The sequence below is a fragment of the Takifugu rubripes genome, chromosome 2, assembly GCF_901000725.2.
Source record: "Takifugu rubripes chromosome 2, fTakRub1.2, whole genome shotgun sequence".
Classification (NCBI taxonomy): domain Eukaryota; kingdom Metazoa; phylum Chordata; class Actinopteri; order Tetraodontiformes; family Tetraodontidae; genus Takifugu; species Takifugu rubripes.
Window position 1 is genome coordinate 4,613,506 of NC_042286.1, and position 121,896 is coordinate 4,735,401.

The window sequence follows — 121,896 nt, forward strand, 5'->3', positions numbered from 1 at the left end:
CCTGGATTCAACCTTTACCCAGCTCTGTGCTTGGGGACGAGCAGAACACCAATGTTCAAAGTAATCGTCTCTTTCATACGAATGCAGGCGAGTTCCGTAAGCTCCTGGCTGCGTTTGTGTCTGGAAGCACGGCCAAGAGCGGAGGCATCATCCGGAAGATCACCCCCACCTCCGCTGAGCTCAGGGACGCGTCGACTCCCAACCGGTCCCAGCAGAAACTGGAGGTGAGTCCGCAGCGGTGGTGGCGAAGGCCAGCGTGGAGCCGGCTGGCTGACTCTGCTGTGTGTGGTGACAGGTGGACCTGGAGCAGGCCTTCTTCCACAACCAGCCGCCGTCCCTGCGCAGAACTGTGGAGTTCGTGGCTGAGAGGGTCGGATCCAACGCTGTCAAGCACATGAAGTGAGTGACACGGAGCCACGGTGGCGTAAATGTCTCCTCGGGTGCAGCTGTCATTCATTTTCTCTCGCGTGTGTCACCAGGGCCACGTTAGTGAACGAGCTGGTGGGGCGAGGGGAGAAGATGCTGAGAGACGGGCTGGAGTCGGCCACCTCAAACCCTTCCAAACTGAACGAGAGCATCTGTGCTCAGCTGTGTGTGGAGGGGCTGGAGGCCCTGGACAGAGCCAGCAGGTACGCTCTGAAAACCCAAAAAGGTTCCAGTCACGTCTCCTGATGTGCTGTTTTCTGTCGACTTTTGCAGATTCTGCAGTGAGAAAAGCCCCCGGGCCATTCGGATTCTGCTTCCCGATGAGACCTCCTCCGCTGTGAGTCCTGCGAAAACCCCATCACGTGTGTCGCTTCACCGCCGTTTAGACTCTCGCCTCCTCCGCAGGTGCTGATCACATCTGAAAACATCACCAAACGTCTTGCAACAGAGAAAGCCTACAGCTGGCTCATGGCCAACATCACGGGTAGACGTCGCCTGCACGCTCTGCTCTCTTCTGCTCCGATTGCTTCCATCTGTCTGTTGCATCTTTTTTATTTGAGTGTTCTGTGCGCGTGTCCCCACCCCAGCCCTCATTAGACGAGAGTGGAAGAGCAGGTACGATCGTGTGATGAAGGAGGTGGGGGGCCCACCGGCTTTGGACCTCTGTGACGTGGTGAGAGAGGAGAGGGTGACCACTCCCAAGAGAAAACAAGGAAGCCAGAGGGCGGCGTCCTGTCCCCCAGACTGTCCCCACACTGCTCCTCTGCCCTCTGACGTCTTCATCGAGCTGAAGGTTTGCAGCTTTGTTGCTACAATGCGGCCTCAGCTTCTCGCCGAGGCTAAGGGGGACGCTGTCACCTCGTTGTGCAGGAGATGCTGAGCGTTGCGGTCGGCCCGAGGACTGAAGAGGAGCTTCCGGCGGCCTGTCAGGTTGAGGCGCTGCTGCAGAGACTGAGGGACACGCTCGTCTGCAGGAAGGTAGAGAAGACGGGTCCTCATCAGCTGATAACCTTCTGCTGTCCACGCTGTTCTCCACTCGCTCCTCTGTTTGTCTCTTTGCTCAGTTCTCCACTGTGGTGTCCGAGCAGATGCTGCTGAGCTCCACTGTCTTACTGGCCTGCAAACTGGGTAAGAGCACCAGCAGAGTTTGCCTGTGATGGTGCAACGCCTGGCTGCTTAGAACTTCTCGTGTCTGTCCAGTGTCGGCCGAGCTGCCGCTGGCGTCCGCGTTGGAGCGAGGCGATGGAGTCGTTGCGGGACCCGGTTCTGGGTCGGAGGTTCCTGTCAGAGCTCTACTGGTGCAGCTGGTGGAGCTGTGGGAAAAGGACTGCTGTTCTTCTGCCCCGCTCCACCTCCTCTTCACTCCTCTCACCGTCACAGCGGTCCTGAACGCCAGTGACACTGAGGTAATGTTCTCCCAAACTTCTTTACTTTTCGGCCCGTTGTTCCGCTGTAATGCTTCCCTTTGGTCCTTTTTAGTGGAATAACTACCTGTTCCTGGTGAGGAAACTAGTGGACCGAGGAGTCGTGGGCGAAGACGCCGTCGTCTCCCACTGGAGGACGTTGACAAACTCGGCTTTGCCAGAGGTGAGGGTGAGGGTCCGGGCTGGCGCCTGCAGTGAACCGTCAGTCTCACGCATTTTGTTCTGCTTTCAGAAGCTGATAAAACCCTTCCAGCTGCAGGCTCAGAGGGCCGCAGCTCCTCTGGCTGAGCTGCAGAGCCGCATGGATGTGCTGCAAGTCTCTCCGCAGACGGTAGAGGGCGCTACGTGACAGCAATCGCCGCCGCATCTTCACGCCAAAATCCAGCTCGTCCACATCTGAACGCTTGCTGTTGTCCTCCTTAAACGCATATTTAAGCCACGATTTGCAGATGGAAGTTAATTCTACCAACTAATTCTTGGGTTTTTTTGTTTTTTACTGGAGCACTTTGACACGCTGCCTTGCTATTTTCATTAATGCAGGACTGCGTTTGTGATTATTTGTTCACGTTGAACGCGATTTTGTAGCCCCCCCCCCCCCCCCCCCCCCCCGCGCTGCTTTTAAATGGAAATATTTCTATGTTGTCATGAAGTCAGAAATATAACAATAAAGTTATGAACTGGTTCAAGTCTTGCTGTGGTTCTAAATTACATTAAAAACCTCACCTGGCACCTTCATCAGCTGGATATTTAGACATAGATGTGAAGCAGAACCTCCGGCCTCCATACAGAGATTTAAATAATAACAGACTTGTTTAAAAAGAGGAGGAGCAGGGGAGTCTCCAGCAGCATCTCCTCCCTCCGTGTGTAGCAGGAAGTTTCGCTTCTCGTATCCAGAGTTGGAGAGAGACGCGGCGGGTGCGAGAGCCCGCGACCAGCCGGGGGAGGCGACTTGAGCTCCGGCTGACAGCACCGCCTCGACCCCTTCGAAAATGCCCCCAGACCGGATTCTGTCGCACGGGAAAGGTTATTTCACAGCCTCTCCGAATTGGCGAAGATAAACAGCGTGAAAAGCCATCATGGCAAACATTAAAGTAGCCGTTCGCGTCCGTCCTCCGAACGCAAGGTAAGTTCGGGTGTTTGGCTAATTAATGATCTGTTAGCTTCAAGTTCATTAATTAGAATTTTCAGGTTCTTTTTTCGGCTCCTCCTGTGGCTGCGTCGCTTCAGAACCTTTGGTCGTTGACTGCGAACTCTTACCTGTTTGTTGTATCAGGGAAGGATCTTTCTGTTTATCAGGATATAATGAGTGTTAATTTTGCCTTCTTAATAGAAACTTGAAGCTAGCTGATTAGCATGCTAATGCTGTGTTGCACAGGGGAATTATGACAACTGCTGTTGTCAGTGTTTGTCTAGTAATCATGTAAAACAGAATATAATCTGCATTTGTGGCTTTTTGAAATCCTGCATTCACTCCTCGCAACTGTGAAGTTATTCATTTTTAGACACTGAAGGTGCCACTTAACTGCATTAAATCAGCAGTTTTACTTTTTTGGTTCTTTTAATGAACACATGAACAGGGCCACGTGTTCTTTTTTGTGGCTCTATTTAAATAACCTGCGTCACTCTTTAATTGGATACCTCCATTGATGTTGGTGCGGTGGTCACATGATGCATGTAAATAACTTTTATGGTGGCATTAATTCCTCTGTTGAGTGAGGAGCACGTTTGAAAAAGTTCCCTCGTTTTACAATACCGTGAAATCTGCTGCCAAAGAAATGGAGGGAGGTTGTAAACCCACTCTGCTCCCCTGGACCGGTCCCACTAAAACTGGGAAAGTGCTCCGGCGTGTGGAAAAACAGGTCCCGTGGGTCCTCTGAGGTATATACATTAGCTTTGAGTCACTACAGTGGGAACTTAAAGGCCGCGACAGCAACACAACAACGAATTATTCAGGCCGGAACAATCGGCCTCCCTGGTGTTTAACATAACAAAAGGGATCTTAGACGTGATGGGCACAGCTATGCAAATCTGGGCTTCCTGCTTTTCTCTTCTTTCTTTTTAAAGTGAAAGATGTATTTCCTTGCTTCCATATTTGAATCAGCGCCTGCTGTGCAACACAGATAACGGTAACCCCGGCCCGGCCCGGCCCGGCCCAATTCTCATTCACCCCCTCCACAGAATTGCATTGCTCTTTGTTTTAGGTGGCCGGTGAGCTTCCATTGCCCCTACCCCTGAGTGTTTCCAGCTCTCCTCTGAGACTGAAGGTTATTGGTTTTGGGTCGTGCCACTTCTGGGGTTCCTGTGCGGTGAAACCCGATAACGGCAGCCCCTACCCCAGCAGAGCGGAGGGGGACCCGCAGCGATGACGCCGTCATCATTGTGATTGCCTCCGGTCCTGCGCACGTTGCGTCAGACGTGTTCGGTCCAGCTGCCGAGGCCGAGACGACGCGCGCCGCCACAGCCAGGGCTCGTGCACGCTCTCGCGGTCGAGCACGCTACTTTCATTTGAATTTGAAATCCCGGCTCCAGCGCAGCCACACTTTTATTGTAAATACGGGTCAGGCGCCACAAAACAAGAGGATTCTGAGCCCGTTTTCATCCTCCGCAGTCGACCGACTGCTGTCTGTCAGAAATGTGCCACAAGCATCTGATCTCGGTTCTGTTCGCAGGGAGGGTCCGGATGGAGGGAGGCTGGCGGTTCAGGTGGAGGACAAGCTGGTGAAGGTCCGAAACGTGAAGGTGAGGCCATCGCTCCAGCTCCTCTCACTTAGCAGGAGCCTGGAATCATAACAGGATGTTTATAACTTTGGATCAGCCATTTCACTGTTGTTTCTCCGAACACACACACACACACACACACACACACACACACACACACACACACACACACACACACACACACACAGATTGGGAGTCCACTGCTCTCTTGGCTGCAGCGCTAATAGATCTAAAAATAAAGCTTAACAAGGAAAAAGGACGAAGGTTTTAGGAAAGTTGGCTCCTCCGCTCGCTCATTTTCAAGGCGAGCGCGTTTTCAAAGAGCTTTTCGCACATTTGGAAATAATTATTGCAGCTACGGCGCCTCGCCAGTTGATATTTTAGGTTCCCGACCTGCAGTCAGTCTGGCAGGGTTCCAGGGCGTAACACCAGAGAACGTGTGCTTGATTACCCGAAGCTGAGATAGTGGGATGTGGCACAGTTACAGTATACCGGTGGTACGAGGAGAGACTCTGCGCCCCCACCCCCTCTGCTGGGGACGGATCCACTTCTCCTGCGGGTCCCGTGGGAATAATTATTTATGGAAAGTGGGAAAACTCTGGAGTTAGAGAGAAGGAAGGAGTATTAGAGTTGGGCTAACTCAAGGCTCTTCCCAGGCCTTTAGCTTCAGCAGATCATTACTCTAATGAATTAATCAGTGTCTCCCACTGACTCTAATGTTGTGGCTCAGTGGTGTAAAGAGGTCAGGCTGTTCATGTTCTTCAGAAGGACAAAGAGAACTTTCATCCTCCACCTGAAAGCACCCAGATGGATGCAGAGTTCTGGGTTTGCCTTCCTTGTTTTCCTTTGTTATTTCACCGTAAGCAGAAAGTGGTTGAGTGAAGCGAGGCGGCTAAAGAACTTTAGGAGAACCTGATAATGAATGGAAAAAGCTTACTGGCAGTTCCACGCCATCACAGTCCCATTAAGAGAAGCTCCAGTAGGCTTTTTAACACGCTGCCTTCTCATTCCAGCTCCTTTATTATCAGCAGAGGGGCGCTTTAGTCTTTAACGAATGGCTCTGTTTTTCTGTTTGAAGCTGGACGGACGCAGCGACGGTGCCGTGGATTCAAGAGAGAAGCTCCTCGAGTTCTGCTTCGACTACTGCTACTGGTCGGTGGACGCTGCAGACGCCCGCTACGCGTCCCAGGAGGAGGTAACTGCCTCTGCAGCCAAGCACTGATGGGGATTACCACCTGTTTTACCCCCCTGGTGGGCAGAGACACATGTTGCCTGTTGGGTAAATGTACGCCAGCACCAGGGTTGTGTGTGTTTTCACACAGATGGCCACAGGGATGTGATATCAGCTCCATCTGTTACCCACAAGCCTCTCTGCCTAGGACACGCTCCGACTCTTTTTCCTTTAATGTCCTGGCTCTGATAGGCCGATTAGGCATCTAAGCGTCGCTTTGATCGGGAGGGTGTCGCCTCGTTCCACCAGGAGAAAGTTTTCTGCTGCATTTAAACCTTCCCCTCCACTCCGCCATTGTTGTCCTCTGGTCAGCGCCGCCTTTCTTGGGTTTTAAAAAGACAGAACTGTCCTGGTCTCTGCGTTCTGCAGCCTAACACAACAGCTCTTCTTCTTCTTCTTCTCTCCCCCCACTTTCTGGCTCCGGTTGCTGTATCCTCAGCATAATTGCATTCAGTCACGGCGGTGCAGATGCCACTGGACATATTTCAGCTGACCCCTCGTGGGTGGAAGGACGGCTCTGACGGACAGAGGCTGATTTAAATCTGGCCCAGTTTTCCTTGAAGCAGAACTCTGGAACTTGTCTCTGTTGCAAAAGAACCTGGAGTTGGTTGTTTGTGGGTTCTGGAGCTAGTGAAAGTGTCTAAGCGGGTCCAGAAACCATGGCTCTTCCCTCCACACCCAGGAGCCTCCATCGGCTGGCTGCAGGGCCCTTTAATTGTGGGAGTGAGGGGGGGTATTGAGTTAATGGGATGAGTTCATTGCACTGGCTGAAAGTGGGGGAAAAATCAGCGGTCTGGGGCAGAAAATGGTGAGATAAACTGATTAGAGGCAGAGAAAATGTGGGATTGTGAATTCCTTGGCTTGAGAGGGAGGGGGGGGGGGTCTGCTGTGCCCCTCTGGCCCCAGCCAAACTCACAGCTGCCTCCAAGTGATTTTTCGCAGTTAAATTTCATGGCAGAGACGTCACCAGTGGAGGATTGGCCCTGAGCACAAAGCTGTTTTTATAGTCGGAGTTCTCTTGCTGGGGGTTCTCCCTCCCTCCCCCCCCGTCCCTCTGTCCACGTCCATCCTGTTTCTGGGTCTGTGTGTCAGGGCTGCAGAATAGTCTCTGTGTGCATCAGAAGGATCCTCCACATGTGAGCTCCCACTCCCCCTCCGCACTCCAGCCTGATTCCAATTATCTCCAAACTCCCATAAACCGCACGGTCTCTACGGAAACACCAGATCCATGCCATGTGGGTGCAGGGGGACTTAAGATAGCTTGGTCGCACAGACAGTGACTGGCTGCCACGGACTGTGGTGATGTCACCCCCCCCCCCCCCACCTCCAAATATGGTTGTGATGTGATATTTGAAGCCTCTGCGTTGGTGTCAGTCGCAGTGAAAATATCCAGAAACGGAACCCGCGGCTCCCCCGCGGTCCTGGTCTCGTTCTTTTCTGTCCTCGTCTCCTTCCATTCCCATGTGTTCAGAGGCCTGAATAATGAAGAGCAGCAGATCTGCCCGGCCTGCATATTTCTGTCCGTCTCTGCTCCGATGCACGTTTGACCTACAAACACGGCCCAAGCGTGACGAGAGGGGACGTTTTGGACCCTAGCCAAAGGTTCTTCCTCTCTGTCTTGTGATTCTGGGTCTCCGTCCACTCACAACTTCTGGCCCTTTCTGGAGCTGAAAGGTGCGTTCTTGATCGTAATCACAGTTCTTGCTGTGTCTCTGCGGCCCAGTTGGGCAGAAACCAGCGGACCTCTGCTCCTGCTGCAGCTGTTGCTGGTATGCAGAGTTCTTGTTTAGCTTTTTTTCCCTGTTTTGATTCAGGAGGAGGAGCATCTGTAGTGGGAAAGTGGAGTGGTGGAGTCCTTCCCTTTGCCTGTTTGGCCTACAGCCGTCGCCCCTGACAACATCTCAGATTTACTCACTTGTTCGCTGCACATAAATACTTTTCCAGGGTTTGGTGAAGTGGGTCACGTAAAGCCAGAAATTGGCCTTTTCTGCAGTGAGTGATTACAGGACAGGACTCATGAAAGAGGCATTACAGCATCACTCTTTCACTTCTGTCTGCAGAACCCCCTCTCACCCACTGAGCTGCCACCCCCTTCCTCCTTTTTTCTGCCTTCCATTTTTCCCTTCCTCCCATCTCTGTTATGAGCTGATTAATTTAACTCCTGTACTAAACTGCATCTATGTTCACCTTTTCCTGTTTCATTGTTAGTTTGGTCTTTTCCCTCCAGAGTGAAGGAAGTCAATTTTGAGTTTCTTTCCCCCCCTGTCATGGTTTCCTCTCAACCACAATCGCAGAAACACCCACACGCGTCTGCCTCCTGCGTTGCTGTAGATCTGCAGGTTTGGCTCTGGCTCAGTTGGGTTATGTTCAGGATTTTTCTGCTGCATTATTCCATCATTTGGAGCTCATCTTGCTCTGCTGATGCACCTCCCAGTGCACCCTCCTCCTGCATATAGCTGCAAACTGGAGGTTGTCTCAGAGCGTGGGTGCACCCACACACACACACACACGATCGAGTCTTGATCAAACTCGGTCTGATCGTTTTAATGTTGCATCTCCTTCTATTTCAACCCTCTCAGAGGTTAAACGGAGTTCATTCATCCTCCGGAGGTTCTGATAAGAGGTCATTCAAAGTGCTTCGCAAGGCTTTTGATGAAATAAACATGCAAAATGATGAACAAAGGAGGGAGACAAAGAGGCTGACATATAGAGAGGAGAAAAGAGGATGAAGTTCAGAGCTGGAGCACACGGTTGATGGGAAGTTCCTGCTCTTTGTACAAAGCCTGGAGGGACCTTCAGCTTTGCTGTAGCCACCAGAGAGTGAATTTCAGAGGGTCGACTTTAACAAGGCTGGCATTGATTCAATGTGTGAGGCGGGACGGAGCGTCTGTGTCTGTTTTTACACCATAGATGAAGACAAGACAGGGGTGGGGATGCTCTTTGTCTCGCTGTTGAGGCCTCCTTTTAGCTGAGAAGCAGGGGGCAACACGGGGAGGCCCAGAGTCACGAGGGGCTCACTTTCACACTTCATTAATGTCAGGATGAAGAGTCACTAAGAATTTTTGTGATGAATTGTTTTGATAAGATTAATTGCTAATTAAATTATTACACTCTTCAAATTAGAACGTCTTGGTTAGTGGATAAGTCACATATACACTGCAATGATGAGACCTTGGATGTTTCTTAGCAGTTGTTGTTAGCTAATTTATAAGGTCACAGAGTAAAACGGCCATTGTGGAAGCGCTTTAACTGGTTGCACGTGACTGTTCTCCACTTATGGTTGTCTGGACGGCAGAGAAATAACCTAATGTGGGATGTGATGGTTCAGAACAGCGTTCGTTTTAGGAGACTTTTTGAAGGTATTCTTTTTTGGAAAAGCCATGATCAGTCAAGTCAGAGTTGATGCTTTTACCTTCGTCAGAGAAACTCTGCAGCTGTAGCAGCCTAACACAGGCTCACACACTTCACATTCCCACCATTTGTAATTGAATCCACAGGCTCCGCTCCAGCTTCCTGCTTTGCTCCCAGACACGGGAGGTTTGTTGAAACGATCGAGTGTTTGAGCCATCCCAGCTCTCTCCTCTGGGCCAGGCCTGGGGGGGCACCTCGCTGATCTTTCGGGCGTGTTGTGGTTTGTGGAGAATGTGCTGCGTCTCAGGTCTGGTCCGGATCAGGTTGCTCCTTCCAAAGAAAGTTTTGCCTTTGGACTTAATGTTTGGATTAGTGAAGTCAGATATGCTTGAGAACTGGACTAAGGTGGGAACATGTAGGTAATAAAGGTATTTATTGTGCACATGCATGCAGGTTTCTTTCAAAAATGGTTTGACTCGGTCGTATGGTAATAATCTCCAGGCTCTGGGGCAAAGACTTTCAGATAGAAAAAACAAACAAGAGGCCTCAGCTGCTTGTTTTCAGTGGGAATCTCCTGGATCCCTGTCTAATCTAGGCACTTTAGGACAAGGATTATTTTTCCTGACTGTTTCTCTCTCTCACACACTCTGGAAAGCTGTTTAGAGCTGTTTTAGCTGACGGCCGCTTTCCTTACAAAAACAACAACACCTCCCCACCAAAGCACCCGCAGACTAATAGTGAAATCTGCACTCCTGCCAAAACACAGTGTGATTAAGATCAAGGATTGCTGCTTGCACTGTAAACCCCAAAGTGCACCTGTTTCCTATTATCAAACACACGTTCAATGAGTTCACCTGTACACCTGCGCTCAGGTCAGGTCAGTGCTCTACTCGCTCATCAGTGATGTAATCTTCATGCATTTTTCTCTGTGCATCTGGGATTTTAGGGTGTGTTTTCATGTGTCTCAGGTCTTCCAGGACCTGGGTGTGTCAGTGCTATCTGGAGCGTCCGAGGGCTACAACGTATGTCTGTTTGCCTACGGCCAAACTGGATCCGGCAAAACATACACCATGATGGGAACGCCAGTGAGGAAGACATTGGAAAAAAATATATAACACACCTGTCTGATCGAACCAACCACATCAGAGCTTAACTGTTCTGTTTTTATCCCTGTTTTCAGGATTCCATCGGCCTGACGCCTCGAATCTGTCAGGTACGTTGGCGGATTCCTGTGTTTACCATAGCGAGCGCGTCACGGGTGATATGCTGTGATTCTAATAGTTCAATCTTCTCACATAGGGTCTCTTTAGAGCTCAAGACACTTTTCCTGATGGACAGAACTCCAGCAGAGTAGAGATCAGGTACGGCGTTTTTGTGGCGTGTCACAGTTGCGACATCAGCACCAAACAATTCTGCTGCAGAGCTGCAGGCAGTACCTGCAGAACACAACAGGATTTTCTCGTCTTGTCCTCAGAACACCTGTTCAAAGCCAAAGGAATTGGAAATGCAAAGAATATAGACTAGACTAGCTTTTTTAGCTTTCAGAAAGCTGTCCTATGGAAAACAAAGCGGACGCCCTTAACAGAAGGTCTGAAAAAAGATCCGTCTCTCGTGGCCCCAGTGGTCAGGAACTGGACGGTTGAAATGAGCATTAAACCATCCTTCCTTGGCTTTAAAATGAAGCAGGACACTTTATCCTTTTATCCCTGCAGCTTTCTGGAGATCTATAATGAGCGCGTACGAGACCTGCTGAGCCGAGAGCAGAAGAAGAGAGTCTCTCTGAGAGTTAGAGAACACCCCGAGAAAGGGCCCTATGTGGAAGGTGAGTTTCTGCCTCAGCTGCTTCTGTACTCGCCTCATACTTAGTTAATAATGTAACAGATCAAACAGTATTTTAGATTTTTATTGAAGGATTTCTTTGGTCTCTGCAAACTGTGAAATTCCCACATTACTGATAGGGAAGTGAAACATTGTCAGCATTTAGTTCTCATAGTGATCTCTCAGGTGAAGGATTGGCTGTTGTGGCTGTTTCTAGCCTTGTGCCAGCGTCTCTTACTTTCCCCGATGTTTTCCCCCTCTTTCCTCAACCTCTGCATCTGTTTTTATCCTCCCCCTCTCATCCACACGCCGCTCCGTGTTTAAAGGGCCACATCCACTCATTGTCTGAATCAGGAGAAATCCCAGTTGACCAGAGGAAGTGAAGTCATTTCCTCGTGGTTCTAAGGGGACACACACACACATACGCGTCAGACGCACAATCTCACACACTTTGCCCGTCTTTGTCTCTGTCTTTGATTCTCACTCGACAAACATTTATCTTTAAAGGCGGGAGTGAATGAGGACATTGCACCACCAGGAGTTTGTGGGCTGGATGTATTTTACAGCCACCTCAGCCATGATTGATGTGTGGAAGTGGAGCATGGTTTGCTTCTAGGCTGCTAAAAGCTGTTGGGAAAATGAAACGGATCAAACACCAGCCGTTCTTCAGACATGTTTCCTGTTTGTGTTTTTCCTCATATCTCGGTCCCTGTGCTTGTTTTCCCCCTCTCCCCAAATCGTTTGCTTGTTTGCTAAAATGTGTAACCTGATGTTAACATTCTTCCACTTTATGGGATTTAGTTTCTTTCATCTTTAATTTAAGTGTGTTTTAAGGAGGATTCGGCAGAGTTATAGGGCCACTTCCTGAAATCCATGCTGTTGGGTATATATTGCTCAGTATTCTTAGCTTCTACGTCTGTTCCCCATCAGATTTGTCACAGCATGTGGTCACAGACTGCAAGCAGGCCATGGACCTACTGGAAGAAGGCATCACCAATCGAATCACCGCAGCAACCCACAACCACGATGCCAGCAGCAGGTCCCACGCCATCTTCAGCATCCAGTACTCGCAGGTCATCTGTCCCGGACCTGGGGTCGCATTACGCCTTCTGATCGCTCAGCATTCTGATTATTCCTTGTGATTGTTTTCACAGGCAATTCTGGAAAACAACCTTCCCTCTGAGATTGTGAGCAAGATAAATTTGGTGGACTTGGCTGGAAGGTAAAAGTCTTCAATCTTTGATTCAACAAACCTGCCCCCTGGTGGCGGAAGATGACCGTTTAATGACAGTGAAATTCCCCGTCACCGTGTGCCTGACAGTGAGCGTGCAGATCCCAACTACTGCAGGGACAGACTGACAGAAGGCTCCAATATCAACAAGTCCTTGGTCACCCTGGGTATCGTTATATCTGCGCTGGGTAGGCATCACCTTCTTCTCTGACATAAATACATAAATTCCTCAGATTAACGGGCCGTGCCTGTCACACTCGCAGCCCAGAACTCCCAGATGTCGAGCAGCTGTCAGAGCATCAACAGCGTGACCTCTGAGGGCGACGGCAGCACGTTGGGAAGCCACAGCAGTTCCCTGTCCGGAGGAGGCGGAGGGAGGAGACACTGCTTTGTCCCCTACAGAGATTCAGTCTTAACCTGGCTCCTGAAGGACAGCCTGGGTGGCAACTCAAAGACCATCATGATTGCAAGTGAGGCAGATATCAGCAGTAGGACGACGATGGCCTGGATGTGATTTGAGATATTTTTGATATCCTTATTAGGAAGTGCATTAGTGTTTTTAAGTTGTTGGCTGCTGGATTGCATTGAAATGAGCAGCTTATAAGTAATGAGATGGAAATGCTAATACATGTATTCATCTCCTCGTTCACTGACTGTTGGTAATTTTCTTCTTACTGGACTCTCGGTGTTCTCAGTATTTCTAAGCCCATTTCAAATTCTGCTGCTAGGCTCCAACTCCAACAGATAGTCACACATCTTGCTCATTTTAACCCTGTTGCACCAGCTTCGCATTAATTTTAAAATTCACTTTTGGAGCCCAGCTGTGGCTGTCTGTTCTGAGTCTCCTTCTTGCCCTCCGGACACAGAACCAAGATATCTGTTCTCTGCCGAGAAGCCTTTGTCTCTTCAGACAGGCTTTCCATTTGCTTCTTTGATTTATTTTTAATCCTGTGCTTTTCCCTTCTACCTCTTTTTCTCAGGTTTTATTTGTACATGTCTGTAAAGGGGTTTCTTCAGATGTGATCTGCATGGCAGTTTTAAACAGGTCACTCTGTCCTTTAAGTGCTATTGGGTTTGTGTTGCAGCGGTTTCACCAGCTACTAGCAGTTACAACGAGACCCTCAGCACCCTGCGGTACGCCGCCCATGCCAAGAATATAGTTAACAAGCCCCGCGTTAATGAGGTCAGTGGCTGTTTGCCGTTTGATGGCGAGAATTGATGTTTGATCCAGACGTAATAGAGCCTTTGATTTTCATGCAGGACGCCAACGTTCGGCTCATCAGGGAACTGAGAGAGGAGATTGACAGGCTGAAGAGCATGCTGCTGAGCTTTGAAATGGTATGTGAGCCCAGAGAAAGTCTCAGGCCCCAGCGAGTTTACCCTCATAGTGCAGTCAGTCCACGAATCAAAGCGATTTCTGTGTTGGAGGACTTTGTAGCAGAGGTTTAATACATGCTTGTCATGGTGACATTTTAATAATCCCTTGGATGGTAAAGATAATTCTGCATTGTGAAGACTGTGACATTTTCCATCTGCACAGCGCACTGACAGATCTTTTTCCCCCTTCTTGACTGACAGCAGCGAAATCTCAGCCCATCCCTGAGTGACGACAGGGATGGAAATCTTTCCGACATCGTGCTGCAGAACGAGCTGAAGGTAACAGCAGATGACACCTGCCCGAGAAACGCATCGAGCTGTCCTCATTCCATATTCATTAAATGCTTGTCTTTATTTGTAAAATAAACTGGGGGAGAAAATATGAGAAAATCAACCCCAGAGGTATATTGGGGCGAATTCAAAAAGGACTTTTTATTGTCTTCACTCACCTGGACCTCTTCAGGTGGAGCAGCTGACGAAGGACTGGTCAGAGAGCTGGAGAGAGAAGAAGGAGCTCCTGGAGAAGTACAGCGTGGACATTAACAGAGACCAGGCCGGGTTCCTCATCAACTCCCTCCAACCGTACCTGGTTACCATGGACAGAGATGTCCTCAGCACAGGAGTTGTTTTCTACCACCTGAGGGTATGCTGATGCTTCCACGTGTGTTCAGGAAAAGCAATATTTTAATGTTTTGCTGTATCCCAACACTTTTTCACATGGCGGAGTATTTGTAGGAGTAAATGTTAGACTCTACACATTTGTCTGTCCATAATGCTGCGCACTCACACAACCTGCTGTTCTCTGTATTTGCTCTTTTTTCCAGCTCTGCAGTTTCTGATTTGTCATCCCTCTTCACTGACAACCTCTTATGCATCCACTATATTCTTCCTCCTCCTCTCCCTTTTTTCCTCTCTGTTTGCTGCGAGCTCTCTTGAGAAAAGGTGCGTGCCTGCTGTCTTTTCTTTCCGAGCGCTCTCCAACTGTCCCGTCGATCTCCTGTCACTCTCCGTGCATGCGTGTCTCGCGCAGTGCTCAGTAGGAATGAGGCTCGTAGGTCTGAGGCCAGAACCCAGGGGAATCTGCACTGTTCTGATACTGACAATGACAAGTGTACCCCAAGGCCTGACGGTTGCCCCGTTTCCTGCATCTGAAGAGCAGAATACTGAATATTCTTCTCACCTCACAGGAAGGAATTACACACATTGGCCCTCAGAAACAGGTCCAAGAACCTCAAATAGGTATTTTTGTTTCCACATTTCTTCTTTTAATTACCAACAAACATTTTCTTTTCAGCTTTATTTAAAGATCTAAATTCACGTGTCCCATTCATGTGTTTTTAAATGCAGCACTGACACTTTTTAAGCAGTGAAGTGACTGCACTGATTGTGTTTCTGCATTCTGTTTTTAGTCCTGCAGGGTAACGCAAGCTGTGAGATTGAAAACCGCGGTGGCGTGGTAATGCTCAAGCCGTTGCCAGGCTGCATCTGCCTGCTAAACCACCGTGAGGTTACTGAGCCCTGCAGACTGGCTCAAGGTCAGTTGTCCTCTGACACGCTGTCTTTTCCTCTTCACAGCTTTAGGTACATTTATCACTAATTGGAATTTCGGGAGGTAAATGAAACTTCAAAAGAGGCTGTATCACATTCTTGTTATCTGATCTCTGCAGTAAAGTGAATATAAAAGCATGCTTTTTTTTTTTTTTTTGCTTGAAATGAGAGATCCGTCAATAACGACATCAGGAGACTAATGCAGTTACATTAATGTGCCTGGAGCTAGATTTTAGGCTTGCATGTGCAGTTTTCAGAGAAAATGAGGACATTAAATCGGAGCTGAGCAGCTCCCGACTCAGGTCATGTAATCGCTGCAGAAGTTAGAAATGAAATATAGGTTAATGTGCAATTATATGCATGAACCTGAATGTGCTGAGATCGTGGTTGATAACATACTGTATGTGGGTTAATGTACAATTTTATATGCATGCTCGGTGACAGGAGCACCAGACCTGCTCCATAATAAACACACGAGAGTCTATTTACACTCACACCACCCCAGTCATACTCTAGCATATTTTTGGGAATTCACATCTGCACTGACACTGAACGTAGACATGAAGTGTGACTAAAAGCCTGTTTTCTGTCCACAGGGATGGTGATTGCTTTGGGAGGAGTACACAAGTTCCGCTTCAACCACCCTGCAGAGGCCACAATCCTGCGGGAACGCAGACGGGTACATGACCCTCGAATGCGATTTATGCCTTTATTTTACATTATAGTGGCGATAATGTAAACACATGTTTTTAAACTAATAGTTTTCTCACTCTTCTCAGGCCAGTGAAGTTGGCATGAGTTGCACCTACATAGACCTTTGCCCGCTGACCCCTGATGACAGGTATATACAGCCCGTGAATGTCAGTGTGCTCACTCAACCTATATTTCACCCCAGGCCTAATTGTCTGTTCCACAGCATCAAAGAAGCAGAGATCCAAGGGCAGCGGGATGCCCCCATCTCACATGCTGAGGAGCCTTCTGTCAGGCAGCATGTGGAGGTGCAGCAGCGCTACGTGGAGAACCTGCGACAAGAGATCCAAAATGAACAGAGGCGAGCTGAAAGTGAGCTGCAAAGGGAGCAGGCGCATCTCCAGCAGCAACACAGCGAGAGTGAGTGCTCCTTTAACTCGTACAGAAATATGGTTAGGTCCATGAATACATGTAAAACTGTGTCAGTTTTAGAATACTGACACATTTTCTTGTTTTCCAACATTAGTCCAGCAGTGGATTTCACAGGAAAAACAGCGGCTGGAGGCAGTAGAGCTTAAAACCCCCCTCCAGGACTGTGGAGTTCAAACAGAACTGATCCCTGCAGCTCTGCTGACAAGTCATTCATCTGAGGTTCCATCAGGTCAGACGATGGTTCTCCCCTCCTTGGTGGTAAGGGCCAGGAAGAACTTGGTTCAGGAGGAGCTGTTAAAGTATCACGCACTCTGCCGCGCAGAGAGCCGCATCCATCGGAAGAGATTACACTATCAGCTGGAGCGGATCGCTCGCAAACGCCACCTTTTGGAAGCTAAGAGGGAGCTGCAGCGGTTGGAAAAAACCTTGTCCACAGGGTCGGAGAGCCCAGAATATCCTGAGCTGGAGTCCAGCTCAAAGCTGAGAGGAAGAACATCTGTTTCTCGTAGACACTCGTTCTCAGCAGAACTTTTGTCCCGCCTCTATCCACAGAAAACTCCACTTTTCAGGTAAGCATCTCGAGCCGTGAGCCAAAACCAGTACAGTGCAGTTTATATGTGGTTTTCATGAATGCTATTTTCCTGTCTTTGTCAGACACTTTCTGAAAAAGAACCGGTCTATTGAGCGGTGGCCGGACTCTTCCACAGACTCTGGTTCTTCTGCCTGCAGAAAGTGGGTTTCCGATGAGTGCCTTCCTCGACAAAGAACCCAAAGTTGTTCTGACGCAGGTGTCCTGGGACACAGTCAGGGTGAAGTAACAACCTCTGAAAGAGGGGAGCACTCAGCTCAGCCTTACAGGGAACGTCCAGAGCGCAAACCCCTGCTGCCAAACAGAGAGCTTTTATTCAAGAAGCAAGATCAGAGTTCAGTTGTCCTTAAGTCACCTGTGGGAATTTTCCCCAGAAAAGAAAATATCCAAGGACCCCCACCCCACAAACCTAATTCGCAGTTTGAACTTCAAACAGATGCAGAAGACAGGAAACCCGAAATCACCAGAAAGACTCTGCCTCATTCTATAGGACCCAAATTAAAAAACGCCTTTGCCAAAGTTTTGAAAAAGCCCTCAGCAGGTGTAAATGGACCACGAGGCACCAAGAATTTGGGAAGGTTGTCTAATAAATTCCAGTGGAGACAGAGAAGAGACCGGTCCCTTAATGATGCCAGGATGAGCCGCAGCAAGTGTACAGTTAAAACCGCTGTATCATGTGAGGAACTTGACCAGAGGGATCCATTTGAGCATGTCAAACAGAGACGGTGGCACAGCACCGAGGCTTTGATGATTAAGACCAACAGGTGGGTTGAGAGACAGCAGGGACTGTCCAGATGGGAAGAAGAGCCAGAAGACAAGAATGAGGCAACATCGGACTGCGAGAGCCTCTTCTCTCTGGATTCTTTGTCATCTGCCTATGCAACAGCTCTGGCAGAGCAGCTGAGACATGAGGAGGCAGCTTACAGCGACGCAGAAAGTGAGGACAGTCAGATGTCTGAAGACTCCCTGACTGTGGGCAGTGTCAGAGACTGTTCGAAGACAAAGAGGCCGGGTCCAAAAATGGCGCGATCGTGCGCTCCGCTAACAGGCGGATCCTACTTATCTAGGCAACATGGATTGAAGGAGATCGGGTTAGACTGGGAAAGTGGCCAGAAACCTCCACTCATCTCAGCTGAGGTGTACCGGAGCCAGCAAGGCTCGTCAAAAGTACAAAGACCCGGAGGTACAGTATCAAATTCTGCTTCCCAAACTACACTCGTGGTCTGTGAATTGACCGAGGAGATGGGAACTGTGCAGACTACATCAGCGGTCATTCCCTCTCCTGAGAGTAAAAAGAGAGTAAACGAGCCAGAAAGTGTCACGGTGCTGACTGATGAATGGTCCTCTACCGATGCAGCAGACAGTGCCAGGATTCACAGGAATTCTCGGACTCTCCCACAACAAATTATGTGCAAGGATGTAGGCGGCAACAGCAGTTCTAGTTCAACCAGTACAAGCCTGCCAGACTCTAAAGGCAGACCAAGAAGCTGTAGCCCAACGTCTAGCCGCGGTGAGGACGTAGATGTGGAAGGGCAGGAAGACAGTGTTGAGGATGCAAAGAACACACCAGTAACATTTGATTTTCAAGATTGTGAGATTATAACTCCAAATGCTGACCCGAAGGATGTGGTATGCCAAGTAGGGCATGCGGAGAGTCACAAAGAAAATGTTAGTAGAGCTTCCATGGCAGTTGGCAACATTCGTCTAGTAACCTTAGTGACCTTGGATAGAACAGATTTATCATCTGAGTTTCACCTCACTGAAAATACATCACCAGAAAAATCGATTCCTGTTTCCTGTAACACACAGGATGTGATCTCTGATGTGGTTCCATCATCTAATAGTGTCAACTGTATGTTGAGGCCGTCGGTGAAGGCTTGCTCCACCAGTCCTGCTGATCAGGAACTGCTGGACAAAATGTCTGATGCCAATATTCCCTTAAAATCTTCAGCTGAAGCAGATGGTGCAGAAGGATTTAAAAATGTTCAGCCATGTGGCTTTAGTAATATGAAATATGTATTATTTTTAGGGAAAAATGCATCAGATGTGATTGAATGTAAAGAGTTTGAGCAGCACATGGAGCTACAGCAGGAGTCTGTTAGATCAACTTCCAGAAAGAGGAACAAAAAGCAGCAGGATGTTCCTGTAAGCGGTCTAAAAATGCCAAAAAGGAGCAACAGCAGTGAGTCCTGCTCTGCACCTGAGAGTCAGGAAGGTATTTGGCAAAATAACAATAATAATTTGAGTGATTTGAAGGAGGACGAGTCCTCTTGTGTTGACTGTGGTTCTGATTCGATGAGAAAGGAACAGGATTGTCAGATCATCGATACTTCTAAATGCAGGGACATTAGCTCTCAGAGTGATACTGCTACTAGCCACAAGAATGTATCTAATGGACAAAATGCAACACTGAAGGTATGTGGAGAGCAGGGATTCCAGAGTGACAACCACATAGAAAATCAGCAGTTTATACAACACATCTGCAAGTCAGATGCTATTTGTAGTGCTATTGACCTGAGAATCTCACAAATGGTGAAGGAGCATCAGAGACAGTCGCTGTCTGTTAATGACGACGCCAAGAAAAGCAGGAGTCACAGCACGGATGTTTTATCATCATCTGCATGTGGATGTGACAAACACAAGAAAGCAAAGCTCACAGATGATGATGATGACAAAGAGACTCCTGTCGCTGATCAGCAGCACTCACAGACGAGGATAATGAGCGAGAACACGTCTGTCAAAAGTGAGCGCTTTACATCCGACTCGCCGGTTATAATGAAGGTTGGCCACAAGAGTGACATGCTGAAATCTCCTGAAGTAGCACAGATGTTGGATCTCACTCAGATTTCTTCAGTTCTGATGTCGGACTCCACCGAAGGCAATCAAAACAATGAGACCAAAAACCTCCAGTCAGATCCCTCTTTCCATGAAGGGTCCGACCCCTCTGGAACAACTGCAGGTAGTGACTCATCTTCAGCAGCGAGAAAATGCTTTGATTCTGACAGCAGCACTGTGGAAAAGGACACTCTATTTCAGGAAGTGAAGGATTTTCAACAACAAAAAGCAACTCAAACATGCTTGAACAAAGAGGACCCTCAGATCCAGTTTCACCCTGCATGTGTGAACACTAATTGCTCAGACATCCATCAAAAATTCAGCACCCGCTTCAGTGATACCAGAGCAGATTGTGGGTGTAAGCATGTCTGTATGGATGCTGCATCCCGCTTTGAAGATAAACACTGTTCATTAACATTGAGGATGATTCAACAACATTTCCAAAACAGCCCTGGATCACGTCCCTGCGCAGCCGTATCAACGTTATCTAGCGGCGCAAATCCCAGAGAACACCAGCAGAACACTCCAGTTAAGGAGAATTTACCCGTAGATGGCTTCATACTTGTTTCTGATTGTAATCAGAGTTGTGGATTGGACCAAGCAGCAACATGGAAACCAGCGCAGAACCAGTTCAGCTGTCTAAAGACCCATTCCAGTAACTCTGCTGAGACTCACGTGCACGGCACGAAATATGGCAGGAAGGGTTACAAATATGTATCGGATGGCTGCAACGAAGCATCCGCCTGTCATTCTGTAGAGGAGAATGCAAAGCATGAAGGACGGGCTTCTGACTCTATCCAGGCGCAGCAGAAACCCCCCCCAGGAAACCCTCCCCAAAATACAAGAGAACCTGTGATGTCTGGACAGTTTCAGCTCAGTCTGTCCGATGATGAACGGAACATTCTCGCTGTTGGCTCTAAAAAGGTGAAAAGATTCAGGCGATCTCACATCCAGACTCACCCCCCCTCTTCCACTGAGTCATCCCTGAAATCATCCGACGAGGATGACGGAGGCACCAGGGTGCACCCCAACAGACTCCCGACTAAGTGCGTCATCTCCCAGTGTGGAAAACAACAAAAGAGGCAGTTTAGAAATGCCGATAATTCTGCCCCAGTTTCACCGACTCAATCTGAAATGAAAGCATGTAACAGCGACAAAAATAGCATCCAAAAAAGACATTCTTTACCCCCTCAAGCAATGTCACAAAAGGCAACTGTAGATCAAAACATCCTCTGTGCAAAGAAAGCTGAAGATCAGCATGCACTCAAGTCTCAGGACTCGCTCATGCGTTTCGCCTCCAGCGACATCAACCCTTTTGTTCATCAGTGGCGAGACGGCGTCACAAATCAACACTGCTGCAGGAACCAGGCGTTCGGCAGCGCCGCTGACCTGACCTGCAAATCTCCTCTGCTGAACAGCGCCGAGAAGCGCATAACCAGGTGCTGCAGCGTGGACAACGGCCTGAACGGGCAGAACTCGCCCTTCAATTCTCATCTGAGCACCTATGCCACCAAGAAGGGGCTGTCCAGTACACTCAGCAGTGTGGAGGATTATAGGGACAAAGCAGCTGACCTCAGACAGGCTCCTGTCGATGCCCGCAGTCAGCTGACCGTCGCCTGTAAGTCTTCCAGCAACGAGATAATGTTTATGTACTCATCCGAGCAGGAGTCTGCTGAAAATAACAACCAACCTAAGGCAACGTGTGAACACGCAACTCAGACGGAGCGCTGCCTGCCTGGTAACGGGGGAAAGGCTTCAACGGGCCGAGAGCGGCACAGGAGGAGTAAGACTGATTTACCCGCAAGGCAGAAAACCAAATGTGATGTCAGAGAATCTCCGACATGGGCCAGCATGGAAAGCATGTCTGTCCACCTCTCAAAGCTGATCGACAGCACCTCGGATCTGCTGGGGGACGTGCAAGGAATGAGGTCGGGGGAAGCCATCAAGGGTAGAGCGAGGAGGAGCGGAGGCCTGTGGAAAATCTGCGAATTTAACAGGAGAGATGGCTCAACTCAAACCCCCATGGATGTTGGGATCCAGACTCAGGAGCCTACAGAGCCAGGACAGAAGATGGTGTCCACTGAAAAACCCAAATCTCATCAAATCAGCTTGGTCGTCAAGGTGATTGGCTCCCAGGCCGTCAGCGTGTCTCTAGACGAACAGGTGGAGCAGGTGACCTCTGTGGTGAGTTCTGTCACGACCGGTCCTGTAAAAGCACCTATTCAGAAGGTCTCGGCTGAAGGAACATTAAAATCTCCATCAAAGCAAAACCTGCGCCATGAATCGCGGTCCAAAAACGTTACAATACCTCAAAATCCATCGCTTTGTTCAAAGCAGCAAACCACGTACACAGACCGCGCATCGTCTCCGATACAGACTGTTGGACCAAGAACACACCTGAGGCGTAAAGAAAGCCCAACGCTTCCTTTGAAACATCAGGAGAGGACGAAGGAAAGTGTCGCCGAGGCGTCTGATAAACACTCGTGCACTTTCTCAGTGGCCGATCCGATGCCCAAACAGGACGCCGATGTCTCCTTGTCCAAATCAACCTCAGTATCACTTGAAAGGGTCAGCGAGATAACTGCAAATAATTCTGACAAGTGTTCTTTAGGCTTCGGCTTATCAGACGACAGATGTACGGACGCTGAGCCGGGCAGCGCGGCAGAAAAACACACGTACAATCATATCTCTCCCATTCTAAGATCCACTGACGTTAAAGAGCAGAGAAAGGCAGGTCACGATGTGGGATATGTCAGTTATTGCTTTGATTCCTACCATCCATCCCCAGGCAGTAATGGGCAGCTTCAGGAGGATGACGTGTTCTCACTGGCACCCAGTGAGTGCAACACGGAGGTTCTCGTGAACCTTAAACCCACCGTCGGCGTGTCCCTCTGTCGGGACCACCAGGTGGTTCCAGAAGATCTGCCGTTGCACAACAAGTTCACCAACTGGTCTGGTATCAACCACCAGGAATCCCAGCAACCTGTTAGACTAACCAAAGTTCTCACCAAAGACCCTAATGGCGACAGCTCTCCCGCGGAGCCTTTAGCACGGGCTGATCGGACAAAAGAGATCGAGCGGCTGCGGCAGGAGAGGGAGCAGGTCATGGCGACGGTCAACCTCGGTCTGAACCCAACGCCCTTGACTGTGGAGCTCACAGAGGCCAAGCTGCACTATGGCCTTGGAGAGACCGATGCCCTTTTAAAGGCTCTGACGCCGAGATCCACAGGAGAGCTGGAGGCTCCAACCAAACAACAGCTGTATGAGAAGTGAGGATACATTTGAATGGAACCTTTGATTTATTAATATAAATGATTGCATTGGTTGCATTGTCTCCTCAATTTTTGCAAGGCACCGCAGGAGCATCGAGGGGTCGAGGCAGGAGAGGGGAGAACATCTCCAGTCGTGTCACAGAGCACGTAGCTTGAGTCCCGGCAAACATCCACGGGCCATTTCACAAGAGGCCACTTCCTCCTCCAAGGCCGGGACGCCCAGTCGACGTAAAGAATACCTGCAGCAGCTCCGGCAAGAAGTGATCGACAGCAGCAGGTACGGAACCGATGCCAGGCTCATTTACTGGCCACGTTAATAACCAGCGATTGAAGTCAACGTTGTGATTAATCTCCGTCGCAGAGTTCCAGACCCCCCACGGGCGGGCGGCCACTGTCCCTCTGACATCGAGCAGCTTTTGAGGGACTACGGCCGAGCCCGGGAGGAGGCCAGGACCGAGATCGCCAAAGCCCGAGAGCGACTGCGGGAGAGGACCGAGCAGGAGAAGAGGAGGCTTCAGCAGCAGGCGGCGTCTCGGGAAGCCAAGGAGGAAGTGAGGCATCGGACCAGAATCAGCAACAGCACCTTGTGCACAGGATCCAGCTTGAGCCTGTCCTCCGGACCCACATCAGGGTACAACAGCGGCAACAATACTCACCTGCAGCAGAATAACGGCTCACTTCTGACTGGACAGGTGTGCGCAGCACCAGAACAAGCAGCTGCACGTAGTTGTAGCTGCAGTTTGGTCACCATGTTGCTGCTTCTGTAGGTCGGTGGGTTGCAGGACGCAGAGCTGAAGGTCAGGACGCAACCTCCCGCAGGTGTGACGAAACGAAGAGCCTGGCTGTCAGCTCACGGTGAGGATTGAGCTCTACAATTGTTTTAGGCTAATAATTTCCCACTGAAATGGAATCTGCGTGTTGTTAGATCTTCATTTTGAGCCCCCCGTCCCAATCTTTGAGCCCCTCATGACCTCATCTCCATCGCTGGCCTGTACACGCCGCCGCACGGCCTCCTTTGGCTCCTCCTCTTCTATATCCACAACCTACCAGGATATCTCATCCGGTCTCCTCACTCAAGCATTGACGGAGGTAAAAACAGCCGATTTTATAAAATCCAAAAACCCAGTTTACCCTCTCAGACAGCTGAATAGGTGCTCCACCCACAGGTGCGCCTGGCTTCCTCAGGGGATTTGAACAACCTGCTCATGGGCAAGGCAGCAGCAGGCTGGAGGTGCGCTCACTCCCTTTTATGGACCTTATCTGTATCTTTCTATGTGTTTGTAACCAGTTGGCCTGTGTGTGTTCAGGTACCAGGGAGAAGAACGAGGTGTCCACGCCTACCACAGGACTTCCTCCAGCACATCTGTCCACGGTTTTCTGGGGGCCGGGGAGCACGACAGACCCCTGGAGAGGGTGTGGAGGACAGTCTGCCAGCTGTCCAAGATCCACATGTTTAATCAGTCGGTCCGTTCTGTGTGGACACGACCACTAGATGACAGCACTCAGCTGGGTGAGCAAACATGTCTCTTTGGACCCACAAAACAGACTATTTAAAGTTCTAGGTATTGTTGGGATCTGCAAACGATGAGCAATGGAACTACTTTTCAAGAATTAGTGACTGAGCCTGAAGCAACTTTGCTCGTTCTGACACGTTTCCTCCTGTGTTCCTGTTCAGTTTACATCCTAACAGATCCGTCCAGCTGCCACCTCAGCCAGCCGAGGGACTTCTGCTGCCTCAGCACCCAGTCCAGACAGGTAAAAACAAGCAGGTGCTGCTGGTGCTCATGGGTGAAGCTGCTGTTTCCAGGGCTTTGGTGACATTTTTAACCTTTCCCTTAGGCCGGTATGTGCGTGCTGGCCATGCAGTCCGTGTTTGAGGAGTCTCTGCCTCGTCCCAGCGTGGACGCCATCCGAGGGGAGATGATGCCAAGCTGCTTCATCCTGCAGCCGGTTAGACGAGGTGGACGGGAAGCCACCAGGGTCATATACCTGCTCCAGGTGCGGTTTTGGGATCTGCATTAGTTGAGCAGATGACACTAGGCAGGAACTTTGGAAATTTAGGAATGTTACTAATTATCTGAGCAGGTTTGGGTTTTTGCAGTACAAAAGAGAAAGAAATCAGGACTCGAAGTCCCAAAATCACAGAGGAAACAATCATATGCATATTCTGGTGGAACTTTAGGGTTACGTCACAGGAAGTAAATAAACCCTGTGTCACCTTCAGTATGGACGTATCAATACAAAACCTGTCATTTGGCATTAAAAAGTGGTGTCTTTATAGTGGTTTGTTGTTTTCCAGGTGGATCTCGGAACTCCATCATTCCCCCCCCGACTGTTGGATACTGTTGTCAGGAGACAGGCGGCTGTTGTTGCCGATCTGGACGTCCTCCTGGCTTCATAAATCCAGGGGATGAAGTTAGCAGTGAGCACTTAAACTGTCTCCAGAATGGAGTCTTGAGAATTTGCACCTGTTGTTCCGTGTTATAAGCACTGTTGTTGACCAGTTACCAAGCTGACGCAGCTTTTTTTTCAAATGAAGTTATTTTTATAAGAAATGTTACAAATGTTTTTTTCTTTTTTTATATATATATAAATGCGCCACAATCTGCTATTTTACCAAAGATGGACGTGGTCTGTGTAGTGGAAACCAGTAGCACGTTTAGAAGATTTACAAGGACAGAATGTTTTGTTTCAAGGACAACGGAAAGAGAAAAAATAGCTAAAGTCAAAGCTAGTCAGAGAAGATCAAAGGCAGCATGTTTGCTTTTATTGGTTTGCTACTTGTCTATGCAAAGTGTGGACTTTTCTCCTGCTTTTATATGTGAAGGGATTTTCTCAGACAAAAAAACCGAAAAAAGCCATCTATGCTAAAAAAAAAAAGATATTTAAATTCAGCTTTATTTATGTGTCAGAATGTGTTTAAATGTATGAAGGTTTTCACAAACACTGTTTAGCCCTGAGTTGCTTACGTGTCTGTCGCATTAACCACTGGTTCATATGAAACTAAAGCTCACAATGTTGTTACGACTCTCTGAAACAAAAAAAAAAGGCACCAGCTGCAGCTGACCCTAATCCCCCCCCCCCCCAAAATACTGAGCTGCAGTGAAACACGGTACCCCAAATCACACCAGCTCAGGTTTGAGGGCCGTTGTTGCCTTCTGTTGTTGAATGTGTTGTTAGTGTATTTTTTTATATATTGATGAAGCGGTTGTTTTATTTTTGTTTACACACTTGAGAAAAAGCAGGACAAAGAGGTGAAGCCATAAAGTTTGTTGTGTGCAGCTGCAGCGCTCTTTAGGGACTGAAGATGATCTCTGCAGAACCAAAGACAGAATTAAAGAGCGCGTGGTAACGTCGCATTGTCTATATTTAAATCCTCCCGCTGTGTTTGTGTTTTTTGTAAATGTTCTCAGCCTCCTGTTGCGAATAAGAACAACATGTGGCCAGCTTGGCTATTTTTAAAAAGAAAAAAAAAAAAACAATTTAAAATAATTTGAAAGTCAATTGTCGCCATTATTTTGCGTGAAACAGCCATAAAACTCAAATGTTTCAAGATAAAAGCAACAATTAAATCTCCTTGTTCTTTTAAACAATTTAACTTAAAAATTGAATTAAATAATAAAGATGGCTTGCAAATAAAGTACACTGACTACTATTTAACTTATTCGTTTTTGTTTTTTTAGTTAACTGTTTTTAAAGTTTACTGTTGTGGATTGACGTCACCTTGTCCGCATGCGATGGAAAGACCTCCACGTGCCGATTCTACCTGACCCGCCCGCGTGACTTTGAGCGCGCGCGGGTCAGCGGCAGAGGTGGCATCTCTGAGGGGGCGGGTGGGTGTAGTGCGATTAGGAGCCCGGCTGGGCGGGGTGCGGGGGTGCGGGTGTTACCGGACATCAGAAGCACCTCTGCCATTTACAGTCACCGGCTCGTGTCAGGAATGTGCGCCCTCCGCGCGCGCACATCGTGTTCTGCATGCGCCCACTTTATTTTTAACCCGGCAGGGTGGGTCGCTCCGTCGGTCGCTGGCTGTCGGGAATGACCGTGGAGCGCGCGGCGCCTGCACGCCCTCGTCCCGCTTGTCCTCGCGCTGTGGAGACTTCCGTCCGCTCTGACCAGGACGCCGCCGCTTCAATGGGATTATAACCGATTTTTGACGAGATTAGACACCAAGTCCTTTGGATATTAAACACCAGGCAAGTGAGTGTGAACCCGATAACTTTGTCGCGACATTTTGAGGTTTTTTTTTTAAAAGTGCAAAGTTTGTTCCAAACACCTGTTGACGCAGGTCAACCGCTCTGAAACGACCGCGTCGTTTTGTTTTTGAAATAAACGACTTCCGTTTCTCATTAACCATTCAAACCACGTTTATTCGGGTTAACTGTCCGAGCCGAAAGTTCTGTTATCGGTTTATCTTCGGCTAAAATTGAATGTGCGCACAGTGACGTCACGTTTGCGCGTGGAGCACATCAAAAGTTGGTTATGACCAAAAAAGGCGGGATAGGTGGAAGATAAGCCAATGTGGAAGATAAGCCAACAATAAGCATGGTGTAACGGAATAAAGTTCCCCGCTGCCGGGGCGGCTCCTGGAGGGGCCCGTCAGGGGCCCCGAGCTGCAACTAACTATGGAGCCAACCAGTTTCTGGTTTTGTCTTGGTCCAGCCAGCAAAAAAATCATTTCGTTATCAAAGCCTTTTGTTGGATTGTTGATCTTATTGAAGTATTGACATCCGATTAGCGTGGCCAATCTTCCGTTTTCCCAATTTTAGGGCCGATGTGTTTGTATAAAACGGTGACGCTGACCAACATTTACTCAACATTCCTACTCGAGTAAATGTACTCGGATACAGTCCGACGTGACTGAAGTTAATCACAGAACTGGACCTTTTCTCTCGTCATCTCTTCTTTTTCTCACGATTCTCATTGCCTGAACAGCAGCGGCATTCTTCCTCCTCCTCCTCCTCGCTCCCCTTAAAAGGACAATTGTGAGTGTGCCGCCATGTCTGCAGGACCTTTGTGTAAACACACCCCAGGAATAGTTTCACTATCACTTCACTACAGAGGGCTCGAGGCTGCAGTCACGACGACCTCGACCAGTACATGAACATTAATTCACATCTTGGGTGATCAGCGCACGTGGTGGATCAGGAAGAAATGGCAGATTTTAGTGCTGGTGCTCATCGTCTTCCCTATTGATCTCTATCCACTTTGTGTTTCTGCCTCAGGTTTACTCTGAACCACGAGGCTCCCCGGTCCATCACACTCTGTAGATCACCACCGACTGCACCCATCTCTTGTTTCATCCTCTCACAATAATGTGCTAATGCGTTGCTGCTTCCTGTGCGCGTGTGCGCTGCAGTTTGGGTGCCGTGGCGGAGAAATATCACCGGGGAAACGTTAATCCCCGTCCCAGGAAGATGGGATATTTCTGCTCCTTTTTATCTGTCTGCTCCAAACAGATCTCAACATTATACATCTGTCAGAATAGGGTTATTTCAATGGCGCTCGAACTGTGTGTGTAGTTCTTTGTTGTGTTTGAGGTTGCGATGGAGCTATTCGGGTTGGTTTGTTTTAGGCGATATAGGTTTTTGACTTGTGCGAAGGTTAAAGATGACGGGGGCCGCCTGATGTGTGCGAGCAGGACACTGTTGGCAGTCGGTAAATCTGGCCTTGCAGCCTGTTTTTATATGAGACTGTATTTATATGTCTCACCAGTTTGTGCCCGAGGCGATAAGGGGGATCCCCAGCGGTGGGTGGAGCCTGCCTCGACTGGTATCAGCAGCCTGCACAGGGCTGATACTGGAGACCAGTAGGACCGTGGTGCATCACAGGGGGGCCCCCTCTGTCCCCTGGACTCCCCGTGTCAGATCGTGTCACCAGTGGCCTGATGTAGTGGTTTACTCAAGTACAAGTGTGAGACTGGTTATTTCTTTATCCGCCAGTCTTTGTTTTTGCGTTTATAATCCCAAAATTCCCTCTGAAGCTCACAAACTAACACTCGTATCATTTGAACTGAGGTGTCGCTGTCCTGAACTGCAGCACAGAGGTGCCCCCCCCCACTCCCCACTTGTTAGGCGTGATAAGAGAGCTATGCTGCCTCCAGATAGAGCTATCTGAGCGGTTCCCCTTCGACCCGCCATTCCACACATAGAACACGCAGATGCACCGCGGCCTGTCGGGCGAACCCACAAAATGGAGTTTGTGAGAGGACGCCATCAAACATGTGGAAGGTCTAGAGGTCAAGATGGGGGAGGATTAAATGTTTTATAGCACTGCAATAATTGAGACATTGATATTACCTTATTATCTTTCTGTGAGGTGAATATAGACGCGAGTCCCCCTCCTGTTGCTCTACTATCTTTCTACAGTAGCTCTGAAGGGACAAAAAGACTGACCAACCTGATCCCCCTGCTGTCTTGTGTCTCCAGGCCACCTTCACGAGCTGCACTCCGTCCCGCTATATTCGCCCCCCCCCCCTCGCCACCAGGCTTATTTCCTCTGACAGCGAGGACGCCGGACGCCGTCCCCTCCCCCGCCCGCCACGCTGGCCGCCGCCATGACTTCCACCACGGACTTCGACAATGCGGAGATCACGCAGCAGTACAGCCACATCAACACCCGCTTCAACCTGCTGGACGAGGAGCTGGACAACGACAACAGCTCCGCCCGGCTCTTTGAGCGCTCGCGCATCAAGGCCCTCGCAGGTGAGCACGACTACCACTCCTTTGGGGGGGGGGGGGGGGACATGTGACAGGTGCTTGAGACATCGGGCCGGTTTTCTGCCTGGTAGACACCCACTGGTCTGTTTACCGGCTGGAGGTTATGAGGCGAACTCGCTGTCATGGGCACACATGTTCGAGTTTCTTGTGAAGTCACATGACCCCGACAACTGGACCCTGACACACTTGCACATTCCCAGAATGCCCATCCTACACTCCCCCCCCCCCCCCATGTAACATGCATGTCTGCCATTTCTGGCTGAGCTGGAAGGCTGTGACCCACCTGCGGGGTTTTTAAATAGCCGTGGATCTGTGAGGGTGACAGCCGGCGTATTTCTGTAAAGTGGTCGACCCGAGGGGTCGCGCTCCAGAGGGTAAGACATTAAATCACCGGTCCAGAGGGTTCTGGTAGAACTGGTGTCTCCTGGTGCTGCTGGCATTAGCTGGTGCATATGTGCGTCTCCGTTGTTAACTCATTCATCGGTTGCTGGGCTACCGGCTGACTTGTTCAGCACCATCCACATGCACAAGAAAGCTTTTACAGCCAAAGCCGGGCTTTCAGCACCTTTTTTGTGGGTCCGATCCCGCGCCGTGGAGGTGAAAGTGTACCAATCAGCGTCCAGACTGTTTATCGACTCTCCACTTTCTGTCTCTTTAAGCGATCAAGGTTTCCGTGTGGGTGTCGGCGCGTGAGAGTGCTGCTTCTGCTGCTGATGTTTCTGTAATGCAATCAGTGTTTCCTGTCAAGAGGGGGGGGGGGGGGGGGGGGGGGCAGCAGGGAGGGGCTGCCAATGACACCCGCGCCAGAACTCGGGAATTAACACCCGTCAGTCTTCCAAAGCTGGGGGCCCGTTTGATACACACTCAGATGTGCCTTTAAATCATTTGGATGAGAGATAATCACATGGTAGCAGCGCGTACCTTCGTGATGTGGGATTGATAATTAACAAAGTGAAACCGCCACTCTGCCTGGCATCGCCGCCGCGGCTGTGCGGGAGCGTGTACGGAGATATATTGTATGCATGGCTGAGGCGGCGTTCGCTTTGAATGGAACGCCGCCCGAGCCCGGCGGAGGCACGGGATCAGCTAGAAGGAAAGGAAGGAGGGAGGGAGAGCAGGGCTGAGCACCAGAGGGATCTGGAAAGGAGGACAGAGAGCCACGAGACGGAGAGGAGGAGAGACGCGGCGTGCCAAGCTCCTCTGCCAGCACCAGGCTGCACGGCTTTGTTGTTCTGCTGGTCACGATGAGCAGCCCGTGCCTGCTGCGTGCTACCCCCATAAGCCAGCCGCGGCTCAGAGAGGTCAAGATCAGCCTCAAGTCCAGCGGCAGGGAGACCGGGACCCTCCGGAGCGGCGCCGGGGTGACCAAGGAGGTCACCGGCCGCATCTATGGTGTGCCGGATAAGGAGGCCCCTGTTAGGGGCGGCGTGAGCAGCAGCCGGAGCAAGAGCACGCCGCCCGTCCACCGGGCCCAGAGACCCGATGGCAGGAGGACCGCGAGGGGCAGCGGGGGTGGCGGAGGCAGCGGGAGGCAGCAGGAGCCCGAGCACCACCCGGAGAGAAACGGCACCGTCCTGCACATCCCGCTCTCCGTGGCCCCGGCAGGGATCGCCCAGATCTCCTCATCGTCGTCTTCGTCGTCCTCCTGCACCCCCAGACGTCAGCGGCCCTCTCACCTTCACCCTCCCCCTGTGCTCCTCTCCTCCTCCTCCTCCTCCTCCTCAGCTAAAAGTATGAAGCGGGCACGCTGGCTGAGTTACAGCACCTCAAACATCTACTTCAACTCCATCCTGGATGGACGTTTCAGGCAGCTGCAAGGTACCGGAGTCCTGATGGAAGCACCGTGTGTGTGAGCGTGTGTGTCCCTCTGTTGTTGCTGTCACCACGCTGGCATTTTTGTCAAACGTGTATCGCAGTAATCTATTTATTTTGGGCTAGCCGAGGCTGTGCCCCAATTGTTCACTGAGTTGGCTTTGAATTATTCATGGCCAAACTCCTAAAAAGGTTCAGATGTGTTCCCCCTCTAAAACCAGTCATTGCTAGCTTGTGCTAAAGCTAGCTCTATTACCTTGCTTTCTTTAATATTAAACTTAAACCATAATTCCCGTACGGCCTTCACTGCCCGCGCAAAACGGCTTTGATCTTTTCCACCTTTCTTCCTTGATGTTTGTGGTTTGAATCCACTGACGACTCCAGTTCTTCTCGCTCATGTTATTAAGGTTTTAAGAGAGCGGTTTGCCGTCACTGTGCATTTTTGTTAGCTTGTGCTGCCTGTTCGGCTCCCCAATGACAGGAGTGCATTAGCAAGGGGGGGGGGGGTGGAGGAGTCTCGGCAGGCAGCAGGAAGGGACACGTAGCAGCTGTAAATCGTGAGTTCAACTGCTTGTATTGTATTTACTGACAAGAGCAACTTTTAGCTGGACTCATGTGCTGACCTCTGACCTTTTAGCTCTGCTCACATCATCAGCCTTCCCTTTTAATCTGCTGAGTTCACTAGCATTAGAGAGCGCTTCACTTTTTGTTGTATTTTACCCACGTTGCATCGTTGCCTGCAGTGAGCCTCCAGGCCTGAAGGAGGGGGTCACGTACAGAGGCCACACTGCTGCGACCTCTGGCCTCATTTGCTCTCCAACACCTGCGACCACCTTTCCTCGGGGCTCTTTGGTAGTTTTCCACATACAACTCAGACTCAAAAACCAACCAGAGGAGGTGAAGCCAGATGCTGCCTCTCCTGTACGGCAGTCAGCACCGGTCGCGCCACGACTCGGACCTGTGCCGTAGAGTCGCTGGGTCCCGTCCAGCGAGAGCTGACTATGGGAAAAGACGGATTCCGGCATATACAGGGAAAATCCATCAGCATGAATAAGTGATGGGGCTCTCAGAGAGGGGATGGGAGATTATAGAGCGAGAGCATGTGAAACAAGGGGATGTTTAGTACGGCTTGTGCCGCGATGCTGCCGTCCGGCCGGCGCGGTGGCTTGGCGTAAACGCTGCACTTGTCCAAAGATATTTAATTCATGGAAAAGCAGGAGGGCAGCCTCAGCGCATCAAGGCTAAGCAGGACTTAGGGTGGGTTATGGACGTCCAGGACAGGAGACCCATGTGCACGCTGGGAGTTTTTATGTTCTTTGTGATGAGGAGGGATCCGGGTGGGGGCAGCGGGGCGGCGCCGGACGCTGCTCGGTGGTTGCATGCTTTATTCCCTGTCACGTTTCCTCTTTGACACCCCCCCCCCCGACGATGCTAAGAGTCAGGCTAACGCGGGTGTGTAGCTGGAGCAGGGTTCATCTAGCTCTCTCCTGTACCCCCAGATCTCTGTTCCAGCCCATTTTTATTCTCCTCTCTTCCTCTGGTTCTGTTCCCTGCGTTCCACCACGTCAGGGTCTGAATCATTTATGGCTCCGCTCATTCGGGATGCAGCCCTCTGCACTCATATTTGGGGTCTGTGTGTGTGGGTGTGTGTGGGTTCAGGAGGTCATCTTTCATACGGGCGGCCCTGAGGGAGCCGCAGAGTTAAGACCTGAAAATATATTCCACATCCTTGAAATTGAGCAGCGATCCAAACAGGAGACATTAACAAGATGTAGGAATCGTCCATAGTTTTGCCTCCCCGGCTCTGTTACTGGCTCCCCTCTCGCCAAGATTTCCAGGAACTTCAGTGTTCAGTGAAGGCGGCGCGGCTTCATCTGTGTCTGCCTCCTCACTCTGCCAGTAAAATGTGGATTCTTGGGCGCAGCGCTGTTACACCTGTGGGCAGTCGTTCACCTGTTGGTCGCCTGTGCAGTGGGAGCGGCTCTGAATCGAATTCACACGGTAAAATCGCTGTTTTTGAGGGTTTGAGTGAAACAGAGATCAATAGATCGTCAGTGCTCAGGTGTTTCCATGCAGATTTCCTCCCACGCCGCTGTAATCCTGAGCCGTTCGATGGATGTGAGGTGTTTTCGTTTCTCACGCCGCCCCTGTTCTTCCCCTCCTGTCAGATGAGCGTGAGGCGGTTCAGAAGAAGACCTTCACCAAATGGGTCAACTCCATCTTGTCCCGGGTCGGATGTCGCATCTCTGACCTTTACCTGGACCTGCGGGACGGGCGCATGCTCATCAAGCTGCTGGAAGTGCTGTCGGGTGAACGGCTGGTGAGCGTCCGGACCAGTTTAGATTCTACTTATTGATAATCTGATACTTCCTGTCGCCTTTTCAATACTTGGCCTCCTTTTTTAATTGTCTTTAGCCAAAGCCCACAAAAGGCAGAATGCGTATCCACTGTTTGGAGAATGTGGACAAGGCGCTGCAGTTCCTCAAAGAGCAGAGAGTCCATCTGGAGAACATGGGCTCCCACGACATCGTCGACGGCAACCATCGTCTCATCCTCGGGCTCATCTGGACCATCATCCTTCGCTTCCAGGTCCATTCAAATCTACAGCGTAAAACTTTAGACGCTCGTTTAGCGTTCAGTAATGTCCACCTCCGCTAGCGGGCTCATCCTTTCTAACGGGCTCATCCTTTCTCCTGGAATGTGCTGCCTTCAGGTTCCAGACACTGTTATCCGCTGTTCCAAACACACCTAGAACATCACAACATGCCTGTTTGACTCCTTTATTTCGTCGGTGGGCATAAATTTATCTTTAATTTGACAGCAACACTGTTATTTTTAGACACGGCGCTTCAAAGAGTATGGCCTCCTGTATTATTCAGACTTTTCAACAGAATAAAAGGAAAGAGGGAAAAAAGGAGCTGAGTCCTGTCTGGATCCGGAGAACCAAAGCTGACTAAATTTAGCCCTCTCTCAGGCTCTGTCTCCCATATCAAATCGCTGCTCTAATTACTGGCCCCACCGTGTGGGAAAATAAGCACTACAATAATTACTACCTCCTTTTATGACCAAATCAGCCAATCATGTCAACGGAATTTCAAATTAGGTTGAATTTGCTTCAAATTAAAAAAAAAAACCAACCCTCTTTTGCTTTCAGTAAATGTGTTTTTTAAATGGCTCATTTCTGCTGCCTTGAGGAGTCATGTTGTGTTTATTGAGTTTTCTTGTTGTTCCTCATCAGATCCAAGACATCATCGTGGAAACGGGTCAGGCGGACCAGAAGGAGACGCGCTCAGCAAAAGACGCTCTTCTTCTGTGGTGCCAGATGAAGACTGCAGGGTGAGTGGGAGGCTTCGCCATTCGCATCGTCATTTTTGTTCATCCTTTGGTACTTTAATCACCGATAATTCTATAATAAATGATTGATTACTGAAACCGATTCCCTGCCCCAGCTAACAAATGCTCGTAGCCTTGCTAAATCGTGACTTACCTTCTTTTTTTTCAGCTATCCCAATGTCAACATCACAAACTTCACCACCAGCTGGAAGGACGGCATGGCCTTTAACGCCCTCATACACAAACACCGGTAAGAAGAGAGGAGCGCTCTTCTGCTCTTTTCTCCACCAATTGTCTCTCACACTCTTCATTTTTATCTCCTTTAGGCCAGATCTGGTGGACTACAGCAGTCTGAAGAGGTCCAACCCGACTCACAACCTCCAGAACGCCTTTAACGCAGCGGAGCAGAACCTTGGTGTCACCAAACTGTTGGACCCAGAAGGTGAGACGATTCAGACGTCTTCATAAACTCCAATGAGCTTTTAAATGTGATGGGGGAAGGAAAAAAGCCTCAAAGTTGTCTCTTACTTTGTTGTTTTGTCTTTGTTGTTATGCAGACGTGTTCACAGAGAATCCGGATGAAAAGTCCATCATCACCTATGTTGTGGCATTTTATCACTATTTCTCCAAGATGAAGCAGCTTGCTGTCGAAGGGAAGAGAGTTGGGAAGGTAAGAAGCGAAGATGGCGCCCGCATCGGCGCCGCCGCGCTCTGGTCCTCATTGTTTCACCTGCTTCTTTAGGTCCTGGAACAGGCCATCGAGACCGAGAAGATGGTCGAGAAGTACGAGACTCTGGCGTCAGACCTGCTCATGTGGATCGAGCAGACCATCGCTGTGCTGAACAATCGGAAACTCACCAACTCGCTGACAGGAGTTCAGCAGCAGCTGCAGGCCTTCAACACCTACCGTACCGTGGAGAAGCCGCCAAAGTGAGTGGAGCCTAAAACACCTCTTACCAGCACACCTTAACTGGACCTGCACCTCAGAGATGCGGTCCAGTCTGCATGATCAAAGACTTAGACACTGCATTAATAAACAGTACTTCAAATGTAGCATATTTAGCATCATAAGACCAAGCAGAGAGGCAAATTCGCTGAACTCATTTATTTTTACCTTCAGGTTCCAGGAGAAGGGAAACCTTGAGGTTCTGCTGTTCACCATCCAGAGTCGCATGAGGGCCAACAATCAGAGGGTCTACACCCCCAAGGAGGGAGTCCTGGTCGCGGACATCAACAAGGTGACGTTGCACTGATGTCTCGCAGGGCAAACAGACTTGCAATGCAACGTATTGTACATAACCAGATTCTGGGGTTTGGGTTTGAAGGCCTGGAGTCGCCTGGAGAAGGCCGAGCACGACCGGGAGCGAGTCCTGAGGGACGAGCTCATTCGACAGGAGAAGCTGGAGCAGATGGCGAGGAGATTTGACAGAAAGGCCGCCATGAGGGAGACCTGGCTCCTGGAGAACCAAAGACTGGTGGCACAGGTGAGGATAAATTATGCATAGCTACATTACTACATGCCTGAAGTACTAACACCACGGCCTTTTTATCCGTCCTCTGCAGGATAATTTTGGCTATGACCTGTCAGCAGTGGAGGCAGCAAAGAAAAAACATGACGCAATTGAGACCGACATCGCCGCTTATGAGGAACGTGTGCAGGCCTTGGTGAACATCTCCAAGGAGCTTGAGTCCGAGCGATACCACGACGCCAAACGGATCGACGTGCGCAAAGACAACGTCCTGCGCCTGTGGGACTATTTGCAGGAGCTGCTGAAAGCCCGCAGGGGTCGCCTGGATAAAAACCTGACCCTGCAGCGGATCTTCCAGGAGATGTTGTACATTATTGGATGGATGGACGACATGAAGGTAGCAGCACAGGAGGCTAGCTCGCTAGCTCAGCAGCTAATAGTTTTCCTGACTCTAAACTTCTTTGCTACCATCTTTAGGCTCGGCTTATGTCTCCTGACTTTGGGAAACACTTGCTGGAAGTGGAAGACCTGTTGCAGAAACACACTCTTTTGGAGAACGACATCGCGCTGCAGGCGGAGAGAGTTCAGAACGCCAGTGCTGCGGCGCTCACGTTTGCCAACGGAGACAGTGAGTGCAGAGGCTGAAAGCATTATTCCCTTCTATTTCAGTTTTGCTTTGGTGTGAGCATAAAGACAAACGATTTATATAAAAAACGTTTTACTGCACTGAAACTTAGAAATAATGTTGACACTTTTTGTTTCCCAGCCTACAAACCGTGTGATCCTCAGGTGATCCACGACAGGGTGCAGCACCTAAACTTGTGCTACCAGGAGCTCTGCTCCCTGGCGGCCCAACGACGAGCTCGCCTGGAGCAGTCCCGTCGCTTCTGGAACTTCCTGTGGGAGGTGGTGGAGCTGGACGGCTGGATTAGAGAGAAGGAGCACATCTTCTCCTCCCTGGACTACGGCAAGGACCTGACGAGCGTGTTGGTGCTTCAGAGCAAACACAGCGCCTTTGAAGACGAGCTAGGAGCCCGCCGCGCCAACCTCGAGCAGGTCTTGGCTGAGGGAGAGAAGATGATCCAGAGCAAGCACTTTGGCTCCCCTAAAGTTCAGGAATGCATGGACAACATCCAGAGGCAGTGGCAGCAGCTGGAAGAGCTGGCTGCTTTTCGGAAACAGAACCTCCAGGACACTCAGAGGTTCTTCCAGTTTCAGGGAGACGCCGATGACCTCAAAGCCTGGCTGCTGGAGGCAAAGAGGCAGATGAGCAGCGATGATGTCGGCCATGACGAATACACCACCCAGAGGCTCCTGAAGAAGCACAACACCCTGAAGAATCAAGCAATCAAGAACGGAGCCACCATAGACGCGCTGACCAAACAAGCCAATGCGCTGCCAGAGGAGCTCCATAACACCCCCGATATCCAGAGACGTCTCAAAGACATCAAGGACCTTTACATGGAGCTCATGTCTCTGTCTGACCTGCGACAGAAGAAGCTAGACGACACGATGGCTCTATACACCATCTTCAGCGAGACCGATGCCTGCGAGCTCTGGATGGGCCAGAAGGAGACGTGGTTGGTGGACTTAGAGGTGCCCGAAAAGCTGGAGGACCTGGAAGTTGTACAGAACAGGTAATTGTTCAAGTAATCTTAGAGAGGAAAATGGAATTTTCTGGCCTTTTTTCCCCTTGTAAAATTCTGTTTTCCCCTGTTTTCAGGTTGAGCATTCTAGCGCAGGATATGGGGAATATGCAGGTGAGAGTGGAGGATGTGAATAAGGCTGTGAAGCAGCTGGAGGACAGCAGACATCCTCGCACCAAGGAGGTCAAAGAATGTCAGGCGCGACTGAATAAGAGGTGTGTTGCAACATGATTACTGTTTGCAGACCCGTCCTCAAAAAAAGTGTATGTATATAAATATATATGATATAAAGTGTGTATTTAATGTTCAAAAATCACTTGCCAGGTGGGAGGCCTTCAAGGCCATGGTGGAGGACAAGAAGAGAAAGGTGGACTCTGCTGTTAGTCTGAACAACTATGGGCTGGAGTGTGATGAGACAGACGCTTGGATCAGAGACAAAACGCGTGTGATCGAGTCCACGCAAGACCTGGGCAATGACCTGGCAGCCGTCATGACCATCCAGAGGAAACTGTTTGGCATGGAAAGGGACTTGGCTGCCATCGACGCAAAGCTAAACTTCCTGCGTAACGAGGCTGACCAGCTGGCTAAGGACCAACCTGAGAACGCCGGTGACATCTTGAAACACAGAGGAGAGCTGGAGAATTCCTGGGACAATCTCAAGAAAACACTAAAAGGCAGGGAGGCCTCCTTGGGTGAGGTCAGCAAGTTGCAGACCTTCCTCCAGGACATGGACGACTTCCAGTCCTGGCTTTTCAAGACCCAGAAGGCTGTGGCGTCGGAAGAAATGCCCGCCACGCTGCCAGAAGCGGAAGAGCAGCTCAACCTTCATGACGCCGTGCGTGAAGACATTAGCAACCACGAGGAGGATTATCACCGCGTGAGGGACACAGGCGCCCAGGTCACCCAGGGCCAGGAGGACGACCCACAGTACCAGCAGCTGGAGCAGAGGCTGAACGGGCTGGACCGGGGCTGGTACGAACTGCAGAAGATGTGGGACAGCCGCAAGAACTTCCTGGACCAGGGTCTCGGTTTCCAGCAGTTCATGAGGGACTGCAAGGCTGTGGAGGCCATCCTCAATAACCAGGTACAGCTAGTTTTTATTCCTGAAGGAAGGTTTTAATGGTGGGGTAGTGACACTCCAGGCATTTCAAAGAATGCAGTATGGTCGGGTACCACGCTGCGTGTTTGTTCGGCCCCTCTCGAATGATCTGCTCCGTTTGTAGGAGTACACCTTAGCCCACATCGACAAGCCCGACACTCTGGCCGGAGCAGAGAAAGCCTTGAAGAAGCATGAGGACTTTGAGAGCACCATGGAGGCCAATGAGGACAAGATAGACGGCACGCTGCAGAGCGGGCAGCGGCTGGTGGACAGCAACAACCTCTACTCTGGGAAAATTCAGGACAAAATGGACTCCATCAAAGACAGGTGGGTTTTTAGTTGGCCGCGGAGACAGCCAACAAGCTGGCAGGCTGCCATATATCATATACTGTATATATATATATATATGATATTTTATTTAAATGGTAAGCAATATCAGTGGTAACCAGGTCAGACTCTCTTATCACTACATCATTAATGTCAAGAAAAGGCGATAAAAAAGCTGTAAGAGCTTTTTGTTACCTCCCACAATGCAGCTGGGCAGACAGTCAACGGCCGTATTTCAGGTTTAAGCTAATAAGAGATTTTCCTCAGCGCTGCCGGAGCGTCTGTTCCAAATCCTGTTGTTGCCACAGCAGTGGGTGTTGACCACACAGGTGGTGGTGGAGGTGGATAAGGTTTTCTCTGTGTTGATGGTCAGGCACAGCAAGAACAAGAGCAGAGCCCAGGAGGTGTCCCAAAAGCTCCGAGACAACCGAGACCTGCAGCACTTTCTGCAGAACACGCAGGATGTGAGTTCATCACCACGTTGTATTGAATAACTCGTTCCATTTTGACCCCTGCGCCCGTCTTCTGGTTTCTGCTTCAGTTGACTCTGTGGATCAATGAGAAGATGCTGACGGCTCAGGACACATCGTATGATGAGGCAAGGAACCTTCACAGCAAATGGCTCAAACACCAGGCCTTCATGGCTGAGCTGGCTTCCAACAAGGGCTGGCTTGATAAAGTGGACCAGGTTGGTGCGGCTGTTCATTCTAATTTAGCTGAACTCCTGTACTGCTGTCTACCGATAGAGGGCGCTAATCTGCCTTGTCTTGTTGAGTACAGCAGGGCCAGGCACTCATGGAGACCAAGCCTGAGTTTGAACCCATTGTCAAGGAGCGTTTGGCCAAACTCCACGAGCTGTGGGACAAGCTGGAGTCCACCACGCAGGAGAAAGCCCGGCTGCTCTTTGACGCCAACCGCTCGGAGCTTTTCGACCAGAGCCTGGCAGACATGAAGAAGTGGCTCGGCGAGCTGCAGCAGCAGCTACAGAGCGGAGACGAGGAGGTCAAGGACCTGACCAACGCCAACATCCTGCTCAAGAAACATCAGGTTGGGGCAGCTACGATTTACTTTAGCTTTGTACTTACTTCGACCTTCGGAGCATCGTGTTTTTAGTGGAGGAAATTCCAGTGAGTGAAACTTTGTAAGAGCTCATTTTGCTCCCTCCCTCTCCACCAGATGACAGAGAACCAGGTCCGTGACCGCGCACGTGAGCTGGAGGAGCTCCAGGAGGCTGTCAGCAAGCACGGCGGTGCCAGGGAGGACCAGCCGGAGCTGGAGGCCGAGCAGCAGGCCCTGCAGAGGGAATTCCAGCAGCTCCTCACACCACTGGACCAACGCAGGGGCAAACTGGAGGCCTCCAAAGCTGTCCATCAGTTCTATAGGGACTTGGCTGATGAGCTTGTACGCATAAACCAGAGAAGAAAACAGCCTCTTTGACCACCCTGCTGTCATTAAATGATTGATTATATAACATTACACCAAACAGAGGCAGCAGAATTAATCAGTTTTAGAATGACCACAAAAGTTCTGACTTCTGGGAGTTGTAGTCTAAAAATACTGGATGTTTTTAGAGAACAGCTTTTCCTGCAATAGTCTTTTAATGCTGGGAAGGGCTGGGAAACATTTCATGAAGGAGCACGAATGAAACATTCTTCATAAAAGATGCGTATCTGATCCGATCTGAAGGTCCCTGCTGCCTCTTACCGTTATCGCTCTTCTCTCCATCAGCTGTGGATTGAGGAGAGGATGCCTCTGGCAATGTCACAAGAACATGGCCACAATCTTCAAACCGTGCAGATGCTGCTGAAGAAGAACCAGGTATGACGACGTTCTTTCGTGAGGAGCTAGCCCCAAATGCCATCTTTTAATTGGTAATGGTGGTGATTCTTCCTGTAGAGGGCTGCAAATCCACACAAGCTGGCTCCAAACGTGTGCACGTGAATGATTTTATTGGGGAGAATGTGAAAGGTTTGACAGGACTTTTCTCTCCGGCTTCCTCCCTGTCCGTCAGACGCTGCAGAGGGAGATCGAAGGCCACCAGCCTCGCGTCGACGAAGTGCTAGAACGAGGGAGGAGGATGGCGTCGGCCGCGGACGCCGAGGGCCGGCCGGAGGCGGAGCGGATCACGGAGCAGCTGGAGGAGCTGGAGAAGGCGTGGGCCTGGCTGCAGGACGAGATGGCCAAGCGCAGGGAGAGGCTGACGGGTTCCAACATGGCGCAGCAGTACTACAACGATGCAGACGAGGCCGAAGCCTGGATCGGGGAGCAGGAGCTCTACATGATCGCTGACGAGAAGGCCAAGGTGTGTGTGTGTGTGTGTGTGTGTGAGAGAAAAGTATAAGATGTGTCATTACTCTTCATCCTCCTCTCCTTCCACCTCCCCAGGATGAGCAGAGCGCCATGCTGATGCTGAAGCGTCACACTGTCCTCAAACATGCCGTGGACGACTACGCCGACTCCATCCGGAAGCTGTCCGACCGTGCTCAGAGGATGTTCACAGAGGAGCATCTGCAGGGGTTTGTGCTCACATTCCAACACTGTGCCACACTTCAGGCCAAAAAATGAGACGTGACCAACCCTCCTGTCTCCTTTTACCTCATCTGCAGTGAGGAAATCATCAGGCGCCAGGGCCAGGTGGACAAACAGTACGCCGGGCTGAGGGAGCTGGCAGAGGACCGCCGGAAGAAGCTGGACCACACCTACCACCACTTCCTGCTCAACCGTGAGGTGGAGGACCTGGAGCACTGGATTTCAGAGAGAGACGTGGTGGCCTCCTCTCAGGAGATGGGCCAGGACCTGGACCACGTAATGGTAACAGAACTAATCTGCTTTCAATCACCCCCAAAATCACTGCTGTGATGCCTCTGAGGTGGACTTTTTTACATTCCTGTGTGCCACAATTGACGAGAACGAAGAAAACGTAGGTTTTCCTTTAATTCTCAGCACAGTTTCATGAAAAATGGCGCCTTTGTGAGCCATCTGGCCTCTCCGATTACAGCGCGCAGCCAAAATTCGATTCCAACTTTCTAAACACAAAAGGGACTCCTGTGAATCATCTACTTAAATGACTAAAAATGTGTCTTTTTTCCTCTTCTTCAGCTCCTGAGGGACAGGTTCAGAGAGTTTGCGCGTGAGACGGGGATGGTGGGTCAGGAGCGGGTGGACTTCGTCAACCTGACCATCGATGAGCTGATTGAAGCGGGACACGCCGAGGCCGCCACCATGGCGGAGTGGAAGGACGGCATCAACGAGAGCTGGGCCGACCTGCTGGAGCTGATCGACACTCGCACCCAGCTCCTCACCACCTCCTACGAGCTGCTCAAGTAAGGACGAGATCCTCTCGGGCACCATCGCTGTTGGATCACCTCGACTGAGGTCATTTCCTCTTTTAAGGTACTTTGACGACGGGACGGAGCTGGTGGCTCAGATCCACGATAAGCTGAAAGAGCTGCCTGATGACGTGGGAGAGGATTTCAGCAAAGCCGAGTCCTTCCACAGGATGCACGCCGCCTTCGAGAGAGACATCACCGCTCTGGGCAAACAGGTACACGAGTGGGAATCAGCTGTTTTTGCTGTGAGGAGACACAGCTGATGATTCATATCTGCAGGCTGGAGGACCCGCCGCTGTCTGCGCGTGCTTTATTCTGAGCGTGTTGCACTCTGCTCTGACTCAGCGTTTGACCTTTCAGGTCCAGCAGTTCCAGGAGACGGCTTCGCGCCTTCACGCCCAGTACGCCGGCGGCAGGGCCGAGAGCATCCAGGCCAGAGAGCGGGAGGTGGTGGAAGCCTGGAAGTGCCTGTTGGACGCCTGCGACGGCCGCAGGGCACAGCTGGTGGACACGGCGGACAAGTTCCGCTTCTTCACCATGGTAAGAGATCTGATGGCCTGGATGGAGAGCATCATCCAGCAGATCGAGGCCCAGGAGGAGGAGAAACCCAGGTGAGGAGATAAGACACCCCTTTGTTCAACTGGGATGAAAAGGGAAACAAACTTTATAGTTTCCATTGGTACTAGGAATGAAGGTCAAATGAATAAAAATCAAGTTAAACACATTTTTTTTCCTTATTCTGAAAACCTTTTAAATCTTCACTTCCATATTTATTCGTGGATTCAAATTGGTTCGCTCGCATTCAATTAAATGCAACACAATGTTACTAAAAAATCTAATTTAAATTGCAGAAAGCAAAAGCAGAATTCAGTTGAACCTAGAGGGCAGGATATTTACTTAACATCAGAACATCATCTTATATTCATATATTTTTAATTAAACCAGCTTCATTTGACTGTTTTAATTACTTGTTAAAATCTAGAGGTTGCAGTTCCACCCTCTGCCGCCAGGGTATATAAACGTCCCCTCATCAGCTGTAATGTCTCCCTCGTCTCCCACATCAGGGACGTCTCATCCGTGGAGCTTCTGCAGAAGTACCACCAGGGGATCCGCTCGGAGATCGAGGCCCGGGGAGCCAAATTCACCGACTGCACCGATCTGGGCAAAGCCCTGCTGACGCGCAAGCACCGAGACTCTGCCGAAGTAAGGCCGAGGCTGTTCGTTTTTCCCCCGGATCACTGCTTTCATCAGATTTAATTACTTTTCTGGGAGTCATTATTCTTTTCGGCTATAATGGAACCAATCGGATCCCATAAATGGAGGGAAAAAGTCCTCCTCTCATGAGGGGGCTGATGAAGCAAACACTAATTAGAAATGCAAAAGTCTAAAAGAACTGAAATGAGCAGTTGACCCAGGCCCGGGTTTAATGTGCTGTGAACAGTGGTTCTGAGCAGATAGAATCCACAATACTGATAGTTTGTCGTGTTTTGACCGTCAGATCAAGGAGAAGCTGCTGCAGCTGAATGAGAAGCAGGAGATGATGATGCTGAAGTGGGACGACAGATGGGACTGGCTCCGGCTCCGTGAGTAGAACCTCACCAGAACCTCATGGTTCCACACTTCAAAGATATCTCATAATAACCTACGGCCTCAGTGCTGGAGGTGTGCCAGTTCGCCCGCGACGCCTCGGTGGCGGAGGCGTGGCTGATCGCTCAGGAGCCCTACGTGACCAGCAGAGACCTGGGCTTCACCGCGGACCAGGTGGAGAAGCTCCTGAAGAGGCACGAGGCCTTCGAGAAGTCCACCGCCGCCTGGGAGGAGCGGTTCTCCGCCCTGGAGCGCCTCACCACGGTATTCTCTACGCCGTCCCACCTTAACGTGGCGGTGGTGCGGAGAGGTTCTGACTGACGTTGCCGCTCTGTTGCAGCTGGAGCTGATGGAGCTGAGGAAGCAGCAGCAGGATATCGAAGACTTCCTCAAACAGGAGCAGCGGTCCGACAGCAGGCAAGCTGCTCTAGAAGCGGGTCGACCCCGTTCGGCGCCGGTGTGGCGGCTGGTGACCTCGGACCTGAGTGTGTGTCTTGTTTCCTGCAGGAGGGACGACACGGGCTTCGGAGAAGAATCCTCGCAGCCTTACACCGTGGAGGAGCCCACCGTGGTCAGTCTGCCCCACCGGCACCAGCGTTTTTAGAACCCGCTCAGGTCTGTCTCATGCCCCCCCAACGTTCTGTCTCCGCCAGTCTGCAGCGGTCGAGCCCGGCACGGACGCGGCGGACGCCACGGCTGCCGAGTCCACCCTCCCCATCGAGTCGATGAAAGAGAGCGGGTCTCTGGAGCTTGAGCCCTCCGTCTCCCTGGCGTTACCGGCAGGAACCGGAGAAGGCGGCCACCATGCCCGTGGAGGCGAGCAGGGCCCAGACGGTGCTGCAGGAGGGCCCGCTGGGCCGCAAGCACGACGTGGAGGGCTCAGGAAAGAAGTCTTCCAACAGGTAGAGGGCAGGAACGCGCCTGGTGGTGCTCCCCAGCTTACAGCAACATCACCTTCTCCGCCTCCTCCCCTCAGATCATGGAACAACCTGTACTGCGTCCTGAAACCGGGTCAGCTCTCAGCCTACAAGGACGCCAAGAGTTTCGGCCACGGCGCCACCTATCACGGCGAGGAGCCGTTGTCCCTCGCCGGCGCCCACTGGGAGGTCCTCACCAACTACAAGAAGAAGAAGCACGTCTTCAAACTGCGGTGAGCGTCCCCGGGTGCAAAGACGCTGTTACCGGGAGTCACCTCGGACGTTCCAGAGATCCGTGGAAGGAACCGTCTCCGTCTCTGTCCACACAATAACGCCTTGCTCTGTTCTCTCTGCAGCCTTGGAGACGCCAGCGAGTATTTGTTCCAGTGCAAAGATGAGGCGAGTTTAAGCAATAAAATGTTCTTTGCTTGCGACCCGCTGACCCCCTGTTCAGCAGTGGATGATGTTTTCATTCTAAAATGTTGCTTTTAACCTCTGCAGGAGGAGCTGCAGCGCTGGAGCCAGGCCATGCACACAGCCATTCAGCAGCCCACAGCGGAGCCGTCGGGACCCCCCGAGGCCAGGGCCCAGACCCTGCCCGCCCCCTTCACCCACTCACCGCCCCCACCTGAGCCCAGCTCCACCAAGAAGGACAAGGAGAAGAAGTTTGGCCGCTTCGCTAAGAAGAAGTGAGCGAGGCGGGAGGTCAAAAATGGCGTCCATGTCCAATCAAAGCAAGCTTTTGAATTAGCCGATTGTTTTTATATATTATTTTGCAAGGTTAAATGTTGTAGTTTAGCTTACAGCACCACTCTTGCCTGTATTGTTGCAGAACACTTCTCTGAAACATGCCAAAATCACAGGAATGCTCCTTTCACACTCAACCAAAGAATGTTTCTACGACCTTGGTGTTCTGTTGATAATTCTGCAGTGTTCTTGCTTTATGTGTGAGGGTGGACAGACTGGAGGGTCCTGGACTAATCTGCCTTACACAATGGTTGTGAACTGTAATACTGTGCTGTTTGCATATGGGTGTGGTGCACCCGACACCTGTGCATGATAGATGCAGCTCAGCAGGGTGTGCTGCGGTGATGGTGCTGCTCTGACCTGAGTGATGCCCATGTGATGCAGTAGCTCATTTTTCCTCAACATGACCAAAACTTGTGCAGACCTTCAGTGTTGCGCTGTGCTTTTTGGCTGCTGGGGGGCCTATCCTGGTGCCACCCTGCTCCCAGGGTGTGTTTCCACGGGATTTGAACCAGACACCCTCTGCTCCTCAGCCCAGTGCCGCCCCACCACCACCCTCCTCGCCCAAGGCTGAAAGGTCCGTCGTAAAGAGGAAAAATGCTGAGACATTGAGCTGAGGCAGCAATTATTTCTATGAACTTGAAACATGAGCAACACTCGTTTAACAAACCCTCCGTCTCTCATCTATTAGCCCAACTCCACTTTGTCTCTCACCAGATGCATGAAGGATGTTCTACGTTACGTTTGACATGGTGCTACTGATGCGATACTCTTAAACATACAATCAAAACCTGCCTTTATTTTGTGTCCTCGCATGTTGTCTTTTCACAAAAAGCTGTTATTTTAAATGAATATTTAATGTAATTCACTGAAATATAAACTGATTATTTTAGAGCGACAGTGGAAATAACATTTGATTTTTGATATAAATACAAAGAAATTCAATTCATGCTAATGTAGAAGCTAAGAGGGAGTGTGGAGCCACGACTACAAACGTGGATGGAACCTAAGGTTTTTCCAACACCAGTACTAGTCGCCCCCCCCCCCCCCCCCAGTAACTACATAACCACCTTCACCTCATTTGTCCACATCTTCAAACACACTTGGTGGTTTTTAATCTTTTTTTTTTAAGTTTTGTAAAATATCCCAGGTACATTTTCAGAGAATAAACTTTAATTTACTGCGCCCGAGTCGACTCATTGAGTTCACAGCCGTTGGGACACACAAGCACTCACTTGGACACGAATTTATTGAGTACAATCCAACCAGAGGAGGCCATTTTTCTTTTATTCAACCCAAACTCTTCTGGGGTGATTCCAGCTGCACGACGAACATCCTGGTTTGAATCCCAACCGACCCGTGGCAGCGTTTCCCGACGCTGTCCTGGCTCACCTTGAACCGGAGACAGGGTTCAAAGTGAGCCGTAACCATCAAGGCAACGACCGCCTTCCTGTTTCTGACCATCACTTTTAAGCACCGGGGCTGCCGCTCCCATGAGCACCCACAGGAGCAACAACATACAGCTGTTTTCATACACTTGCAGGCTGTAATCATCACACTCACGGGGATTCATTTCTCAGGCGCTGCCAGACGGGCCTTGCAGAGGCTCCCGGTGCCATAAATCTGCATTAACCACACGGTGAAGAGGAAGGAGACGGGGCTGATACGCAGCTACAGCATGTTTCAGTATTTACGTCCACCCCTCAGGTGATAAATCCGCCCGTCGGACACTTCCTGTGACCGACGACGATGCCCCAACACGAACGTCTCTTCACATACGAAGGACGAGCCGATGCTGCGGCCCCCACAATGCAGGAGCTCACAAGGTTTCAAGGTCGAAGTGCTTTCAATTTACAGCATCGCCGTTTTTACGACAACTCGTCAACATTCGGACTGAATTAGCTTAACTAGCATTAGAACACCTGAAATGGCGTCGATGAACAATGTTTTAAAAAAAAGAAGATTCACAGGCCAGTTTTGTTGGATAAAGAATAATTAAATAAGCTCATCCTCTCATAACAATAACATATTTATAATTTACTTAATTACACAATGGAGCTATTTAAGGGAGAACCTTTTCAGAGTGAAAGCCAATCTTTGCTGATTACACTGCAGAGCAATGACGCGGTCCAACCAACAGGGGGCGGTGTGTCAAAAACCGACTAAACCCACCGGCTGCCGTAGTTCCTACTAAAGGTGAGCAGGGACGGTTGTTTACTGAATACACGACCGCTGTGACATACGGACTCACCACATTATACCAACAAACATGTAACACATGAATTCATGCAGAAAAGCGCACACCTAAAAAATAATCCTGACTAATATCCATTACGTGAAATTATGCACAAGGACATGGTGTGTGTGGGGGTGTGTGTGTGTGTGTGTGTGTGTGTGTGGAGGCTCCAGGTCTTCTACTGGATAAGCTTGTTGGCTCTCTGGTTTGCTTCATCGATGCGCACTTTGTTCATATCCGCCTGAAAGAGGAGAACAGGTGATGAGAAGAAAAGCCGAGGGGAACAGAGAAGGGCTCGCTGCCAGCTGCCGAGGAAGGAAGGAAACGGATCTACGGCGCTAGACCTCCAGGAGTTTGGTTAAAAAAGAAAGGAAAACAAAAACTGGACGTAACAAAGCTCCCGTTTGTTTATCAGAACACTCCTCGGGGGGCCTGTGGTAGATTCATGCTCTTTTCCATCTTTACACAACTGTTGCTGGCAGCTTCTCCCGAATGTCTCCCCACGGTTTATTCCCATTCGTTTCCGACCCGGCTCCTCACCTTTTCGGTGATGTTGTCGATCTGTCGGTTCTGTTTGTCGATCTCGTTGCCCATGTCCACAGCCATGGACTTCAGGTTGCCGATGATGCTGCCCACGGCCCCCAGGTTCTCCTCCATCTCATCCTCGCGTGCGTCGTTGGTTATTCTGCACACACGCTCAGAACCTTTAACTCTGCTAATGCTCCGGGTCCCCGATTCAAACCCAGGACCCACCTCTTGATGTAGGGGCCCGAGGTTCCCCCAGCGCTGACTTGGACCGTCTGGCCGTTGTGGACCCCCGAGGGCTGCCTGGAGACGACCTTGGAACCGTTGGCGCCGGCTTCCCCGTCGGCCCCGCCGACCCCCCAGGTGCGCTTGTATCGCGAGTCGTGCTCGATAGACGACACCCTGGAGGAATTAAACTGGTGAAGTCGGAGCTTTCCCACTGAAACCAGCAGGAACCGTCAGGCCCAGTTCCACCCAGACGACCCTACCTCATCTGGTGGTAGTGGTACCACATTCCCCGTCTCCAGCGTGAACGCAGCGAGGAGAGAGTTTGGTTTTATAGTTTTACAACACAGGAGAAAGCACATGTTCCACTGCACACGTTCCACTGCACACGTTCCACTGCAGCCTTTTAGAACCTCAGCAGAACTCAACCCCAGCCCATTATTAAAGCGGCTCAAACAGCAGCACCCGTCTGCTGTTGCCATGGAGAAGCAGCTGGGGGCGACAACACCCGGAAGGCTTCCTCGCAACACGGCGGAACCAAGAATTAACGACTTTTAAAGAAAAATAAATCAATCGCCAAGAAAACAATGTTGGTTTTATCATCCCTCATTAGCTCCTATCAAAGCGCCCGGGTCGACTGGTACCGGTGTAGCACACCAAAGCAGGAGCGACTTCCTGTTCCAGCTCCAGACCCAAGCAGAGGGAAGCACGGTAACAGGGGGGGACGTGTACCTGTCGCAGGGGCAGACGCACAGGCCGCAGCACTTGGACAGGTCGGTCAGGTTCTTCTCGGCCTGCCTCATGTCCTGGTTGATCTGGTCCATGCCCTCGTCCACACGCTTCAGCTGCTCTGCAACGCAGAGGTCAAGGTAGGCCAGGGTCAAAGGTCAGTGGGAGGAGCTAATGGAGCTCACGGCCACGGATCCAGAAGCGATTTTTTCCCTCATTATTCAGGGAGAGGGACGAGCGGACGGAGTGTTTAGGAATGAAAATGATGATAATAATGACACCAACAGAAGGTAATTAAACGCCTCATTAAGTCAGCTTTAATACTGGGATTTCCACTAGCTTTAATGTAAATGTTAAAGTTGGAACAGGAAGGCGAGGGGAACGCAGACATGTGGGGATACTGGGAGTGTTGGGACGGGGGTTTACCTCCCTGCTGGTCCAGCATCACCATGGTGTTGACTCCTGTCTGTTTACTCTGGAAACAAGATCACAGACAGGACGTAAACGGCAGAGTTCGGGGGGGGGCCTTTCAAAATAAAAGTCTGAGCGTTCAGAGCAGCTGCAGCTCACAGATTTAATTAGAAACGTCTCCTCTCGCGGCTTCATTTGTGAAAATGTCAGTGGTCTAAATCTGAGAGATCAGCAGCAGATCTCCACTAATCCCCATCCAACAGGAGCTAATTAAAACCTCGCCGTCCCCCCTGGACAGACAGTGTTCTTTTGTGTCAATAATGGTGGCAGAGTGCCAGAGTCTCACCTCTTCTGCCATCTGCAGCATCCTCCTGGTGCTCTCCAGGGACTGAGGAGGGAAACACGCAGGCCGTTAGCAGCGTCGACCCACGTTACGGAGCAGAGGAACGTGGGGAATCCACAGAGCCAGAAAGGAAAAGGGATCATTGCAGAGGAGCAAGGGAAATATCCAAAAAGGAAGCAAAATATTAGGTGGGATTGAATCGGTTTTCCTCTAATCCATCAAATATTGATTCCTCCGTTTGGTAACATTGACACCGAACTTAGAGCATGTTGGCGTTTCCTTGATCTATGTGACAGAAGGCCGATGATGTCACCCTGTTCTGAGCTGGAATGCAGTCGGTTCAGGTGAGTCCACGCCTGCGTGGCTCTATTATTAGCAGCTCAGCAGCCAGCAGAGTTCGTCAGGAGTGGAAGCTGTAAAACATCACTAACGACCAATTATCACGGCTGCGGCACTCAAGCCTCCGTCTCCGCGCCGCGGCGACACGTTGGCTCCATTAATCAGCGATGTGAGAACATGACAAAGACGGACCGGACCGGGGGGATCCGCTGCTTTAGCCAGAGCGGTGCCGGGGCGGACCGACGGGAAAACTCCCTCCGACACGGCTCATTAAGCCAGAACAAAAGCGTCCACAGCGGTGACACCGGCGAGGGCTTTTTAGCCCTTTTTCCCAGCGTTCACGTAGGTTTCCAGCAAAATCCCAGCAGAGGAATCCCAATAGTTGAACTTTCCCCCTCAGGGGTGGATTAAAAGACACACTGGGGGCCACAGGTGTTCGCTCTGCCGTTAGGGGACACGGTTAAACAGCTTTAGCGCTCGTACCTGAAGCGGCTAAGAGTGATAGCTTTATCAGATGCAGCTTTTCTCCGAGCTGCCAGGCAACAGCAGCGGAAAAGACAGGAGAGGAGAGAAGAGCAGGTTAAGACGGAGAGAAACAGACGGCGCACAGCTAGCCAGCTAGACAGTTACCCCCCCGAGGGCTGATTAGACAATTACCTGTGAGATAATGAAACCTTTAGATACAGCTGACAGCAGCCAGCAGAGGAGGTTAGCGGCCCCGTTAAACACCAAACCTTCCAAACAGTAACGGATCATCAACACTCCCACAGCTCGATAAGCGTCTCTGACTGAAGAGGGTAGCTGGGAATTCTATTCCCCTTTTATTTATACATCCCAACCATCATGACTCAGTGATGCTGATGTCTAAGGAGTAAATGAGCACAACGTTGTAGCCCCATTTTAACCTCCTCAATTAATAGTTCAATTAAATCACTAAAGCCTGAATAAATAGTTGGAAATCGCCATTTTTGAACAGCAGGCAGGTCGGGGGGGGGGGTTCTTGTGTCTCTACCTCGTCGGTCACTTGGTTGGCCCTCATGGCCATCTGCTCCACCGTCATGTCTGCCATGTTGCTGCTGTCCGGGTTGGAGGCTGCCCCCGTGGCGCCGAGCTCGATTTTCTGTGGCCTGCAAGAGAGGGTCAAAGGTCAGATCACCAAACTGATGGCATCACGAGATCAGGAGGGTTTCGTGAACGATGCCGATGGTTTAGGACGTGAAGCTTTATGGGATCGGTGGGTTAATCAGTCACAAAAACAGCTGTGAAAACTCGGGTTTTACGGTTCCGCGTGACAGCAGAGCGAGAGGACACGTTTAGGTCGATGCTGATCAAAATGAAGACGTCATAAAGCTCCGTAGTGTTGCCAACAAGGGGGTGGAGGTGAGGCTGCTGCTGCAGACGGGCTGGAATAATGATGGCGATTAGCCGTTAAGGAAAAACTGCTGAGAATAGGGTCATTTTTCCGCGCTCCGCTCGCAGTTCATTATCGGCCGTGCCAAAGATGAAGAATGGACCTCACGGGAGTGCAGAGGAATCAAAAGCTCCTGCGCGTTAGCCAAAGGAGGGTGTGGGCCGCCGCGCTAGCAAAGACGCGTCGGGCAATGTTTTGACAGGATTCAGGAGTTCTGATGACAGTCCAGAGAGGATCGGAGCGCCCGCTGACCTTCAGCGCAGCCCCACCATCCACCAGGCACTGAAATAGCTGCTCAGACCATCAGGACATCACAATCACAGCCTTGTGTTCTTCGGTGGAGAACAGATTAGCTCAAGGACGGACCTTCCTGCTGGAGACTAAACACCAACATCCAGGAATGCCACCTTCACTTCCCTCCCTCCTCTGTTGGCAATCCCTCTTTCTGTAACGATTTAGTCACTTTTCTTCTTCCTAATGCCCTCCAAACCCTTTCCCTGCAGCAGCCAACATCCCCAGGCAGGAAAAGAGAAGGAGGAGCTGAAAGTGGAGCTGGCGAGGGCATCAGAGTCGACTTGGACGTCCCGTGGACGCTGCGTTTCTTCCTGGACTCTCTTCACACGGACCTCGCTGATGAGTGGACTCGGCCAAAACAGAGATGTGAATCTACAACTGTTGCACCGCGGGAGGACAGAGTCACCCACGGCGCCCTTTTGTAAACGCTGAGCCACAGCGGGCGCACATGAAGGCCGAGGAATCCATCCGAGCCGAGGAATCCATCCGACTGCCCGGGTGGCTGCGAAGATGTTGCACGTTTGTCCCTCAAACCTGACGCTGAACCACACATCACAGGGGTAAACAGCCAGGAGAGCATTTTAACCAACAGAGAGCACATACCTGCTCATGCTACGGTTCCTTCGGAGCACCGGCTTCAAGTGTATGACAACATCTCCTACAGGGGAACATTTCTGGTTCCTCAACCCAAACCTGTTCCTCCAGATCCTCTACCCGCCTCTTCCTTTAACTCGAGCTGAGGTGGAACTTTTCCACACTCACCGCTTTAAACATTCACTCATGTGGTGCTAATAAAAAGCTCCACTGAAGTTATCATGGGGCAAAAACGCTAAACCGTCGTCGTGTTTGCAGAAGTTGGTGGTTTTCTGTGGGTTTTTTTGTTTACGACATGTGTCAGCAGATCTCCGATCACACAGAAAAACCGCAGATTCGGTTCAGGTGCAAATCAGTCCAAAGATGCAGCAGAACCGCACACACACGAGTAGATATCGAAACGGGGTCCAGCGGAATTTCCAAAGTTAGATTGAGAAACACGAACCCAGATGCATTTAAATAGAGACCAACACCCACGACACCAAAGTTGCGGCTGCTGGGTCCTTAAAGCGAGAAGTGAAAGGAAAAGATGAATTAAAGGGGTGGCTCGAGGAAAGGGTCGTTAAACAAACTATAGAAGGAAGGTTTTCTTACATTTTTTTTTCTGAAAAGGACACCTTTAGCCCGGTAATGAGTCGTTAACGCAGCTAATTCGGCGCTAGCTTGCTAGTTAGCCAGTTCCGCTTTTCCTGTCAACTAACGCCACCGCTCTCAAAAGTCGAGAGGACACGGCCGGGAGATGTCTATCTGGCACGCCGATACTTACACTTCACCTCTCCGGTCTCTAAAGTTATGATGCCGTCACTCCTCCTACTTTTCGGTGTGTAAACTTGGCTCAACAAACTTCTGGATTCCTTCAGTGGTTCCACCGTCTGTCCGTCCGAAGTGTGTCGCCTGATACCTTTAGGTGTTGTCGGAAAAAGCACATCAGCGGGCAAAAATGACCGATGGCATAAAGAGTGCGTGTTTAAATGTCATTTTCACACTACATAAACAAAGTAATGTTTCACTAAATACATAAATTGTGTGATATGTGATAATTACGCTTCCTCTTTGGTATTATCTAAAGTTGGTTAGCGAGTAATGGTTCTGACGTTTCCATTCGGCCCACGAACGCAGCACATGTCCTGTCATATGACTTCAACGGCGGAAGAGGCGCTGCTCACTTTCCCCACATGGGTGCAGCATTTACCCTTCACCCAGACCTCCCCCTCTCCCCCACTTCCCTCTCTGCTTTTCTTGGCCAGAATACAGGCGTCTGGGTGCGTTTTTTCCCCCATGCCGGGTTCTTGATGGATGCTCTAAAATCCGAGCCTCTGGCATCAGATCTGCTGCGTAATTCAACAAGTTTTATGGTTGAAAACAAAACAACATAAAAGCGCCTGCTCAAGGTGACCACTAGGCATAGTGCCAGTCAACGTTATCAGTTAACGTCTACACGGAAAACGGATGTGTGTTTGTTTTCTCCCTCCAGCGCCCTTTCTGTAAGCAGCACTAAACTAAATGTTTTCCCTTTCTGCATGACCTACAGTTAGCCATATTATCAGACAGCTCCAAATTGGCACAGGGGATGCTCCGGCAGCCTTCAGCAAATTGCCCATGGTGTCTCTATGGTGCCCCCTCCCTTTGCCCATGTATTTTTAATAGAGTCTACATAGAATGCATTATTCAGCAATAACACATGTTTCATGCAGACTCCTGTGTTTGTGGGGATCAACGTATAGGCATGTGGTCCGCAGTTGACATTCCTGCTGTGCCGCTGCATCGTCTCACAGTGAGAATTTGCATTTCCTCCGTAACTACAGCTGAGGTGTAAAATGCACATATTTGGGAGCCCAGAGAGAGACAGAAGAGGGAGCGGGGAAAAGAAACGATTGCACCCAAATGTAACAGTGACTCCAGATGGCACGTTCACGATCGAGCTCTTTCATCATGCCCTTCCTCATTAATAGGGATGGCGACGCTGCCCTAATTCCATAATTCCTAAATCATTCCAGTTACCGCAGACAAAAGTGGAAGAAGGGGGATTGAATTTGCGTGTAGCTTAACGGTGTCTCTGCTAGAGCAAGAAATCAACAGAGGAAAAGAGTCTTTGGGGGTTGGGGGTAATAGAGGAAAAGAATAGAGGGGAGGGGTCGCCATCTGCATTTCCAAGCTTTCCTTGTCAGTTCCTGCCAACACCAACATCATATGGGCCAAAAATCTTCTCTTAATTGCCGTCCCACATGAATCGAATTCCAGCCAATGGAATTAGCCCAGATAATCAGGTGATTAATTAATATCATGTGCGCTGTAACATTTCCCCAATCTGTAGTTTATGCGTAACTTCCAGGAGAACATCTGCCGTTCCAGTCCAGTTGTACCCGTCTTTGGGAAGGTCCCGGGGCTTTGCTTGATGGCTCTTCATTTAACGTCAGGCTAATTCCGCTGATATCTGACGCTCGCATGGCAAGCGTGCGAGCGAGCGTCTCAATATTCCGAGATAATTTCATTCTGCTGTCTCCTTTTTCGCTGCAGCTTGAATTGAGCTCTCAAGTGAAGCAATTAGAGGGAAACTAGCTTTGAAGACATCGATAGCCATTAGCTCACTTCGCGCAGGAGGGCCAAACATGGCCGGCTGCAGCTCATCTATTATTCATGTGCCTCCTTTTTCCCCCCTAAAAACATCATTTCTCGAAGGTTTTTTTCACCCAAAGAAGTTTCAAATGGCACCTTTAAAACAGGGCTGGTAATTGTTTGGAGTAGTGGCAGCCGTTCCAGGCAGGGGTCAGCAGCCCTCGCCACAGGTCACAGGGTGACTCTTAGGGGTCACGAGATGATTTAAGACTGATAAGAAGCAGAAACAAGTGTTCTGTTACACAGAACTGCAGTAATTGTTGTTTGTTGGGCAGTTTTGCCCTTTAAAATGAACAAACCAAAGGCAGGAATGCACCTGGGATTGAAATGTGGAAGGAAACCAGAGTAGGAGATCCGCAGAGACCAGGAGAGAACCCAAAACCTATTTAGCATCCCAGCGTGAAGAAAACCAGCAGAAACTATCAAGCTCGTCTGACTCCCAACTGTTGTCAACAGTTCTGATCGGCTGTCATGTCGCTGAGGGAGGAGCAGAGGGAGACGGGAGAGCGGTGATTCCATCGGAATAATTTCGCGCTTTAACTGACAGCTCGGCGCTCCACGTCCCCGCGACTTTTGACACCGCAGGACGGCACGGTCGGCGACGCGGCCCGACAGGAACCTGAGGCAATCAAATGAGACTCCACTCGTTTGGTTTTTTTTTTCTTTTCCGGTAGACAAAAAGACAATCTTTATTTGTGTGTTTCCCTCCTCGCTCAGACTTTTGTGTTTACGTTTGACTGACGGGATTCAGCGGGCCGAGGCCGCGGTTGCAGAGGAATGAAGAAAAAAAGGGAAAAAAAGAACGAAAAAACAGCACAAACAGAAGAAACTCTTACATGACGCTCAAACCTGTAGGCATCCTACCACTACCAACCACGAACCAGAGAAGAGGAACGACAGAAGGACAGCATCAGTGGAATAGAAGAAGAGAAAACACTTTTTTTAATCTTCCACAGGCGAAACCTCCATCACTGCGTTCCCACACAGGAGTAAATAACAGTGATTTTAAATGCTACAAAAATAAGATAAAAGAGGGAAGCAGGTGCCTCCCTTTGTTTATGTTTGGCCTGTGTGTGCGTGTTTGTGTGTGTATGTGCATGCCATGTATGTGTCAATGTCCGGGTCTGCGTTCCTAGGTCTGAACACACATGTGTTTGTCGTATGTGTGTCACCATGTGTGTGTTCACAGTGCTTATTCATGATATCCACTTTAGTCCTGTGATGCACATCTGCACACGCTTCCTTCCCCTCCCTCTCTCTCTCTCTCTCTCCCTCACTCGCTCGCTCGCTCGTTGCGCCGTTGCCATTTCAAGTCTGTGAACGCTCAGAGGAACAGTCCTGTTATCAAAGGCTGGATATTTACAGGATGGTGTGCATGTGCACGTGTGTTTCTGTGATGCTACCGCACGCACACCTCGACACGTTTGCGACAGTCAGCGGTGCTTCAACCCGTCGGTGTAACCCTCACACCCAGGCCCGGGTCGGGTCGGTGTCTCAGACGGGAGAATCCAAACGAAGAGGAAAAAGTCTGGAGAAAGTCTCGCGTAGAGCAGGAGAGCGGCCATTTTGGATCTGTCCACCCATGAAAAAATAGATCATCAAGCTCAATCCAAAGATTTCACAGTGCTCATGCAACTTGGGTGTCGCTTCGTTTCCGTCGCCTCCGCCAGTCCCAAAAAGTTCTGTAAGTGGCCGCAGTCATGGTAACACAAAGACAAAGAAGTGGGTGACCAGTGGTACATTCATAAATGAGAAAGTCATGGTTCCAGAAGTCACCCGGTCCACATCAGACGGTGCTGAAGGTTCCTGTGCGAGCCAGGCCGTGATAAATGCTTTGTTTAGAAACATTAATAAGACAAAACACATCCCATTGGAAAATATATACCTCCCCAAACCCACCGACATCCACCCCAAACAGGCTATGATTATATTTGTCATTATAATATGATATTAAAGTAAAAAAGAAAATACATTTTTTTATTATAGCATTGCTGTGATTCTAAACAGAGTCAGAAAATATCAACACCTATTAAATTTCCCGTAGCGCTGAAACCCGTGTCCGCATTGTTTTTGGCCCGGGTCACTTTATCTCTTCCATTTCTCTAACTTTGCTCTCTCTCTCTGTCTCTCTCTCTCACTCTCTACCTCTCTCTCTCTCTCTCTTGGTCCAGACAGTATAGAATTTCAATTACAATGCAAGCTTGGCCTCATCTAATTCTTCTTTCAACGGTGGGACAGGAATGTGAGAAGAATCCAATTTTTGTGCAACCAGGCCTATCGCTTAATGCGTCCTGCCATGATTGGAGGATGGGAATCGCACTGGAACGACAAGTTTAATCATAGCCGTGGTTACATCCACCCCATCGGTGGCCGAGAGTCGATCGTCTAATCAAACGGAACCCTTGATATGAGTGCAGAGACGTTTCCCCCAGCTGAGAGGTTCTGTTCTACCCAAAGTTTCAGGGTCAGAGGTGACACCTCAGGCCCAAACCTCTCAGCTAGGCCTACAGAAGTGGTGTCCATGGCTGGGTAGAGGAGGGGGCTGGCAGTGGGAGGGGGTGGGGGTGGGGGTGGGGGTGGTTGGTGTTCATATAAAGGTGGAGAATGGAGAGGAGAGGATGGAGACAGAGGGCTTCCCTGAGGGGTGGTGGACTTAGAGGGACAGCCAGCCCAGCGCGGGTGGGAGCTCCGTGGAAATGGAGGAGAGGGCTTCACAGCCAGGAGAAGAGTCCCAGGTGCAGCACGGCCAGAGCGGCGACCGGTGCCATGGAGCCCGGCCTCCAGCTCGGATCGCCGTCAGTCAGAAACGGCTCTGGAGAATCGTATCCCGACCCATCTGAAACAAAAAAAAGGAGAGCGACAAAAAGCGACAAAACCTCTGAATTTGAAAGGAACATGCAGACAAAGACGAGACAGTCTACAAGCAATGGAGGGGGTTTGTGTGTGTGTGTGTGGGGGGGGGGGGACCACAAAAGGATCAGAAGTATAAAAAAAGACAGAAAGAAGACGTCAGAAGGGGCTGTGGGGAGGAAGGAAGGAGGAGGAGACGATGACAGCAACTGAGCTCTGCAGGGGGTTTAACCAACCTAATTACAGTTTAATCACAGAGGCTCCGAATCTGGAGCAGCTCACACACACACACACACGCACACACACACACACACGCTCAAAAACACACATGTAACAGATCATTGCTGCCTCCGCAGACAACATGGAAGCTGCACTGTCAGACAGATGACTAAAGCGGGGATGGATCTCTGAGCAGTGACAGTGGGAAAGAATGTACTGTAAGTTGTTTCAGTAATCGTGGAGGAGGAGAGACCTTCCTCCCACCTTTTTGGTACAGAACCGGAGCGATCAGAGCCTGGAAAGGCCAACTGTCGGCCGTGATCTTCAGAGCTGCGCCATTATCTGGGGGAATACACGTCTACCCGAGTTTGGGTCTTTGGACTGACTTAGAGGTCTGCCTCAGAGAGCAGCTAGAGAGATAACACAAGCAGCAGAAAACCTGCTGCATCCAGATCCCGTCGAAATGGGAGTTATTTTTAACTATAATAGAGCCAGTGTGGATGTCAGGGCCTGTCTGCGCTGATATACACTCCTCTGTGCATCCTGCAGCTTTGGAACCAAAACAGCATTATATGACACTAATGCACACTTTATTCCTTTACATGAGACTGATGTTTAATGAGGACTTTATCAATAAAAACAACCCATATGAGATGCGTTATTAGATAGGACTCCCACCACGCGTGATGGGTTCATGATTAGATTTCTCTCTAGTTTCAGTGGAAAAGTAGTGCAGAGGCTCGGTAACCTTCCAGAGAGCAGCTTTCAGCCCCGCTCTGCTCCCTTTCTGCAAGGACAGAAGGTCTGGCTCACACCCAGGGTGATGTGATGTGATGTGACGTGGAGTGTGCATGCCACTCAGCGCGCACGTGCACGCCGGCAGTGCACAGCAGCGCATGTGTTAAAGGTGTAAAGTGGTGCCTGGCTGGTCAGTGAATCAGAGCAGAGAGTGTTGCTGGGCCATTCCATCAGAACTCTCGCCCCCCCCCACACTTTAGTCTGATAGCCAATCTAGGTCTGTGCGTGTGTGTGTGTGCGCGTGTGTGTGTGTGTGTGTGTGTGTGTGTGTGTGTGCAGTCAGAGCATGACTTACCTGGAGGTCTGACATACACCTTCAGCTTTAGACATGCTCGGCCCACGTGGTTGGGATGGGGGGAGGCTGTAAAAGAGGAAGCAAGAGAAGACCGTTGTCAGGGCGATAAAGTGCATCAATGCAGACTAACAGTCATCCACAGCCCCTAATGTTGCCCCACCCCCTTTACTTTTGTGCCAGACCATCATTTGAGTGCCCTTCCATGACCAATCAGAACTTCATTTCACCCCCAAAGTATCAGCCTGTTTATGGGGTGGAAGAGAGAAACCGAATGTTTTTTGGACTGATGGTTATTTTAGTGTCTAAAGTTCCCGAAACTCATCGTTTGGAGCATTTTTACAACCTGTAAACACACCGAATGCTGGAGAAAACAGGGGTCGGACATCTGTGCAGACTCTTAAATTACATAGGAAATTAGGACGTCTGTTGCTATGGCGGCAGAGAAGTGAAACTGTAGACCAGTGCCATCACACGTACACACCACTGTGAAGGAGGGGGTGTGCCACTTGCGGGGGCTGCGTGTGCTGACCTTTTGCCCTTTTCTCTTGAGGGTTGCCAGATTGCCGGAGCCCACAGCGACCCGAGAAAGGACCGTCATCAAGAACCATAGCGGGCAGGAAATAAATCTGACCCCATCTCTGCCCTCTCCTCCCCCGCCTTCCACCCACAGCTCCTCCCTCCACCCTCTCGGCGCCCTTCACCCACTTTTTTTTTTGCTTCCTTTCATCTCACATTTCTTTGATTTATCCACTGACGGCTCCACCTGTGAAGCCCACTGGCGTCCTAACACGCTTTCTCTGTATTGTTGTTAGTTCCCAACTGTGTCTGTGGGGAAAATGGCAACACTTTGGAGCAGCAGGTTCCCCCTCGCCCCGTTTCCCTTTAAAAATCTCATCAGTTCTGCTAAACTACTGTTTCCCAGCACATCCACCCAGGAACCCCACTGGGAATCACTCAGCCTCATCAGGTGGCAGCTGGGGAAAGTAAGGGGCGGAGCTGTCCCGTCAACATGTCAACCCCATCACAGGCCACGTTGGCACGGCAACGGCTCCCCATCAGACCTCGACGTGGTGTTAGGTGGAGCGCCTGCCCTCATCAGCGAAAACCGTTGAAGTGCTGCCGTCACACATCAGTGTGGGCCTGCGTGTGTGTGTGTGTGTGTGTGTGTAAGAGAGAGAGAGAGAGAGAGAGAGAGAGAGAGAGCCTGCTTAGGTTTGTATGGGAGAAAGCCGGAGACAAAAACCTGTGTGGCTGTCAGTCAAGATGACGGACACGGCCTTTCACGGACTCACAATCGCTTGACAACTGACCCCCCCCCACCACTTCACAACACACACTCACAACAATATCACAGACTGCACCCCGCCCTCAGGGGTCTCAGAAACACAATACGTTTGTCAGCAACTATCCAGCTCTGGAGGGGCCCTCTCCATCCTTACACGACCTGAAAACAAAACAGTGTGTGTTCCTGGGGCCCGACTGGGAAAGGTGCAGTAGGACATGGGGCGACTGTTATCTGCTGCTCTCTACGCCCGGCCCGACTCGGCCCCGCTGTGCCTTTGTGACAGATCAGGCACCAGTTTGATGCAAAGGAGGGCTTGCGTTTGGAGGAAGAATATCGTTTTAATCTCATTATCGCTGCCAGAGATTCCGCCGTGCACGTGATACTTATGCGCTGGAAAATGAGAGGTTCGCTGGAATTTGCGCCGCAGCTATTCGCCACCCCGGATCCTTCACGTGGAGTCAAATCAAGACTTTATCTCACACTGAGCTGAGCTTGTTTTGGTGCACATCAAAAGCTCCGAACTTTAATTGGCTTCCAGTTGTTTTTCCACATCTCAGAGGAATAACGTAGGTGTGAGCCGACCCTTCAGCCGAGACAACAAACTGTCTCTTCTGTTTGGCGTCTTTCTTTCTGCCGTCTGAGGAGAAGAAAGTCACTGCGAGGTCAGAGTAACTCCCCGAGGGCAAACGGCCCAGCGGAGAAATGGGCTGCACCCACAGGCCTCTCCTCTGGAACTGGGGGACCGTGGTGAGAATACATCAACCCCCTGCTCCGAAAAAAAAGTGGAGGTCAGTTTTCAAGCGGTGCACAGGGGAGGAATAAAGGGAGCGGCGTGAGGCTGCGGCTCGAATCGTCCACAGATTGGTTTTCATGTTTGAATAATGCTGAGCAGAAACCACTGGGAAGACTGGTTTCAATAATTTAGACGTTTTACATCGGCTGGGCCACATCCATCCTGGGTCCTTCGGCTGTCCCGGCCCAGCCGGCATAAAATTACTGGGAAATTAGGAATCAAACGTGAATGAGCGACTAGTCATGCACGTAATAACGACGCGGCTTTTATTTTGAAGGCGTAGCCTAGGTAAGCTAACCGAGTTAGCCTCTCAGAGATGATGTCTCATTTAATACGGAATGTGACGTCTAAACAAGGCAGGGGTCTAAAGGTTTCCTGAGGTCAGAGGAAAAGCCGCGTTTGTGCCGCTCAGATCCTGGTCGGATGCGGCTCATCGTCAGTCGGGGACGCAGCTCGGCCCAATCTGCCATCTCGTCTGCGGCTTCAAACGGGCAAACATCCCGTTAGGAGACGCTGAGGTCATCAGAAAGTTGGGCTGCTGACGGCGGAGCTTTTGAAAGTCAATCTCACGTGTTTTTCTGTGATTACCAGCTGACGTTCTTTAACCGCCCGGATGCAGCCGCTTCGTCCCGCCCACCTGGCAGAGCGAGCGAGCGAGCGGCTGACAACAATGTTTAGGAGTCATTTGAAGCTGTTATTTGTCACCCGCCCGACGGGTGGAAATGATATCTTTTAAACTGCTTTCCGGAATAGTCCCGGGGGGGGGGGGGGGGGGGGGGGGGGGGGGGGGGTGGGGGCAGCCAATCGGTGGCACTAATACGTCACTTGTTTTAAGGAAGGAGAGACATCGATACGGGTAAAATAGAGGTGATTCCAAACTGCGCCTGCTGACATTAACACTTTGCTGAGCACGCCACTTATCCTCAGGCCTGATGTTTACAGTTGCTCCGCGGGGAGGTACTCACAGATGTAGTAGTACTCGTGTCCAGGCCTGAACTCGAAGCCCAGGGAGAAGGGCGTGAAGAGCTGGAACTTCTCGGAGAAGCGCAGGGGTCCGTCGGAACCGCTGGGGCGGTTGCACTCCCAGCGCTTGAAGCCTCGCATCCTGTGCTGGCAGGTGGTGTAGCCCTCATGGTTGACCATGAACAGGATGTAGCGCTCCATGCGGCCGTGGGATGGCGGACCCTCGTAATAGGGACAGTAGATGTCCAGGTAGTCGTTGATGTTCACCGCCACCCGGTATTCTCCATGCCAGAACCTGGGAGGGCGAGGCATAAATACACACAGTGAGTGGACGGAGACTTTTCCTCGTCCAACAGCTCCACTTCCTCCACGACAGTATTATTATTATTCACCGCCTACATTGGACTTTTTTGTGCACAGCGAGGGGACGGCAGCAAGTGTCCATTTTAATTACAGGAAACGGTGGGACAATTGTCTGATTTGAGCGTCCAAGGGCAGATCTGAGGTCAGAGTCTGCAGAGCCGCGACCCCACGGAGGCCTCGCCGCTTGCTCAAGGACACTTCCGCAAACGCCTGCTGACAGAGGCTCAGGAGCACCTGAGTCACGACCGACCGCGGCAAAAGTCCTCCCGGAGGGTGTTTTTCCGCTTATTAAAGAAACACGAGGAGCTCGGGAGAATCAATGAAGATTTCTTTGTTTATGGGTCAGTTTAATAGATTTTATTTTAATAAAGCTCTGGCTTGTGTGTCAGGGGAGATATTAGTTGCACGCTCGCTCCTGAGCTAGCTTTCTTGTGCGTTACTCAGGAGAAGTGGGTCATGTGATGGAAGAGAGCACACATTATTATTCCAGGCCCTCGGGCGGCGTCTGTATCGACCGTCCACTTAGTTCGGTACACATACGGATCACTGGGGCTGTCCTGATGAATAGGAATATGTCAAAGGTGACTTCTAAAGAAATGCTAGCGCATATGCACATTATGGGGTTTATGTCACTGATTCTGCTCGGCGTGCTCGCAGCTCGGTAAATACAGCCAACATATGGAACCCGCAGCCCATTCGGCAGAGCTACAGTCATAGTGCATTAAAAACATATGGCTGCGTTTGTTCCCTGCATAAACCTCCCAATTGAGCCCGCGCTGTCGCCTATAATGGAGGCAAACTGGAGCACAACAAAGGAAAAAGCTGTGCGTATCCTACCTTTCTGCTACCCTTGACATACAGGAAAATTTAAAAAACAAAACCAACGATTCACTTTATCCCGCCACATTTGGCCTTTTCCATGACGCCTCTCTATATTCAGAATGATATCCTGCAGCGTAATGAGGGTACAGCTGGAGGATTCTGTATTTAAATGAAGTCAGAAATCAGAGAGAGAGTCTGAGCTGAGGCAGGTTTCAGCTCGTCATGTTTCATCAGCGCCTCATTAATGTTCCCTGTATAACCAGAACTTGAAGGAGGAATTTAGAGGAATAAATGACAGCATTTTCCTCCAGTCCACACAGTTATTGGCGTAATTAACCCGCTGCTTTTTCTGCACACTGCTGGAAATATGTAAATATAGACGCCGCCACACGGACAGCACTTCACACAATTCACAAGATATTTTAATATTCGGTAATATGTCCCAAGGTTATGACTTGATATGTGTAACCTTCAGTTCTACTTTGAGACTTTTCTCATGAAATTGTTGAAAATTAATCAGTCGGATTCTGCCTTATCGAACGCCTTTGTCGGCATCGCCGGTATCTTTTGTAGAATCAATTTAATTTAACGCCAACGGCAGCAAACATGTTTAAGATTCAGCCGCCGGACACGATCAAATCATGTTTCTCGGAGCAGGAAAACTGTCTTCAATCAGGCAACCGCAAACACGCCAAGCTGTCGGGCATTGGTAATGTCCCTGATGGCCCGCACGTGCGCTGATTGTGTACTTTAAACAAGTTTATCACCCACCCCACCTCACCTTGGAGGTAATTGATTGCCTGGGATGGAGACGTTTGGGTCTGGGTGCCCCAGTTAGCAGGATATTTAGCTTTGGGACGAATTATCCCTCTAAATGCGCCCCTAGCCTTCTCCCAGAGGGTGAATCAGGAAGTGAGTTAGATGTGAAATGAGTGCCTTCATGCTTCGGTGCCCTATCAGAGCCAGTTTCGCAGGTTCTAAAGGAACTCCGAACAGATCATTTAGAGGCATTGATCCACTGGGGAGCTCTCTCCGGCTCTCTCTGCTCCCAATCAAGTCCGATTAACTACTAAAGGGGAAAGAAACAGACGGAGGGAGAATTAAAGAGCTTAAAAAAAAAGAAAGGGGGAGGAAATGGAGCAGAGGCAGGGGAGGAAAACAGTGAGAGGCCGATAGTTAGAGTGTATGGAGCGAGCAGGACAGAAGAAAGAGGACAACGGCTGAAGGATAGAAGATTCAGTCGGGTTTCATTGGAGGCAAATGTGCTTTGCCTATCGATTGTGCACTGATGCATTTATGGATGAGGACCATCTGAGCCTCAGCGCTTAGGGCCTACAGTGAAGTCCATGTGTGTGTGTGTGTGTGTGTGTGTGTGTGTGTGTGTGTGTGTGTGTGTGTGTGTTTGGCAAAGTAGGTCTGGATGAGCGAAGATGTTCAACCCAAGAAGACACTAATGTGCAGGAATACATTATTGAGCCGCCCAGCAGCACTCTGTGGTGCGTGCACGTGTGTGTGTGCACACCTCAAGCTGGCACAGAGTAAATGTTAGGACAGCCTCACAACGTGAGTGTGTGTGTGCGTGTGTGTGTGTGTGTGTGTGTGTGACCCGCCACCCTGTAAGGCTGAGTGTCGTTGGGAATTAAACACACACCTGCACGGGCCGAAACGGACACAGGAATGCACTCACACGACCGTCAGTGTGTGGGCGGGTGTGTGACAGGCATGTGCACGTGACGTTGGAAGAAGCCACTCAAATTAGGTGCTAATGACTCCGACATGATCAGTTTTTATGCATTTCAGGGTCCTTGAGATGCTGAGTTCTATTAAATCTGGCAAACGCGACATTCACACGTGCACGTCCATAATCACTGGTATTATCATAACTAGCTGGAGCATGTCGCTAATTGGATTTGTGCTCAGCTCATCAGCTAACCAGCCAGTGGTTATTGTGGCTATTGTGAGCCTGCGGATGAGCAACGGTCACAAACTTTAACGCTAACGCACCAGTTTCAGTAACTCTGGGTCCGTCTCATAAGAATAATAATAATTCATAGAAATCTGCTGAGACGGGTGTAAATGTACATTTCAACAAAATCCACTCATCTGAATTATGTTATATATGTTAATATGTATACGTTAAAATTACATTTGATATTTTCCACCTGATAAAACATGATTATCTTGGCGGCAGCGATACCTTTATTCGCTTTTTTCGAAATTCTGACAATAAACTGCAAATATCGAGTGGAGAAAAAGGTGTTAATTAGATTCAGGAAAGATGGCGTCTTCATAACAAAAGAGGGTTTTAAATTAGCCCCGAAAGGTTTGTTGTCCTGTGATTTTTTTCTGTTCTTTGGGGTTGATCAGAAGGGTTTCGTCCAGATATCTGACAGATTCTCCTCGCCGTTTTAGAAAAATTGAATTATCCGGCGAGTGTTAGTCAGACTCCGCTGAAGGACCCGGAACACAGTCGGCATCAAATAATGTGCTAGCAGGATCCAGGATCAAAGGGAAAATAAAAACTGAGCGGGTTAAAAGTTGAACTGAAAGATGAGGAGGGAAAAGAGGCGAAGGGAGGCGTGTGTGCGACAGTCTGAACATGTGACTCACTGTATATACTTCTGTAAGAGTGTGTGTGTGTGTGTGCGTGTGTGTTCGGAGGCCATTCCTTAGTATTCAGGCAACACTGAGTCATCAGCATCCTCTTCCAGCAAGGCTGAGATCAAAGCTTCTGGTTGGGGATGTTTACCATACCTGCATGCGTCCTAAACAGCAGGCCGGATCAACCAGCCCACATCAAAGGAAGCATCACTACCCACACCTTACACCCCCCCCATAACTGATCTTTTCTTTCTGCTTGTCTAGATCTTCACTATGTTCTACAACAACCTTGACTTGCCAAAATGAACTATCAAGCACATTAAATGTTAGCTTTAATTAGCCCAGTAAGCTAACTATAGTGAAAAAGTTACATCCTGCAACTGAAATTATTGAAAAAATGTTAATACAGTAGAGTAGAGTTCTAAAATTAGAAGAGAAAAGTGAATTTTCAGGGGACAACTCCTTTGATGTTCCCCACGTGTTAAAACTCAACGCATTTATTTATCTGTGAAAGCTACGTAGAAGCCCAATTTCCCAGGGTGCACCACTCTCCTCACGTAATCACGAACTGATGCTCTGAAATTGATGTGTGCTGTGCTTCATGTCTGACTTTTCACTAATATCGCTGTTTTCTTTGATCTTTTATTGAGAACTCACAGATTGTTCCTTGATTTTACAAAGAATACTTGCGCTAAGCACAGCAGGGACATTTGGATCTAAGTACGGAATCAGTAGACGCGCTGCCTCGAGGCCTCCAGCTTGTGTCAAAAACATTCAATAACAGCAAATCTGAAGGGGCTGGTTCTGGACTGGTTCTAGTGGTGCCGAGTCATGGTTTCCTCACCCGCAGTCACGAGGAGCTAAAAGTTTCAGGTACTCGCGCGTGTGAAGTTTGGGCTCCGGCCTCTAACACCAGTCAAATCAATAGCTTCGATCCCCTGGACTCGAAGGTGGCGAGAGCAGTCCCAATTACTCGTCACACTGCGTCTGAGTCTTTAATGCCCTCATTAAATCAGGTTTACGCCTCAGAGAGAGCGCCGGGAGGACGTCCTGGAACCCTAAATTGTTGAATTCTACCCAGAAAACAGCAGAATCTGAGTCCCTGAGTGGCAGTGCTGGTGCAGCCACGCTCAGTCCTCCTAATTAACTCCACATGACTCTCCATCCTCTCCTCTCCTGTCATCACTCGCTTACACACTCACTCTCCTCCAGTTATCCACCTTTCTTCTCTCAGGACTCACACACACACACACACACACACACACACACTGTAAAACACCTGAGCTGCTCACGCTTAAGGATGAGGTGTTCCTGAACACACCGCGCTTGAGGCGTACGTCACCTCCCCTGCACACACATGTTGGACCCACGCCCACGTGCATCAGGTGTGCACGCGCGCGTGTTGCGGCACACAAGGGCGTATGACACATTGTGTCAGAATGTGTTAGCGTGCGTTCCCGATCAGGCGCCATGTAGGTCCAACATGAACACGCGCGGAGGAGACGCAGGTGCGGGCGTTTAATTAAGCTAACGACCCTTTGATCCTCGCGAACATGAAAGGCGCGTGCGTGGAGGCGACGCCAGTGTCGCAGAACCAGGAGAAACACTTGAGATGTCAGACAAGTTCTGCAGCTGTCACTGCGGATTATGTCCGCCATGGATCACCATGGTGACATTCAACACATTTGAGAGGTTATGACGCGCAGCCCCTCCCCCCACACAGCCTGACAGTGTACCAACCATTCTGGTGGTGGTGGTGGTGGTGGGGGGGGGGGGGGGGGGGGATCCTCAGACACCCTCCTGGGGGGAGCGCTAACGTTCCGGTGGCCCAAAATGTACCGGCGTGCAGACAGATACAGCGACAACGCCGCTGATGGACGGACAGGCGGGACAAGTCGGCGAGACAGCCGGGATGAGAGTCCACGCCGCAGATGTGACACCCTGACAGACGGGGGGGGGGCGCACGCCTGCGTCGGGCCCCCCCTGTTTGAGACGACGTGCCGCTCTGGCAGCGTAAACAGCGGCGGAGCTGTATTGGTATTGACAAGGTTGGCCCGGAGCGAAGAGCCGGGGAGCTGATGGCTGGCGTCTCAGCACGCCAAGAAGAATTACCCATCCTGCAGTCCACACCGGCGTCCCCGAGGAACGTCCCGTATTTACACCTCCGTTGTTGATGGAGAGGGAAGTTTTCCCCGGCGATACTTCCGAATATCTCCTCAGCCCGTCTGAGCGGGACATCTTCGGCCCTCTCGGAGCAGAAACCTCCGGTCTGTTTTGGTTAAACCGTCATTAACTTTTAATATCCTGCAGCGACTCTTCGGGCCCGGCAGGCAAATCCTGTTAAAAGTTCCACCGTCGAGGATCGGGACAAAGAGGATTACAGCCTCACTCCTTCAGCGCTGCAAGGAATGCTCCCGATTCCGAGGTGGCTAGTTAGCCCACTAGCTAATTCCAGAATGTTCCGTTAAATGTCGAACATGAAGCGAGCGCCACTGACTGACATATTAAATGTCTGTCACTCGCTGTGGCTGGAAGATCTTCATCCCGAGAGGGTGGATTGATCCAGATTGACGAGGTGAACTAATCCATGTAGTTCGGGTCAAAGCGTTTGAGTCTCTGCGGGCGGGAAGTCGCGGAGGGCGAGGAGAGCGACCGGGGAAAGCTGCTGTATAGATTGCTTTGCAGCATCTCTAATGAGTAATTAAACAGTTGAATGGAGTCCCATTAAGACACACACTGTGTCCGTGCACTCACACACACACACACACACACACACACACAGACATGTACAGTACCCACGTCCACGTGACAATGGGCGAGTAAACATTAGAGTGTAAACAAAGTCTTATGATGGGTCACACACACACACACACACACACACACACACACACACACACACAGATATCAGTCTCGCCACATTAAATGGAGCCATATGTGCTGAATGTTCGCGATTTGTGGGTGAAGGTCAGCGCTGCTGGACTTCATCTTCTCCTGCTCTTTAACCCTTCTCTCCTTTCTCCTCTCCTCTCTCCTCTCTTCTCTCACTCTCTCTCTCTTTTTTTCCTTTTGCTCTCTTTTTCTCCTCTCTCTTCCTCTCTCTCTCTCTCCTCTTCTCCCTTTCTCTCTCTTTCCTCGCTCTCTTTCTCTCTCTCTCCTCCTCTCTCTCTCCTCTCTCTCTCCTCTCTCTCTCTTTCCTCTCTCTCTCTCTCTTTCCTCTCTCTCTTTCTCTCTCTCTCCTCTCTCACTCTTTCTCTCTCCTCTCTCTCTCTTTCCTCGCTCTCTCTCTCTCTCTCTCCTCTCTCTCTCTTTCCTCGCTCTCTTTCTCTCTCTCTCTCCTCTCTCACTCTTTCTCTCTCCTCTCTCTCTCTTTCCTCGCTCTCTCTCTCTCTCTCTGTCCTTTGTTGTGTTGGTGTCAATCTTTCCTTCTGCCACTCACTTCTGATTCCATCCCGACTCAGGAACAAAACAAAACACAGACTTTACCTGAACAACCTCAGGAGTCTGATAACTAAAGTTGCTAATCTTTACTAGGACGTGATTATCGACCCATTCCGTCTGTTCTGTCTGGGAAATCTGGCATCATACTGTTGGTTGTGCTTTCCAAATGTTGCTTTCATGTGCCTTTGATCCACATTGATTGGATTAAATCTTTGCTATCTGCTAAACGTCGCCATGACATTGAATAAAATCAAGTGGTTTTTGGTAATGAAACATATATTCTGTACTTCTCCTCCTCCTCCTTTAATCTGCAGCCATATGAGCCTGGTCCTGATCAAGGTTTCTTCCTGTTAAAGGGAGTGCTTCCTGCTTGTTGGGGGGGGGGGTCAAGCTCTGGGTTTGGGTAACCTGGAGTCTAGATTGAACAGATGCTACATCAGTAAAGTTGAATCACATTAAATGTGCAGTGTGGGCAGGTAAAGTCGCTTCTGCCTCCAACTTTTACTGGATTTATTCACAACTGCGACATTTTCTGTGCATAAACAGAAGCTTCATGGCTCCTCCATCCGTTCAAGGACACTCTTTTGACTTTGTGCCATCCTGACGTGCACGTTTGTCACATCCGCCCTGCAGCCTGAAGTCTCAAAACAACGTCTCTTTTTGCCTTCCAGGCGTTCAAACGAAGCTTTGTGGCAACGAGTTTGTTTCAAGAGGAAGAAAAGTCAAACATTTCCACCTTCAGAAGGTTTTCTGCTGAGCTTTGCCCAGCAGTAGCTGTGTGGGCTGCGTGCAGTTAAACATCTGAGTTCCGCCCAACTCAAATCAAACAAAATCTTTGTGATTAGTATTGTTTTTCAAGGGCGGCTCTCCAAAGCAGCTCTGACAGCCTCCTCCTGCTTATTTACTGCAGATCCACAAGACGAGCGACTGTCAGGCTCCTCACTGTCTTCCTGCATTCCCGTCTCCCCCCCTCACATCCTGGAGTAATCCCATGCCACCCAAACCCTCTTTTCTCATCTTCTTTCCAGCCACTGATCTCCCAAAATCCCCCCCATGCCCCCTCCTCGTTCTTAAAAAAACCTCTTCTTCAAAGGTTACATCTGCAGCTTTGACTCCTCACCAAAACCCGTGTTTCTTCACGCCCGTCTTGGTGAAATAATGAACACTTTTGGCGATGCTCTTTGGCGCTGCGGCTCGGATAGTCGGGCCGGGCCCCCGCAGCACCGTCAAATGTCGTTGTTTTTTTTTTTTCTTTTTCTAGGCATCGCTCGTCTCTTCTGACGTTTTTTGACTCGACTGTTTTCTCCCTTTGCGCTTCAAAACGCTGCATTTCCGTTTGTCGTGAAAGATCAAAGGAAGCGAATGAAAGGGAGAAACAGATTTCTCATGTCCTCCATCATTTTTGACTAAAACCATCAACTTGATCCTACGATAACGGCGGAACGGCACTCATTAGCTAGCGAGCTAACACATGAACCAGAAAGTTTCCCTCCTGGGAGCTGTGGCGGGATCTCTGCGTCTACATTCATCCCGGTTTTCAATGTTTTCCAGGCACACTTTCACCTGAGGCCTCGCTGGAATCTCCTGGTTCCTCTTGTCTCACCAGCAGCTGCAAACTGAGGAGCCAAACCAAACTCCCGACACCAACGCCAAAGCAAAGTCCCTCATTTTGCCTGCCTGATGCATAATCAGAATATAGTTGAGACCCAGGAGATCAGACAATCCCGATGTTCTGGGCTGGATCCCCTGGAGACCCCCCTTCCCCCCAATACCCCCCTCCCCCCCTTCCTGGTGTAGATGAACAACAGTTTTTGATTAGCTTTTTTAGCCGTATGCATCAGAGACAAAGACAGAGAGAGAAAAGTCGCTGCGACAGCGGAACAGCTGGGGAGGAAAATGAAGGGATCACTCCGCATAGCGAGCAGTGGAACGTTGGAGGTGGAATAAATCATTGGGAGAACTGAAACTGAGAACATGTGACTGTTTCCACACTCTGCTGCACTAATCTGCGTTCTTTACTGCAGAACCAGGAGAATATTTGTGTCTTTGCGTAAAGATTTAAACTTTTTCTCTTTGAAGTAGATTGGATTCCAACAGTTTCTCTCCTTCTTCCTCTGTTTTCTCCATCTGGCGTCTCGCTCTGAGCATTAATCAGAGCGCTCAGGCACCGTGACCAGAACAGCCCCGCTGAGACCCGCTTCTCTCCCCAAACACTCTCAGATAGGCTCCGCCCACCACACGCACGCAGGCGTGGACGCCAGCAGAGCCGCAAACATCGGTCAGGTCGCAGTCCAAACGGGCCTGGAGTTACTTTCCTCGTGATGGTTGAAGTCCTTCAACCAACTGAGAACTTCGACTACGGGGAGACAAGATCGTACAAAAATGTCCTCCGGGGATGTTTTTTTTTTCGCCGCCTGCTTTGGGTCCGTCCACGACGGCTACAGTCGATGCAAATCAGTCGATTAATTATGAAGACAAAGGCGGCCCCGATCTTGCCGAGGCTGCGGAGTCACATCTGGATCCAGCAACATCGCGCTCATGCTCGCACGGCAACAGCTGGATGTTTCCTGGGATCAATGCAATTTGGGAATGGGGGGGAAACAGGAAAGCCGAGACAAAGAAAGACAGACCTGTGAATACGCAACATGTTCTCGCCTCAGATAATGGAGCATCTGCGGCTCCACGTATCTGAGGCAACAGACGCCTCGTTAGCATCAGCACGTCGGGATCTGATAAATATCAATGCTATTGATAAATTATGTACACATTGGGGTTTAGATTAGGACATGAAAATTCATGAGAAGGCCTCAAACGTAACATTCTACAGCCTCTTCCTGCTAAATTCAGCCAGGAAGACGGGGTACAAATTTCAATAACTAACAGCAATGGCAAAGCTAAATAAGTGCTAAATTCTTGTCAGGTTGCGATGGTTGTGTTGAAATAGACTTTTCTTGTCCTATCACACACTAAGCTGCTTTTAAAAATATAGGATGAAAAACACTGACCTGCGACAGTCTTGTTGCTGTTATAGCAGTTGTTGTTAGCTTAAATTGTTTTTAGCTTAAATAAAGACAGAGGCTGGAAAACAGCCAATCAGCTGCCAAGAAGCATCCGCCATTGTTTATTCTAATGGTCGTGTGTTTGTTTATGTTGAGGCGAGAAGAAAACCTGCAGGGGACGTGTGCAATGTTGCATTAGCAACACGCGTTTCCAGTCATTTGGATGAACCGGCGCTAACGTACATCTGATCTGCCGTTGTTTCCCATCCAGCTGCGCTTGTTTGAATTACGGGAACGTCGTAGGAGTTTTCCACCTCAGACGTGTCTGAGATGTGACACCTCAGCGGCAGCAGAGTCGTCAGATTACCTCCGACACTGTTTGACACGTATGGAGATGTGCTACATTCTCTCATTATGGGATGGCTGTTATTTATCATGTTTTTCTGGTTAGCATGTGATCATGTCCACGCCTGTGTCGACAGTGTTTACAGCGCAACGCGCGTGACGTTTGATGCTGAAAGAAGTCGTGCCAATTTTTCAGGAAATAACATCCCATTAGCAAACTCCTCCAGGTCCAAGGGGACGTAAAAGCAGTCGGATTTTTACATTCTCTCGAATTCAAATGGATTCGTAGACAACGTTAGCGATTAGATGGAGATTCTGCGCGATCGAGCATTTCAATAGCATGAATCTGAGGCTCTTTCCCAGCTCGGATGCAAGGCTCTATCGTCCAAACCTGAAATGTTTCCTCAGTTTGTGTCACACAATTAGCATAGCAACAGGTCAGTCTGTATTTTCTGGTGATTTTTTTGTAAATCACCCGAGTTGTTTTGGTAACTTGGCTCTTTTTTCCCTCCCTTTGATGCTGCGGACCTCACATTCTCCAGCAGACCCAAGCTGCTGCTGTACTCAGACGACCTACACGCGATAAAGCAAGAGGTCGACCGAAAGCGGCTGCAGTTAGCTCGCTCGCGGCTTGGCTATAACAAGAGTAGGAGTAATGAAGAATTCCCGCGGGGATCCCGTAAGTGAGGTCACGAACCACCAGGTCCATATTTTCCAAGAGTCTCGGCTACGGGAATGAGGTTTTAACTGGATAAAATCCCCGTCTGAGGACGTAAAGAGCAGCAGCGATATATCGTATATCTGCTCTAAGGTTCCCTGAATGGACGCTAAATCCAGACCCAGGTCAGCACGTGGTGCTCCGTGACATCATCCTCCTAATTATGATGTTTCGTTTAACCGTGGGATTTCTCCAGCTCGGCGCAGGACGACGCCGGCGGCTGGGATTCGTGTCCAAATGAATTTTTTATATTTTAAACTATTTTTGTTGTTTATTCCGACAACTTCAATGGAAGCGCGAAGCCGTCGTGGCTGCGAGGCGGGTCAAGGATTAAAGCCCAGACTTTTATCTCGGCAACACCAATTACGTTTACACCATTGCTGGGGGGGAGAGAGTGTGTGTGTGTATCTATGCGTGTGTGTGTGTGTGTGGGGGGGGGGGGGTTGCATGTATACAAAAGCAGCTCGGATGCTTTGTAACAACATATATGGTGGAGCAGGGGTTCAGAGAGGATGGTGTGTGTTTACCCCCTGCACAAACAAACACACCCACACACACACACACACACACGCACACACCTCCCCCCTCCCTTTTAAATAGGAACGCTGCTTTTCTCCACCGGTGGCCAAACCTTGACCCTCAAACCCATCTAGAAATAGGCCTTCGCTGAGGGAGGAAAAGAAAGAAAGAAGCACACTCACACACACACAAAAAGCCTAAAGCCTTTCCTTTCAGTGCTCATCCCACACACACACACACACACACACACACACACACACACACATTCGTGCAAATACATGCACAGTGTTGCTTCTTCACTCTGGGAAGAAGAACTCACTGACAGGATGAACAGAAACACATTTGCACACACACAATGTGCAGACAGGAGCCCAGAGATGCACGGCCAGACTCTGTGTGTGTGTGTGTGTGTGTGTGTGTGCGTGCGTTTTTGTGCACAAGCGTGTGCCAGTGTCGCCCAGTGCGGTTTACATGCCGGGTGCCCATTTTCAGATCGTCTCTTGACATCAAAACAGGATAGAAATAAGACAGTTGGGCTTTTATTTGCTGCAGCATCAACATATGTGTGCTGAACAGCAAGAAGAGTGTGTGTGTGTGTGTGTGTGTGTGCGCGTGTGTGCGTGTGTGTGTGCGTGTGTGTGTGTGTATGTCTTCCCAGTTGCAGCCTGCCCATCACAGCCTCTCTGAAACAGCCTTAATGAAACATTAACAAGTGCTCTGCCTGGGTTTGGAGATGAGCTCACACACTCGGAGGACCGACTCACTCGTTTCCAGCCGGCAGGAACAGCTGCAGGATGAGACGCCGCCGCCACATCTGTGCTGGATGGCCACCTTACACCGCCGCCCGGTAGGGGTCTTAACGTTTTACTGCCTTGATTTCACGCCACTGCTGTGACCTCCCGGCAGGAGGTGATAGGCAGAGTTTCTGACATATTCAGTGACATTTAAAATAATAGATGCGTGACGCGGCCTCGACTCTGAACCCCCGGCCATCTTTCCCCAGACCGGCCCTGATAAAGGACTCAACTTTTCCCCTGATAAAATGAAGGAAGTTTAAGATTAAAGATCTCCTCATCTCAGAGTTCAGCAACTTTTTCATTTAAGTGAAAACCACCTCCCAGAATGCCATTAATTGAAAAAGGAATAGAGCCTTAATTTGGAACTAAGGGCCCGTAACTGTGGTCAGCACTGAGACTAATGGCATTCTGCTCCAACAGAAGAGGCTGAATGGTGCGCTGTGAGCTGTTTGCCTAAAACTCCCTCGCCAGAGCGACCATTGATCCTCAGCAGCAAACCTGAGACTAAACGGGGTCACCGCCGGTAAAAAAAAAAAGCCCCTGAATTTTCGCTCTTTATGGGATGTGTGGGTAAGCTTCACAGGCTTGAATAATTCACTTTAGCCAAACTGTTGCTTCGGGTTCCATCCATTTTTAATGCCGTCTTTTGATGTTGATTAATTAAGCAGCGATAGCGCCGCAGTTTCTCTGCCGTCGCTGGCTCCTGCGCGCGCACGTGGACAAACACGTCCCTCCCTCCATCCCTCTAAACCCCCAAAGCCTGAACACCGGCCCACCCCTCCCCTCCCCTCGCAGAGACAGAAACACACTGGCGCACTCAAGTCCCCAAAAAAGTACAAAGATCTGAAAGTCTAATTTTTTTTCCCTTTAAGGCCCTGTGGAAAGAGGATATGTGAGTGTGAGTGTGTGTGTGTGTGTGTGTGTGTGGGGGGGTGCCTCTTAGCAAACTCAGAGCATATTAGCAGGTGTGTGTGTGTGTGTGTGGATACATTGTTAGCGCCTGTACTGTACGTTACAGCTCAGGGGAAGTAGATGTTAATTAGAAGACACGCATGCGTAAGCTGGCGGCTGCATCCGTGCACGTGCCAGTGAGCGCGCAGCCTCACTCTTTTATGTGTGTGCAGCCAATGCAGTGAGGAGCGCCCGCGTCCCGTCCAATCAGCACCCCGAGGTTTATAAATAGAGTACGGCGACTGATTCCTTGCAATCGACTCCAAATTGCTCCTAAAATGACGGCTAATAGCAGCGAGTAGTTCTGGCTGAATCAAAGCGACGGTTTAAGCTAGGTAGCTATTATACATGCCCTGATTTTTTAAAGGGTTCTTCATGCGGAGATGGCTTAGTTCTGCCAACAGGATCAAAGCGGAGAGTCCCAAAAAGTATTCAAAGAATGTCACGACTATGCTAATAGGTGTCTGCCCCCGCGGTACAGTACAATCACGACCGGGTGATTTTTCTGGTACGATTTCAGGTTCAAATCCTCCCCATAAATGATTCACGGGCGTGTTTGTACTGTAACTGTCCAGGCTTTGAGACTAACCTTCGCTATGTCCCCTTTCCTTTGTCAGACAGACGTCCTGCTGGTAGGTGTCGTCCGTCCAGGCGTGCTATCTTTGCTTTATTTGTGTAACCTACAGGATCCTTCTTTAGTATCAGCTCAGACGGGGGCAAGGTCACGCCATCGACCCCTGTAATTAGCTGTGAAAGCGTAACTGCCACGGTTCTGGATTTCACTTGATTATTGTGACCTTTTTGTGGAGTTTCCTGTTCATGTGAAGGTTATTTTCTCTTTTTCTAAGGTTCCTTTTAAATCGCCCGGGTGTGTTCCACCTGTGTCCCTCACCTGGAGGCTCGTCACATTTGTCTTCTCGTCTCCTCTTCGGGTCGTATTTTGTAGCTGCACTTTCTCGTCCCTCCTCTTTGTGGTTTAGTCAGGGCTTTAGACTCTCTTTGCCCCAATTCCACAGTTTTCTGCATACAAACGACTTTTCCCAAGTTGTGGATCTCTACTTTGTCTTTGCTTTGATCTTTACACCGACGCTGTTGCGAGCCTGTAATAGGCGAACATCTGCATTGTGTTTATAGCAGATTAATAATTCACCACATTTAATATTACAATATTGGGCAATATTCATATTTAAAGAGGACAAAAGCCCGGGAGAATATCATGTTTTAACAAATTAGTGGGCACAAAGTGGGTTCTGCTTTCAAAGGCAGCATCTTTGATTTGGCAGGAGCTCTAGTAGAGGAACAAAACACCAAAGCCCGTTCACCAAAGAAGAGTAACGAGGCCAAATTTGCACTGAAAATGACGGGACGGCGCTGCAGCTCCAGACGAGGTTAAAAGGAAAAAACACAGGCCGCAGCTGCTCCTGCTGGAGAAGAGAACCTGACACTCTTTGCCACTTTCCTGACCAGCCCTTCTACATCCCTTTAAAGACACACACACACACACACACACACACGAAGTGGCAGCTGGTTTGGTTCTAATAACGACGCGTAGAGGGAGAGGCCACAGTGCTGCTCCGTCTAAAAATACCGGTCCAAAAAGCCTTCTGTCATGTTCCATTGATCTTTGCATGATGGTGTGAGTCCATCAGTGTCTCTGTTACACAGCGCAGCGCTATAATAAGGAGAAAAGACACCAGGCCATCAAAAAATAAAGAAAGGGAGCGTGAGGGGAGAATGGGCCTAATTTTATAGATAGATTCCAATTTTCCCTCGGAAGAAAAGGTCTCACTGTGAGGCTCTCATTTATCTGGGCTGATTATTTCTGAGAGGAAGGAAAGGGGAGAAACAGGTTTAAACCTGTCTGAGGCGCAAACCCCACCTGGTTCTCTGGCGGTGCCAGTTTGAAACGTTCCGCTGCTGACGATGCAGCACGAACGAAACAAATGAAGCGCTCCTCGAGTAACCAAGCTCGCCGGGCGACGGCGGCCAATCGTCCCGTAACTCTGCAAAGTTCACATGTTGGCTGCTGATTCCTGGGTATTGTCAGAGGAAATAAAGGACATCCGGCCAGGAACTCAGTGAAAGTGTCAAACACACATTTATCAAAGAGACACAGAATCCAGTTACAGAGGATAAATGATGGATTTCTCTCACAGCCGAAACGCAGGATGCAAAAGAGGGCCGAAGCCGGAGCAGCCGCCGCTCCAGGAGCGACCGAGGTGAGTCCTCGTCTCAGAGGCTCAGGCTGCTGCTGCCTCAGAGCCACCAAAACAGCCATTCGTCAAGCTGACAAAACTGACAAGCAATTTCAGAGTGGAGGTCTGCATCTGGTCTCTGTTACTGGGTCCCCTCCTCATTCTGAAGTCTCTGTCTGACATGACCTCACAATAAAACACCGGGGGGGGGGGGGGGTCATCGTCCCCCGGTGCGGCTGCGCGCTTTCTGCTGTGATCAGAGTTCTTCCTGGGGAAGTTTGGAAAACTTTTCTTTTCAAGGATGAGCACAAAGTTGTCCCTGTGTGTACCCGAGTTCCTTTGTGTTTGCAGCCTTGGAAACACTGTACTTTTTTTTTTTACTGCAGGTTTGAACCAGAATAAAACCAAAATCAGCTGCATATGTTTGGTTTTCTTTACTTTACTTCCTCATCGTGACTGTTGAAGATCTCTCACTGAACCGCGGGAGGATGCGGTGTCCTGGAGCTCCAGCGGTCTCGACCAGATGGAAACCCACACTAACCTGCACTGTAAAAACTAGTGGGCTTCTCCCACGATCACTTAAACACCAACGTCTCGCCGCCGCAGCTGAAGGTCGCAGTGACGGCGCCGCTGCACTTTTCCGGTGCAGGAAGAAGCGGGCCGGTGAGTCATGATCGGGTCCTAACCCGCAGTTTGCAGGAAATCAGGATCCCCGTGCTTTGAACTACACAGCCGGAGTGGGAAAGAGCCCAAACTGAGGCCGGAGGAGCCGCGTGCAGAATCAGGAATAAAGGTTAAAAAAGGGGAGCTGTCAGGATCACCACAACACGGTTAAAGGCTTTTAACAGAGGAGAGGACTAGTGGGGCTTGGGAACAGAGAGAGCAGGGATCACACACACACACAAACACACACACACACACACACACACACACACACACACTGAGACAGTCCTGCAAGAACAGACAAATTCACTGCTGACTGATTAATGTTGAATCAGAGCCGGTGTGACGAGTGAGGGAGTCGGTGTTGCACGTGTGTGTGTATGTGTGTGTGTGTGTGTGTGTGTGTGTGTGTGTGCGCGCTTGTGTGTGAAGGCACTCGCATGTGTGTCTGGAGTCCCTCGGCAAGGGATAACAGCTGGCACGCTGAGAGCCCCAAGAAGCCGCGGCACTGGGGAATAATCATTATACAAACACACACAGACTGGCCATCCAGCACACACACATACACACACGCACACACACACGCGTGAGCATATCTGTGTTAAATTCATCTATAACGCTGCAACTGTGAACTTGCAATATTTAGAAAATACTGTCAAAGCCACTTAATGCTGGAGACCTAATTATAAATATGCGTTAAATGAATATGCATAATGGCTACACCCCACTTCCACTGATAAAGGAAAAAAGCTTGGAGAGCAAAGCCTTGCTGAGTGTGTGTGTGTGTGTGTGTGTGTGTGTGTGTTCCTTCCCTTTAATCTGTGTAGAGGGGCAGTGGTGGGAATCTGCACACCATGCTAAATCGATACACTCCCGCCTGCTTTAGTATGCTTCTGTGTGTGTGTGTGTGTGTGTGTGTGTGTGTGTGTGTGTGTGTGTGTGTTAGTATGCAGCTCAGTTACAAAGACAGAGAGAGAGAGAGAATGAGGGCAAGAGAGGGACTCTTAAGTGGTTTTGACCTTGAGTACAACATCCACCTCTACTGTACACACCATCATAAACACACACGTTAAATAAACTTTGAGTTGAAGTGCGAACTTAAACCTGTGTGTGCGTGCGTGTGTGTGTGTGTGCGTGTGTGTGTGTGTGTGTGTGTATGTGTGTATGCATGAGAATGTGAGGCTGATGCGTTTGTTCATATAGATTAAAAACCTCAAAGCGAAACAGCATCAAACCGAGGGGGACTTTGGGATTCTCTCTTCCTCCTCCTCCTCCTCCTCCTCCTCCTCCTCCTCCTCCTCCTCCTCCCCCTCCTCCCATCTCCTTTTGCATCTTTTCCTCCTCTTTCGCCGACCCTCCACCCTCCTCTGCTGCCAGTCGTCCTCTAACCTCCTCCTTTGTTCTCCACTTGTCACTCCATTCTTCTGCCCTGCTTAGTTTGGCCTGCTTCACCCTGCTTAAGTCCACCCCTCCCTCCGCGTATCTTTTCATCCATCCAAAGCCAAACCTTCTCGCTCAGATTTTCTTCGACTCCACTCCTCCTTTCATCTCCCATTCCTTCTCTGCATCCCGCCTTCCACCCATCCGTCCTCATCCCTCATTCTGAGTGACCGCCGGTCCCTCCAGGCAGCGAGCACATCAGACTGGCAAAGCTCTATCTTCCATCACCCTGCAAATTCCCTCCCCCTCCACACTTCTACTTCTCTTTCACTTGCTCTTTCGCTGCTGGCAGCATGACAGTGCTTTCCCAGGGCAAGGCCTTATGTAAACAGCCCCACAGCACCAAGCAGTGTGTGTGTGCGTGTGTGTGTGCGCGCATGCTCACATTAACTACATATTGAGTACCAAAGTCCTCATTCTACCAGCAAAGTGGGGCCATATTTGCATACGGGGCCAATAGTCACTGAGGGCATTAGGGTTGGCCATGAACGTCCCCACAAAGATAGTGTTACGACAATTTGTGTATGTGTGTTAGTAGCTCTGGAGGCCAGTAAAAGGTTAGCGTCCCCCCCCAAACATGCCGGGCATGCCCTCTCTTGCATTTCCACTCTTTTATTCTGTGGTGGCGTTTATCCCCCCCCCTTCCCCACTGAAGATGAGACACTTCCTGCCGTTTGATTGGTTCAAAAGCCGTCTTTGATTGGCCATCCCTCAGGCCCCGTCCCAGCCACGCTCTCGGACGACCTTCAGGAAAGTTTACCAAACTTTGCTTTGATTCACGAGCCCCCCCCCCTTCCCCTCCGTTGGAATCCCCGAACACTCAACGGGGCCTCCATGATAATGATCCTCCACCTCCGTATATCGTTTGTTGACTCGCTCGATTTTCATCCCAATCAGTGGCAATCAGGCTAAAATATTAGGGCCCTCCACCAGCAGAATGCTGACCCCCCCCCCCCCCTTTGAAGTGGAGCTAATCGGCATCCTGATGGCTGAGATCATTGACGACGCAGCTCCAGGATGAGGATGCAGATTTTTCCTTTTTGGAAGCTTCCGAAAGTGATGAGCCTGCTGCAGGGAGCATAAAGCCTTGATGGATTCCAGCACATCATTAGGAGATTTCCCCGACAATGGAGGTGGAACATCTTGACATTCGGGATGGGAGGGGGGGGGGGAGCCCAAGTCCTAATTTATTCTGCCAGCTTTTCTCCCATGTTCTTCTTTTTCTTTCTCTTTTGATATTTCAAACATGTCGGTGTCTGTAATTTAGCCAATTACAAAGAGACGCTGACCTTTTCCGGGCTGGAAACACCCGCCAACATCTCCCAGCTGACCAGCCGGTACTGACGGAGAGGCACCGAGACGCCTGCCGGCATCTAAAGATAGCCGGAAAAAACCCTTCTCACGCTTTGAAGTGCTAATAGACGCTATCATAGCCGGAATCAGAGAAGAGTCCTCGGCTGCCGACGATTTGTTGTGCTTTATTTTCCAGGAGAGATGATGCGAGTCTTTGATCCGACTCAGCCGGGGCCTCCGTGCGCTTTCCTCCCCGTGTTCTGACACGGAGCTCATTAACCTTTCCCGTATTTACCTTAGCCCACATTACCTGGCTTTATTAGGGCTTATAAACCGGCCGCCTGTGTCGTGTTCAATGTCAAAAACCTCGCTGTCCTCCAACCTGGAGGAGATGAGAGTGACCCCACCGGGCACGTGCGCGTGCACGTGCGCGCCTCTTTGTAATTACATACCAGCTTCCCCGCATCAATTACTCATCTGTGGGTGATTGTTTTGCCCGTGCACGCAGGTGTGTGCAGCTACACGCATCAATAGGAGCAGGTTAGCATCGTCGTGGGTGTCTGTGATGGAGGCGGAGGGAACAGGGGGGGGGGCTCTCCAGCGAAGTCATTCACGGATCACGGCAGACAGACGGGCAGACCGGGATCAGCCGAAGACCCGCTCTGACTGCTGGGACCGGCACACTGGGATAAACAGATGTGCATCAGGCCGTGCACGCCCACACGGGTGCGTTTGACTGACACGTCTGGGGGGGTTTGACAAAAAGTTTGGAGAGACAGGTTCACCGGAGAACTCAGCGGGGATCCTCATCAAGTCGCCCTAATCATCTGCTGTTCCGGCTCAGCGGCTCCTGCGATCTCTGCCCCCCCCCCCCCACTTCCACCACCAACCCCACTTTCTCCCAGCTGCCCCTCATAGCTGCAACCGATACGCATCGGGCCCTTCTAGAGTCCCTCTTGGCTTCCAACCCCCCCCACTTCTCTGTCTGAGCCAACTGTTGATTGAGGGTGAGGAGCGGAGGACAACGGGGAGCCGAGGACGGAGGGGATGTGGAGCGGCGTCCACTCAGCGCGCCAGCTGTCCTCAGAAAAACACGCCGACAATGGCCGGAATATTTTCCCCGTGAGCGAATTCCTCCCGCGTCCAACACCCCGTTGTTACCTGTCAGCGGGATTTACGGGGGAATGCGTGTCGGTCAGAACACGCCTGAGCCGCGCTGTTGTCACGGGTGGCTACGGCGGGATTAAAACACGCCGCGATGTAGCGAAGCGCCGCCACCGTCTGCAACCTTTAACACACATCTGACTGTAAAACACTCAACAAGCTTTCAATGAGGAGTAAAAGATGCAGGAAGGAATTCATCCTAAATGGAACCAGACACTTAAAGATTAGCATAAACATTAGCCTAGCTCATTAGCACAAAGGCTTCGTTTAAAGATGGCAAAAAGCTCAGGTTTGATGCTTAAACTATGGAATTGTCATCTGTTTCACTGCTTCTTTTCTCATGGAGAACGTTCCCAACGGTTTTCTCAAGTTAGTCGCGATGGCAAGTGTTAGCATAAATGGCTGTTGCTAATTTAATTTAAAAACATCAATGTTTAATTTTTATTGTAGTCGGCGTTCAGCCGATTTCTGAGAGCTCCGGCTCGATTCTTCCCACAAAGACGCAACATCTTCCAGCAAACTCTCGGGGAAAAAAGCTTCCCTGCAAAAGTAGGTCTGCTTAAACTAACAGTCTTACAAGGATCTGAGAACTTTTCTAAAGCCCGGAATGAAACATCCGCGAGAGACTTTTTAATAAAACTGTTTTCAGATTCAATCTGTGGAGTTTAACCTTTCAGAAATGAAACCGGAGCGTCGGGTCAAACAGGGATAACAGGGGGAGCGAAGGACGGAGGGTTTGATTTGTGGATTTTTCTCTGTGGCTCGATAAAAGAGGAGAGTGGAAAAAAAGAGGAGATGAAACAAAAGAGGAGAGGAAAAAAGAGGAGACGAGCCTGTTAAGAAGCTGGGTTCTCCACCTGGGAAGCAGCAAAGGAAGCGAGAGAAAAGCACTCTGTTGTGTCTCAATAAATGTGTTTGCCTGTGTGTGTGTGTGTGTGTGTGTGGGTGTGTGTTTCTGCTGAGTCTGCCCCAGATGAAGCTCGTCTGGGAGATTTGAAGCCACAGAAATTGCAGCAGGGATGAGGAGGGAGGAGGTGAAAAGCCAGAGAGATAAAGTGATAGAAGAGGATGCATCAGGGCAAGATGGTAGAATGGTGATAGGGCCCCTGCTGGGGGGTGGGTGGTTCGGGGGGGGGGGCCTTTGGGAGCCACTAATTCATGGACCAACTTGACGCTGGTCCGTGAAGACCTGGAGCTTCCTCTCCAACTACAAAGGAGCCGGCTCTGCTCTCCCTCTGAGGATGCCCAGCAGCATTCCCAACACTGTGAGGTCTTTGTTCCCCCCCCCCACCCCCCCATCTTCTCTTTTTCCGCATCTGCTCACCTCCTTTTCCAGGCTCCCTCCTTCCGCTGATTTGGCAAACGTGGCTCTTATTTATTCATTTGTTTCTCACCTTCTTTTATCCCCCCCCCCCCCATTAGCATCTAACGGAGAGTTTGCCTCGCGATCCAGAACCGTAACTCTTCGGAGAATCTTTCCTAATAAAGATGAATATTTCATCGTGGGTGGGGTCTGAAGACAGGGGTCAACAACCTTTGTGACACAGAGTGTTGGTCTGAAACGTTAATGAGGTTGTTATAATCTACTTCAGGTCTAATTAGGAGCAAAAAAAAAGTCCAGCCCACCTTTAGCGTATCTGTGTTTTAAAAATTTGGGTTCCATCGATAAAATAATCACGCCTCTCCTTTAGCGTGATACCGTGAGGACAGCTAGCTAATATCTGCGACTCTGTTGCGATAGCGACCGTTAGCCCGGTGAGATTAGGATTTTGCCAGCGTACCTGTCTGTTTATCTGCCTCAGGATCGCCGCCCCCCCTCCCCGAGCCCCTCTGGGACTCTTTGTTTCAGTCTACATGTCTAATTCGGCGTGTTTCTCTCTCTCCATCTTTGTCATCCCGGCCCCCTCCCTCCCCTAAACCCCCTGCTTTTCTTGGTAATCCTAAATCGGGTGAAGAGCGATAGATTTTCTCATTCTTCCCCTCGATCTCTGCGCCTTTTATTCTCCTCTCAAATCCAAAGCTTCCTTTGCCCTTCAATCCTCCAACACAGCAAACACACAAACACCAACCAGGCGCTCGGAGGAGGGGGTGGCACCCAACACGCCACGCGGGCAAGTCCACATACGTTCAGCGATTCTACGAAAGAGCCCTATAGGGGAAAATTTGCCCCAATTCCTGCCTCATCCCGTCATTCCCAGCCAAGTCAAGCTTGCTGTCTGCTCGGTTCCTGCCAGCATCGTCCAATCCTGCTGTCCTTTCACCGTCGGAGCATCGGAGGAGCCAATCAGATTAGCCGTGGAGAGGAAATCGGAGAAGGTTTGGCACCGATATGTGGACCTTCCTCTTTTTTCCCCCCCTTTCATGTTCTTTCATTTACACTCTTCTGTACACACACATTCAGAGATACACTCCCATGCGAGGGACAAGAAAGAGGGTTGCCCTGGGAGACGGAGGCCTGGGTGAAAGAAGGATGCTGGCAGCGAAAGGGCCTGACCCATCTCCTGGCAGTAACGCGCCTCTCACCCTCCCTCTAATGTGCTGAAAGGAACAGCCAAACAATAACCCTCAAAGCATTCTGGGTGATCCCTGGACCCCTGCACGTGCCTTCATGGGCCGTGCATGTGTGCACGAGCCGTGGGATCTTCTTCAGGAGGACAAAGGCAAAAGCTTCTTCCCCCCTTGCTTTCACCTCCCAACAAATTAGCGCTCCCATCGTTAGCGGCACTTGACAAGGTGAGAAGCACTAATGGCGGCAGAGGAGGAACGCTTGGATGATGAATGGCGGTGGCCCGACAGCTTCGCCGGGAGAGAAGCTTGACCGTGCCGCTGACACCTGTCCGGTATGCTTAGCTAGCCACGCGCTGGCGGTTGAACTGGGAATGGGGGCATCTCCCTCCGGCGGCTCCCTCCCCTCTCCTCCCGTACAGTAAATACGTCTCTCTCATCCATCTCCACGCCTCCCTTCAGCAGGTCGGACAGGCGTAATCAGTCAAAGTATTAGCGACAGCGAGCTCCGCCGCTACATCCACGAACAGGAACCGAGTCTGTATGTAAATCTACATCACAGAGGTCTACGGGGGTCAACACAATTCCTGAGCTCAGGTCTAAACGATGGTCGGCCATTTCTCACACGCACAGCAGCCTCCGTCAACGCCATCGCGCTTCAATTCTTCCTCGTTTTGGTCAACATCAGCACCGATTTGGTTCTTCAGACTGATTCTAACAGGAACCATAGGAAGAGTCTCCGGGTTGATCTTTGAGATTAAACACGAAATCAGTGCTGCGGTTTCAATACCAGTAGCTTTGGTAATTGCTATATTCCAAAGACATCTTGCATTTGTCTTCTCTGCTACATCCATAAACGCCAGTAGTGTATTTGATCTAATTTATGACTGTCACACTCAAGAGTCGGAGGTTTTCAGCCCAGCTAAGCATGGCGGATCAAAGTGCATCAAAATACCTCCGTCCGGCTATAATGGTACTAAATTGAATTTCTAAAAGGCGGCGCGACACGCCCAGATAATAAGATTAGATGGTGGGAGGGGCCACAGGGGCTTCAGGACAGAAGCCAAAGAGCAGAAAAGTAAAGAAGGTAAAGAAGAAGAAAAAGAAGTAGGAGAAGGCAAACAACACGCTGAGGTTCAGGTGAGGATGCAGCCAATGCGGTGTCAGTTCCATCCATGCTAGCAGTTAGCGATCAGCTAACACGGCCAAATGTGTCAGAATGTATTATATAAATAAACACGGTGCCTTTTTTAACAGCCTCCTGATGTGCAGTTTGTTATAAAGTTTGAAGCTCTGTGTGCACCGCGCAGAAAAGAGAATTTGTGAGCGTTTGGCGCTAGCTGCAGATTTTAGCACTGCGGGACGCGGCGTGCAGATGAAGATGCTGTTTGTGAATCTGATGGTAGGACCGCGCAAGATGAGACGACTCCGGTCCGGGAGAAGCTGTTTTAGATGGAATACTCACTCAGTCAGAGTGGAGGAGAAGAGCAAAGTGCATCCATGAGGAGGAGACGATGGTGGTTTCAGCACCACCTGACGCCTGCTCCAGCTACAAAACGGAGAGGAGAAAGGGCTACTTGGGGATGAAACTAGAGAAGGACAGAGAGGAGGATAAGATAAATTAAAAGAATGGGGTGAGAGGCTCTCTATCCCTCCTCTTACGCCTCTAAGACTCTCATTAGCAGTATTGATTCATAGCTTCTCAGGTCTTTAGAAAGGCAAACGCTTATTGCGCAACCATGCAGACACGCACGTTTTGCTGCAAACAGATTCAACCCCCGCCCCCCTTTCCTCACACACACACTGGGGTGTGCGCTGGGACGAGGTATAAAAGCACCATGTGGTCCTGCTCTTGCATAACAGTGAAATTTCAGCTCCATAAATAGCCCCGTATGCATTTTTAATTGCTCCCTGCACCGAGAACATTTGCTGTCAACACTGGCACAGACGAGCTCCTTGCACGTACAACATGAAGCTGCGGCTCACAGATGATGATGCTGCTGTTGTTGTTGTTGTTGTTGTTGTTGTTGTTGTTGTGGAAGGATGTTGTTGTTCGGAAGAGAAAAATGGGGATATTTCTAAAAAAAAAAGAGGCTAGCCTAGATTCAAAGATTGTATTTTAGAGTAAGATGCTCAGCTCCGTGCTAATAGATAAATCCATTAGCACTCAGAATGCAAATGAACAATCACATCAGCGCATCTGACAAGCAGCCTGAAAGGTTATTGATGAACTAGCGTGCAGATTTAAGCAGCGCCATTCATTAGTGGCATCAACACTCTCGCCGCGCACAAACACGTGCACCTTCTAACCAGCCCCGTCTGTCCTCCTAAGCAGCTCTCGATTGGACAATGTTGCTGACGGGGCGATTTCCCCTCACGCCGTCTGTGTGTGTGTTTGTGGGCCTGTGTTGTATTGATTCAGGTTAGCGGAGCTACAGCAGCTGCTAATGAGGCTCAGAGTGACACGAGACGCAGAGGAAGGCCGCTAATGCCTTGTTAACCAGCTCCACGTGCACAGAAAAAGGCATGCTCTGCAATTAACGCGACACACAACTATTAGCTGCACAGTAGCAACACAATCGTTTTAGCACCAAACGATACTGAAGATTTGTCACTCGGGGCATTTTTAACGCATCACTGATGTGTTAACATCTCGCCCAAATCGGAACACGGAAATGTGAAGAGAAGCTAATTAAATGAAATGAAATTAAATTATGGATCCATGCTGACAGCATCCTGTGGACGTCCCCGAGCTCGCGGGGAGGTTCTTCTTCTCATCTTTTCTCGCTTCCACGCATGAGATCGCTTCAGCTACTGTTAGCGAAGGCGAGGAAAGTTGCCGCTCTGTGATTCACAGCGATTAAAATTTCGGCAAACGTGAGGATTAAGAGCTGCTGAGGCCTCAGGGGTTTTTGTTGTTTTGTTGTTTGTTTGTTTCTTTAAACAACAGGCTTTTAATCATCACAATAAGCAGCCGATTTAGGAGTTAATATAAAAACTTGTGCAGGTCCAACAGCCACGCCTTCAACATGCACACAAACGCACGGCAGCAACACGCACGGCTCCTCCGGAGGGGCCCAGAGGTGTCTGACAGCTGTTCGGGGGGTGTTCAAAGCCAGAGGTGGGGGTGTTGCTCGCCTGTTTGTTCCTCTGCGGTGGAGGACAGCTCACACTTGAAGGTCTGCAGGAACGTCGGAGCGGCGGCTCCCAGCGGAGCGACGCATGGATCCCCTTCTTCCTTCCTCTGTTGTCTCGCCCCCCTTATTGTTCTCTCACCACAGCGGCCCAGAACCAACACCTCCGGTTCTCCCGCGACTACTTTCATCGACTAAATTCCTTTCCCTCCATCTGGGGCACGGCAGCGTCTGACAGGACGGGAAGCCTCAGCACGCAGCAGGGTTACGTTTACAGAAATAGGCTCGCTCTGGTCTTATCGATTCCATAGTGAAGCCAGCAGACAGAAATATCGGAACAGTAACTCTGGGAAAAAAAGCTACTTTTTGGGTTTTTAAAAATAAATAAATAAATAAATAAATAAATATATATATGTACACTCTTTAACAAAGTGCTGCTGCAACGTTGCGGCTATCGCGAATTCTACCCAAGAAATTACTATAATTTAGTCAAAATTAGCTCCAAACCGCGCACTTCAGTGCCAGTGTGTCAGTCTTTTGATCATTTATTGGCAGAAGATGATCAATTATTAATATTTAGCCCAGTCCTTCTCTGTGGACGTGAACCACCGTGTGTCTACGGTGGCTCAGAGTGGACAAAAAAAGACAGACTTACTGTTACTCCGGCTGTAAACGTGCTAAACGTACCAGAAGCATCTTTAATATTTTAGCCTTCAAATGTGAACATCTTTATGGACAATTTAATGAAAACGGAACAACTGCTGTTTGTTTTTCCCCGCTGTAATCAGAGGTAAACAAACAAACGCGATTACTGCGGATCAGCCGGGCATAATTAAAAGCTAATTTAAAAAGATGCTATTCTGTTTGCGTAATTATTGCATCCATCAAACAGCCGAGCGGGCGCCCCACAAACACCCAGGCTTCTTCATTTCCTGATCGTTTCTGTCAGGAATTTAATTGGTTTACGCTTCCTTACCTACGGAGGCCATTCCCATGAGCACTTGCTGCAGGTAGCCCCGCCTCCTCAGGTGATGTCTCCCATCCCCCGTCTGACAACTGTAAAATAAACGTCTCTGACACCCACAGAGGGCTCCCAAACGCGCCAGCCGCCCACACGGAGGCGTTAGCCTGCATCGTGCAGCCTAGGCGAGCAGACACAGACGTGTTGGACACGACACGATGTTTTAAACAACAATTAGTCGTCGGAGAGGCTGCAGAGACGCAGGCGTTGGTTTCATAAGAGCGGGCGGGCGGATGATAAAAGGCCTCGCCTCTGAGATCTGCCTCTAATCCCCATCTGATAGCAGCAGTAAATACCGGCGCTCACCAATCACGGCGAGAGCCGGCCGCGCCGTTCTTCATCGCCCTCGCCACATCCTCTTCATGTAATCAATAAAACACACTGACGTTTTCCTCCGAACTGACTGTTTTTGTAGCACGGCTCCGTCCCTCCCTGCTGCCGCGGGGCCGCCGGCCCCTGGATGAGGTGTTGTTTTTCAATATGCACTCAGATTTTCATGCGTCTTCTGTGCCGCCCGTTAAACTGAGAGCTGTTTAGTTACGCTGACGAGGAAACTGGAAACCAGCTTCATCTTTTCCTTCTTTGTTTTCGCTCTTCCAGGGAGCTCTCCAAGGATCTTTCTGCCTTTTCTCCACGGATGCATCTGGCCATGTGCACACGCACACCCAGACACACCCCCCCCCCCCACACACACACACACACACATTCTCATATTTCTATCTTTCATAGACATACTACATTACCCAGCTCCCTGTCCAAACCTCACCTGAACCCAATCCTCAAACCATGTTTCAACCCTCAAACAGTCCTTTAAAGTTGTGAGGAGCAGACAAAATGGCCTCAATTTGCAAAAAATGTCCCCACTTGGCTAGTAGACTATTAGGTATTAAGTACAAGGACAAACCCACACACACACAAAGGTAGGATATGGATGCTTGTTAAATTCTCTGTCCCTGCTTCCAGAAGGAAAATCTTCCCAGACGTCAGACACGATACACTTTAAAACACACGATAATGGATAATTGCTTGATTAGGCCGCTTTTCCACTGCAGGAACGCTGATCTTTTACCTGGGATTTGGCAAAACCCCGACATGTTTGCACCAGAACCACCAGAAGCAGCTCCCAGGCTTCATGTGTGCTGGAGGTTCTGAGGAGGGTCTGTGGAAGAACAGCCGACGAGCTCAGTGCAGAAAACACTGCGAAGCAAACTGCTGGAAAGTTGAAGTAAGAATACAAGAAGCTGCAGGACAGTTGCAGGACCTTTTCCCACGTGGGAATGTTGCTGGAAGTCTGGGAACCTCCACCGGCCGGTGAGGTGGGCCAAGACCCCAGATGAGAGGCCGTATTTGCTTGTTTTTGAGCTGCGGGATGAAACACATGCAACCCGGAACACGCAAACATGGAAAAGGCAGGAATCTCCTCTTGATCGCGCCTTGAATCTGCCTCGCGTGTTCCAAAATACCGCCAACCCCCCCCCCGATGCGCGTCCTGAACCCCGAGTTCTGAAATAAACCGCAGCTGGGAGCAGCATGGCGGCGCTGAGCGCCGTAGTGGCGCCGGAGCTGCTGTGATTTCCAGCAAAGTGGCAGAACTCCGAAACACCTGTTTTCCCTCCTTCTGCAGCCGAAATCTGCATGACAACAGCGGAAGATCCGGGATCACAGCTCACCTGGGCGAGCGCGGCTGACCGGGCGGAGCTCATAATATTGGACATTTATTATTGATTCACGTGTCCTGCTGCAATCTGCACTCTTCAATATTAAAGCACGCTGCTTAATTCCACTTGTTCCCACAGCTCTTCGAATATTTTCGGATCTTATATGAGGCCAATAAAAGCGAGAGGACCCCAACTAGTCCAAATGAAATCTTCAAAAATGAAATAAAGCCAGCTGCTGCTGGTCGAGGGGGTTAGCGCGACGTCGGCGGTGCTTTCTCTTCCTCTCCTGAGCTCCCTCGGCCTCCCGCCTGTTTGAGTCAGCGCTAAAAAGCTCCAGCCGGAGAAAACACTAAATTAGCTCGGAGACACTTTCTCCCACTTCTGTCTCTCCGCGCTCGGCTGTCCATTAAGCAGAGGAAGCAGCAGCACGTGTGAGCGGCTTTATTGAGCAGAACGAGCCGCGGTCACCCTCCGCCTCCAGTGAAAAACACCCTCAGAGTAACCGAGAACAGCACAATCCCAGGACGGGAGCCTTTGAAATTCCAAACATCAGGGCATCGCTTTTATCCGGCGCGTTCCCATCACCTATCACTTTGATGTCGCTCTTCCGCTTCTCTTCGCTCGGCTAGCCGCGGCGCTAACTCGCCCTAAATGAGTTTGGAGACTTTTATTCAAATCAGAACAAGCGTGTGTTTCCACTTCCTGCCGACGGGCAGCGAGGTGCAGCGGGGTCATCGCCCCCACCTTCCCACTGGAACGTTACCTCCTGTCCTTCCTCCTCCGCGGGCCGTCCATTAGGCGGCGGCCCGAGTCGCGCATGTAAAGCTGCGCTCTCGTTTAGGTTCTCTCCCTCTGACATGGACTCATCTGACTGCTCCGAATGCTCGTTCACCCGTTAGAGGAGAAGGAGTTCGCTCTCCCTCTCTCTCCGTTTCTCTTTTTGTCTCAGCATGTTCTCGTCTTCGCTCTCCTCCTCTGCCCCCCCCCACTACACGTTTTCCTGCTCTTTTTGCCTCTATCTCCGTGCTTTAGAGGCTCCCAGCTCCCCTCTGTTCCATTTCTGCTGCTCTACATGCCTTCTCCATTACGCCCCCCCTCCCCCCACCCCCGACCTGTGGCTCTCTCACCCTCCATTTATTCCCTTCATGTCAGGATCTGCATCAGCAGACGTGTGAAAGTACTGAAATTTGTAAAAAGACCATTTAATCCTCCACATCTGAGCGTCTGCAGTGCCTTTGTTGCCCCTCGTCCTGCCCCAGGATTGTGTTACACGGCGATTATTGTGTTAATTACACATTTGATGTTGGCGTTTTAATGCTGTGGCTCATCTCAGGGGGAACCTTTTTAGATCATCCTATATTATGATATATGTTTATATAATGGTGGGGGCAGCCCCCCCTCCAAGAGAGGGGACGTGGCTTCTACTGTGGTCCACAACTATACGTGTTCGTACTCCTCAGGTGCATTTGACCACTTTTGGAGCAGGAGAGGCCTAATTAGTTGGAACTTAGTTGTAGCTTCTCTGATGCTCACAAACAGAAAAAGGCGAAGAAGAAGGTCTGATTTCACCGACCTGGATCCTTTAATGTGTTTACAATTATTCAAAGTGTTCCAGTATTTTTAGGTCATGATGGTATTTACTTTAAATACACTCCACGGCACAGTGAACATCTCTCCTTCTCCTCCATCCGTTTCCCTCCTTCCTTCCACCGCACTTATTCCCCCTCTCTCCCCCGTTTCCTGCGGCTCCCTCCCTCCCTCCCTCCCTCCCTCCCTCGCCCCACAGGGAATGAGTGAGTGCACGGTTGAGTGGAGAAGAGAGGTGGGTCTCGCCCTCCCAAATTCTATTTCAGAGGAACACGAGCTCAGAGGAGCTCGCCTGCCTCCGTAGAGCCGACGCCGCTCGGCTTTTACAGCCCCGAGAGCACCGCACGGAGACGGAGGAAAGAAAACAGACGTCAACATTCAACATTCTGCCCCCTGCTCGCCTCTTTTACCCCTGAGCCGCAAAGCTGAACATATAGAGAAGTCAGGCGAGGCAGCGTTCCCACACCTATACATGATTTATACCGACATGATGACAAACGGGGCAAAAATCGCACACAAACACACACAAACACACACTTCCCTCCATTTAACTCCTCTGTGACGTCCCTCTCTCCCACACACACACACACACACACACACACACACACGCACACACACTCACACACACACACACACACACACACACACACACACACATGCTGGCAGAGCTAATATGAATTATACATCCACCCTGTCTCTATGCATTAGATGCTAAAAAGGGGAGATGGAGGGAGAGAGAGAGATGGAGGGAGAGAAAGAGAGATGGAGAGAGAGAGAGAGATGGAGGGAGAGAAAGAGAGATGGAGAGAGAGAGAGATGGAGGGAGAGAAAGAGAGATGGAGGGAGGGAGGAGGAAGAGAGATGGCAGCGATAGGAGAAGGTGATAACATGTTGATAACATGACCATCTCAGTGGCATCAGGACAAACACTTGCAGGCTGTTCTGTGTGTGTGTGTGTGTGTGTGTGTGTGTGTGTGTGCGTGTGTGTGTGTGTGTTGCACAGGTCCACAGCTGGATGCAGGAATTGCCTTCAGCGTCTCTCAGTTGCGGCGACGCTCATTGGTTCACAGTTCAAAGAGCTCTTTCCTCTGCAGATGGGGGGGTGCAGGGAGACAGAAATGCACGCGCGCACGCACGCCGGCGCGTGTGCGCGCGTGCCCCGAAACGTGGTTCATTTGATTTGATTTTTTTTTTTCTTTTTTTTAAGTTCCCAAACAGCCGACCTCGGCTCCGATTTGCCTGTTTGGTGGATGTAATGGCTGCGGTCCTCGGCTAGTTTGCTTCAGGGGAGTAAGAGAGCTGCCCGCTCTTTTTCTTGTTTTTCTTTTCTTTTTCTTTTTTTCTGCAGGAGATGCCGACCAAATTGTCAGCGGCGAAAATGCACGGAGGACTCTGTGCCTGTCACCGCTGTCAGGGGGAAACTCTGCATATCTCTCCAAAGGGCGAACGTCATGGAAATAAAAATAAAGCGAGGTGCTTTCTGGCAGGGAGCGGTCCTGTCTCACTCGCTCTCAGGGACTGATTTGATTGTTTTGCCGGATTGATCGGCTTCTTTTTTAATCAGGTCTGTGTTTAATCACCAGAGTCACTCCCAGAAGATATGACATTTATAAAGATTGCAGCTACGGTCGCTAAGCTTTAGCAAACGTGTGGAAAATAGATCTTTATGTCATTTTCCTTGTTTGTGTGCGTGAGTTGGGATTGTTGTGCGCGTCCGGCGTCCATGCTGCAGCTGTGGGTCTAGTCCGACCTTTTTTTGGGGGTTATTTCACCGGCAACTTCTCAAGGTTCCTCCAAAGACTTTGGTATATTCCACCAACTTCACTGAGAAATCAGACAGGAAGTTCCACCAGGAACCAATTTATGGTTTTAAGCTCTCATGGAGAACCCCGAGGGAGCTCCAGGGTTAAATCTGGACCCACATCTCATGATTGCACCCGTTTGGTCTCCTCCTCAAAGAGGGCTCTTCATTAGTAACTGATTATCAGAACTGAGTAGTAATTCCTCCACTGCAAAGGGGACTAATTAGCAGCAGCCGGAGCCATAACGAAGACTCCCCGCCGTCTTCTTCTGTGTGGTCATCAACTCCGTAGCTCTAAATGTAAGAATAAAACATTGGTGTCATGTTGCCGGTGCGGCAGCATCCATAATGCATGTGCACCTGTGTGGGATGGAGGAAAGGTTCCTGCCTACTGAAGCAAACACTCTGATCAATAAATCAGCAGCCATGATGGGATCTGCATGCGTCTGCGGCACGAACGCAGCTGCGGGGAAGCGGCGAGAATGGCGACGTTTTACCACCAGGAGTGTTCTGTTTGATGCACCGTTGAGGAGCAGGAACCATCAGAGGCCCAAACGGACCCTCATTGTGGTTTAAAGCAGGAACTTTCCTCCTCATCACATCTGGTCCCAGGTGGGATCCCTAAGCTCCTCCATGGCTGCCTGCCGAGAGAGCCAAACGCGCTTCTTAAAGAGGAAGGATCTGATCTCCGGCTCCTGCTCGGAGCCATTTGACCTCCATTATTCCAGAAAATTCCCCCAGTAGGCTTCAGGGCTGGTCTATCAGCGCCACGCCAGAATTCCCGACACCTCGGCGGAGGAATAGGCTGGCTGCAGGCGGACATCTGCAGCCAAGAACCAAACAATAAGGTCACCAACAACAGGAGGCTGCATCTGACCTGCAGCATCTTCCTCATTACTGAGGCAGAGCTGCCGTCGCTCCTCTGGAAGCAGGTTTAGGACCCGGCAACAGCAGCCGGCGCCGCGGTAACAGAGATCCTCGCTTTCTCTTCACACACAATGGAGGATGTTTAGATTTATGGTCCTGTCGCCACAGAAAGTTCACACCATTTAGCAGCTTTCTTCTGGCAAATCCCCCCCATCCCTGTTTAGGTGTGTTAGGCCTCCGTTAGAACCAGCGCAGAGGCTGATTAGTGCTGCACGGGCAGCTTTTGATGCAGTTCGCAGAGGATTTTTAATCATTTTCATCGGAGAAGCTGTTTCTGTGGCAAGGGAGGCGGCTCCTCAGAGAACCCGGCTGGATCGTGGCCCTCGAGGACCGGGTCTGGACACCCCTGCCTTAAATTCTCCATTGATTTGGTGCCATTTCTTGGCGATAACACTGAGATCTGTCCTCAACCTTCTCCCAGTACAAATATGTCCATTCCAGGCTCCAGTAGACACACGGAGGAGCGGCGCTGAAGCCCCCTGCTGGTTCCCACGGCCACCACTGGCTCCTCTGGCTCCGCAGAGTCTCTTTTATTTCCAAATGAACCTCCACCCACCGCTCGCTGAACTGATGACAATTAAAGCCGCCGTCTCCTGCCGGTGTTTTTATGACGCGTGGGATTCGACCTGAGCACCTGCAGCAGCACTTCAGAGGGGGAGGTTAATTTCGCCGGAGTGAAGCTGTTGACATTATTGCTGCGAGGTTGCAGTGGAGCCTTAGCGAGCATGCTAACGACCCACGTCGGGACACGCGGCGTCCTCTCGGCAGCTCTGCGGCGGCTTTTTCCATCTCTGGACGTCTCACGATGGACAAAACGCACAAATGGACCGGCGCACTATCCTGCAGGCACGGCCATGTTCTATAGAGCTGCACTGACACGCTGGATGTGCACGACATCTGACCAGCGCTTAATCTGACCCCACCTCTGGGAATCCTCCTCCCCCCCGTCAATAATACATCAATGCAACAGCCAAGAATGTTCCCGATCACAGGGTGACGCGATCGACTTGAGGAGGCAGGTGGGCAGGTGTTCACCCGAGTCCGAGGGATCAAAGGTCATTTAGGAGAGGAGAGAGAAGAGGAGGAGGAGGAGGAGGAGGTGGGAACTCCTCTGTTATTCCTAAGTGCTAATGGGTTTAATGAGATCTCTGGAGCCGCCACAGAAGGGAGACGAACTGGGAGCAAACAGGCGGAATAAGAGATGGAATGACGTAGATATGAGGAACAATCACACACACACACTCACACTCACACACACACACACACACACACTGTGGGCCGCTGATCTCAGAGTTGTGCAGACGCTGCAGCTGGTTGCGTTTGGTTGACCCACTTCAGATAAACAGAACATCAGCGGCGCTCTCCTCCTCAGCCACTCGGGGCCGCGCACACGCACGCCCCACGCACGCCCCACGCACGCCCCACGCACGCCACCCGCGCGCTGCCGCGGGTCTCCGGGCTCTGAGCTGGAGGAAGTCAGCGAGGGCGTTTGAAGTGTGTTTGATCAAACACAGAGTATGCAGCACCAACACCGGTGCCACATCCGGCGCTCCTCACCGCACCCACAGACACTCACGCACCTCCTGTCCATATTCCCCTTTACATCACTCCGCTTTCCATCCCGCCTCGTCCTCCCGGCAGCACGTCTCTTTGTAATCTGGGATGGCTCCCAAACATTTGGTTTGTGACGGGCACATTAGCGTTAGCATACGTGGCCCAGAGCCTCCGCTAATGGACCTGTCCCCCCCTCAAATTCCTCATCAGACAAAGCTTTGAGCAACTTAGCTCAATCATAAACACCTGCTCCTTCCTCTCATTCATCATGGATGGGGGTGGGGTGGGGGGGGGGCGCCTTTGATTAGGCTCTTCAAACCAAGACGCTAACACCTTCGCGTGTCACGCAAACATTGCACGGGGGGGGGACTCCAGCAGGCCGGACACAATGGAAGACATAATCTTCCTCCTCTCCCCGACACTGGAGCTGACACCCCCGAGGACGGATTCTCATCAGAAGAATCGCCTCATTTTCCATTTCCCTTTTTTTTCCCATTGGAGGGGGGCCAGAGTAATCATTTCCCCGCATCTCTTCATCCTCCCTCTTTCTTCATTTCGCATGAGATGAGAGAAGAAGAATCTTAATGGAGTGCTCTGCAATTCCCCCATCAGAAGCATTCTTGAGTAAAAGAGGGTGAGGGTTGTCGGGGGGGGGGACGGCAATTGGCGTCGGCTCATCAGAGTCCTTTCAGAGCCGCCTCACAACCCTCTTTATCATCATCCCTCCGTTTCCTGTGATTTCGTAGGTGCGTGAGCCCACAACAGGAGCAAAACTGGGGAATCGAACCCCGGAGCTTCTGTGTTACACCAAAAACACCTTTAATCGAATCCAAACTTCATCGGCTGTGTGCGTTTGGGTGAGCGTTCATCAGCCGGCGTCGGAATCGCCGCCGTTGGCATTACGGCAATCAGCGGCAGCCTCCTGCTCCTCATCAGAACCTTAATCACCGTCACCGTGTTTCCCCTTCTGTCATTATCCTCATCTTCATCATCGCCATAAACACCATTAGCATCGTCTCCACAATCAATTCTGATTCTATTTGCGTAAATAAAATGCCAATTATCTTTGTTTCCACTCGACTGGCCCGGCGCTACACGCCGCCGCGGCGCTCTTTTGTCCCCGACGGCGTCCTCAACAACGTCAGGTGAACCGTCACATGAGCGGCCGGGCTCCAACGCCGCGCTGCTTAATTTACGAGCTCGCTGCGTCTAAACTGAGATGGAAGATGTTCCTCCATCCAGAACCGTGGCTGAACGTGACAGATTAAAGGTCCATCATCAGCTCTAACGCCGCGGCTGTCGTCCTCACCCCGTGTTCATCATCGCCGGTGCCGCCGCTCTCATCACGCCACAATCAGCCATATCACCTCCCCTCTTCCTCTTAGAGGCCGGTTTTCCAATATGAAACCCGGCAGCGGCTCTTTAAATGAGCTCCGGATTAGGCCGGAGGTGAGGATTATTCCACAGGCAGGTCAGAGGGAGAATCACACCCCAAACCTCCGGGAGGGCCCAGCCAGTCAGCAGCAGGTTCACAAGATGGCCGCAACATCTGTTGGTTCAGCCTATTATAGCTTATTAGCACTGCCCCCCCCACCCCCCACCCCTCGCTCCGTCAGCCGGGGTATCAGGGCATCCGTGGCTGGATGCCCTGGATTAGCCCGCTCCTCCTTGTCTGATGGTTTACAATGCAAATGATTCGCCCATTTCTCCTTTTGTTTTAATTTTTCCACTTCGACTGTTTCAAATTCTTCCGGGAACCCGTTTTTGTCCTCTCCGCCGTTCTTTTGGACGAGGATGAGACGCTGGTTCGCATCGCCGCTACACACACCGGCACAAACACACACTTTGCGGGAAGCAAAGCCAAGACTTTTGTGATGCTACTGAAAAGGAGGAAAATAACGCCGTTCATAAACGCTCCGGCACGTTTAATCGCGCAGATTAAGAGCGTGAAAGTTAACGGGGTCGACTTTTGTGAATTTAGTGTCAGCTGGAAGTCACTTTCTCGTTCCCAAAAAAGGCCCCGTCAGCGGTGCACGTGCTAAAGACCAGTTAGCATCAGCCCGGCTACCATGTAGCTATGAAGCTTCCATTAACTGATCCCAGCAACTCTTCAAACCCGCAGGAACAACGTGCGTCCGGTTGATATCGTTAGCGTTAGTGCATCTGCGCCTCGGTTTTTTCTGCCCCACAAACTCAGCCGCGTCTCTGTCCTTGTATTCGTCGGCGCCGCGTCCTTCGCCCTCTTCCTTCTAATCCTCCTCGCTGATCTGTGTTTCCCTTTCACATGTTTTCTTTCTTCCTTCTCACCGGGGACGGTCCGAGCGACTTCCAGACAGCGGAGCTGCTGTTATTATCTGTCTCCAGCTGCTCCGTAGGAACGCCGAATCGCCAGATCCTCCCATCAGAGCGCCGCGCGGACGTAACTGAAAGAATCCCATTCTCTCGCACAATCGGCACGACCAGCCGGGACCCGAGGAGACGAGCAGAATCGACATGGAGCCGGAATGACAATGACCATTGTTGGCCACGCTGTGACTCCAGTCTGGCAGCGTTCATATTCTCGGCCTACATCTCTAAAATTTCTTCCTTTATTCATGCTTTCATGCTTTGATCCCGTCCGCTGGCTCTTCTCTCTTCTTAAAAGTCCCACTCGACTCTTTTTTATCTCCCAGCTTCTCTCTCTTCATTAAAACAACAAGTCCAGCGGGGTGGGGGGGGGTGTTTCTCCCCCAGGGTTGTTTCGGAACACTTACATCATCGGCGCTGTGGTCATTACCGTCAACGCATCTCGTTATCGGATGGAGGCAGCGCGAGCGGCATCACACCTCCACTCATCTTTTTACTCTGCGGGGGGAGGAATTTTTGACCGCAAAACTTCTCTGCAAATAGAATCATCTCTCAGACGAGGATTACGCTTCCATGGCAGCACCTTAATAACAGCATAAAATCCCTAATTCTATAGGGAATACATTCCTGCCAGGAGGAAACAGAACCTGCACGCCGCAGATATTTCTCAATCCGACTTAGCTGCGTGCTGCTAATTGTCGACGCGCGGCGGGATGCTAGCACAGCGGCCTGGGTTGCCCCCACGTTTTCGCTCTGACTTTCAATTCAGGTCTGGAATGCACTCGGAAATATACAATCCCAAAATAAAACTGTGAAGCGGCTTTGTTTAGCCCCCCCCCCCCACCTTAGACATCAGCTGACTGACAGCAACCGCGATAAGGAAACGCTAGACAACAACAACAAGGAGATAAAACCAAATCTTGATTTCATTAGCAAACGAATGAGTCGGTTGATTTAAAAGAGGAGCGACTTTCAATAAAAGCCAATTAAAGGCGACTCCATCTGGTGTTTGTGCTCAGTAAATGATTATCAGGGTTTCTTTAACAGAAAAGATCCATCCACACCCACATTTGCGGGCATTTACATACTGTGGGCTTCACAAAAGGTCAGAGGTCAAGATATTCATCATTTCAGTGCAAAAACACACAGGAAGGAGCAGATCGACCTGGGTTAACGATAATTAGTTTCATGATTTAGATGTTCAACCTAAATGTGCTTTTAGCTTTTAAAAATGTCTTTAAAATGCTTCAACAACACAACGGAAACTCCGAACGGGTCTGAATCCGCTGCACATTTCACGCGGCCGCCGTCGCCCAATTACGTTCCAGTGCGCGTGGATGGGAACGTGCACGTGGGAACAGAACTGACGCACTCGAGCGGGCTCAGGAAATCCGCGAGAGGACGTGAAGCCCATCCATATGGAAACCAAATCTGCCTTGTAGAGCTCGTGTGGATGAGGACGCGCACGCCGCTGCCGCGTCGGTCCTGGTTGGCGGCTCCCGGCGAGATTACACAAAAGCCGCTCAAGTTCCGGCGCCAGTTTGCTCGGCCTCGTGCTCTTTGCTCAGCACAACTGGTCCCTCAAAATTCCTCCAGCCGATCACGTCAAATCTGTTGCTAATTCAGATCAGCTGCAGCCGGATGGTCGCTCCTGCAGAGCCGGGCGGAATCGTCCCTAATACCCACGCTTTAATTACTCCGGATCGTCTTTAGCTGAACGTGAGGGGCTCCGGATTCCTCCGGATGACTCATGAGGTGCCGTTCTCAGCCACGCTGACATTTCCCACAGAGGCGGGACGCCGGCCAATCATGTAGGTCACAGCAAGAACCAGTAACCTGATGCAGCGCGGCTTCATGTTTGTGTACGGAGAGAGGCAGCCCAGGGCGGGGGGGGGGGGGGGGGGGGGGGGGGGGGTGCTAAATGCATCCCAGTGGGATGAAGAGGGGGGGGGTGATACAGAAGAGATGAGAGAGAGGGGAAGATAAGAGCTTGATAGAGAGAAACAAAGGCAGCGAGGAAGAAAGGGAAAGAGGGGAGATGGATTTAACCCAGGGGCAGCTTTGAGTCTCACACACTGGCAGTAATGGGGGTGGGGGGGTGGTGGGTGATGGTGGTGGTGGGGGGGGGGGGGGGTGGATGCAGATCTGTGTGGCTCCAGGAAGCGCAGTGATGACGTGAGCAGGTGCAGCTTCCACTCCTTCACCTGTTGCAGATCATCGTTGTGCAGCCAGATTTTTGCACCCTGGGAGGGACCCTGGGACCCCCAGGCGCACTCGAAGCGAGGCTACACAGGGGCGTGCACGTGCGCGCACGTGACTCCCAGAGGAGCGCACGTCCCAGAGATCGCATGTCGCCAACCATCGGCTGCTACGGCTGACAGGGAGTTCCTCAAAGACGCAGAGGTGAAGAGAGAGGAGGAACAAAGAGGAGGAGGAGGAGGAAGAAGCCTTTTGAAGGATAAACCACAGGATTAGATAAGGTGCCCCTTCTGGACCACTGAGCCACTCTGTGTGTGTGTGTGTGTGTGTGTGTGTGTGTGTGAGAGAGAGAGAGAGAGAGAGCGCCCGGTTGGTCTGAGCACATTAGCTGCTCGGGGTGAACAAAGACCCTCACCTGCAATGGAGGTGGTGGTGGTGGGGGGGGGGGTCAGTCTAAGAGAAACGGTGAAAACGGGAGTTTTGTGTGAATAGAAGCGCCCCTGACTGTGAAGGAATATGAATGTGAGCGTGTGTCCCGTATCTGGAGAGAGGCAGAGAGAGAGAAAATAGAAAATCTGAGTCTGCCTAACCTATTCAATAGGCAGCCATTCATCTCTGTATGTGATTGTGTGTGTGCATTTGTGACCTAAATCTAGCTTGTGTGTGTGTGTGTGTGAGTGTGTGTGAGTGTGTGTGAGTGTATTCCTTCACGCATGTCGTGTAAATCCTTTTATGTGGCTCTGGGAGATTTCTAGCTCCTTTTCTCGCGTTGTGACGACGTGTGTGATGATACTTTGTTACAGTGCAGCACGACATGTCTCAGGACAGACTGCATGACGTGCACGTGTGCATACGCCTCTGTGTGTGTGTGTGTGTGTGTGTGTGTGTGTGTGTGTGTGTGTGTGTGTGTGTGTGTGAAAATGTCCGGAAGTGCTTGAATTGGATTATCTCACACATTTTCTATTATCCAGCGGGACCTTGGAGGAGATCCTCCTGCCAGGAGCCGGAGCTCAGGATATTTAAGGTTTGCTCAACTGTGACACGCCTCGAAACTGAAGCTGAAGCTTTTTTTTTTATTGTTTCACTTTTATTTATTTGGAGAAAGGAGGGGACGTCCCAGCTCCTGCTATTCTAGTCACACAGAAGCCTAAAGACAGGAAAAACAAGGATAAACTCATCCTGCTTCAGCATATCCCCGTTAAAACCAGCATCTGTGATCTTCACTCCAACCTTCGCGGCATCTCGGAAGCATCGGTGCGTCCTGATGGCTCGACGAGAGCCGCGCTCCTGATGCTCTGCCATCAATCACCACACAGCTGCTCCTTTCTGAGCCGGCTGCAACATTTGGCTGCGTTAATCCTGCACCGTCCCCAAAGCATCTCATCAGCATCGACATCACCACCCAGCGGTGATAATTAGTGACCTTCCTCAGGCGTGACGCCACCAGGACACGGGCGCGGTTCAATCACACAGCAGGTGGAGTTCAGACAAGAGTTCCTACCTGGGAAATCAGCAGCAGCAGGTCCCATCGGCCACGCTTCCATCACATCACTTCCTGGTTCTCTGGGACATGTGACTAAAGGAGCCAATCATCACCGCGTATCTGGTTTTCTGTATTACTTCAGGAAGTAGTGGATCTCCTCAAAAACCCTAAAGTAATCTATTTAATGGTGTGACTTCCAGTTTCCAATGACATTTTGGCCAAATACTCCATTCATTGAAATTGCCAAATCAGAATCAGTGTCCGTAAATCTGTCAGCATTTTTCACACCATTACACAACTTTACAGCAAATCGAGTCAGTACAGTCATAACTATGAATACTGATGAATAAACCAGAGGAATGCACTTTACAGCCGCTGCACTTGTTTTTACAGCCTTAGATTTCACCTGAAAACGGTCCAAATCCCATAAACTCTGACAGGGAACAGTGGTTTAGATTAAAGCACAGGGGTTGATCTCAGCTGAGGGTCCTCCCGGACTCAGCCGAACACGAACAAAAATGGAACAGTGCACGCAGCGAGACGGTGCCGGGGTGGAATGGGGGGAACCGATCTCGCCGGGGCTCCGGAGCCAAGATTCACTGCTTTAGTGACAATGCATTTTTGATGGGCCCCCTTTCTGCTTCAGCTTCTCTGTACGACCCTGACGGAATAACAGCGCCCCCAGCAACCTTCCATGTAGTTCAAATTTATCCTATGACTTCTGCATTGAGTGAGGGATCGTGTGTGTGTGTGTGTGTGTGTGTGTGTGTGTGTGTGTGAGTGTGTCTGTACGTGTGGTGAGAATGACAGAGAAAGACAGCAAGAAAGGGATAAAATGTTCCCCCCTGCCTGTTAAATATTTGAGGAGTCTTATGTGAAAAAGTGATGCAGTCAGTGGCTGTGTGTGTGTGTGTGTGTGTGTGTGTGTGTGTGTGTGTGTGTGTGTGATGCAGAGAGACAAGCTTGTTAGTTAGGACTAATTCAACCGTGAGTGAATGAGAGGGAGCACGTTCACTGTTTATTTATCTACCTGAGAGAGAGAGAGGGTGAGAGACCGAGAGGGAGGGAGGGAGAGAGAGGGTGAGAGACAGAGAGGGAGGGAGGGAGAGAGAGGGTGAGAGACAGAGAGGGAGGGAGAGAGAGAGAGGGTGAGAGACAGAGAGGGAGGGAGGGAGAGAGGGTGAGAGACAGAGAGGGAGGGAGGGAGAGAGAGGGTGAGAGACAGAGAGGGAGGGAGGGAGAGAGAGGGTGAGAGACAGAGAGGGAGGGAGAGAGAGAGAGGGTGAGAGACAGAGAGGGAGGGAGGGAGAGAGAGGGGTGAGAGACAGAGAGGGAGGGAGGGAGAGAGAGGGTGAGAGACAGAGAGGGAGGGAGAGAGAGAGAGGGTGAGAGACAGAGAGGGAGGGAGGGAGAGAGGGTGAGAGACAGAGAGGGAGGGAGAGAGAGAGAGAGGGTGAGAGACAGAGAGGGAGGGAGGGAGAGAGAGAGGGGTGAGAGACAGAGAGGGAGGGAGGGAGAGAGGGCGAGAGACAGAGAGGGAGGGAGGGAGGGAGAGAGAGAGGGTGAGAGACAGAGAGGGAGGGAGAGAGAGAGAGGGTGAGAGACAGAGAGGGAGGGAGGGAGAGAGAGAGGGTGAGAGACAGAGGGGGGGAGAGAGGGTGAGAGACAGAGAGGGTGAGAGACAGAGAGGGTGAGAGACAGAGAGGGAGGGAGGGAGAGATAGAGGGTGAGAGACAGAGAGGGAGGGAGGGAGAGAGAGAGGGTGAGAGACAGAGAGGGAGAAATAGGGAGGGAGACAGAGAGAGGGGGGGAGTGAGGGAGACAAGTTGTCACAAGCTATTAGATGGACAGGTCCAGTGCACTCTCCCTCATGTCAATGAGTAGAGAGAGAGAGAGAATGTGTGTGTGTGTGTGTGTGTGTGTGTGTGTGTGTGTGTGTGTGTGTGTGTGTGACAGAGAGAGGGAGAGAGAGTTTTTACATGTGTGGAGTTCTAATTTGGTGGAATTCCACTCAATTCACTGATTAAAATTCAGGGTGAAGTTACAGTTTAAGGTGGCAAAGACAGAGGCGGAGACCAGCGCGCGTCCGCTCGCGTGCGTGTTAAACTTCTGCGCGTCGGTCAAAATCGGCAGCAGGTTGCGCCTGTAACCACAGAGGCAACGCATCCCGCGTGCGTGCATGCACAATGGGGTCAAATCAGTTAAGGGCGATGCTGTGGAGTTGCTCCTCTTTACATGCCCGACGCATCAGATACACACGCCGCCCGCGCGCGCGCGCGCACGCGCAGGGCTTGAGTTCGCAGAAACTCACTTGGGGTTGGAGCTGTTCCAGTAGACCGCGTGCCTGTCAAAGATGATCTTCTCCTCCGCCCACACAGACACCCAGGACAGGATGGTCAGCAGCACCACCTCCGCCACGCACTTCTGTCCGAGCTGGCACATCATAGACATCCAGGTGAATCCGCGCTCTCTCTCTCACACACGCACGCACGCACGCACGCACGCAAGCTGCACTCAGACTTTCACTGTGCTGCCGCCGCTGCAGAAATCCTCCCGAGGTCGTTAATGTCCGTCTGCGCGTCGTTGGCTAAATGAGCTCGGAGGTTCATGGATCTTTAGCTGGTCTTGGTTCGAGTTCCGGTGACGACCCACCCCCCTCGAGGCTGTTTCAGGTCATGCTGATCGCCTGATAATCACTTTCGAAGTTGAGCAGTGGCGGTCGGGAGAGCGGCGGGGCGCATTTACGAGCGCGTCGTCGGCGGGAGGCTGCGTCTTCTGTGCGCGATTCCAAACTTTTCTCCCATTACGCGCAGACGGACGCGCAGCCTGGACAAGATGATCCTCTCCGTCAAATAAGAAACCACTCCAGCATTCACCACAGGTGCGGGACTGGAAACGCAGCCTTGCGCATCAGACGCACGACGACAACAGCGTCAAAAGCGGCCGTCATATTTGTTTGCCCACATTTGCGCTGGCGCACTCTTCGCTCCGCTCTCCGTGCGCTGCGCCTCTTCTATCATCGCGGATGGGGAAAAAATACATCCACCACAAGCACGACCTCCTCCTTGGTGCGTTCAGTTGAAAGTTATCACACAGCCAGACTGGAGCATCCCCTTCCCCGCGTCTCAACTTCTCCCCGCGGCCGATGGAGCCGATCTCCGCTGATCCCGTGCGCTCTGGGTTCTCCGTGCGAGGAGCCGCCGCCGACAGCAGCCTGAGCCGTGCAAACAGCCCGCCTGTGGTGGCAACAGCGCTCACCGGCGATCTGATTCGGTCTAAGTTACCCCCCCTTCCTCGACCCCTCCCTCCCGCTTGCCTCTCTTTCTCTTCCCACCACGCGTTTTCTCTCTGCGCGGGCGGGGCCTGTGGCCGTGCCGTGCCTCGCACCCTCCGGGGACTCGCTGACTGACTCACTGCGGAATAGAGGGAAGCTCCAACTCGCGCAAAGACTGAAAGTTTTTATTCTCTCTCTCTTTTCACCCTCGGGTTCAAACGGAGACACAGAAAATCTGTAATTATTTATTAGAGCGTCGTGTCTGAGACACCCGCACACCCCGACTCAAGCGCCGGTGTCGCTGATCGCGGGGAGGGGGGCACTTCGGGGTTCCACTGACTCGGCACTGACCCTCACTGCAACCAAAAAAAAGGAGAAAACCACAAAAAAGCCTTTTCGGATTCAACGCTCATTCGGAACCAAACTCCAGCGCGGCTCCATCTTCCACGTCACTGCGCATCTCGTTTGGATCCGTTACGCAAACTGCCCTACTTTCCTCTCTCCCCTGTTCGGTCTTTTAAAGTAATGCCTTTAAATTTTTGTCTGCACGAATCAAGCAGGGGAAGAGAGCTCGAGCCCCCCCAAATAACCCAAATACAGCTGCGTGCTGTCCGCCTCCCTGGATGAATTATTCAGCATCTGTCTGAGGCGTGCATATGTAAACAGGTGGATGGTCTCTTTTAAAGGGAACCATTACGAACCAAAGTCATTCTTCACCACGGTTGCAGGCAGCGCCCCCCCCCCCCCCCCCCCCCTTAAATACCTTTAAAGGGGCCCACAACAGCCCCGAGGCTGAGATTGTTGCAGATTTTAGCTCTAAAGGAGACATACATTTGACCCTTTGCCTTGAAAAATAGTCCCTGTATTGGCTTGATTAAAGGCGGCGGCACTAATGTCAGTAAACGTTGCCAGATGTGGAGGGTCCAGAGCCTCATATGGTTTCAGTTCGGGCGCCCAGGGTCGCCACAGGGCTGCTGGCTGCTGCGCGCAACGCCCCGGTGGTCACTTCTGAGGGGGCACTTTTGGTGAATGTGCCCCAGCGCTTCCTGTCACCACAGATTAGAACCATATTAGCTTGCCAGATGGGAGAGAGGAGCATCCAAACAGATTCTTGTTGCGTTCACCTCAACTTTGGGTTATCTTTCCAGCTCGTTACGCAACCCCCTCCGCATTTCCGTCTCCTCCAAACACAACTCGAAGTCTCCCTGTTCCAAATGTCTGGCGCTGCAGCGACTGGAGGAAATAGTTGCCGCAATTAAACCGGCGTCTGCGGTATCAAAGCGGCATCAAAGTTGCCACTGTGGAGTTTCCAGGACTGGGGAATTTATGCAGGCAGAGAAATCTGCTGAGACTTTTTAACGACATCTGTTTTCACTGTGACCTTCAGGCGGGTGGCGGAGTATTTACGGTGGAACTGGCAGCTCAGGGTGCTGAAACCAACAACCCAGGATGCGTCTAGAACCTCTCAACTACAAAGATGACCCCTGGATGCAGACCCCGACTTTTCTCACCACGTGTCCTTTTTTTTTTAAAGACAGGAAAAGCTCTCGGGTTAATTGTCTTCTCGATCTGCGGGGAAGACGGAGAAGAAAAAAGCTCTAATGCCAGAAAGCCAATGGAATCACTCGAGATTAAGCCACTAACGTGGCGTGATTGGCAGGTAAAGTCACCTCTGCGCGACAGCGGCGGCCACCAGCGGAGAGCAAGAGCTCCTCCTAGCGGCCGGCGCGAGGTACGACCCATGGAAAAAGCGTAGATGCTGAATGTGTATTTTCCCCCTCATTTGTTCATCTCTTAACCAAAGACTTGGTTTCCATGGCAACCAGGCTCATGGCTAAGTCCTAGACCAACTGAAAAGGTGACAGCAGAGTACAGGAGGATGCAGGATTATGTCAATCTGTGATAATTAACTCCTCAAACATCATCTCAGAGAGGTCGAGTTTAATCCAGATGAGAGGTCAGTCGGGGATCAGTAGAGCTGGAAATATAGTAAAAAGATTAACAAATGCCTACCAGCCACAGGAAGGGTGTCAAATGCAGGAAATGTTACAAGGTGTTAACCGTTAGAGTGAACAGGACAGAGAAGAAGAGACGGAAACAAAATGAGGAAGAAACAAACTAAAGGTTTATTGAAGGCAGAAGATGCAAAAAGACAAGAATGGAAGGGGGTGGGAGCGGGGCACATACAGAGACACTCCTGTGTTCAGATAAGTTTAATATCTTTGTGTTACAAAACTTTTTTTTTTTACTTTTCCAGCTCTGGGGAGCTCAGAATAGGTCTATACCGATTTATCAAAATATACATGTTCTGAACGTAAAACAATAGAACCCAAATGATTGTGGTACAAAAAAAGGGGGGAAAGAAACATGAATATATACAACCATGAAACCCCGCTTCATAAAATAACCCCACCCCATCCCCTATATATATGTATGTATATATATATATATAAAAAAGGAGAAATAAAAGCTTTGAATGAAAAAAAAAGCATAATTGTCTACAGTCAAGGTCACAGCTAAGACTGTGGCTCCGTCCTAAAGCAAACTCTACCCAAGAAGGCTCTTTGAAAAGTCAAACAAAAACGGGGAATGAAAGATTTTAACATCAGGTGACTTGTGTAAGGCATCCAAGACGGGAACAGGAAATTGAAGCCTTATGTAGTTGTAGAGCGGGAATGTGTGTGTGTGTGTGTGTGTGTGTGGGGTGACGAGACTACAAACAGCAGGGAGGAAAAGATACTTTGGTCCTTAACAGCAATAACTGTCTGCAGCTACATGAAGCTTCAGTTTATCGTGCATAATCAGCTTTTTTATTACAAAAATAGACAGAGACGTCTGTATCTGGTCCAAAACTAGTGGTCGAGGCTGTGGAGGCCGGCGCTGTGAGGCACGCAGGAATGTGACGACGTTTTTAAGACTTCGGTGCGACGCCAGCGACGCGTCGTTGAGGAAAAGTGCACGAGAACCTGACAGGGGATGGATGAAGACCATCCCATCCTGTGCTATCCTGAATTTAGAATTTAAGAAAAGAAATTGTGTGTATGTAGGATGCCCCTACGCTACCCTCTCAGGTACGAGCGCCTGACCGTCACAAGTTAAAGGCATCTTTACGGAGGTAAATACTCAGCCAGGAAAGTGTGGCGGCTTCAGATTGAGAACAAAAGGAAGTCAAGGCACTGTGATAGTGATCCAACCCAGCCACTACGTAGAGTTAAGTGTACGAGTGATACACAAGCTAATGATAAAAAGATAAATGAAGATACGTGTCCTTATATAGATCAACATAAAATAGATAAATGAGGCTCCAGCCATGCCCAGATGGGACACGAGCACAGGGCGAGAGACAAGAAAGATTCAGCTCCAGACCTGCCATCTAACCAAGCTACTTCACCTAGCAAAAATATTAGCATCTACCTGACGTACATTCATAGGTTCTACATACATATTACAGGGATATATGGATACAAATGTATGGATTAACATTGGTGTTTAAGATGGAGAAGAATGCCACTTTCCCCTATGCTGGTGGATATTAAAAGGCATCTTTACAAAAGCTGCGTCCTTTTCCAGGACTGAGCTTCAGGCAACCTGGTAGGGGCAAAGACAGGCACCGAGCCAGAGCTCTTGATGGTGACGGGGCAACAAAGTCCTCGTTATCAGACAGTGCTATGGATCCCCTCCAGGGAAGCGATGGGGGAGATAGAGGGAGAACAAAAACAGATAGCAGGGAGTAAATTGCTGTGTGACCTGGGAGTTGAACCCAAATATGTCTGGAACCGTTTGACTGGCCAAAGTTTCAGTGGCATTAAAAAAAAAAGAGAAAAAAGGCACAGGTACAGACAAAGTTACGATTACTGTAATAAAAGGAATGCTCGAGTGTGTCCACATCAACATACATCCACGGTGGAGGGGGGGTTTGGTCTAAAGTGACAGTTCAGCTGCCCTTGCTTCACCTCTACAGACCCGCCTCGCTGCACAACGCTGCCCTGTTCACACAGGCAGCTTCTCCCTGGACGATGAGGCGTTCAAAGACCAGGAGTCGCTGCTCTGCACATGACTCAAGGAGTCCAGGAGGGGGCACTTTTAAAGGCTTACCTGCAAAAGTATGAACCTGTTTTAGATTGTAAAGGTTTAAATTGGGGGGGGGGGGGGGGGGGGGGCGTTCTACAGCGAAGCAAGTCCAGAAATATGCACAGGTCGCCAAATCTACTGAAAGCATCCCTGACAAACGCAGCATTCAGGCGGCAGAGACGTGACGGGAGGAAGAAAGGCACTCAGATGGTGGACTTGGAGAAGGACACTCGAAGGTGGTGGTTCTCTCCAAGGTCGTGGTTGTGGAATTTGATGAGGCAGTCGATGGCCTCCTCAACAGAGCCCATCTGGATCAGGGCCATCTTGTGGTCCTTCCTGTTAGACACAGAACGATGCATTTCTCTGGTCTCCCAGCAGGACTGCCTGCTGTTTCCAACCACCATTAAAGAGAACACAATGGATGAGTGGAGCCAGACTTACTGAAAGAACTTGAAGGCCTTGACGGTGGCTCCTGAGCTGGCAAAGAGCCTCTTGAGGTCATCCTCCACCACAGCAGGCCTGACGAGCAGAGGAGAAAACAAAAACTGATTCAAACTGCCAACATTTACAGGCATCGGGAGAAGCTGGTGCGAGGCTCACGGTATGTTGGAGAGGTGAAGCGTCGCAGATGGGGGGAAGATGTTGGAGTAGTTCTTGGAGCCTGGCTTCTTGAAGCGGTGCAGCGGGGAGTTGCTGTAGTCTTTTGTGAGGCCCTGGTCTTCGTGGCCCTCTCTGGGCAGCTGCACCGTGGTGTGCTTTGAAAACGTCACACGCATTTCTCTTCCGTGAAGGCGTTGGCCGTTCAGGTGGCTCATAGCTGAGGAAAGCCCAGACCGTTGGTCACACCGGGTTCACGCTACCATTACGCAAGAATTGAGAACATCTCTTTGCCATCAATCTCAAAGAAGGCCAGAGTGGAGGTACCTAGCTGAGCCTGGGTGCCATCAGACATCTGGACCAGCGCGTTCTCCTTTTTATTGAAAAGGATCTTGACTCTCATCACATCTCCATAAACGCCTGAGGAGCAGAGGGACACGTCAACACGAGAGCAACAAAGAGGGGGCGCGTCTGAGTCACAGCACAGCACAGCAACTAAAATGTGACTATTTTCAGATACCAGCTCATTTTCAGTCTATTCTATTACATCTTTGTTTAATTCTCTGCATCTCAATAGCTATTAAGACAGAAGCCCTCTAAAATTACAATTAGAGCAGTAAATCGGTCACACTTTGAGGGGGAAGTAATGACTAAAATGTCTTTTTCAACTGCATGGTAACTACTAGACTTGTCTCTTCCACACTTGCTGGGTTTATACGTTTTACCAAGTCCAGGGACAGAAAGATGAGCTAAAGCTCATACTAACGACACGTAATGATGCAGCTAAAGCTAATTACACAGACATTTATTTATCTGAACACTTCCGAAGACCAAGAACAACTCTTTTCTCCAGCGTCAGTGTTATGTTAGATTACAGCTGCCTGAAATTGGCCCTGTGAAAGGGATTTTCAACAGAATTCAAACCATTTGACACTAAGTGAGTAGAGGCAGGTAGAATAAGTACCATGCAGTGGAAAAAGCAACAAAGAGCAGTAAAAACGGGGCGTAGATAAGTGATCGCTCTATGCGACAGGGCTGATTAAATGACCACATTAGAGGGCATCATAGACATGCAGGAATAAACTCAACATGCAAATACCCACACGAAAATAGACTCCAAAACAGATGACATAATCCCAGGGATATGTCAACTCTGATCACTAAAAAGCAGCAGCATTTTGTTGCTAGTGTAGAATTGCTGGGTGACGTAAGACAACCCCAGGGGTTAATAAAAAAAAAAGAATGGATTTGTGAGGCATAAAATTTGATCCATGTGTGATCGTAAACTTTAAGACCCAAACCCTCTACTGGTTGAGGCAAAATAGATGATCTCCACATGTCTACTGTGTTTCTTTAGATAGTTGTGGAATTAAGAGGCTCCAAATGGCTAAAATGCTGCAACTTTGCATGGTATTCTCACCGTTCTGTCCTCACAGAAACCCACCACAATCAAAACCAGTCATACAAATTCAAGAACAACTGACACCCCCACCCTCCACAGCCCTACAGTCTGATGAGCCATCAGCAGTCTCAAAATAAAGCCAACATCATAAGACAGGACATGCCCACTTTGCAAGGTAACAGTAGTAATAAAAAGGAGATGAAAGGATGATAACGTACCGAAAAGAATAAAGAGGCAGTGTGGCGTAACGCTCTTTAGAGACAGCAGGGGGAGCAGCGGGGCCAAAAAAAGGAAGGGGGAGGGAACAGGGAAAAGAGACGGAGCAGTGGAGGACAGTGGAGTGGAGTCGGGACATGTCCGCAGGCCACAGGCAGCGAGGTCCACAGGAAGGCCACAGTACCATGGAGGAAGGAGAGGAGATGAGGAAGGAAGAGAATGAAGAGAGGACAAGGGAATTCAAACAGAATGACATGGAGGAGGGGACAGGTGAAAGAGGGAGGGAGTGGGGGAGGGATGAAAACAGGTTGTGGACATGAGGTGGATGTGGGAACCAATGGTGTTTTTGTTGAGTTTGTAGTTTGTGGGTGGCGTCCAAATTGGGAACATTTTAAGAGAAATACGGTTGTGTGGGTGGAGGAAGGGTCGTAGTAAAAAGAAGAATGGCAGAGGGGAAGAGGAGGAGGAGGAGGGGGGGCATTTGGTCATGGGTGTGCAGTCAGTTGGCGAGAGTTGAGGTAAGGGTTTAGAAAAAAAAACAAAAACAGAAATGGGGGCAGAGATAGAGGAGAGAGAAAAAGGAAGTAAAAAAAAACAAGGTCAGTATACACAAAGAAATGTAGTGCTTCAGACAGTAGAACTGGCTAAATTAAAATGCACTTTCACTATGGGAACACTAGGAGAAAAAAAGAGAAAATAAGATTAACAATGAAATACAGAAAAAGGCAGAGACAATATGTACTTTCAAATATGACTACATTTGTAGTTTGAGTTTAAATTACAGTCTAAAAACAGTAAATGTGTCCAGTGTGGCTTAAAAATATAACATGTTCTTCATTCTAACATGTCTGTACATTCTACTTGATATGAAACACACATATGGTTTAAAAAGTAATATTGTCTCTCCACCAACTCAGGAATGATTTTAACTAATGGACAAAATGAAGATATGAAATGGTAAGTTGTTTTTTTTTTTTTTTTTTTTAAAAGAAGTTAGTGATTTGAATAAACTTAAAATTCACAGTGAGCAAAGTGGCAGGTGAGAAATGCAGGAGTTCTGGTCAAACACAGAGAGGTCCTGGAAGAAAAGTCTTCTCTTAAACTAAACTCTAATTACAATGCTGGAAGTACTGGTTCACCTGGAGATGGAGACACAACTGTCCAGGCCCAGAAGTGACAGATATCTTAAATAAGGCCAGATGTTTAACTTTATACCTAAAGCCACGCCAAGATCTGCCTAATTTGAGAGCATACTGACCTGAGGGTTGAGGTTGCTCACCAGCAGGACGTTGTGTCCTGCGGTGGGAGTGAGCCCCGTGAAGCCGAGGCGGGTGGCGGCTGCTGCAGCAGCGGCCATACCACCGTGGCTCACACCCAGAGACGCCAGGGCAGTGGGAATCCCAGGCATGGACAGCCCTATAACACACAGAGGAATGACTTCTATTGATTATACTGAATTCAAGGTCTAAAGAACGGCTGCAGTTGGAGAAGGAAAAGGAGCAAAAGCCAAGAGGCGAGAATCGAGTTGGTCTGACCTGCAGTCTGCTGGATGGCGAAGGCTGGCGGGAACGCATGAGCGCCACCATAAGGAGAGGCTGAGATTATACCTGGAGCAGCTGGAACGACAACATTCGGGGTTAGGGGAGGTCTTTAGTTGATGATAAGGAATGCTGGCACGAGTCCTACCGAATGCGGCTGCCATGGTCTGGGGGTCAAGGGAGGGCTGAGAGTCTGCGGTGGGCAGATCTGGGCGAGTGTAATCCCGGCTTTTGTCATTGTTGTATTTGACGTTGAGGCTGGTGAGTTTGGAGAAGCTAATTCTCAGGGTACAGCAGGCGTTGTAGATGTTCTGACCGTCCAGTGACTGGAACACATTTGACATCACAAGTTGACAGAGTTTGCTGCCCATTAACACAGCTCAGACATGTAGCTATCAAGGCCTTTATTAAAATACATTAGCCAAACTGCTACATATTTAATGATCTGGTGTGTATTTCAGATCAATTATTTATGTCTACCCGCTCCCCGACGGGAGAACGGACACGGTTGTGGCGACTCCCTGGTTCTTTTGGAATCAGTGGTCAAATTTCACAGTGGGACGTTTCAGGTGTGTCGGGGATATGGGGAACATGATACAAGTACAAAGTAAAGATGCATGACAAAAGACTGGCTGCACCAGTCTTACCAGTTTGGCGTGCTGGGCTGTCATGCTGTCCACATGTTGAATGAGAGCCTGGAACTGGTTGTTCTTTGTGAAGGTGATGATCTTCAGTACAGTCCCGAACTTGGAGAAAATCTGGAGGGTAGACAACAAAATAGTGAGGGTGGCTCGTTTAACACGGCTGATCAGAGATAATCTTGTCCAGCCAGAAAGCCTGTGCCCATTTTAAACAAAAACATGGCTTTACCTGGTGAAGAACTTCTAGGGTGACAGGATAAAAGAGGTTCTCCACGATGACTCTGAGGACCGGGCTCTGAGCGGCTGCACCTGCGATGCTAGCTGGGTCTGTGGGGATGGCCATGCCTCCCATCCCACCTCCGTGCAGAGCATTTACTGCCTGCAGAGCTGCCTGAGCACGCTGGGAGAGCGTGGTGAGGCCAAAGTGAGTCAGTGGTTGCACGCAAATTTAAAATAAACCATTAAGACGTTTATGAAAATTAAAGCTAATCAACCGTTTTATGTACTAAAGGGAGGTTAAACAGTGGAACTGTATCCAGAAGTAATGAGTCTTTAACTGATGACGCATGTGTGACTTGGAGCTCTTACCACTTGGTTGGGAGAGTTGTCGGTCTTGAGCTCCTTGTGAGTGGAGTACTGCATGTAAATGGGGTGGTTTCTGATGTAGGGCGTGACGGAAGAGTAGTAATTCACCATTGTTTGAGCACACTCCTCACTGTTGAGTTCCAGGAATGCCTGAAGGGGCAAAGCAAAGAGGCGCTGCATTTCAACAGGAACACAGTGAGGGAGAGTCCCTCCGAGGCCTCTACATGTAGCAGGTAACAAGGATTTCACAGCAATTATTTCAGCAAAATCTAATTTCAGATGTTGCAAAGGAGATCAATTTCTCCATGGAATTCCAACAGGAACAATTACTGTCCTTCTCATGAGGATGTGACTAAAGAGTCATTGTGATGGCTTCCAGGTGGGGCTGGGTCAGAAAATGGATCCCTGCCCCCGCCGCCCCCTGCACCCCCCAGCTGCTGAGTAAATCTGCAGGTTCCTACCTGGTTCTTCCCTTTTAGCATCAGCAGATTCGTCACCTTCCCGAAAGGAAGTCCCAGTCCGATCACTTCAGCCTCATTTATGTCATTGGGCAGCTTACGGACATGGACCACACGTGATGGAACACCAGAACTGCGAACGTCACCTTTGAATTTTTTTGTGTCGTTGCCATTAGCTGCAGGGGGGGTGGGGTGGGGTGGGGGACATGACAAACACAAGCAGATACAATCAGGGAGGGAACAGAAGGATCTGGCTTGTCTTGAATAATGGATTGATTGTCATGGTAACGCAAACAAACCACAGGACAAGCGCCTCTATAAAAGGAATTCCCCCTCCATGGCAACCACCCTACCTGAGTTCATGATATAGGGTCCGTTGGATATGCAGGAAGAAAACAGTTCGTCGGATCCCCTCTGGAGGAAAGAACAAAGGTTTATTTCAGTGTTCCTCATTGAAGACGCAGCAGGAGGAAGACGACGTTCTCATGTTACTGAGCCACTGTGTGACCGAGCAGGAAGTAACCTGATAACCAAAAGAGGATTGAGCAACCATGTGAGAACACCTTTGCCTGGAGTGAAATGGTCAGGCGGGTGCTGCTGTTTTAACAGATTTCAGACAGTTTGTCCATCGCATAAACAGAACTGGGGATGAGTTTCTGGAATATAAACGCTATGTTTGCATGCACGGTCCAAACGAGCTACGCTCAGAATCCTCGCCTCTTGTCTTGTCCCAGTTTATATGCACAAAGTCAGAAAACTAACGGGATGACGTCCTCCACCCCCACGTGGTGATACGCGTCGTTTTGCCAGGTTAATACGTCCCCTTTCCAGTTGACACATTACATGCTGCTCTCCCTCATGGTTGTGTCGATTTTAAGAAGCAGACAAGAACGCTGTATGCTAACGACGACTTTAAGTGTTTTGTTCCGCGGCCATACACCAGTGGAGGTTGTGGAGCACGCGGTGTCTAATTTAGCTCTGATTAAGGTGCACACATATCGATTTCCCATTATCGATGTCAGTCAAATTAATGCGTTTTCATGCACTTCAGTTGTCCAGCTACGGTCAGACTGAGGCAATTATTCGTGTATTGGAGTGGCATGTGAAGGCAGTGAGCGATGCCCTCTGGCTGGCCAGGTTACCCTCAGTGGCCACCAGTTTACTGTCTGCTGAGCCAGTAGATATGAAGTGGTGTTCCAGAGCTGCATGTGTGTCTGTCTGTGGGAGATGAAGTCCAGCAGTCACAAGAAGCAGCTCAGCAGTCTGAGCTCCACGCCGCTCCACAATGGCGGTCCTGTTCAGGCTCAGACTGGGGGCATTGTTACACACACATACGGAGCCCCAGACACAAGCTGGGAGTTTAAGAACCCTTTATCTGGAACTGGTTTAACAGGTCTGCACGAATTCTTCTTCACCTTGTGAATCATGAAAGGAGGGAGTCATTTTGTCATCTTGTTTAGAGCGACATCCATTTTCACCGAGCGCTTGTGTAGATGTGTGCACATCAGCTCCTGGAGTTGTATAAACTAACCTTTGACTTCCAGATGGTCTGTCTGAGCTGCTCTATGAGACCAACTTAGAACAACAACTCACATCCCCCTGCCCGAGGATCGAGGTAGACAATTCTGGACAGAGTTGAACTTCAAACTAAGTAAATTCAGGATACAGAACCTGGGAGTGCAGCGCCTGGCTAATAACATGAATGAAGTGGTGCTATAGTTAGCAAGAGAAAAATGCTAGCCACAAGAAATGAAGGAAGTGGTTCTGGGCTGACTCAACAGCTGCGTGGGAAGCCTCACATTGTCAGTCAGCAGATCAGCGGCGCAGAGGAAGACATGGAGAGGGCAAAAACATATCCCAGGGTGCGCCGCTTTCCTGTAGGACTGGTGGTAATCGGCCTGCAGCAGAAACTTCCGTATTCCCCCACACTTTTATTGAAGCGGAGATAAGAAATCCAGTGCCACTGTCACATATAGCATGTGTGTCACAGCATATGTGTGTTTAAAATGCTAAAGGTGCACCGAATGGGTGTTCCAGGCCAGCGCTCCAAACAGACTATCCAACATATGTCTTATACACCGCGTGTTTGAGGGTCTCGGTGGAAGGATCGCTAGTCGAGGTGGCAGATTACAAACAAAGAGTCCGGTTAAAGACTAAAGGTGCTGGGAAAGTTTTCCACTAACAAGAGGACCAATGGTTTGGACCAATGGAGCAGCGGAGTACAGTAAAGCAACGTTATTAATCTACTGGTTGAGGATAGATGATACAAGCATTACAGCATCGGGTGGAGTAAGACAAGGCTGTGTAGTATAGGGAGTTGCTTCATGTTCAAAGCTCCCTGGCCTTGCTCCTTCAAAGGTCAAAGTCTCTCAGAGCCTTTCATCATCACGGTGCTGTAATGCAGGAAACCAGGTGTGTCCCAACTAGCGCGGGCTGCGGTTTGACCACATTTTGGTTTGCGCCAGGGGGCGGTGTTGGGAGAAATTGACCTCAAGGGCTTTGGCAGAATGAAGTGATCTGACGCCCATCTCAGTGTTACTCTGTCGTGTGTTGACAGGTAACTTCATTTCATGGCTCTGACCAAGGCTGGTGTCATTGCTTAGCAACAGAACAAAGAAAACAGGTAAAAACATGTTTGCCTGGTTTTTGTAGGGGGTGCACGGAGCTTTGCCTCACTTGGGGGTTTTTACAGGGGGGGGGGGGTTGGAATGTAACCGCGGAATGCCAGACGCTCTGCCCAGACGGAATAATTAGAGATTCCACCAAGGCAGCGCCCCATAAATCAGCATCACCATACCCGCTGAACGGGACCCAACCAGAGTTAAAAAGCAACCAAACCAAGGTGCTATGCTCATTTTAGCTGAAATACCCCCGATGGGACGCGTCTCTTTGTTGCATTGAGTTAATTTCAGTTTAAATACAAAACAGATGCAAGCCATCTTCACAGATTTAATTTGAACCATATCACGCGACCCGTCCACTGCTTCAGCGAAGCAGCAGTTTGGGGATCAGAATGTGTGTCTAAACTGTGTTATGACCTTTGCCCAATACGGCCAAATGTAAACGAGGGCGATTCTATTGCCCCACCTACATAGCTGCTGATTCAGACGGCACTTTATGGAGGCAGGAATGTCTCACAAATTATGGTCTGCCAGAAATAAGGGGGGAGGAAAAGGAAAAGCTGCTACTTAAAGGTGTGCAAACATTATTTATCAGAGAAGCGTGAAAACACCACCTGCACCTGGCCACCGACATAAATATGCTCCTTTGACACGGCAGTGCTGTAATTGGTTTCAGAGGAGCTGATCAGGGAGTCGTGTGAGGCGGCTTGTGAAATGAGACTGAAAATAGTGGCAAAACCGGCTTCAACCGCTGCTTTACCAAGATTCCAGAGAGGCTAATGGGGTCTTAAGGAACACGTAGAACAAACAGGAAGTGTAATTTCCTAACAGCCACAGAACCCAGAACAGGAAAACTGAAATAGTCTGGGTAGCAATTCTGTAAATAACCCAGGAAGTGGAAAGCGGACTGTTTAAATCCTTAATTTCAGCACAGCTTTTAAACAGTAAAAAGTGCAATGTATGTGCGAATAATTGTTCTGGCAACAGAATCCATATATTCTTTTAACAAGACGATAGAAAACTGGGGGCCTACCTTTGTGCCAACTGATATATCATGGACACCGCTGTGGAAAGAGGAAAATGCAAATTGTCAGCAAAAGGTAAAACAATAAATCCAACCACCACATGATCCAGCTAAACTCTAACAAACCATCTAGGCTCCCATTAAAAAAAAAAAAAAAAACACACACACATTTTGTAAAGGTTAATCAATCAGTTTTACATCGACTTCCTGGTCCAGATACGAGTACAATCACGAAGTTCCTGATTCGCCTTTATTAAAAAACAAACAAACATACACACACAAACGTGCAAACGCATGAAACTGCCAACCACTTACTCAATTTCAGCGACGTAGCCAGATCCCAGAGGGTACAAGTCAGTGTCTAGGCGGCTGTGGCACAAACACAGGAGCAAACTTCAGACCAATGAAACGGATCTTGGGGAACGCGCATTCGGACGCTAATCCGCCCGCGGCCCCTTTATATTGCGTCGAATTCGCTCCGCCGACGGAGGAAAACGGGACCGTGGATTTAAAAGACTGGCTGCCGAGTGTGCGTCGAGAACAATGTCCCCGGGGGAGTCAGAGCAGAGCGTCCAGGCCAGACATCTCCAACATGGCCCTCGCGCTCCGCGCAAGACTGAATGCGGAAATGAGACACGTTGCTTTAGCTCGCGCTCGAGCTGCCGTGAAAGCAAGTTGCCAAGGTAGTTAGCCGCGGTACCGCGTCAGAGTCCGCGTTAGCACACCGACGCTCCGCCGCGTCTTTACCGAACGAAACGCCTCATTCTGAACCCTCTTGAAACCAACTCGCCTTAGTATCGCTCCTACAGTCACACAACGAGTGTTCGAGCGTTGATACAAGTAACGGCGACGGCTAGCCCTCGCTAATTCCGCTAGCTTCCGCCCCTGCTAACTGTTGCATGTTTAGGTGGAAAAAAACTGTTTCAAAACTTTCCCAGTGTCTCGCAACGCGCTACGGGATCGATTCATCTCCCCGAATAAAGCGAAGACGGCAATAAAGTCCTCCGCCGGCGGGTTCACTTGCATAAAAGGCAGTCTTAAGTGTCGTTCTTTTACACTTACCCGTCCATTGCACAAGAAAAAAAATGCAGCTCTGAGGGGAAGGTAGGGCGGCAGACTTGCTTGATTTTCTTACAAAATGGCTGAACACACGGAGGCGAGCGCTGATTAGTCCAGGCACTTTCAAGAGCCAAAAGTGGGCGGGGCCACGGCCAGACTCGGCTCCTCATTGGACAAGACGGCGGTCCTATTGTGAAAAAGACGGACGCGGCAAAAAAGAGCCAGAACTTGTATGGGCCGCGTTCGGTTTATCTTTGTGCGTCGAAAACAGACTGATACAAGAACTAACTAACTAACTAACTAACTGACTGACTGACTGACTGACTGACTGACTGACTGACTTGTAGAGAAAAGGGAAAATAATAAACGGAAATAATGGGCAAATAAACGGTTTAACGGTTGTTGTTTTTTTTCGAACCCGTATTTATTGTGTGCTGTATGTTACATCTATGCCACTTGTTATTTGGTACAGACAATTAGGTGTGTGTTAAAGCGATTGAAATCGAAAAAGTTCATTTAGAGTTAGCTCGAGGGCTCAAATTCTTAAGAACACTAGTCGTGATCGGATCTGCCAGAAGAGGACATGTGACGTCATTCAAATAGGTGTTACGAAATAAAGCTGAAAAGTTGCTTTTCACTGAGATAACGTGGGAGGACAGATTGTTTTACAGTGAGCTAATCTACAGTATACGCCTCCAGGAAATAGTGAGAAAAGTACACAATGAGCATGAAGGTGAAACGGTCGCACCAATGAAGCCTAAATGCTGATCTCGCATTTTCCCCACCGAAGTTTGTATTTTTGGAAACAGTTATGAGACTGGATATGGATGAAGTGACTTATCACAAGTCACTGCCACACGTCGTATATTATGTTGGAACCACATATCCCATATTTATTTTCCGGTTTGTTTAAAATTTGAACCACTAAATCAGCATTCCCACTTTAACGCGCTTCTTTGGTCTAGTCCTGGGAGGTTCTGTCCCGTGGGCGTGGAAAATTGTCACTGGGGTGACCTAGAAACATACCATATATT

At 50.0% G+C, this 121,896-nt stretch overlaps 6 protein-coding genes across 9 annotated transcripts in view; 3 read left to right on the plus strand and 3 right to left on the minus strand.

Annotated features, from left to right (window-relative positions):
• Positions 1-2,448, plus strand: part of cdan1 (codanin 1) — a 7,036-nt gene extending 4,588 nt beyond the window's left edge. Inside the window, exons 18-28 of the mRNA XM_011615172.2 lie at positions 88-224; positions 296-399; positions 480-629; positions 700-763; positions 832-910; positions 1,014-1,219; positions 1,297-1,404; positions 1,491-1,554; positions 1,627-1,832; positions 1,906-2,013; positions 2,083-2,448. Coding sequence (XP_011613474.2) covers positions 88-224; positions 296-399; positions 480-629; positions 700-763; positions 832-910; positions 1,014-1,219; positions 1,297-1,404; positions 1,491-1,554; positions 1,627-1,832; positions 1,906-2,013; positions 2,083-2,199 — 1,343 coding nt within the window. The 3' untranslated portion in view covers positions 2,200-2,448. The remainder of the gene's footprint in view (positions 1-87; positions 225-295; positions 400-479; positions 630-699; positions 764-831; positions 911-1,013; positions 1,220-1,296; positions 1,405-1,490; positions 1,555-1,626; positions 1,833-1,905; positions 2,014-2,082) is intronic.
• A 236-nt stretch (positions 2,449-2,684) lies between these two features.
• On the plus strand, positions 2,685-26,316 carry stard9 (StAR-related lipid transfer (START) domain containing 9). The gene is made up of 31 exons (XM_011615187.2): positions 2,685-2,973; positions 4,520-4,589; positions 5,647-5,763; positions 10,119-10,235; positions 10,331-10,363; positions 10,450-10,511; positions 10,863-10,972; positions 11,899-12,041; positions 12,123-12,190; positions 12,290-12,387; positions 12,463-12,669; positions 13,285-13,382; positions 13,460-13,537; positions 13,778-13,855; positions 14,040-14,219; positions 14,764-14,815; positions 14,986-15,111; positions 15,721-15,803; positions 15,904-15,965; positions 16,041-16,234; positions 16,341-16,815; positions 16,901-22,939; positions 23,022-23,219; positions 23,304-23,634; positions 23,710-23,797; positions 23,868-24,031; positions 24,109-24,173; positions 24,250-24,452; positions 24,618-24,697; positions 24,782-24,940; positions 25,242-26,316. Exons 1-31 carry the CDS (start codon positions 2,927-2,929, stop codon positions 25,341-25,343), a joined length of 9,927 nt encoding a protein of 3,308 aa, XP_011613489.2. The 5' UTR covers positions 2,685-2,926; the 3' UTR covers positions 25,344-26,316.
• Positions 26,317-29,498: 3,182 nt separating this feature from the next.
• Positions 29,499-47,112, plus strand: sptb (spectrin, beta, erythrocytic). The gene is given in 37 exon segments (XM_029826981.1): positions 29,499-29,646; positions 33,642-33,793; positions 33,889-34,062; positions 34,712-34,809; positions 34,976-35,056; positions 35,133-35,248; positions 35,364-35,476; positions 35,549-35,736; positions 35,927-36,044; positions 36,132-36,290; positions 36,370-36,672; positions 36,753-36,903; positions 37,042-37,912; positions 37,999-38,136; positions 38,246-39,005; positions 39,145-39,347; positions 39,721-39,811; positions 39,889-40,035; positions 40,128-40,394; positions 40,524-40,748; positions 41,076-41,165; positions 41,359-41,649; positions 41,733-41,863; positions 41,954-42,158; positions 42,447-42,670; positions 42,741-42,891; positions 43,037-43,287; positions 43,741-43,879; positions 44,175-44,259; positions 44,331-44,527; positions 44,604-44,680; positions 44,771-44,834; positions 44,917-45,033; positions 45,035-45,165; positions 45,240-45,413; positions 45,537-45,579; positions 45,682-47,112. Coding segments are annotated over 37 exon segments (7,065 nt in total). The 3' UTR covers positions 45,874-47,112.
• Positions 47,113-47,158: 46 nt separating this feature from the next.
• Positions 47,159-54,052, minus strand: LOC101069425 (synaptosomal-associated protein 23). 3 transcript variants are annotated; one of them, XM_011615199.2, is made up of 8 exons: positions 53,801-54,052; positions 51,748-51,862; positions 50,400-50,441; positions 50,069-50,117; positions 49,646-49,763; positions 48,917-49,090; positions 48,704-48,848; positions 47,159-48,404 (listed from the first exon to the last, which is right to left on the minus strand). In XM_011615199.2, exons 2-8 carry the CDS (start codon positions 51,802-51,804, stop codon positions 48,342-48,344), a joined length of 648 nt encoding a protein of 215 aa, XP_011613501.1. In that variant the 5' UTR covers positions 51,805-51,862; positions 53,801-54,052; the 3' UTR covers positions 47,159-48,341. The 3 variants fall into 3 exon arrangements, with proteins under 3 accessions (XP_011613501.1, XP_011613495.1, XP_003962445.1); XM_011615193.2 differs by lacking the exon at positions 53,801-54,052 and adding an exon at positions 53,629-53,789; XM_003962396.3 differs by lacking the exon at positions 53,801-54,052 and adding an exon at positions 53,044-53,275.
• A 2,250-nt stretch (positions 54,053-56,302) lies between these two features.
• LOC101069656 (ephrin-A2-like) lies at positions 56,303-106,666 on the minus strand. Of its 2 annotated transcripts, none has more exons than XM_029827743.1 (4): positions 105,688-106,666; positions 62,856-63,148; positions 59,813-59,878; positions 56,303-58,486 (listed from the first exon to the last, which is right to left on the minus strand). In XM_029827743.1, the coding sequence occupies exons 1-4, from the start codon at positions 105,825-105,827 to the stop codon at positions 58,362-58,364; spliced, it is 624 nt and encodes a 207-aa protein (XP_029683603.1). In that variant the 5' UTR covers positions 105,828-106,666; the 3' UTR covers positions 56,303-58,361. The 2 variants fall into 2 exon arrangements, with proteins under 2 accessions (XP_029683603.1, XP_029683604.1); XM_029827744.1 differs by having other exon boundaries at positions 56,303-58,483; positions 105,688-106,662.
• Positions 106,667-108,753: 2,087 nt separating this feature from the next.
• Positions 108,754-120,980, minus strand: LOC101064455 (polypyrimidine tract-binding protein 1). The gene is made up of 16 exons (XM_003962373.3): positions 120,866-120,980; positions 120,119-120,172; positions 119,813-119,843; positions 116,512-116,572; positions 116,162-116,334; positions 115,704-115,850; positions 115,345-115,515; positions 115,122-115,232; positions 114,623-114,800; positions 114,472-114,552; positions 114,195-114,352; positions 112,939-112,972; positions 111,646-111,738; positions 111,322-111,538; positions 111,163-111,240; positions 108,754-111,057 (listed from the first exon to the last, which is right to left on the minus strand). The coding sequence occupies exons 1-16, from the start codon at positions 120,871-120,873 to the stop codon at positions 110,925-110,927; spliced, it is 1,728 nt and encodes a 575-aa protein (XP_003962422.3). The 5' UTR covers positions 120,874-120,980; the 3' UTR covers positions 108,754-110,924.
• Between the last annotated feature and the right edge of the window lie 916 nt (positions 120,981-121,896).

Bases quoted from the DNA above. Each gene is read 5' to 3' on its own strand.
- stard9 (XM_011615187.2), top strand. From the start codon at position 2,927: ATGGCAAACATTAAAGTAGCCGTTCGCGTCCGTCCTCCGAACGCAAG. The intron at 5,764-10,118 runs GTAACTGCCTCT...CATGTGTCTCAG, and splicing joins GCTACGCGTCCCAGGAGGAG to GTCTTCCAGGACCTGGGTGT. The intron at 12,388-12,462 runs GTAGGCATCACC...TCACACTCGCAG, and splicing joins TATCGTTATATCTGCGCTGG to CCCAGAACTCCCAGATGTCG.
- LOC101069425 (XM_003962396.3), bottom strand. The intron at 50,118-50,399 runs GTGAGACTCTGG...TCTTGTTTCCAG, and splicing joins TGCTGCAGATGGCAGAAGAG to AGTAAACAGACAGGAGTCAA. The intron at 48,405-48,703 runs GTGAGGAGCCGG...CTCCTCTTTCAG, and splicing joins TCGACAACATCACCGAAAAG to GCGGATATGAACAAAGTGCG.
- LOC101069656 (XM_029827743.1), bottom strand. From the start codon at position 105,827: ATGTCTATGATGTGCCAGCTCGGACAGAAGTGCGTGGCGGAGGTGGTG. The intron at 63,149-105,687 runs GTGAGTTTCTGC...TCGCCCTCCCAG, and splicing joins TGGAACAGCTCCAACCCCAA to GTTCTGGCATGGAGAATACC. The intron at 58,487-59,812 runs GTAAGTCATGCT...TTTTTGTTTCAG, and splicing joins GGTGTATGTCAGACCTCCAG to ATGGGTCGGGATACGATTCT.
- LOC101064455 (XM_003962373.3), bottom strand. The intron at 111,539-111,645 runs GTACCTCCACTC...GGCTTTCCTCAG, and splicing joins TGGCACCCAGGCTCAGCTAG to CTATGAGCCACCTGAACGGC. The intron at 111,058-111,162 runs GTAAGTCTGGCT...TGTGTCTAACAG, and splicing joins AAGGCCTTCAAGTTCTTTCA to GAAGGACCACAAGATGGCCC.